At 37.5% G+C, this 144,179-nt stretch overlaps 1 protein-coding gene across 6 annotated transcripts; it reads left to right on the forward strand.

Moving 5' to 3' along the window:
• Nucleotides 1–3,888: 3,888 nt before the first annotated feature.
• Nucleotides 3,889–120,284, forward strand: KCNT2 (potassium sodium-activated channel subfamily T member 2). Of its 6 annotated transcripts, none has more exons than XM_066324625.1 (29): nucleotides 3,889–3,995; nucleotides 33,317–33,396; nucleotides 38,914–39,013; nucleotides 41,774–41,830; nucleotides 42,517–42,565; nucleotides 43,849–43,908; nucleotides 47,156–47,230; nucleotides 47,733–47,816; nucleotides 48,393–48,487; nucleotides 68,032–68,212; nucleotides 70,317–70,481; nucleotides 72,006–72,142; nucleotides 73,975–74,038; nucleotides 78,660–78,768; nucleotides 84,084–84,192; nucleotides 87,489–87,638; nucleotides 88,781–89,010; nucleotides 89,711–89,921; nucleotides 91,193–91,298; nucleotides 91,532–91,704; nucleotides 93,334–93,405; nucleotides 96,578–96,712; nucleotides 100,847–100,958; nucleotides 104,513–104,614; nucleotides 106,931–107,014; nucleotides 108,329–108,457; nucleotides 114,443–114,743; nucleotides 116,648–116,732; nucleotides 117,081–120,284. In XM_066324625.1, exons 1-29 carry the CDS (start codon nucleotides 3,901–3,903, stop codon nucleotides 117,190–117,192), a joined length of 3,462 nt encoding a protein of 1,153 aa, XP_066180722.1. In that variant the 5' UTR covers nucleotides 3,889–3,900; the 3' UTR covers nucleotides 117,193–120,284. The 6 variants fall into 6 exon arrangements, with proteins under 6 accessions (XP_066180722.1, XP_066180725.1, XP_066180723.1 ...); XM_066324628.1 differs by lacking the exons at nucleotides 41,774–41,830; nucleotides 93,334–93,405 and adding exons at nucleotides 86,375–86,431; nucleotides 110,711–110,731; XM_066324622.1 differs by lacking the exons at nucleotides 3,889–3,995; nucleotides 33,317–33,396; nucleotides 38,914–39,013 and adding exons at nucleotides 86,375–86,431; nucleotides 110,711–110,731 and having other exon boundaries at nucleotides 41,569–41,830.
• The last annotated feature ends 23,895 nt before the right edge of the window (nucleotides 120,285–144,179 follow it).

A 144,179-nucleotide genomic window follows, 5' to 3' on the forward strand; every position in this document is an offset into this window, starting at 1 on the left:
AGAAAAAAAGAGACTGGAGGTAAGAAAACCCTCAAAATGTGCTTGATTTATTGTTTTTTAGCCAATCAGTTTTTCAGCCTGCCCAGCCCTTTAGTAACACCAACAGACAAGTAAAAAATAAACACACAAACTCTGCAGAGAGGTTTTTTCTGCTGACCATTTTCCCCTGCAGCCCAGACTACACCTTACAATAAGTGTCTTGTGCATGTCTGCTGAGTTACCCGAATGCCATCCAGACAATACCAGACTAGCTTCCTTGAAAGGACAATAAATACAACTCATGTTATAGAACTCTTTAAAAGGATTACTGTTCATTTGCTTCATAAATATCTCGTCCTCCTTCACCCTTCTTAAAAAAAAAAAAAAAAAAAAAAAAAAAAAAAAAAAAAAGAATTTTGAAAAGCAATGGATGGAACAGGGCAGAACTGTGTCTGGCTGGACTATTTCAGCACCTCAATGTGAGGACCAGCAACACATTCAGAGGTTGAAATGAAGCAGTTTATCATAGCCAAGATGCTTCTCTAACTCCCTTCAATAAAGTTTGGCTTTGCTTTGCCTGAATAATTTTAGGTATCAATACCATCACTAAAGAATATCCCAGTGAGTGTCAAAAATTAAACCGATTAATTATAAAGAGAACTTTGCAAGTGTTTTGAGCAAAATATCAAAACCTAACCCAATAATCTGATTTAATTTATTGCAGTAGATTGCATAAGTCAGATTTAGATAGAAGGGCAGAACATCTTGAATTAAGAACAGCATTAATAACCTGTTTCCCTCCATATACACTGCAATTATTCAAAAGTCCAGAAACCATTTGCATTGCTTCAATCTGTTCTGCCTACATGCCATCAAAAAAAAGGTAACCTAAAAAGAAAAACCAAATATTTTTGTTGTTTCTGTACCTGAGTGTGATCCAGGATTTAAACCCAATCATGAGCAGTTAACTCAGTTACACAGTTCTTAAATACCCTTTCTTTCTCAGACTTCAGAGTCAACTACTGAGAGCTACCCACCTGTACCTACCCACTTTGACAAACAGAAAAAAATAGATTGATTAGAACCTATTTTCAGTCCCTAAGCCAGGGTCACAGATGCTTCTGACATTTCTCAGGGCCAGAACCATCCCAAAAGTATATTTGTTCCTGAGTGTGGCTCACAGCTTTTTTTTTTAAACACAAACACCTAGCAAGGAACACCTGGCTTGAGCACAGTGACCCAGTAAAATGGTTCTTAACCAGCACCTGTCTCCAAGCAGATGACTCAGTGTCTTCTCTGCTTGAAGACAAAAGTTGCCCAAGTGTTCTGAGTTACTAATGAAAATATTGGACCTAGCTAACTAAAATCCCCTTTCTGCCCAATTTTATACACTTACAGGGATCAGGCATCATACTATCAGCCATGTAAAAACACATTTTACATTGCAAAGAGTTTATATTACTTGGGAGTACAGAATTAAGCATCTGTATAAATTGCATGACTATAGTCTCAGTAATGAGTTTGTTTTCTATTAGCTCTGCTCAACTGCTCACCAGGTTGCTCATTTCCCAGTCAGCTATTACCTGTCTGAAGTGCATTTCCACGGTAGAAAAAGAGCAAAAGCTTCTCCTGCTACTTAGCTCCTCAAGTATGAAAACACATGTTAAATTAATCAATTCAGGTGGAAAAATTAATGAGGCTGCTAGGAGATAGAGTAGAAACACCATTAATTTCCCAGCCAGTCTAGGATTCATAGACTTCAGAAAAGGACTGTAGTCAGCCTAAATGCTTTGCTTTTATAAGAAAACATTATTACATACAGGCTTCACCCCACTTCAAGTTTGGTAGGATGACAGATACCCAGGCAGAGAAATGAAACAATGTTTTCTTGCAAGAGAGAGCCTCTTTAACTGGAGCAGCAGCTGAGAAAGAGTGAACAGGGCAGCACATAACAAATATTTTAAAGAAACATGCTGCACTTTTTTTTTTTTTTTAATTATACTTTTAGAGAACTCTGACCTCAGAATACAGCACGGCAAAACTGGCAAGAACGTGGATACAGAATAATTCACTGTTTTATTTATTTTCCATATAAGCCAAAGCAAAGAGCCAGTTACCTTTGAACTCTTGCCACATACGGGCATCTGTTTTGCTTCAGCTAACAAGGCTTTCTGAGAAGCACACTGTAAATGCTGAGTGCAGCAAGCTGTGAAAAAGGGTAAGCATCATACTCCAGTGATCCTAGAATTTTATAGGACTTGGGACTCTACACTGCAGCTCTCTAAAGAAACAGCAATCACTGAAACTGTGCTTAAGAGCTCTGTGCTAAAGAAGCAAGGAAAGATGCAATGACTGTAACAACAGCAGAGATAATCTGGGCTCTGAATTCAGCTACCTGTTGGTTACCTGAGGAAACCTTTGCATCACAGCACGGAGCTCAGAGCTGGGTTCTCAGTAGGGCACATTGCAACATGATACACTCCAGGCTGCCATACTTGTGCTGATCCTGCACGTCCAGCTTTTAACTGGCTTACCTTCCACACAGAAATCCAGCTGAATGGAAAATACAAGGTTCACTCTTCCATACACCTATTGAATCCATGCAAGCCGCTTATTGAATTGACGGCGTTTAAACCACATTTAGGAAATAAATTCTTGTTTATCACTTAGCTCCTGATTCAGCAAAAATATAAATCTGACTCTAAAACCTGACCAGTGTTAAGCATGACTTAATCCTAGGAAACAACTTGCTATAATAGTTTAGGTGAAGAGTTGATCAAGGAAAGCAAATCAGGACAGGCTGCAGAAATTGCAGTAATGTCAGTGTTTACTAAAACTGTTTTTTAGAAGTGTTTAGTAGAACATTAGATGATTGGTATGACAGTCTAGATTAAAGTGACCCTTTAAGGGCAAACCTAAAAATATTATTTGCTTAGTGACACTGCATTCAATCAAATCCCCATATTGGTATTTTGTGCCTCATCAGTCAAGCATGGAATTAAAATACTTTTAGAGCGCCTCACGCTTTCGGGCATTACCTGCAAATTCAACCCATGGGAGTAGTTCAACTCCTCAGTGGGTTTTTTTTTTTTTTTTTTTTCAGGGCCTGCACCAGCTGCTACGTCCAAGAGCAATGACGCCGTCCCCAATCAGAAAGTGACAGAAGCGTGCTCAGCCCGCTCTCAGGCGGCGTTTCAGAGGAGCTGGCAGTGCCCAGGTGTGCCCAGGTGTGCCCAGGTGTGCCCGGTGACCGCGGGCCAGCCGACCAGGCTGTGACAGCCCCAGCCGTGCCCAGGGGATCCCGCCGTCACTACCACAGCGGGCTGTGCGGCCCCTACCCATGGCAAAACACCCCTTCCTCACGTTTCGGGGCCTACAGAAGAGCACCCCTGAGGCAGCCCCGGGAGGAGGGGAGGCGGCAGGGAGCGGCGGCCGAGCCCGCACAGCCCGGTGCACAGCCGCCGAGCCCGCACAGCCCGGTGCACAGCCGCCGAGCCCACACAGCCCGCCACAGCCCGGAGCGCGGCCGCCAAGCCCACACAGTCCACACAGCCCGGAGCGCGGCGGCCGAGCCCGCACAGCCCGCCACAGCCCTTTGTTGTGGGCCGCGGCGGCGCGCTCGCCGCCCGCCGTGAGGGTGGGCGTGGGCGGGGGGCGGTCGCGCCGAGGCCGCCGCCAGCCGGCACCTGCCTCCCCCCGGGGCGGGACTTGGCTCCCGGGGCCGAGAGGCTCCCTCCGAGGCGCCGGGGATCGCGGGGACAGCCCCGGCGCGCCTTTGTGCGGGGCCGGCCACCTCCGCGCCGCCAGCGCCGCGCCGGGCTGTGCCCGCCAGACGCCCGGGCGGGTCCGGCCGCTCCCCGGGCAGCGCGGCGGGGCTTCCCCTCTCTCCTGGCCGGCCCCCTGCCCCCCTCTCCGGGCAGCATGGTGGACCTGGACAGCGAGGTGCCGCCGCTGCCGCCGCGGTACCGCTTTCGGGACTTGCTGCTGGGCGACCAGGGCTGGCAGAGCGACGACAGGTGAGCGCGGGGCGCGGTGTGCCCGGCGGGGTCGGGCGGCGCTCTGCGGGGCCGCCTCCGCCCGCGGGAGCGCAGCCCCGGGGGAAACTTTGCCGGGAATGGGGTGCGAGGGCCGCCGAGGGGCTGCGGGGCCGCGCCCTGTCCCCGGAGCGAGCGCGGGGCATCCCGCAGCCGCCGGAGCGCTCCCGCCAGCGGCAGAGCCCTGGATACCCTGCCTTGCCCCTGCTCTGCCCCTGCCTTGCCCCTGCCCTACCCTGTCCTGCCCTGCCCCTGTCCTGTCCTGCCCCTGTCCTGCCCCTACCCTGCTCTGCCTCACCCTGCCCTGCCTCTGCCTTGCCCCTGTCCCTGCCCCTGCCCTGCCCCTGTCCTGCCCCTACCCTGCTCTGCCTCACCCTGCCCTGTCCTGTCCTGCCCCTGCCCCTACCCTGCTCTGCCTCACCCTGCCCTGCCCCATCCCTGCCCCTGCCCCTGCCCTGCCCCGGCGCACGGCAGGAGCTGCAGCAGGACAGGTGAGAGAGGGATCGTCTCCCTGTGACAGCGTTCGCAGAAGGAACGTCCCAAACAAAACGTGCATTTCCCGTTTGTCCAAAGGCCAATCGCAGTATGTTTTCGCTGTCCTGTGCCCAGGCTTCTTCACGTGCAGTTTCTTTCCTAGACGTGGACGCAACTACCGTGATTTTATTCCTTTATGAATTCTTTCGAGTCTGTCAGCATCTCTAGTCACACCCGATAGAGGAAGGTTTGTTTGTTTCAAGTCAAATGTTGTCCTTAAAAATCATAAACAAAGAACCCTTTACATGAGAAGAAACAAGCAAACCGGGAATGTGTATTCAGTTTCAAAATGTTGAATGAGCAGCGTTCATGGATAGCACCAGCATCATTCCACTCTGCTGGACCATACAACCTCGTGTCTCAATAGACTATTACATGAGCCCATCTTGCAAAATTATGTGTCATATCCACTTTGTACTAACACTCTCTTGCAGTCGAATGTCAGAAAAGCAAAATCAGCAACTTATTGGATAGATTTCAATTAAGTACATTTGCACTATCAGAGTATGTATTTAACTTGGCAGTCAGAAACTTTGATTTTAATGCTGTTCTACATTGTTCAGATTTTCACTACTTTCCTAAGGAAATATGGATTCTTATTGATTGATAATCACACAATCATGCAAATATGGGACTAAATATTACCTGTGTTTAGGAGAATAGGCTCTACATTGAAGCAGTTAAACAAATGGTGTTTATTCAGACAGTTATGAAATGGTTAATGACATCCTAATATAGTCACAAAAAATGAATGCTGTTGGTTGGAAACGACAGCACTGTAACTACACAATGGAGAGTTAAATAGTATGTTTATCAAAGCATGGTTTTACTGTTTGAAAATTTTAAGTATGTTTTAATGCAGTCATTACCTCTGATTCTTTGAGATTTCAGAAAATGTAACCTTAGCATCTTATACCTGCATCTTATTTCCTACTGGAATAGGAAAACCTCCACAACCTTCCTTATTTGAACAACTTTATTTATTTGGTTTGGGTTTTGATGGCTAAAATTTACAAAATATGCTTTGTATACCTTTTTGCATTACTCCGTGGCTTAATACTTTTTCCATCTCTAGTTTAAACTTCTGTCAAGCACTTCCCTGGTACCAGTTGTTTGACTTGCACTTCGTGAAGTTACCTTCTACAGAAGAAGCATGATTTGGTCTCAAATAGCAAATAGTGTAACTGCACAACCCAGAGCATCCTTTTAGCTATTGTCTATTTCAGGTCTATGTGCACTTAATAAAATCAAAGTAAATAATCCTTAAAACAATCTTGATAGCAGATTTATAGCACAAAAGTCTTCCAGAGCATGGTTACCATTTGAAAACTGCAGCAAAGAACTGGTGAAAAATTAATAGTCAATTTTATTATTTCATTAATATTCTAACAAGCATTACAAGAAAGATCTCTGGCACAATTTGAAATATAAAAATGTAAATGGCTTTCTAGATCTTTGTGCACTTTCCTGTGCTGAGGCTGGGCACAGCTGCACAGTGGTAGGAAGGTGTGCAGGGGGTTCCCCACAATGCAAGCAAGATTTTGTTTTGCATGAGGCTGTGATAGCAGCACTCTCTCCTCCAGCTCTGCAAGTTACCATAGCAGTCTTTTTGGATACCAGCTTTCCAGTTACTGAACAAGAGCTATTCTTACAAAGATCTTGAGTGTTATCTGTTGTTTATGTGTCCAGATTCTTACTTTCCTGACCTGGAAATACTCATTCCTTCCTACGTTGCTGGAATATTGCTGCTATCCATTATAGAAAAAGCATGCATGCTCTGCATAGAAATAGTGTCAGGTGGAATATTTTGAATATTAGACATCCAGGAAATATTGAATGAGAAGGACTGCAAACCTGTGGGGAGCCTGAGATCAGCTTCTTATTAGTTTGCAATGATTGGTTTATTAAAATTAGTTTGCTTATTATTTTTATCTGCTTTATTGTCTTGTCTTTGCACTCTTAGGTAAATGGTTCTGGGTTGGTTTTGGTGAAGCACATCCTTAATATTCTATTCTAAGCAGCGTGCAACATAGATACTGCTGAAGGTGTTGTTTGTATCCCCTTCAGCTGAATGAATGTTAACTATGAATGAAATATCTGAATACTGAAACACAGTTAAAGTAGCCTTACAGGATGGCTGCACATGATCAAAATAGTTAATTTTAGTTTTTGGACTTTGGGTGAGGTGCTGCAAATATTTTTCTGCCTATTTCCAGTTCACTGCAACTTTTTAATTCCACTTGCTCTCAACTCTGGCAGTGTGATGTTTTTTTCGTCTGTGTGATCTGTGAATTTCAGGTCTGTTACCAGCCAAACTCTGTGTCTAGTCTTAGTTCCATTCTCTTTTTGATCTTCCCAGTCTGTTTATCCTTGGGGGGGAATCTCTTTTCTCCTTTCCTTTTGCCCTTTCTGGAAAAATGCTGGCTTTATGCTGATAGAGTCCTTGTCTTGGTTTTCAGTTGCTTGCTGGTTTTAGAGTGGAGAGGAGATGGAATTACTCCTCTTATCTGCCACAACCCACCCAGGATTCTGTGCCACAAAATCAGTTTTAATAGCATAGTTTGCCATTATATGTCATATAGTAGTATTTAATAATAAATATGATTGAAATTATATGACCTCTTTTTGTTGAAAGATGTATTTCAGACATAATCATAGTTAAATTTTCAAACTTTATTGGTTGTTTATTTAGGGTGAGAGCTTGATCTCTGAACATCTTTTAAATGTTCCTGCTAGTTTATAAAATGCACATGCTAAAATGTTTAGCTGATGGTAACAGGACTCTCATTCAGGAATTTTGTTATTAAATCTCTACCTGTTTGAGGACAGATTTCTAATTTTTTTTTTCTTAGGGACTTCTGTAGTGGAGCCTCACTCAGCCAAAAAAAAAAAAAAACACAGTCTATCTAGTTTGTGATCCTTTCCTTACCTGTATTTCTTCAGTACAGTAACATCCAGCCCACTGCTTTTACATTTCTGTCCCATCCCCTCAAAAATTCTGCTTTCATAGCTTAGATTCATAGCCAGCCTTGCAGTTGGCTTCAGTAACAGATGGGTTCTGGGCTGTCATCTTCCACAAACCGCCAAGTTGGATTGTATATTATTTTACATGAAAGAAGTTGCTGTGCACAGAAGAATATGCTGAATCTTTGACAAATGATTTTGTTCAGTTAGAAAGCTACTTCAAAAAATTTATTGGCATTCTTGAATTTGCTGAGTGGTTTGTGTTTTTTTTTTTTTTTTTTTTTTTTTAATTTTTTTTTTCCCAAAAAAGGGATATTAAAACCAGTTTTGGTTTTTGCAATGCTAGATTTTTCAAAGGAACCTGGTTCCCTTTGAAAACTGGATATGAAGCTTAATGCTTACACTATACTCATTTTGTGTGGAGAACACTTGTACAAGGCAGCATGTAAAAGATCAGCCCAGATACAGGATGTGTGTGTCAAGTGGGTGAATTCTGTGGCAAATAGGGCAGTGCATCAGGTTTCCTCTGGCCATGGAAATATCCCAAGCACTGGGCTGAGGGTAAAGAGAAGATTGGATCCTTGACTTTTTCATTTGTTCTGAAAATATCACTAATATCCCTTTGTGAATCTTACATTTTGCTTCCATTATTGAAAGTGTCTGAAAATGAAACAGACTGTTTTGATTTGCTGGGTATTCTGAGATGTTTAATGACCATCATAATGCAATTTACCTTTCAGTTTGCCTGCTGGGAAGTGAGCAGAAATAAAGGGGGAACTCGGTGATTAGCACAATCATTTACCTGTTAATTCAGCCAGATTTCACTGAATTGTGATTGTAATGGTAAACTATGTAATGAAATTTTTCATAACCCTACTGATCATCAGTCCTTATTCTTACCAGCTGTGTTGAAAAGCTACACAAAAAAATTAGAAAACACCCTACCTGGTGAAGAGGTGACATGTTCAAAGTTGGTAAATACTTTGCTGCAGAGGAGGAGAGAAAAGGGGATATGTATTTTAGGTTCCCATGTAAGTTTGGGAGCTACAATGAAAAGATTTTTGTGTACATAAATAGTTACCACGTGCATCAAAACAGCCAAACCACAGCACGCCAGAGGTATAAAGAAAGAATTTAAAGTTAAAAATTAAAAGCATTTACATTCTGTCCATATCACTGCTTTTTATTAAGGCCTTTAGTATCTTGCAGAGCAGTTTACCTCACATTTCTTAAATCATTTATGTCCAGGTATTTAATCCTTTCTTTAGAAGCTTTTGAAGATAGAAAAATTGCATTTGGTTTAGTGAATTCCAGCAAGACAGGAATGTTTCCCACCACTGAAGCGTGACTGCTTATTCTGATGAACTGTTCAAATTCTCCTCTGCCTGCTCTGACAAAAGTGTCTTGAACTTTGCAGGAATGGTTCAGCAGTTGGAGTGTCCAAGGAAACAATATGAACAGATAACTTGTGGGTAGTTCAACCCCCACTTCCAAAGCATCCAATTTCATAACTTTTCTATATGCTGCTGCAAGATATTTTTACAATTTCAGTCATGGAACAAAAATTTACATTTTCCAATTCTGTAGGTTTTTTTTTTTTTTTTTTTTTTTTATATTCTGTACTGATATAACAAGAACATTAACTGGTACTGGAAATTCATTTCAAATCCTGCTTCTGTATTGAGATTAAAATTTGAGTCATTTTGCTACAGTATATACTTTAATTTTAAAACTATAGAGCTAAATTTTACCTTTGTGGAAGAACTGTTCTTATACTGAGTACTTATAGGATTAAATTCAAATCAGCCCTCCATTCTGATGTGCTTTCTGCATAAATGAACATTACCACCTATCTGGAAAGGAAGGAGATTCACATAATACAGAACACCTCCACACATCACTTGGACAATTGCATCCTGCAGGCTGTCACGTTGACTGGTGACTTTCAAGGAACAACTCCCCACTGTAAATCTCAGAAGGCACTTTAACAGTCATTTGTCACAGTGTGAATTAGTGAGTAAAGCCCTCCCTTTGCCTTTCCTTTTGGAAATCACCTGAGATTGTTAAGCAGATAAAAAGCCAGCATGTTTCTGATTCAAGTGATTTAACATAACTGAGTCTAGATTCAACTTCTGTAAAAATTCTATTATAATTTCCTCAAAAGAAAATTCTATTACAGTTTCTTCAATATAATCCTCCTCTTTCCTTCAAGAAATACTTTAGTCAATTTGGCCTCATTTTAGAAAACATGTTAACTTACAGGAATTCTTTCATTTAACAGAGGCTACAAATAAAAGGACTTGAGCAGATATTGTCAAATTTATCTTGATTTGCCCTTGTAACTAAATTTTCGAAACCCATTAAGAGATTTAGAAGCCTAAAATCCAGTGCAAAAGCTTGATGTTGATTGAAATTGCTCAAGATCTTAATAGTCTAACTCTCCAAGAGAGCAAGTGTTTTCATATCTTGCAGTGAGACTCTGCATAGTAGTAGTTAAAAAGTCTGAGTTGCCCTAAACCCTGGAAAAGCTTGCTGTGTGTACAAGCCAAGCCCTTTCTCACTGCTTAAAAAAAAATTAACATTTGTAGAACTGCTGCATGTACCACAGCAAGAGGGCCAAGTTTACACTCTTGTGGCAAGTTAGGGAGCACAGTCCCAGGAAAGTAAATGTTAATATGTTTCCATACTCACCCTCCTTCTAAATTTATCTTGACTAGGTCCCTATTACAGATAAAACACCTGTGTGTAAGGGAGAGGAAGTAAGGCTTCGTAGCAGGCAGTACCATTAGCTTCCTTCTAATTTGTGTTTTACCATATTTCTTGCAACAACAGTGGAGGCCAAAATGCACTGTTTCTGTGTTTCTATATTCCACTTAAACTAGCACACGGTGTGGAATTGGGAAAGGACATGGAAAGAAAATAGTCATTTCAGTGCTGCTATGGCTGGATCTGTCCAAAGAAGATGTTAGTAGCACATCCCAGCAGAAGTTTTATACTGCACAATCCATTTAAATGTCTCATCTTGAAAACTCTCACAGACCCTAGGGAAAACCCTAGTTTTCCTCTTCTGGGACAACATGATGCACAGTTTGTAAATGTGCTTGGTACTTCAGTCATTACTTAATTATAGATTTATTGCTAAAGCTCTTATTTTTCCATCTACAACTTGACACATACTACTTTACATCTGGCAGACTCTATAATACTCCATCGGGAGTTAAAGCAGTTCTTTCCATCTTAATTTTATGATTATTATTCTATCACATTCAATGATTACGACCATTTATTTTATGATGGTAAGCTCTGTGCTGCACTCTGCCTTTCTTTCATAGTAACTCTTCTATAACAAATGGCATATTTCCTATTGTCTTCCCTTTATCCTGTAACAAAGAAATAGATCACTTGAAGCATCAGAAGTGTCTGCACTTCCTTTTATAGAAAGAGTAAAGTTTTAAAAATCTGCTGACCATTTCTGCACTATGTGTTCAATTTCTATACTTCACAATCAAAGGTGATCTTTATCTTATCTGAGTTCTGACATAGTATGCCCAGATGCTTATACTAATCTACTAAGCACTTTTAGTGTGGATTCTTCACCTTTTTTTCCTGAGTAAATAAACAAGTTAAGTCCTTTCTGGAGACCTCCACTGCATGGTCCCATAATCTGTGTCACTGGAGAGAATGCCATTCAAGAGCTGTAAGTGTTGTGCAGCATAGAAGATTTGGTGCAGAATGCCTTAAAACAGCTGTTAAAGATTTCAGCCTCCTCCATGCAATCATCTGCTAATTATGTTAGCAGTCAACTTCCTGGTGGGAAGTAGCAATAAAACAGAAACAGTCATTAGGAGACAAAATCCAGTGTTTATCCTCACAGATAAAAACAGTGATATTATTATTTACTCAAAAGTATCTTGAGGGACAAATCCTGCCTCCACTTAGGGAGATACTTGGTGGGAAGTGCCGTATTTTTGTGGTGGAAAGCAGGTTGCCAAGTCTCATCTCTGTGCCTTCCTTGACAAATACCAAGCTATGGAAGATGTGGAAGGAAGGCATTAGGTTAAGATCAGTGTAAGTTACCTACTGAGATAGAAAAAAGAGAAGGCTGCCTGTTGCAGCAGCCCTCTTATTAGAGGGTAAAAATGAGCTGAGGCACAGACTTATTGTTAAACACAGCATAAAAAGGGTCCTGGTTTATTCCTTTTCATGGTGCAGTCATCTTGACTCTAGCTATTCACTGGCTCTGGTTGCAGCAAGCTCCTGCTGGAGGTTTCCCTTGCAGCCTCTGACTGCTGGTCATTTCCTGCTAAACTCTGACTGCAGGGATCAGTCTGCAGACTGTGACTGCAGGCTTTTACCCTGCCAGACTGTGACTGCACACCCACACTCACCTCACTGCAGGGATTCTCTAGCCCCAGGATCCTGCTTCATGATTCTTTCCTTCATGCTCCTCGGAGGTTCCTCCTCTATGATGATCCTCCCCTTGCCAGCTCACTCCCTCTTCTACTCGGTTATCCTTGTTGGATGCAGCTGTGACTCATCAGGGCTGAGGCTGTATTGGTTAATTAAGACAGCTGTTACTTACCAGGGGTGAGGTCACCTGGATTCTCTTCTCCTACCCCTGTGCTTGGGTGTGACAAGTCTCCTGCCAGATTTAGCCATTAATAACTGCATCTCCAACAGCCACCAGCCCAAGGGTCATGTACCTGGCAGGGATAATGACTCAGTTTGAGCAGCACTCCTCACTATGGTTTAGCTCTGCCAGGAAAGTCTGGCCTTCCCTCCTAAATTCTGTACGCTTAGTCACACCCCTTTGGCATTTTGTAAAGAAAAGAGTTTTGCCCTATAGTTTTCTATGATGTTAGAGATAATGGCATTTGCTGTATTTGTAGCTTAAAGTTACAGAGGTCCTTCACAGCATAGTGATTGTTAAAATATGTAATAAGGAATAAGCATTATAAAATAGCCTCCCTCATTTATTGTTCCAAATAACCAAAAATGTTCTAGAGATATGTTTTTCTCACTTAGTTTTCTCTTGTCCTTGTGGCTCAAGAAAACTGCACTACAGACAAAACCAGGGTTACAAAACCTAGTCTGAACCAAATGCCAATGGGGAAAAAACCCAACAAGCTCCACTGCAAAAGGAAAACTGTGGTTATGTTTGTCGCTTCTGAATAACACTTGTTGATACACAACATTCCCTGACCCTGAAATGGGATTTAGTTTCTCATCTTCACACCAAATTCAAAAGAAGCTGAGGGCACTGGTCACTTATCACTGTTGCCCTGTAAGTTCTCACCATGGAGCAGAGACAGCTCTAACAGAAGGACTAAAGGCTAAGCTCTATATTTAGCTGAATGTACCCTTTTGAGAAGTGAGCAAGCTATGTTTTCACTGTGTACAGGGATCTAGAATTCAATCATTGTTCAAAGGGGTTTTAGTTCAACAAATATCTTTTGAAGAGCCATTTTTGTAGATAATGTCCAGTCTTTAATTACTGTTTTGCTCTCTCAGTAGTAATTCAAAGAACATAATACAAACACAAAAAGTGGAGCAAACTGTAATGTGCAGATGTTGATTAGTCAACCTGGTTTTATAAAGACTATCAAAATCTAAGTAGTTTTTTTTCACCTACCTAAAATTACCATAAAAGAGAAGCTAATCTCACAAGAGCTGTTGCAGATATTTTGTCTTATTGACACTGGGAACTGCATCCAAACAGTGACCCACATGATGATTTATTTTTGTACTGGCACTGACCGCAGATTGCATGAAAATTACAATTTAGCTAAAATGATACAAACAACATTCAAAATGCACTGGATTAATTTTAAGGTCTTGATTAGAATTTCCATAATTTTCTTCTATTTTTTTGGCAGTTCACAGATCACAGTTTGAGTTCGGAAAAGAACAACAAAGTGAGTTAAATTCATGCTGACATTATGAATCCATTTAAGACAATTAATTGTGGCAGTCACTGTGACCAGCTCAACTGGTGATTCAGAATGTTGGGATTTCAGTGTGTTGTTGGCAGAGCATTTCATGTAGGAAGAACAAGGCTGGCTCTTGGGAACGTTTCAGATTATGGAGGAAGTACCTCTGAGCGTGTAGGAGAGAGGAGAATTTCAGGAGTCCCTAAAAGGCAGTCTGCTGTGAAATAGCATGGGCTGGTAGGAGACTGTTGTGGAAGACCTCAGGTTTTGCTCCTAATTGCAGGTAAGAGCAAGCTGTTAGAAGATCACTGTTATCAAGAATAAGAGGTGAATGTCCTCTTCTAGGGCAGATGAGTGGGGACGTAGAGTCGTGTAGCACCCTGCTGCTACTCGACTTCAGGCTGAGCTGACCTGAGCATTTAGAAATTCATTTCCTTTCTAAGATGGCAGGGCCACTTTACAGTGACAAAAGTGGCCAGATGGAGAGAGCTGGGAATACTGGGAATATTTCTGTGCTTTCTTGTATCACCCTAGACATTGGAGAATTGGCTATCAGACCTCCTGGCATCCATACAGCTGGCTCTGACCATGAACACAGACCTCTCCTCATTCTATTCGTATATCCCACCTAAATCTGCTCAGGACTAAAGTCTATATCAGATATGAAAATAAGATGACAGAACAACACCTGTCCTGACCCACCTCACCGATACAGTCAGCTAAAGAGATTTTAAATAACTTGACTGTCAAAAAAGCCATCAAAATCTGAAATTTATGCATTCATTTTGGGAGCTATATTTAAGGGGGAAAACCCAGGGTTTACATTGACTAGGCCAGTATTCTGAAGGCACTTGGTAAATGATTTTCTAAACACACACAAGGCACATTTTGAAAGTTTGATGTCATTACTCTGAAAAATTAAATACCGGGCAAACTATTCTGCCAGCCATAAAACTGATGAGCAGCATTTTACTTCAGAGAGTACTAAGTGTTATTTAATATGAATAAAGATGACAGAATTAAACTTCTAAAATATTGTGAAACTTGATATTTTAAATTTTTCTTAAAGTAATGAAGAGGTAATTAAACCATGCCTTATGATTAATCAGGAAGTGTAATAGCTCACTCTGAGTAAGGAGACTGAGATTTATATGAAGTCAGTAATTATATGTACCCTGTTAGCTATGGAGAGAACAGTATCAGACAGGTGACATTTTAGAGATAATAATGACTTTTAAAGCACTTGTTCAATTATGCGTTCAGAGTTCTTGAATCATTGCCACTCCTTAATGAGACATTTATAATTTATATGAAAATTTTGTAATTTTTTTTCTGTGTAAAACAATAATCATATCTGTGCATCAGGCTCCATTTGAAAGGAAGGAATCAATTCCAATCCACTGTTAGATATATTGCACTGTATGCATATGTTAAGCTGCAACTATTACTTCAGAAATTCTACATATTTTATCCTCCACCTGGATGTCACCATTGGAGCCAAAGCAGCTTTAAATACTAGAGAGGGAAGACAGATACGTATCAAGGTGCAATTCTTTGGGGGGGAATCATCAGCAGGAAATGTTATCAGCAGTCTTCTCCTGATGACTTGGTAGAGGAAATGGAGTCTCCACAACACTTCCTCTGTGGGGAGCAGCAGGAGAGATGCCTCCTGCCAAGTACTGGGCTTTTGCTTTATGTCTTTTCCTGAGTCTTTGCCTGAATGCTCCTCTTTGTATTTACTTGTTAAATACTCACCTTTTGTGTGGCTGCTAAACACATGCTTGTGGGAGACTTAGGTGTACACAGCTCCCATCACTGCAGGAAAATTGCTATACTCTGATATTCATCCCTGTATTACTGCTCAGGGTTGTTGACATTCTAATGGCATACTTTGGGGCGTTGTCTAAGTGTTTCCAGATTGCATATGTGGACTGTCTCAATATGTAACTTTAAAAAGACACTCCTTTTTATAAAGTTACCCTGCTCCTGAGCATGTGTAAAAAGCATATGTGGTATAATTTTTTTTTTCTTTTTCACTTTTTAGCACTTCAGCTATAAATGGAGTCTCAGAAAAGTTCTTTCTAGGCTTGTTAAGGTGTCTGTGGGAAGTTCCTGACAAATTTTATTTGACTTCTTATGACTTTTTTCCCTTCCAGATCAGGCATGGTTCCCATAATTTCCTGCCCTGTAATAAACAAATACTGTTAATTTAAGCAAACCTGTGGACAACTGGGGAATTGAGCACAGTACTGAAAAAAGTTTTAAGCTTTTAACCTAACTTTAACTTTTTTTTACCTTCAACTTTTTTTTGCCTTTGATGTCATTGTCTTGCATCCTACCTAATCTTTTCCAACTAGAGGGGAAAATGTAGCTTGAGGAAGAAATAAACACACAAGAAAAAATTAAGTTATCTGATGTAATGTTATTCCATGCTCTTGTGTGTTTTGTGACAATGGTCAGTACAGAATTATGGAATATGACCCAAAAGATAATGGTGAAATATTTTTAGTCACTAAAAACTCCAAAAATAGTTAGAAGTTTAGTATCATAACCTTTAAGAATGCTATTATTAACTAGTGATATTTCTCCTTTGGAAATACTGCTGGCTATGACTGGAATCAAGAAAGAGCTATAAAAATTAAGCTTCATTGTATATTGTTTTGGATGTTTTTCCTTACAGATAAATAAAAACCCCAAATACCAGCTCTGTTCCTTATTTGCCATGCTCTCCTGTTTTCCTATACACTCTACCTCCAGCAGATTCATAGGTGAAACTATACTGTGAGAGCCAAACACCAGTGTTTTATCTGTGAGATTGCCATGCCACCTAAAGTGCAATTGTACGAATTCTCCATCACTCGTATATATTATTGTTTTGGCCAGAGTTGTATTCCCTATGTGTCATTTAAATACTGTACGCCTACTAAATCTATATGAAGAAAGCCAGAAAGTGTCCTGACAGTTAGGGAGGATTGGGGCACATATAAACTTCTTTTTAAGTAATTTGCAAATTTTCGTCTTTTCATGTTGAGTATCACCTTCTTCTAAAGAGGAGTTCATTTTATGGGTCACAGTCTTAGTAGAGGGTTTTTTCCCATTGAAGTACCAGGCAATATAATATCATGACTTCTAATCAACTTTATTTATTGCACCTTGATCCAATATAACTTATTAAGGCAGCAGATATAACTGCAGAGATTTTCCAATGTATGGAAAACTCAAAACTAGCTTCACTTGCCCTTATCACTAGAATAAATATAGGCATAACAGATAAAATAGAAACACAATCTAAACAAAAGTCCAGTAAATTCTGTGCTGAATTTTTCACTGTGCTGAATTTTTCACTGTGCTGAATTTTTCACTATCAAATGTGAAATAATAGTTTATTACTCTGAATTTGATAAATGAGTCGTGATAAATGCATGACTACATTTTCAGTCCCTACAGAGTTGGGTTGTATGTATGACTAGTAATAATTGGAAACCATCCTGTGCTACCCTATATTGAGGTTCATGGAGCATTCTGCGAGTGTACCCCTCTTATTTTATATATTTTAAATGGCAATGCATACTGTCAGCTCCTAAATAGAATATTTCAGGTGACAGCTTAGCAACCAGTGTTTGACAATCTAAAAATATTCTAGGAGATTGAGAGGTTCACAGATAAGACATGTATCAGTCAAAATGTTGAAAAGAATATGCTAATTTGTTATTCAGTATTTTAAGGATGGAGATGCTTTGGGTGCTTCTGTAAATACAACTTCTCTACAAGTCCAATGTTAAACAACAAGCAGACACAAAAATGGTAACTGCCTACTGTAGCACTTGGTTTTCTTGTAAACCTTAGCACCAGGTCCCATTTCAAGTATTATTTCAAGAGAATGTAAACTGGCTAATTTGGAGGATCAGGAGTCTGGGAAACTAATTATATTAAAAATCAAAGCATGACCAATATTCCTTTTAATTTTGTTTATTTTAATTTGGAATGTACCCCAGGCTGAAGTTTAAAGTGCCAAATAATAGGCTGAAATATTCTTTCTTTTGTGTGTAAAGCTTTCCTTTAAAATGTAAAATCATCAGATAAGCTGAAAGTAGGTGGCATTTAGGTAGCCAAGAGGAAGTTCTGCTCTCATTAACCTTACAAGGATTAAAATCTTCATACATATCATACATATCTTATCACTGCATAGCTCTCTAACCATAGACAGAAGATCTAAATCTTACTCTGAAGTCTGGCTGAGATTTTGATAAGATTTTACAAAGATAAGCTTAAAAATAAAATTACATGTCAAGTTGATCTTCAGAATAAAAAAAAAGTGTAGTCATATGTGCTAAAAGTTAATTCAGTAGCTTCATTGAAAATTTGGTGATTCTTAAAGGCAGGTAGAGAGAAGTCAGAGTGGTATAGAAATTTTTGCGGTGGTATTTGATCATCTCACCCATTATATGGCAGCACAGGTGGGCTTGCTGGATAAATGCTGAAATACTGGCATAAATAGGCTCCATAAATATAGTAGGAATGCTGTTTAACAGCATATTTGAATATATCTGAGATACACTTCTCCATTTCCAGAGGAGAAACAGTTCCATACAGTCAACTGGAATAAAATTATTCTATTGATAAATTATACTAATTTCCTTTTCAACTGTGCAGAATTGAAACATAAAAAAAGATTCTGAGGAAAACAAAACCAAAACTCCAGGTAGACTAATTTATTTAATCTCTGAGTCTAGACTGAATTGGTTACAGCTTTCTCATCAGATTCCCCCAAGTCAGCCATTATTGCATGGCTTCATTAGTGATAAGAATCTGAAGCTTTTTGAAGACAAGGCATTTTACACTCTGTCATTTTAACTGAGATTGTTTCATTCCCATTTTAGTGATTATGATGTACATTTCACAGCACTCTGAGGTACGAGACGAGAGCATGATTTTATAACTTTTATCTATTTGTAGTTTTTGTGGAAACCTTTTAGAGCTGAAGAGTAGAGTGCTGAAATAAGCAAATGACCACAGACAATGCGAGAAGCCCTGGCTGCAGCAGGGATTTGAATCAGACATGCAGGAGAAGGGCATATTTGCTCTTAGTACCTATGATAAAATGAGTGGATTAGATGTGTAAAATGTAGGTAGCAACATAACCATTGTCTTCCTGCTCTTCCAGTGAAGCTGGTAAACTACAAGTCGTAAGCTTTGCATTGCCTTTCAGGTAATTGTTCAGACTTCCAGCTGTAACAATGCAATTGCAGACCCTTAGTTCAGTCACAGAGATACCAGGAGGGAAAGATGGGTAGAGCTGTTAGAAAGGGAAGAAAAATTATTAAAGACCTTGGAACTGTTTGATTTTCCAAATTGCACAGTCCTAGAAATTGTTTATTGTTCTTTTCCTTTTCCTTGTTAAAAACATATATCCTCCACTTGCATTACAAGATAAAATCCTGGGGAAAGGGTGCATGCAGTAGAATATCAGGAAACCTGAGCTTGAAAAGTTACTGAAGTAGACTAATTTCTTTATAACAAAGGGATGAAGATTGAAAAGTGAGCACAAGTTCTTACTTTTGCTCCTGCTTTACGAGGTATAAAGATCAATTCTTAGCCTGTGGTAAGATAAACAGCAAAAAATCTCATTTAATGGAGCAGGATATATGTCTGCTTAGGGAAGAAATGTATATGGGTCTTTTTAGCATCTCTGTGACCAGATGCACAGAGGTCAGAGTCTGGTTAATAAATATTAATGAACACATTTTTTACCTAAACAATTAATATATCCACACCATAGAAAGGGAGTAAAGTGTATGGATTTATAATTCCTTCGAATTCAACTAAGTAGATGTATACAATTTGAAAAATATATTAAATGCTGTTGGTATAGAGGTCTTATTGTCTGGTTTCAAGGCAAATAAAGATTAATTTTGCTATGCTTTATTTCTGCTTTATAGGTGAAACCAGCCTCTGCTCTGCTATGTCAGTAAGAAGTTACCTGTTTTATTCTGTTAGAAGGCTCTTGTTCTATCTGTACATTCCTTTATGAAACAGGGGTTTGTACTACATTTTTTTTTCAAGTTGTTACCTTCTTATTCAGTAGCTTCTTTTCCTCTGTGACTTTTAAACTGATTTATTATTTTAAAAATACAAAAAAGGGCGTGTTTCTACAGTTTCTGTGGCATTTTTACTGAGGATAGGCATTCATTTTATATCGTAACATGTTTATTTTACTTTTTTGTGTTGTTTACTTCTTTTCCTTTGTATGAGCACGTGATTTTTTTACCTTCAGTATCAATCTCTAGAGAGCCTTTTGAAATGCCTTATAAAAATTTTAGTACATGATGTTCACTTTAGACTTCCCCCTTATCTATCTCTTCCAATTATCTCATAATGGAGCAGAGTGCTACAGCTCATGGTCTATTTATATCTGTCATTTGCTTCATTCTTAGTTTGTTCCCAGGCTAATCCAACTTGTAGATCTTGGCATGGGTGCCATATATTCCTTTTTCATCTCTTGTTGACATGCTAACTAGTACTTATATTTTTGTCATTCTCGGTGCACATTATGAGAATATTTTGGTTCGCCTTTTGCCGTGGTTTTATTTACCTGCTATTTTTAACTTTACTCTTATCTGCAATACTGTGGTTACAAAATATGTCAACTCAGTGTCTGGCATTGGAGCCTAGTCACTGTAGAGAAACAGAGCAGCACAGGATTCCCCTCTCAAAACGAGTGGGGCACAAGTCAAGGCATGTGCAGTGAGTAGATGGGGCACAGTGTTAAGATAGGGTTAAGAATTTCTGTGGCCGCAAAGCTGGGGAATAGAACCTCAGCTTCACTGCAACCAGGATGTTGCTACCATTGTTCTAACCAAATCAAGTATAACTTTGCCTGGGTAATCACGGGGAGAGGGAGGATTAGGACGATTTGTACTTAGGGCTATGTATTTTAGAAATAAAGCTATCCTCTACTAGGTCGTGTGAAACTGTACCTAATCATCATATGATAGATTATGTAATTGTAACGATTGTTGGTAGCTGAATGTGATTATTACCTTAAACCAGAATCGTGAGAATCATAAGGGAAGATATTTACCAAAATTCATGCTTGGGTGTATACAACAGAACAATGGGGGCTTAATGATTAACATAGAGTTGTATAACGAAGAAGACTATAACACTGCATGTCTTCTGCGCCTTCGTTGGAGTTGGATTTGGGTCTGTACCCCGACTCTCAGAACTCTCAATAAAGCACCTCATAATCATCCATGATTATGTGTTTTCCTCGCTAACAACAGGACCAGGATGTATGTATCAAATATGAATTGAACAATGAAAAATTCAGGGTACTGAACTACCCTTAATTTGGAAGATAAATGACACTTGAGAGACACTGTTAGAGGGTTTTGAGGTTGGCTTGATTTTTAAAAGACATTTGAAGTCAGCAAACATGAAAATGGAAGAATAAATGCAGGAAAAATGGCCAAGATTTCAGCAATAGATAGAACACAGCCTTCCCCTGGGCAGAACAGTGGCTCAATAGCCTTCAAGGTGTAGATTGGTGTTTGTGCAGTAGCATGGGACAGAGGATTTAGCTATTGACTCTGGGTAACTGCAGCTTCTCCAGAATCAGTTTAGCACAAAAATATGACCCGTAAAAGCCTCCTTTTGGGAATACCGTGTTTGTGCATCTTCTTACTTGTAGTTCTGACTTGCAATTCTGACTGTGCCTGTAAAAGGATCAATTTTGATTTTATAAACACTACAAATTGAAATAGGGAATTACAGAACGCTTTATTTTAGTAAGCTAGCAGTGTATAATTCTGTTTCAGTTGATGGTGTAAATTTACACAGCTGAAATTTAAGATTCTAAGTTTTCTAAATGCCATTGTTAAAAGGCTGAAAGCTCTTAAAATATATTTTCTTTTTTTGGCCAGCCATATTTGTCTTTGCTCATTTAGGTTTCTTTTAAAATTGAAGAGTATCTGCATAAAGGTAGACTTAGTCTCTTAACAGAATGAACTGGTCTGTTTGGTCATTTATTTAGCAAACAGTGGTGAGTGATAAGAGGAAATAATGTAAGGGCAAGTAACACACTGTTGCTTATTTTAATATGGCCTCATTCTGGTATATTCCCTCTTTGTACATTTCCCTCCATCAACACTTACTTCCATACATTTCCATTTTATCTTAATTTTGTTCTTACCATTGATATCATTATTATTGAAACAAGTAATAAGTATTTTCCCAGTGACACCCAAGTGGTCCAGATGCTGTGTTCTGAAGTGCTAAAATGTGCTCTGGAGCTTTTCTATTAGTTAACATTTTCGGGCAGTGTCATTAAGGAAAGGTTGCAGAGAAGCAGCTGTAGTAGCATCTTAGACAGGAATAACTTGTGTTTGTGAAAAGGGCTTTGAATGGATGATTATTAGCATGGTCGAGTATCAAGGTGATGTGTTCTGCATAAATTACCTCTATGATCACAGTTAGGAATGCAGTTCCATGGACATCACCATGTATAGCTGTAGAGCAGAGCTTTGGGTTGTCTCACCACCCATCCTTTCTTCCCATTATTTTGTTTACTTGCCAATTTAAGAATTGGTCCATTAACTTGTGGCAGCAAATTACTGCTGTCTTTCACACCAATACAGAGAGATTACAATCACTGTAAATCAAACACTGCAAGTGCAGTAGGGGCCTGCCTTTGCCACTGTCCCAGAGTGCCTCCTGCTGTACCTTTGCATTAGGTGTAAGAATCACAATGATGAAGAGAAGTCTGATCAACAAACCGATCTGAATGAAAATCTCCGAAAGAAAGAATAAAGAAAGTCTCCAATTACAGCAAATTCCCAGTCAGACTAATTTAGAAATCACCCATTTGTAGGGGTCTGAGCAAGTCTTCCTGACTTGTACAGATGGCTGCTTCTTCCACTGGTCATAAAACAACATCCTCAGTTGACAATGTGCCTACTGCTGTCTTCCAGCAGTCAGCACAACCTGAGTGGGTGATTTGGAGTTTATATCTGGTTTCTACAGGAATCTGTACTGGTGGTTTATGTGGTAATGAGCAAATCAAGTGTTGGTTAGTCAGTCCTGATAGATTTAATGATAGCTGGCAAGCAATTGTATTGTTGAGAGCAGTGAACTACAGGATCATAAATAAACAACTGTCTAGTTCTAGACATAAATCAAACAGCTGCTGTCTCTGTAAACTAAAAACTGCCTAGATGACTGTCCTGAAAGCCTGATAAGCATCAAATAGATGATTAAATGAAGGCATGCAGCTGACTATTCCTTAATGATTTTGTTGCTTCTGCAGAGGTCCTAAATCTACACTTATAAAAGAGTCCATGCTGCACACACACACAGACACACACACATTTCCCAAGTTGTGTATACCCTTGCCTGCAAGTTGATCAGTCATACACCTCATGTTCACCCCACGAACCCCTCTGCATTGTAAGACTCTGGCAGCAGCTTTCTAATAGTGAGCTCAAACTAAAGCCCAAGGCTTGGCCCTGTCCTTCTTTCAGGGCTGCTCTTTGCTGCTCTGCAGGCTGCAAGAGAAAGGGAACCTTGTGCCCCTCTGTTCCAGCAGGCTGAGCCCAATGACACTGTGTACTTGCTACTACAGACACTGAAATCCCGGGCAGCTGCTTTTATTTGCCACATTAAAAGGCTTTGCTACTGCTTCCACCAACCTGTGCTTAAGCTTTTTTTGTGGTGGCTGCTCACTATGACTCCTTTGTAACAGTTTTTTCTCACGCTTTTGTGTTTCTATTTGTTTATCTTCTAGTTGTGGGCTTTTTTAAAAGACACAACTGGTGAAATAATAAGTGGTATCATTTTGGCCTTTGTGGATTACTGCTGCAATAGTGATTTGGACCGTCAGACTTTTATTTACACTCTGTTGCACTACAAGGCACCTGTCAAGCACAGTTTTCAGGCAGTTTCTGTGGAAGTACAATAATCTTGTCAGTCCTATATAAATAAAGATGTTTACATTGCAATGTAGATATGTACAAGGATTTACCTTCCACATAGCACATCTCAGCCAGCCTTGTTTGTGCTGTGTGAGCTGCTCTGAGAGACTGCTGCAGAGGGCCCTGGAGAGCAGCTTTGGCACTTATTCCACACTCATCATATCCCTCTCCGGAGGGGATGAGGAGGTGACAAAGCAAACTGTGCTGACAGCTGGGGGGTGGCAAGAGGAAGTTGTGAGGATCAGGGATGGGAGGAAAGGAGTATGTGGCAAATGTGGTAACAGGGAGTGAAATTGAACACTTTTCTTCTTTCTCATCTCCTGAGCTGAAGGAAACAGCCAAGAGGTCAAATAATTGGAATCAAAGGTGTATCACAGGTGTGGGGAATGCACACACAGACTGCAGATAAGAGCACTGCAGACTAAAACTTTATTCTGGTTAAGGCAAATCTAAATATGTGAAGGTTATTGCATCTTGGAAATTTCACTGCTTACTTTCCTGTGACTTGGCAGTAAGTCCACTGGTTTCTGAAAATGTAGTTCATACCTGGATTGCCTTTGCAGAAGGGGCATCGGTGAGTTGTAGACAAAGTACCAGACTTTCACTGGAGATGAATTTTACCTGCAAGATTTTTTCTGCAGCAGAGTGAATAGTTTTTGAGGGAATTAGTGAATCAGATTTTGAGGCATCATGTTATTATCACTTCACAGGACATAGAAAGGACATATTCTGTTTTAATTTGGTCCAAAATCCTAGGTAGTATGAAATTGAAGTGAAAACAAAACAGTACTTTGGTTGATGAACGCATTTTCCTTTTCAGGCTCAGAAAAACTGAGTCTATTTTCTACTCAAAGAACAGTAAAGAAAATATAAAATATAATTACCTCATTGAACAAAACAATTTTCAGAGGGGGAAAAAAAGGACATGTTTTTGACATGACATGTTGACATTTCTATCTTTGAACATTGCATTTCTGAAACTTCTCTCCTTATGAAATGTTAATCAGTGGGTAAAACTCCATATAAGAAGATCGTGTAAATTCACACTGAATACTGTAGTTTAAGACCATTTTTTATAAAGTTCCGTTTTCTTTTGGGAAGGGTGCAGCTAATACTTCCCTATAATTTACTATGTCATTGGTAAAAATGTAGATTAACTTACTAAATCCCAATATTTGAATTTGGAAAAAAAACCCAAAGTCTTTGAAATTTGTTTTTCTGACTTGATATAATTATGCTGTGCATTTGTTTCAGGAAACACTGAATAAATTGTTGTCTATAATTGAAGACTGCCAAGGATAACTAGCATAATACAGTAAAAAAGAACAAAAGAAGAACAGCTAACAAACAGAAGTAATAATAGAACAAGATGATGACAATAAAAAGCTGTGGAATTATATTAGAGTCAATATATAGATATGCTTTACTGAATCTCACATTGACCTCCCAGTTTTTTGTAAAATACATAGTACAGTGGACATGGAAAGAAAATTACCTTTATTTTTTGATAAAAATACTAATTAAATGCTTAAAGCAATAGAGAAATATCTAGTTTGAATATTTTTACTGTTTTATTATTTTACTCAGTTTTAAGTGAATAGAATATTCCATTAATCTCAGTGTGCTTTGGATCAAATCTACTGGGAAGAAGGGTCTGGTTTCAGGTAACATTAACCAATTAAATATATTAAAATATATTTAAAATTATATTTTACACTTGGTCATGTGATACTTAAAAAATGACAGATTGGAATTCACCCACAAAGTTTTTTTGTTGCTTTTTTGGTTTTTTTTTATCCATCTGCTTTTTTACTTCTTCCTTCTGCTGCGATCTCAGGAAATTAAATCTCTTAATTTCAAAGTAAAAATAAAACTGGGATTTGCCATCTAATCTGTGAGGATACCAAAGCTCTCAGCCTTGTTCTACTTGCTGTTTTTGAAAAGATGAAATCCTAGAAAACGAGAAGTAAAAGATAATGTACAGAAGAGAAGTAACAGAATAGTTGGAGACTTGGAGATGAGAAGTAGGGTTTAAGTAAATAGTAATTTGAATTTCTGTGGTAATCAGAGCTGACTCCAGTCACTTGCAAGGGACCAAAGTGAGAAGAGTTTGCTCAGCATTTCCTTAAGGTCAAAACATGAGTTTATCCTTTCTCTCGTTAACAAGAGACCAAAGTTCACACAGTGCCTTTTGCTGAGTTCAGCTCTGGACTACTACACCTACACCAAAAAAACCCCAAACCAACCACACCAGAAATAAGGCGAAAATGGCACGTTTCGTTCATGAGTATTTCTTTGTATGTAAGAAAGGTGTATGGGCCTGTAAACTTCCACATCTAAAGTGAGCAATGAGTCTTTAAGATTTTTATTCATGTAATTCTTTAGACATAACAAAATCTGCCAGAACAGTTTAAGGCTGTTATTTCTCTGAACACCTGTTTCTATCTTTATCTGGATAATCTCCATGACAATGTCCCTTATCCTGTTTACTGCTTGCTTTGTAAGAGAAAAGTGTTAGATGGGGAGCAAATTGAATCAAAACTTATTCAAATAAAATCTGCAGAGAAATAACATGACATGTTAAGTGTTGGGGTAGGAGTAACTCAACTCCATCACTACCATCCATTTTGGATGTAGAGTGGATATTTTCACAAGTGGTCACCATTAAGTTTCTGTTGGGGTTGGAGAAGAAGGATTTTTAAGGGCCGTAGCACCAAAACTTAGATGCCCTTGTGGCTTTTAGGCAGTGCTGAAGAGTTTATTAATTAAAGCCTTGATATTTGTTGGCTGCCCTAATGTGCAATAGTGTTAGTAAACTGAAAGTTGATGGAATAATTCAAGAAGAGAGAAAAGGTAAACATCTCAAAAGACAGATTTCTCAAAGTCATGAAATGATAACTTTAGGAGTAGTAAAGTCCAGAGCCAGAGTTGCAATTCCATATGGTGAGAGTGTAAAGAAAGATGCTGAAAGCAAAGGTCCATGTAGGGAATTAGAGCAGAGAAAAAACCCCATGGGTGGGACAGTGTGCCATTTCCTCAGTGTTTTCTAGTCAAATAATGACGCTGTGTATTCCATAGAGGAAGGAAGGAAGAAAGAAAGGAAAAGAAAGAAAGGGTGAAATCTGCAAAGAACTAGAGAAAAGGAAAATCTCTTTTGAGAAAGAGAAAAGTCTCTTTTGAAGAAGAGACTCGAAGTTTTCTTAAAATTTGGATGGGAGAGCTGGAAGGAGGAGGAGGTGAAGTGAGAGGACTGTGGACAGTAAATTGTGGACACTGAGCATGGATGAAGTAGCAGGAAAAAGGTTTCAGAGCACCAAAGAGAGAGACTTGGGGCAAGAAGGCAAATAGATGGAGGGCTAGCAAACTCCTAAAACTCCCCCTGAGCGTGCAGACTGTCTTCAGGGTAGACACAGGTGTGTCAACTCCGGAAAGTAACTATGGGAGGTTTTTTGAGAGAACAGGAGCCTTACTGAGGTAACAATTAATTGGCAACATTACAACATTCAGACGTTTGGTAAGCAAAAAAAAAAAAAAAAAAAAAGCTTCAAATGAAAGGTGTGCAGTGATCAGCATTAAAATCCTGTAGTAGAAAGTACTGTTAAATTTTAAATCAACAACTTGAGATGTGTTGTTAGTCTAAGAACAGTAATTTCTGTGTGTGAGATGCTCATGCAAACTACCTGACCCAGTGTGTGTCTCACCTATCATGGAGGGGACAGGGAGAATGCTGGAGTTGCAGGGGAAGACCTTTGTTTTAGAAAATCGACAACTGATAAGGGATGAGCAGTTGTGATGCAGAGGAATAGAGTACAGAAAATAGCTTGCAATGGGTTAGTTTGTATTTTGATCCAGATGCTCTAACAGAATTTAACCCAGGCTGACAGAAAAGACATATCGCAGAATGCTTGATTTCTTTCAAGTCTCTTTTTGACAAGTAGTTCCCACTATTATAAAAAGAAAAAAAAAAAAAAAAAAGCAACAAATTAACCTTCCTGCTCTTCAGATCTGGTTAATTGGCACAACTTCATAAAACTGAATAGTGCCTGGAATCAAACTCATGGATCATATCCCATTACTCAGACTTACCCAGTAAGAAAGCCTTTCATAATGAATTTTCATTGCAGCAGCTCTGTGCTGTATATATCCTACATGAGAGGTATTTTTGCCCAGAAGTTAAAAAGAGCTATTTTTACACGCAATAAAAACATTTTAAAATATCCATTTCCTCACCTTGTATGAGGAAAAAAAGAAGTTTTAAAAAAAAAATCTGCTAAATTTATCAAGCATCTTCCTTCAGTGCTTTTCTTTCAAACTTTAGCTTCAGAGTGCACTATTTCTTAATGCATCGTTCAGATTTGTTTTATTAACTTTCTCACCTTAGCTAGTAGACTTGCAACAGACAAGTATATTTGCAGTTAAAAGTCAAGTGTGTGAGGGAAACTACTTAGAGATTTCTTTTTCCCATAGTAAAGCATCATAGTATTTTCTTTTTAAGAAAATTTCTAATGACAATTAATACAGAATGCAAATTTTTATTACTGCACCATTTCTAGAATGGTGAATTCTTGATGGATCTTCATGAGTGCAGGAATGAGATAATAATTTCCTTTTTGAATGTGCAAGTCTGTGAGTAAGGGATTAAAAAACCAAAAGTATTATTAATTGACTGAAAAGCATTCATACTACCTGCTGCTGAGTCTCATCTCTTGCTATTAGTCTTCCCTTAAAAATCTTTCCCTCAAAGTAATAAAAAAAGCAGGGATTTTTTCCACAGAAATGTTTGATAATGTCATTTCCTCTCTCTGTTGCTGTAATATTAAATTGCTGCCATAGACCTGTATCGGTTTCACAAAGACAGTTTTATGTAACTGAGGCCAGTTGATTGCAAAAAGGAGCATGAAGCTGGCTACAATCCGATTTTAAGATACATTTCTATTTATAACCATAAAAATGGATACTATTGAAATTATCTTCCTTACAATTTAAATAGTATTGTAACAATACTATTTAAATTGTAAGGAAGATAATTTTAATTATCGCCTGAATTTTTTAGCATTTTGATGTTGGAACAGTTCAGTAAAAGAAAAGTTTGCCTTGACATAGAAGGTATTTTTTTGTGGTTGCAGATGCAAATTTTTACTTGGTGCAGCCTGAAAATTTTGGTTTGGTCAGTTTTCTGATGCTGTCTGACTTTTGTTTCCATTAAAGCAGCACTTATGGAAATGAGGCACTAAAAAAAAATTTGAGCACAAGATACTGTCCTAACCTCTAAGATTATTTATGCATCCTTAATACTTTATTTTACTGGTTGTTATTAACTCAGCTTATGCTATTTCTGTTTCATTAATGCAGAAAATTATTTATAGTTACACTGGTAACACCTAGTATCTATGAATTTATTAGTTATGTTAACATCCAATTACATAATCAAGTGAATATAGGTATGTCTGGAAAAACATCACCGAAGAGTTTAACTCACATTCACTGATCTGAAAGGGAGCTTCTAAGTAAAAATCCCTGTGGAACTGTCTTCTGTCATGTACTTTACCCGTGTGAGATATGATAAAGAATCTACAAGACAGTATTACACAAACACAGTTCTGCAGTTTTCTTGAAAATATTTATTGGTTTGTTCCTACTAAACTGATTAAAATCCCCATCAGAAAATGACCTCATAGCTTTCAGATTTAAGTACTCTGCACTTGTTAAAATCGTTTTTAAGAAAGTGCAGGACCATATTGCAAAAGTGAGATTTCATCAGCACAGTGCATGGCAAACACCTTCAGTAAGTGTGCTTACTCTGCTTTTAAAACAGGGTTCTGAGTGTTTCAGAACGTGCAAAACTTCATATAGAAGTGTTACCCGTGACAGTCATCCTTAAAATATACTAATCCTTTTCATGAAAGCTATAAGAAAAAAATTGCCTGTTTCCTTTTTTATTGCAGTAAAATAAGATCTGATAATAGCAGTTCACTTTAGCAGTTCAGGTGCTTCATATTTAAGCACCTGTCTGTATAGCCCACATAATAAGCTTTCAGATCTGAAATCTAACAGGATTTCACATATGTTGAACTGGCAAATCCCAATAAACTCCCCCCCGTATTCTTTTTCAATTACAAGGCTTTCTTTGTAGGAAAAATATGAGATGTCCTTTTCTAAAATGATGGATTTAAATAAATATAAGTATTTTTCTTCAGATTGGCTCTGTTTGTACACTTAATACCTTTTCTTGATTCCAACATCAATAAATAGTCAGTATAAACATTTACAGCTCTTGGCACACACACAGTGAGAAATCCAGCTCATACTTTCATACAATTTATTTCTGCCAAATGTGTTTTTTAACATGAAAGAAAGAGAATTTGTAGCTTTGAGAGTGCAAGATAACAGTGTAACTATGGTAAAGTGTGGCTATGGGGTTGGAATGACGTTAATAGTAATGGAGAAATGCAGGAAAAATGAGTTAAGTAGCCAGAGCACAGACAGATTGGTCCCAGGGTTTTACAGCCACCAGCAGTGTTCTTCATTAGTGTCCTTGACAGGAGTTAGGATTTTCCTGCTATACTCTGTATTACATTAAAACGTACTTCTCAAATTGCATCTTAACTGAATTATAACAATGCAGTGTACTTAGACTTGGGGTACTTCAAGATGATTCTTACAGTTCGAAAGATTTGAAATTATTTCAGCAACATCACTGTTGTTTGGGTTTAAACGAGTGAGGACCACTACCAATGGTATTGAGTTTTAACACACCACACTGTGTTTTCAGGACAATAACATAACTTCAGTAGTTATGCTGCTACAGGCACATCAGGTATTTGTGCATTTTCAGCACAGCTGAATTAAGAGTCAGTAAAGCATAAGACCTGTTCTTTTCACTTCCAAAAGCAGCTTTTCATGGAATATTCAATGCCAACTACATGCAGTGAAAAATTCTGAAGCTGTTAACTGACTGCAAAAACAAAATCCTTGCATTCATCAACCGTTTCTCTCCCTGTAACCCACCATCATGGAATAGCATTTTAATCCTTCAGCTTGAATTCCTTCTGGCTAGGGTGGGCTTTTACAGGAAGATAAACATAAAGCACAAATTGTTGAAACTACACTTTCAAGTTACACTATAAATACAAAATAAAGCCAAATCTGTTCTGTAGGCCAGGTAATGTGCATGTACATGTACTATCACCCTGATCTGTACAGTGGGCCATTTTTTCAAAGCCATTTGCTTGGAATCAAATTTCAAACATCCTGCAACAGAGTAATCAAGTTTTATGTAAGTGTGTCACAAGAATTTCACTCCCTCACTTGAAACATCCTTAATAACTTATACTAATTTAGCCCAGAAAAATCTTATTCAAGCCGTTTACCACTACAGCTACAAAATATTCTCAGTATTTCAGTGGGGGATCAAAATTTATTTTTGTATTTTCCCAAAAATCTCCTTTTCTAGTCTACACTTCATAGTGGGAAAAATACAGAAAAGAGCAGATACTGGAGGTAAAATATTAACCATTAAAAGATTGCAAGAAACATTCAAGTGGAATGAGTGTTCTTAGAAATAAAAAGCAGTCTTGGGAAAGAGCAGTATCTAGAAATTTCTGTCCTTGCCAGGGACTCCTTCAGCCGGTCATACTTAACTTTTACTTACTAAATAGCAACCTTCAAGAAACAAAGTGAAATATTCTCTGGTAGCCAGAGTATCAGGAGAGTGCATTGATTATAGATGTGTGATAATGTGTGTGTTTTTTCAAATGTTGAAGGCCACTACACTTTTTGCCCAAGTTTTAAAAAGTAAGAGAAAGGAGAAAGCGCCACGGAAGTGGCATTAGCAGCATTCGTAATCCATTTTGCCATGGAAACTGCTGCACTGTGGAATCCCAGTCTGCTGTGAGCACAGGTTTCTAAGAAAAGCCAAGTAGACAGCTGTTAGGAGGCTATCAGAGCAATTCATAATGCTGGTGATAGGAGGGTGATCAGCTCCCACATCCTCTTCTCTCTTTATCAGTAAATCATGGCCCACTGTTAACATGTTGCTTTTTCACGGTGAGCGATTACTGAAATTTTCTTACCAAAGCTCTGATAGATTAATTCAGATTGTGTTAAAAAAACCCCAACACCATGCATCTTTTCAACAGCATCCCTTACTTCAATAGCTTGTGCCACTTTGTTTCCTCCTGAAATATATCCTTGAAGATTAAGTATGTACACTTAGCATGTGGCAGCTGCCAAATCATGGGAGATGTTTCCCACTAAAACTGTTACTGCATTAATGACAGTAGTACCTATTTTTTATTGGGAAATAGATTCTTAAAAATAAGGTTGTGTTTATGCTTCCTCTGAATAGGAAGTAGTGTAATTACCCATCCTACAAGGAACACTACAATAAAACACACCAAAGACAATGACTAGTTAAAATTACCTGACTTCACTGAGTGAATCACAGAGCCATCTTTTTATGACCCTGTCCTACAAAGTGATATGCCTAAACTTCTAATGATAAGCAGGCATGAAAAGTCACATTGCCTGAGATGCCACCCATTCTAAGCACATAAGTAAATAACCTTCCAATTCTGTAAGTGTACAGAAATATCTAGTATAGATAACTATTTGAGAGACACTACAGATAACAGTGACAAAAACTGTGTCAGCAGAAGGCTTCACATGCAAGAAGGGAAAAAACTAAAGTCAGGATTCTGCTAGAAAATTATGACTACATATAAAACCAAGTAGTTGAAGTATGGTTATTTGATGAAAGACTGCTGAGAAGAAATGCTGAAATAAAGTTCTAGCATGTTTATGAGCAAAGTATATGCAGCTGTGTAAAATGTGATGATCTACAGAGAAAGGGAGACATAGGGAAGTAACTCATTTATGTGGCGTTACTTTATTCTTTAGCAGTAATAGATCTTCTCCAGCTGGGCTCTGACTTCTCAGGAAGGCACAGATGTGCTGGGTAGAGATTCATTTCTGGGGGAGAACTGGCTTGGGGAGGGAGATTCAGTATGTTGGGCAGAGCAGGGACTTCAGTGAGAATGAGACTAATGCTGCTCTCATCATCTAGCAAGCACTGGAGTTCCACAACTCTGAAGAACTCGAGTTTTTCTGCAGAACTAATACACCCTTGCAACAATTCTCTCTTCTAGTCTGTATGAGTATTGCATGAGGGGTACTCAGGCTGAACTGAGGGACAGAAAGATGAAATACATCCAGGCAGATCTGAGGGAATGGAGGAAAGATGCCCCTCTTGCTTTAATATGATCATGAGGAGAGTTATTTTCTGTATAATATTGTGTGATGGAAACATAATTTTGCTTTCAGCCCTCAGTATTTCATGGTGGCAAAAACAAGTTCAGAGAGGGTGGTTTTGTTTGGTACATGAGTGTTTGATTATAGGTGAGTACAAACAAGTGGACTGAGACATGAACATTTAACAGAAATGTGAACAAGATAGAAAAAAGAAGGATCATTAAAATGTCACTTTGACAGGAAGAGAGTTAAACTGAGATAGGAGGCTTAACCTGGACATCAAGGAAATCTTCCTTACTAACAGGCAAATAGGAGAATGGTCATCTAATGATAATCCCAAAAGCATAGAACCTTCTTATTTTGTGGTGTAGACTGTCAAAGTAATATGAAAATGATTCTGCATCATTTTCTGCATCAAAGGGGATAAATGAAAAATCTTCTGCTTGGTGGTGGTGGAGTTCTTTTTGTTTATTTGGTTTGGATTTTTTTAAACTTTCAAGATTAGCCATTCAAAGCCAAGTGAGCTTTTGGCTGAACAGTCATTATAAAGCCCTCCAGTTTTTTATCAGGAAGAGATCATTAGAGAAACAAATTATTTTGAAATATTGATTTATTATCTTTCAGAGCCAATGCTAATACTTTATTTTTATTATTTCAGGGTGCAAGTTGAATTCTATATGAATGAAAATACATTTAAAGAGAGACTAAAGCTCTTCTTCATCAAAAACCAAAGATCAAGTAAGCAGTTGAATTAATTTCTATTAAGCATTTGTGATACTTTAAGTAAAATCAAATTCAGTTGAAGGCAACAGTGAAGTTATTATTAATTTTCTTCTGAGGTAAAATATTTAAACTCGAAAATAGTGTGCTTGTGCAGGATCAAACATTTAGTGACATCATGAATTGTTAAATAAAATCATAATTTTATTTCTCTGTTGTGGTCAAGTTGACTAATTTGCATTCATCTGGCAGCAATACTCATTGACGAGTTGTGACCTTGTGACTAGGAAAGCAAAGGAACTTAAGATAGTAAAGGAAAAAAAAGCTGCAAAAGTACCCAGCTTTTTGAAGTGTTCTATTTTATTAAGTATTTCTAAAATTTCAAACTTTATCTGCACTGAAAAAAAAAAAAATTGGAAAGGAGTCTGTTGGGGATGTGGTACTGCAGAAATGTAGTCCTTGTCATTAGCCTATAGTTTAACTTAACTTACAGTCTTAAAAATATAGTCTAACCTAAATATATCTTCATTGGCATATGTGCTTAAAGTCATCAGCCATCATGGAAGAGAATAATGTGAAGGAACTAAGATATTAATCTTTTTAAATACATCCATGCAGCTGGTCCAGGGGGGTGGAAACATGGAATATTATCCAATCTTATTTGGAACAGTGAAGTTCATAGGTCAGAAGGGCAGTAACTGACCTCAGTTTTCTTCTGTGTAGCAGGCTGAGGTTACCTCTCTTTGCCTTTCATATGTAAAGAACTAAAATTACAATACCTTTATACAGAAAGCTTTAGACTACAGAGACTACTTTTAGACTACAAAGAATACATTTTGTCCTTTGTACAGTTGAAATTGTTTCATGGTTATGTGTTGGGAAAAAGACAGAAAAAAGAAAAGGAAGAAAAATTTTAATGCCCCAGTCTGAAAATACCCAGACAAACAAAATTGGGGAGACTAGATCAAGCTTTTAAAAATAAGACATACCGAAAAATCTTCTATCTGTAAGAGCTAGTTGTAAATAAATACTAGCTTTACATCACAGAACTTAATATTTTTATTGGTTAAGTTTGTTTTACTTTCCAAATGTGAGAAGAAAAATATTCCTCTAAAAGGAAAGTAAAAGGAAAAAAGGTACTGGGCTGTGAATAACTGACATTTTCAGTATAGGCTTTGGAATTAATTGCTGGCTTTTAGCTAGAGAATCAGGTTTAACAGAGCTTCTAGAGGTTCATCCATGGAGAATGCATTGCTTACTACACTTACCTAAATACACATGGGAAATTCATCTTAATTCAGGTGCTATATATAGCATAGAAATTACGTGGATAGCCATCCACGTAATATCCAAAGTAGTGAGTATTAGTAAGTTCAAACACTCCTTCTGCTTATGCAGATCTTGGTTCATGTGCAGATACTCAGAACCATAATCTTCCCAACGAAAGTCTCCAAAAAGCTGCTGCTGACGCAGTAACCTTCCTGTCAGTCAGGTATCCTCATTCAGTCCTCCATTGAAACAGGAGCCTCTTGCCCAGAGGTACCAGGGAGCCGATGAAGAACGATAATAGATTTTAGGCAGTGTTCAGTGAGAGCACTAAAAACCTTCCTTCACATAATAAAGATGGACTTGCTGTCACTGAGAAAGAAAATTGTCAGTAGGAGCGGCAAATTTTTTTGATTGTGTAACTAAATCAAACCTGTTTACCAAAGATTTTTTGATAATAATCACATGGTTTTGCCAACCAGAGCATTCAGGTCTAGAATTTGTAAGTATTTTCTATAGAGTACTATCCTGATCTACATCACATATGAGCCAGGAACTTGAAATATCAACTGTTTTATTAATTCTTATCCTTTTTAAAACTGATGAAACAAGCCTTCATCTATGTCTCATGTTAATCTAGTTTTCACTCAATCTTCTGCAAGCAAATGTCTAATCAAATCCAAACAATGTATAAAAAAATATCTTAAAAAGGTGTCACTCAGCACCCTCCCTCCAAAAAAAGGAAATAAAAGGGAGAAAGATAAAAGGACATAGTCATACAAGCATGACTTGCTTGTACTTGCCAGGACCAGACACTGCATTATCACAGCTAACAGTAAGTCTCAAATGGAAAAAATAAGTGAAGTTTCAAGTGAGTGAAGAGGGAGTAAGGGACAGCTATGACTAGGATATTAATTATTAAGAGTATATTTTGGTCCAGCCCCTAAGCCAGTTGCCACTAAAATGGTTTTGCTGAAAATCAACTATATATTAGTGACTTAGGGGAAAGGAATAATGGGAGGTTATTCTAAAATCCTCACCTGGTATCTGTCTCTCTGTTTATACTAACTCTCTAAATCTGACATTTAATCTACAAAAATGCTTGCAAGGAGAGGACCAAAAATTTATAATAAAAGTGAAAGGCACAGTCAGGAGTGGTAAAATATAATGTATCACTCTATACTTAAAAATGCCTGCAAAAATAGCAAATACTTGTTTAAACTGAGAAGGAAATGTTAAGATTTGCATAGTTATATTTAGTTCACAAAACAAAGGGATTTTTAAATGTTGTTATCAATTCTTCTTTTAAATAAAACAAGAGCACATAACGACTTTGTTACATAGCCACAGTGAAATTGCATTCCGATGAAAAAATACATAACTGCATAACAGTGCATGATGATTTGAGCTGAATACAAGTTTCAGGCACCACTCATACTCAAAACATAGAGATACTCTATGCCAATGACCTTGCTACTTAAGCAATCTGGCTCTGAATGAAGAAAAAGAAATTAAGTCAAGCAGACCATGTTGATCCATTGACAGCATGTGAAATACAGAACAAAAATAGACAGGAAGCAAACAAATATGAAACGCTTCTTTTGCACCAGAATAATAATTGAAAACCTGTTTTAAATGCCTTCTGTAGTGTTTGTGCCCCTCCTTCCCACATTTGAAATCCTCCATCTCCATGATAGTGGAACGCATGCATTGCTTCCGACTCACACGTGAATCCCGAGTTAGGAGGCTGCAGAATCTTTCTACCAGAAAAAAACCCTGCATCTGTTAGGCTGCATTAATTATCCAGACCAGGGTGGCTGCATATGTTACTAATGGCTGAGGCACACAGAGCAAGGAGAGGTGACCCAGGATAAACTTGAAGCTTGTTCTTCCACATTTAATTTTAATAACTGACCCCATCACCTACGCTACAGAACCTGTGTTTTGCCTTGCTTTAGAAACAACGTCAGTGCATGAAATGCACTCTTCTAGAGATGCTGACTGAAACTCTAAGATGAAAGCATGGCTGGCTTGAAAACCCTGCCTCCCATTCTCTGGGAAATAGCCATTCCTATGGAGATATCCAGAGCCTGAGTTCCAGATCTATCAGAAAGAAGGTTTGAGAATTAAGGATTTACGGCAGCAGGCTGGAGCATCAGTCCACTGTATTGATGATGTAGCTTTTAATCAGAAAAGAACCATTTTCTTTTGACATTTAAACCAACATATAATTTCAACGGGTGATTAGAAACCAGGCTATTATCAATGCAGAAAACAAGTGTTTCACACAAGAATGACATTTACAGAGCTAAAAAGCAAGAGAAAAACAGCAGACTTTTGTACTTGCCCAAGAAGGTTAGACAATACAAAATCAGTAAGCCTTTTTTTGTTTGTTTAGGATTAGGTTTCTTTAAAACTTTATCTGCTTTTCTAGTTGTAATAGCCTGGTTGTTAGGGCAATCAGTCATATTCCAGCAGACTTCTACAAAAGGCTTAGGACAAACAAATAATTCATGTTTTCTTCAGCAACAGGTTAAAAGCTGCAAATGAGGATTACAGCACTGACCAAGTGAAATAATAGGATAACACTAACACTCCCACACTCCCTTCCATTCACTCATGTTGGGGAATAAATAGTCTGTGGCTAATTACTCTTGATAGGGGAGTAGGAATCCTTAGGTTAATGTTCTCAAACCAAATTGCCAGTAACAGCTGTGGAAATTCTCATGGACCACAGAATTTTTACCCTTAGTTCACAGAGAAAAGGTGCTGTAAAAGTCCATCCAGTTCTTATGTGATAACTGCAACTTCACAGTTAAAAGTAATAAGGATTTTTATGTAATAAACCTAAAGATTTCACTCAGAAATTGCGTGGTAAAATATTTAAGAATCCATTTTCTATTTTTCTGTGTTTGTAGTAGATGGAATTTTAATGAGAAAGGAACTAGAAGACATAAAAACTGATTTATCAGTTATCTGTAAGGCACTGATTTTGAACTTAGAATAAAGTAAAAAAAAAAAAAAAACCAACAAACCAAACCAGTATTGCCATAAAATGATTCTGATTCTCTCCTCAGAAGGCAATAAATAATGCATACCCAAAGCTCTGTATGCAAAGAGCTTTGGGTATGCATTATTTGAGGAGTTCTTAAACCACAGAAGTAATTACATTGAGTTCAGCAGACCTGCTGAACTATTTGCAACACAGCAATAAACCACAGTGTCCTTGCTGTGACTGGGGTAAGGGAAATCACATCTGGGTAAAACTCAGAGTATTCTGCTTTGGATAGAAGGGCTCAGCCACGCAGAACTGGGCTCTCAGTTTGAAAGACTAAAAAGTTATTGCTAAAGTGACCTCCAGTCACTTAACATTAGTCAACTGACTAAGTTTTAACTTAATTAGTAAATGGATACTTACATCTAAGAGTCAAAAGCAAATATTCACACTAGCAAAAAAGTCTGCTTAATTCAATAGCAGTACTGAAATTTTAAATCTTAATCCTTTAATGACTACAAAATCGTATAAAAATACAAAAAGGTTCCGCTTCAGTAGATAATGACTCCAGTGAAATAAATTGCCCATGTGATAGAAGAAAAGTGTCCATGTGGATCCCTTGGAAGGAATCCTGTCTTTCTGCATTAAACCTATGTTTGTGGGAAATAGTGTAATATTTTGTGATAGTATTTGTAGCATATTTATTCAGCTAGAACATTTCAGTATTTACATGGCCTGTAAAACAAGTTGTTGGTTCGGTTCAGTTGTGCATTCAGTGTGACTTTTAAGTGTCCTGATTCTTGAATGCACAGCTATTGGACTTCAGCATTAAATAACTCCAGTACAGTATTTTATAACTTGGGATAGAGATAATATATTCTGTATGTGAAACTACTGCATGAAGACTTTTTTAGATATTAATATTTAAATGCTAGCCATTGCATTATGGTTGAAAGTATGTCTTTTCATGTTGCTATGTCCCGTATTTCAAAAAGCATTGTGTAATTCTGGTTCCCTTTCCAAGAAAGTGAACTTTTTAAACTACCAAAGACCCAAAGAATGGCATAGTAAGGATTAACAGCATAGAATAGCTTTCAAACAAGTGTCTGCATAGTTCTTTACATTAAAACAGGTTGTCTTAACCCAGACTAGTTTTACAGACATTTGCTTTTTACTACAGAACTATTCTAGTTCCTTTTAGTTATATCTTGAACGTTAGTGAAACTTTAAAACCCCTGAACTTATTTCAATATTTTCTTTTCTTTTCAAACTAGGTCTGAGAATACGATTATTCAATTTCTCTCTCAAGCTACTAAGCTGTTTTCTATATATAATTCGTGTGCTTCTGGATGATCCTGCACAAGGACTTGGATGGTAACCTTTGGAGTTTTTTCCTCATGTCTGCTCTCAAAGCATTATTTAAGTTATAAGAAATAAATTAATGAATATATGAAGGATTTGTTTTATGTCTTCCAAATATTTTGAAAGAATTACAAAGCTGGTCTTACATTGTGAATGGAAATAAGAACTAAAATAACAATGTTTTTTTTCCCTGTACCACTAAAATAATCCTGGCTCTCTCCTTACCTTAGATACTGTGCATCAGATGTAATTATGCAAACATATATTTTAGATGTATTATTACATAACATTTCTATGTACAATTGAAAATCTCTGATTCCCAGTTCATGCAACAATTCTTTTTGGATTCTGCTTAAATAATATTACTTAAAACCCCAGATCCCAGAAATGGACAGACAAATATGTGAAGCTGAGATTTCATGCAGATGATATTGATGATCCTTTTCTAGTCTTCTGCTTTCTTTAAACACTTCAGAAGAGTGACACCAGAAGTGCATTTTATTCTCACAATGGTTTTTCAGTATAATGCATGATTAAGTACACCCCAAATTGCCACTATGGTATTCTATATTACTCTTTTTTTTATTGTGCTGTTTTTTTTAATGTACTACACAATCACCATATAATTTTTTTAATCCTGTACTTCTGTTGTATTTGTATCCTGGGAATATTGAATCTCCTCAATTTTTAATGCTAATAAGCATCACATTTTATTAATGTACTTCCTTTCACTTGATTTGATTCTTTTGTCCTTAAATGCTGAAAGAAACAAAGCACATAAAATACTAAGCTTATGATGATAAGCTTTGTCTTCAGCAGCAGTCTTCACACAATGTTAGGCAAGGGACAGAGTTTGATTTCTAATTTTAATATTTGGATAGCAGTTAATCTAGTAAGGGTAAAACCAAAAAAAGTTAGTGCACAAGAGAAATCCTCTACAAGAATGAAATTCAAAGCAAAGAGAGGTAAAGAGTATTTGCTTTATTCAGCAGTGCTTGAGAGAAGGACACATGAATAGGAAGTATCAAAGATTCATTTGAGATTTTTTTTTTGGTCAAAATTTATCTTGCGAAATTGTAAGATATGAAAAAGAAATTTCCATGAAGAAATTTCCCTGGAAAACAAGACCCATGAAAAACTACTTTTGTCTCTACATATACCTTAGAACGTCTCTTCAGTAAGAGGAGACAAGCAGTAAAGTTTTCTTAAAAAGTTGTGGAGAAGAGGAAATCCATCCTTAGAAATTTAGGCATATTAGCAACTCAGGGACTTAACACTTTCCATCTAATCCTGGTTTCTGTCATGCTCTAGTTCTTTCATTATGAGAGCACTGGTGAGCCCAAATGAGTGTATTGTACTGCATGGTTCTCTCTGGGTGTGCAGGACAGGTTAGAATATCAGACCTTGTGCCAAATATACTGCTGCATTTTTATGCAAAGATGCATATTCATATGCATCTGCAGACTGCTGAATGCCTCACACCTTTCCTGACATGTCCTTCAATCCAAGTGTTTTACAATTCACCAGAGAGTATATTTATATTTTCTATACATGTTATTTCCTTACATGGTGGTGTGGGTACATCTAAGAGAGTAGTTGACGTATTCTGTCTCTGAACAGCATTTGTCTGCTGAAGAAGATTCAGGTAAGTCCTTCTGCCTGCCCTAACCTTAGAAGCTGTGCCAGACAAACAAGTGGCACCCCGTTAATGCCCTAGAGACGCTGAGGACTTGATACCAAAACTCCTGCTTGAATGCATTCTTAAAGATATGGTGATGTGAAAGAAAAAATAATTTCTGGGTGCTGTGTCACACAGCCCGATGGAAGAAACTACTCAGCCTGCTGAGAGCGTGGCCACAGAAAAATGTTTTCACCTGGTTGGTTTTAAAGTGGCAAATCTGGGAGGAATTCTTTTCATCAGATTTATTTCCTGTTTTTTAGAAATGCCTGCACTAGTCGGTGTCTTTCATTTACTCCTTCAGGCACAGCAGGTGTACAGGAAAGAGCTTAAGACATAAAGCATCCTTATTAATGGGTACAATTAACACTGTCCCACTCGCAGTTGGTATAATTACAGTTGTTGCCAATCTGTGAGCTGCAGATCCCTTTATTTTCTGCTGACCTTGCTTGCCAAGGAGGAGCAAGGATATTTATCATCATTTACAGATTAAATATTCCCACATCCTTATATGACCATTTAAAAGGAAAATTTGTGCCAGCAATTAAAGGCAAGATAACATCATGTGTGTAATGGCAAATATTTTTACTTGGGTATCACCAGTTTTGTACTTGAAATATTGCTGCATGCATCTCCAGCCCTCCTCACATCCTCAAAAGAGGTTATCAAGTGTAGTTTGCTGCAGTCTGTCCTGTTGAGAATGTGCTCTTTGTATCACAGCTAACCATGGGATAGGATTTCTAGGGTCTCTTGATCTTCACTATATATCGTGTTCTTAGTTCAGCTTTACAAAGTAATGTTTCAGTTGACTTGTGTTCAAATTTGAAAAGAAATCTTTAAAAAATGTAACCTGGAATGTTTCATAGTCCTTTGTCTACAGATATGGAATGCATACAGCAGTACTTTCTAAAAGTTACTTTAGTTTTAAAAATGTCTGTATTGATTGCCTTGGGTTTCAAACTGTTGCATGCATTTCATGGACCACTTAATGATGTAATTAATATCCCTTTCCTCCCCTATGTTTTTATGACTGTGTTCCCATACACATTTGCTAATGGAAATGGACTTTGCATGGATGGTATGACAACTGTCAGTAAGGAGTTGAACCGAAGTTGTTCCAGCCAAAACTACACACCTGGAACAATTGATTGGTGAGTTCCTAAATTAAAACAGCAAACCAAAAGTCCGCAGTACAGTAGGAAGGAAACACAGGAAGATAAATTTATTTCCATCTGGAATGGTGGCATTTCGATATTTAGTAGGGATATTTCTATAAATCTCTAGCCATTACTTATATTTCTGAATGTTCAAACTGCATTTAATATCTTAATTCTTTCTTGACTGGCAAGTGAGCTCCTGGACTGGATGCTGGTGTGAGATCTGGGTTCCATCAATGCTGATACTTTGCAGAAGTAAAAAAGGATGCCCCTCCTAATTTAAAAAAACAATTCTGAGCAGCAGTAAATGATTAACAGGAAATTGTTGTGCCATTGAGAGTGTCCCATTCCATTGGTGCAGTATCAAGTGCCTATTAGCATAGATAGGATTCTTCCAAGACATGACAGCCCCTAACAGTCAGATACCATTTATATCGTTATACAGATAGCAAAATGTTCACACAAAAGGATTGTCATTTTCCCACAGGAACCTAATGATTTGCTGAAATACAAGACATGTCAATACTCGGTAGATAACTATCAATTTAAAGTTTTTATTACTGAGAATTTTTTTCAGTAAGTCTGCTCTAATTTCCATTCACATGTACAACTTTTTTTTGTTTGTTTGAAACACCAGATTATGATTCATTTCATATTTATTTCCTTACTGTAATGAACAGGTCTCCCATTATTTGGGTGAATCGAAGCTTACCTTTATGGGGATTACAGGTAATATGCAAATGTCCAATTCAGTTATTTCCATGTCACAACTGCAGATGATACTGATTTACAGAATTGTAGCAGTGTTTAAGGATATTTGGAAGTGTTGATGTCAGCAAGAAAATCTTGAACACCAAGTACAGCAAAAGCATAAAGATCAGCTGATCTGTCCTGATTCTCTCTGTGAAATGTGTTTTTACTAAGAAAAAACTTACTAGTTAAGTTTCCATATTGGTTACACCATTATATTCTCTCACCGTGATTATTGCAATGCCAATGCAATGATTGTAATTTCTACATAATCTACAATTTTCTGAGGGAAGAAACCCTTGAAAATACCTTTAGAATATGACAGTTTGAATAATTTTTAACCTAGCATTCAGATGACTTTATTAAATTTAATTTAAAAAATTCCGAGGCATTTATTTGCCTATGGATACAGTCCTTTTCTAATACGTCTATTTGTAAAAGTAGGAATTTATTTGAAGATAAAGCCTGAGTTTATCTAAAAGTAATAGTTATATGGAGAAGCTGATATATTTTCATTTCCTTTTAAAATAATTTTGTATATTTCAATAATTTCCCAATTCATAGTATCTTTTTTACTTCTAGGTAAAGACGCTTCAGAGTTTTCAGCTGTAGGGAGCATTAATTTAAAATTTAAAATTTTAAATCCTGAGGCTTGACTTCAGGCTTAAACCTGATAGAATCCATCTTGATGAAATATTCCTATGATGCACATTAAAATACAAACACTTTCTATGCAAAGAACTTAAGTAAATATCTATATAGATTTAAGTATTTTGTTTTACTCTTTTGATATTTGACTATTTAGATATTTTAAACTACTTAGTACATACACTAACTACATATAATCTAATTGGAGGCTGGTAAATTGAGCTCAACTGCATTTAAATCTTAAAATCAATAATTATTCATCTGTATCATTTTTTGCTGCTTTCAACTTTCTGCATTATACACAGTAAGAAACACATTTGCTTTTCCACACACTCATAGCATCTTCACAAGAAAGTAAAGAGCTGACTGACTTTACTTATTTACAGCTTCCCTCACTCTCTCTCTGTGATGTGGGAAGATTTTGGTACTGTTTAGGAATAAATGAAACTCAGTAAAATAACAGTATCTAAGCTTCAAGCGAAATGCTCTTAGCTGAGAGGGTTTCAGTGGGTTCATGGAAGAGCTGGTTTATATAATGTTTTATTTTCATTGTAATGTTAATATCTATTCTCTAAAGCTGGTATTAATACGCGTATTTTTTCACTTCATTTAAGGTGTCTGTGGCAGTAATAAGTCTCTTTGAAACTCTGCTGCTAAGTTATCTAAGCTACAAGGTAAATACTCTTTGTTACTTTTAGGCAGAATTCATTTAAAAGTAATGGGATAAATGTTTCAATATAAGGTTTGTGTACCCGTGCCCATGCTGGTGCACAACAGGGAGTTGAGAAAAACACACTGTTAGAGGATGGCATATTGCCACACAGGCAGCCCTGTTTCCCAAAATTATGAGCAAACTCTAGTATCTAAAAAGTGGAAGTCAGCACTCAAATGCTCATTATTTTCCTTTGTCCACTGGCACACTTTAATTTGAAAACACATGCTCAAAAGTGACCTTAATTTTTTGACACTGATTTTTCAGTTGTGCGGTTTTATTTTTCTGTCCATAATGTATTGGACACAATTGTCATTGATGTCAAAGCTGTGGCTACTCAATACATATAATTCAAGATTTAGCCCTCTAAAACTGTGCACAGGAGAACTAGGCCAAGACACTACTTAAAAAACAACAACAAAAAAAGATATCTGCATACTTGTGCTATCCATCTGTGTGATGCTATTGGAATAGCTTTTCAAAATGTCTTGAAATCATTTGATGTGAGTACAATATATTTTTGCATTTGCATTCTCCTTTAAAAGTTGTTTTTTTCTAATATAATTACTCCATTTTCTTCATTCCATTTTGTCCTGCTCTATCTCTGCATTTTTAGTATCTTTAAGAGAAAAATACTAAAAGCATTTGAAATCCTTTACCAAAGAAAATACAAAAAAATTTGGTTTCTAAAGCTGAAAATATCTTGCAGGATAATATTTTGGTTTTGTATTATATTTTGTATTACAGACATTCAGTAGTTCTCAGAGCCACTGCTGAATTTTGAGACCTGTATTTCAATGTGCTTATTGAGTGTTTATGGCATAAATGTTTTCCTTAGTGCCCAGTAATGTTAAGAAGCTTGTAGTTGTCTGCTGTCTAAAAATGATTCTTCTTAATCCTTGGAGCATGTATTATTTAAGTGTTGGGGGTAACAAGTGCAAATCAGTTATGGGCAGAAATAGTCCAGAATTTATATCCTGGTGGCAAAACAGCAAAGGGCAATCACAGTTTGTGCTGTTTCTGAGTTTATTGGGCAGCATTTTATCCTCATCCATTCTGCCTGTGATTTGCATCAGTTTCAGTGGGTACAAAAGATGAATTCTTGGTAAATGAGGTTCCATGAGAAGTTACTCATTAGTGTGTGATGGATGGAAAGCTCCACTACCCTGATTTGCTGCATACACCTGTCACAGAGGTTGAGGCGATTTTGTGATTGCACTCCTCATAAGAGAAGGAACTAAAGCACTTACTAAGGAACAACAAAATTTGTCACTCACATCAATCTTCTTGATGCAAGCACCTCCTTCCCTCTGGTCCTGTTTTCCTAGTTTTACACCATTCTCTTGAAGCTAAGAATGGTGTTATTTCAACTGCTGTAAGGCTTTTCTACACAGCCAAGGTGATCAAAGGTGCCTTGGTTCATGTAAATCTGTGGCAGATGGATTATTTTACAGAAACATTTTCAAAACTTTCACAATTTAGGTAACTGACTTTTACAAATCAGAGAATTAGTGAGCAAGAAAACTAGAATAAGATGATTGTGTTTGCATTGGTGTGCACGTTATTAGGGTTTCACAAATAACCTGTGAAATGAATAAAGCAGTCACTTGAGAGAATGCTCCAAGAGATTGATCCTCCTAGTACCTGGTTCATGACATATGAGCAATGATTCAACATGCAGAATAGTGAGGGCAGAGTAGCAAATCATGCTACTATGATACAGTGGATTTGCATTTTTCATAGCTTTTAAATGGAGAGGAATGCAAAGGATGTAGCACTGTGTTGTGATGCTATCACTAGGATCCAGGAATGGAAGGTTTACAATCTGCCTTCTCACAGCCTAAAGTATTACATGAGGGTTTGTCCTTGGCCAGAATTCTGAAAGATGTCTGCATCAAAAATCTCCATTGTCAAAACTTGCCACAGACATCTGGCAATCCTGCATATGCCTGGTGCTCAGACACTCTCAGGGCTTTGAGCAGCACCATACATTCTCACTGCAGAAGGCAGTTTTGCAGAACTCATGATGCATTTCCATGTGGAAGCCAGAATCCTACAGCTGCACACATCCCTGATTACCTGGAGCCCATCCATAGTGGCATTTTGCCTGCACAAGTAAATTATGTGACATTTCTTCTCCATAATGCAGAGGAGGAAACGCCTAACGTTAAAAATGAGGAAATTTGTGAAATCACAAAATGGTTCAGTTTAAAAATCAGATTTGATTTTGATTTTCCTCTTCATATAAACCCCCCTCAGTTTACAGCCTCATAATTTCGTGTGTATGTCTGACTCCCACCAATTGCAATTACACAGAAGACAATAATCCCTGTCCCTGAGGTATGGTGGCTTCCAGATGTGAAGAGTTAAAAAATGGAGAAATAAATTTATATGATAGGGAGTTTGTATTTAATTTTCAGTGGCTGTATCAAGCGGTTATTTTTTCGGGGAAGATGAACATGTCATTGCAACTGAAAATATAATGCTCTACTGCAAATTCTTGTAATACTGCCATGGTATGTGCTACACTATTATTGCATTAGCTAAGATGGAGTTCTGATACACAGCATTAGTAAAGCTGTAAGTCACTGAAGTTCAACCACCTTCCTTTTTTAATATGTGGATTTTCATCTCAACATTTAATCATTCACAGCCACTGCGCAGATTTGGAGAAAAAGTAGAATTATCCCCATCCTATTGCTAGCAGTAAGCAAATTAAAAGATCAATACCACTTCACTGAAATATGTGGGAAGACCTCTCATTTCATGGAAGGAAGATCAAGTTCCAGAAAGCCCTGAAGTGCTCTGAAGTGTTGGTGGCAGAAATAGAGAACTTGATATTGTAGTCCTAATTCAAATATTAAACACTTTCTTTCTTGCTTCCCTCTCCAAAACAGTTGGGAAAGAAAAAATACAAAGTAAAGATAAAAGATAAATGCAAAGGATGAAAGGAAGGAGATTTAAAAGTATGTATCTTTTACTTGGGAATTACATTATGATAAACTGTAAGAAAAAGGATCTAGAGTGATCTCTGTTCTGTAGTCATATTTGTCATGTGTTTAAATCTGAGATGAATGATATTCCTGAATTTCAGGTATGGGAGAGACTCCCTGTGTTTCATTGAAATATCACATGTATTTCTTGTCAGAACTATTTGTAAGCTGACTGTGACATTGTGGGTTTTTTTTTTTTTTTCCTTTTCTTTGAAGGGAAATATCTGGGAACAAATTCTGAGAATACCCTTTCTCCTGGAAATAATTAATGCTGTCCCTTTCATCATTACGGTAAACATATTTGAATTAATACATTTGCACATTGCACTTTTATAGCTGCACAAATACTCTGACTTTTTTAAAGTAAATTTTATTCTTATGTGGATGATGAGTTTGTGCCTATGGGAACAGAAATTTGCCAACAGTAAGACGACAGTTTGCTACTGGAGTGTAATCATACAGGTAACTTCCCATTTCCTCTTCTGTGGGCACTAACAAAACCAAAACCCTCCAACTCCAGCTACAGCACAATCAATAAAATAAACCAGCTGGTTATAAAAATGCAAAAATCACTCATGTCTGTAGTGAAAACTGACTGTGTTCCTATTTTATCTAATTATCTTGCATGTGGTTAATCACAAAGGAAGACAAAAATGTTATTTAAAGCCAAATCTCACGCTAGAAACACATTAATAGTAAGTATTTTTTCGCAAGTGTTTCATTGCTGTTTGAATAGGCAAGCTCTATTCCTCATCAGAAAAGCTTCTAATGAATTTGTTAATTTTTCTTTCAGATTTTCTGGCCAGTCCTAAGAAACCTGTTTATTCCTGTATTTTTAAATTGCTGGCTGGCAAAGCATGCTTTAGAAAATATGATTGTAAGTATGCAAAGGAAATAAATATTCTAGAGTTGTATTTTTTTAGTATATTGTCTTTAGTGGGACTTTGGCAGTACAGTCCAACCCTAATAGGAAGCTAACCAGATCTGTATTTAGATTATACAAATGGTCAAGCATTACTAAACTGCTTTCTCCATGGAAATTAGAAAAAAGTAAGACATGAAATGAAATCTCAATTAGTATAAATTGTTACTGTGCCAGGAAAGGAAATGGCAGTGGATGGTTCTTTTGCTACTCTGCCATTCATACACAATTGCAGGGAACTCAACTGTTAGGCCATAATTGGGCCTTGCAGCCTATAATTTGTAAGCTAGACATGAGCAGACCTCAAGACAGCTTGCAATAGGATCAGAATTGTGCTGGGATGAACAAAGAACTACTTAAATAATCACAGATTCACAGCTGGCACTTCTGTACCTTCTGTATTATCAGCAAACTCCTAAGTGCATTTGAGTGACTGCATTGCTATCAGGATACTGCATAATTCCTCTACAGAATCAGATCCTGAATTATTGATTCAAACCCCAAAATAACACATATTTTCCATTGATACAGAATGATCTTCACCGAGCCATCCAACGCACACAGTCTGCAATGTTTAACCAAGTCCTCATTTTAATATCTACCTTATTATGTCTCATCTTCACTTGGTAAGTGGCCACATCCCCTCTGTTTTTATTATACATGTTGGCTTCTCTTTCTCATCTACATAGTGATAGAACAGGGCTGGTGGAAACCATGCAGTGAAGTAAGAAGGGTGGAACACTTCAGTGGAAGTGTTAACTAGCACTTGTACTGCTGGGGTCTGGATGCACTGGGTTTGGAAACTGAATGCGCATGCATGAGAAAAGGACTCCTTCTCACTCTAAGGAAGGAAATACAGATGATGCAAAAACACATGATAAAGCAGGGGGAACTTTTAATGTACCAAGAGTGCAACCTCAGCAGAGAAGTCACTCACATGTGAAGAGTACCAACAGGAGTATATTGACCCACACCAAGCTTACCTTCATTGACTGCTGGGACAGAGAAGAATGTACAATATCTTAGCCTTAAGACTTCGACCAAGTCAGGCTCCCCTAAGGATTACAAGGGAGAGCTGTTAATAATGCAGATTACAGCAGTGTAGAATGTAATTATCCAGAGTAATGATGGTACTGGATGGTAGGTTCAAACAACCAAAATGTATTACTCTGAAGAATGTTTTGCTGCAGGACCTGAAAAACTTAGATTTACATCCAGAGGAAACACCACTGGATTGCCTTGTGTTTATATTGTGCCAGAGCAGTACGGTTTTAGCCAGGGCTGGAGGCAGATAAAGGATTAGTCTGGCTATACAGTGGCTCTGTAGCTCTGTAGCTTAACAGACAGAATTTTCTCATCAGTAGTGTCTGAGAATTGGGAATCATACTCGGGGGAATACAGAACTGTGTACAGTGTGATACAGGCTGGTGTACAAGAGGACAGTGAAGAGAGAAGATGGTTCTGTGTGAAAAGGCTAAATCACCTGTATTTGTTTTGCCAGACAAGATGCCTTTAGGTCAGCACATTGATAAAGTTTGGTGTGGCATTTTGGAGACAGTAATTAGATTTTCTCTTACTTTATTTCTCTAGCTTGCTTTTCTGATAGACAACAGTATGGGTGGCTATAGATAGTCACTGTTATGTGCTGCCTAACTTTTTTGGTAATAAGTGTAAAATAGGACATGGCTTTTTAGAAGAGGAGGTTGCTCTAGCCAGTGGCTAAATGAATGGTCCAATTTTACCCTTTCTCTTAAGGCCACACACCTGCTTAATGACAAACGCTGCCTGTTCCAGACAGTAATGAATTTTTCTGATATTTAATCTCCCACTGAACGTTATGTAATTTTGTATGGATAAGGACTTGGACATTTTTAATTTTGCTTTTTAGTTTTTTCACAATACAAGGTGCTATTGAGTGAATATCCCTTCACCATTTTTATCTTACCTGTTTCAATATTATACTGAAATGCTGCACAAATTATGTATCCTGCTCACCAACAGGCATTTTGATAACTGACAGTAAAACATGCAGGAAGTGGCAAGCTCACCTGTAATTATGGCTGGGCTCAACAGCTGCAGATACTACTTTAGTTCATTATTTTCTGACCTAGGACTGACCCTGCTAGCAAATAAGCTGAATGAGATGAAGACACCCAGTAATGCAGTAACTAAGTAAACAGAGCACTTTTTGACTGAGAATAATAGTTTAAACATCTGCAGCTTCTCTAAGACTGGAGTTGTGTTCAAGCAATTGTTACTCTTGCCTGTGTTAACGCACATTATGGCATTTTTACACATTCTTTGTTCATACTACTGATTATATATTTAAAATACCCCAAAACCCTCTATAAACAGTTGAAATCAATTAACTTAGTGTTTTTGATTATGTTACATCTCTGGCCATTTCAAGAGAGCATTTAATTTTATGGACATCATTTAGAGCTTGTACGAGTTCCTTCCTGCTGAAGGAGGACCCAAGTCCATTGCAAGGTAGAATCTGTCCACATAAGGGTGCCTTGCACCAGACTAATCATTCATGTTTTCTGCAAAGGCAAGCAGTCAACACCCCCAAATAGTTTTGGGAGCCAGCACTTGCACAACACACAAAACTTTTCAGGCGTCACCAGTCTGTCTTCATCAGCATGTTTTGCTTCCATGTAGAAACACTGCCCTGCTCAGTGTAGTACCATGGCTTCAGTAAAACAGAACTAACTATGCCTGGATTAGTATCTTGAGTGCAGTGCCTTCAGTTGCAGGGAACTTTCCCCTGGAGGGTGGAGGGCATGCTCATGGTGTGCTTTTGGCACCACTGACCTGCCCTCATGGAGCCTCCCTGCTGACACTCAGGCCCTCTGTGGATTCAGCTGAAACCCCACCACGCCCTTGGCTCCAGGCTTGTGCCATCTGCTGCAAGAGCAACATCAGCACTTGTGAAGCTAATATAGCTTTAAAACACCGGGTTTTTTGTTCAAAGCCACCTTTTTTTTTTTGGCAGACACATAAGCAGAGATGGAAGGGAGCTTTTTATGGGAATTGCATGATGTTGTAGGAAGTCCAAGATGGTATGAAGCCCAGAAAGATTCCTCATTGGCTTTGTTCCTGTCTGCATATAATAAGTATTTTCAAAATAACTACCATAACTAGCAGGAAACCCACAGAAAATGAATTTTACCTCGTGTATCATCTGTAAAGCCATCATTTACATTTCCACATCAGAATCTTTAAGTGATGGTTACACAGATAGGCACATTCCAGCTTATGTCTTACAACTCAGGTGGAAGCTTTCCAATGAAAAGTGAAAAAAAAAGTTATCTCAGGTTATAACTGATTGACTAATCTCACAGTTTTTAGATATCATTATTCAGGCTGTCCTTTGCACTCAGAGTATAGTAGAAAAAGGCTCCTTCTGTGTTTTTGTATACAGCTGACAATTTTCAATGTTATTGTAGAGCAAACAGTAATCACAACAAAATTTATGCTCTACTCCACTCTTTGATCTTTGGTGATAATTGTTTATGGATCTGGGGGTGGAACTCATTTGCAGGTCAGTAAATCTGTAAGACCATTTTCACATATCTGTAATATATAGATTACATACTAGGATTTTTTTTTTCTCCTTTTTTTTCTGACTTCAAAGACAGATTAGGCTGTCCAATGATTTTTCTTTCTTTAAGCATCTCAGTGGCCTTGTAACCAGAGCAATTTTACATCTACTAAAACATGTGTGCTGCAATATGACAGACTGTTCAGCAGTTACTGTTGAGAGAGTTCTAGCGAGAGTTACAGACCTAGTCATAATATGTGTTGTGTCATTAAGCTAATGGATGTTTGCACTTGTTTGTCAAATGGAATACTAATTATTTCTGTAAACTGTACAGGAAGACAAATAGCAGTGAATGAGTATTTCAGGCATCTTTCTGTGACACAGTGAATCAGCTATTAGAAGTTATTTTGAATTTTAAAGCAGTGTTAGTCATATTTCAGCAATTTAGAGTGACTAGCTTGTGAAGGAGGTGGCTACAAAATCTTTGAGATGGACAGTTATTTTTTTTCATACTTAAACTTGCACATACTTTGCTTATGCATTCGTGGAAAGTTCACTGAGGTCAACCTTAACCTTTTTTACGCTCCAGTGCTTTCAGCATCAGAAAATAAGGATGTTTCCATATAGTAACTTACAGAATACCTGTAGAATGCCAGTACTCTAGCCTCAATGGCAATTACCCACTCACAATCCTCATCCAGAGGAAGCAGTAGGAATAAGCTGCTTGAAAGGATGAAGACAAATCCCAACAATGATCTAGTCCAAACAAGACAAGACCTTATGATTTGGAACAATGTGTCAGAGAAAAAAAAAACCTCACCCAATGAAGAAAGGATTAATCACAGAAAACTCTAGAGAGAAAAAGGTGTCTCAGTGCTCCAGGTCCCTTTATTATCAATAAGTAGATGTAAACAGCTCAGAAGGTGGTCTGAAGGGAACTAAATCACCCCATGGAGGTCTCGACTTTACCTTCCTGTGTTGGTTTTGACAGGAGCCTACAATGTCAATTATCCAAGAAAGATGCCTAGCCCTAAGTAGGATAAAAAGTGTTGGTGGCTTATGTAATGTAAAACAAAATGTGGCTTTTTGGGTCCGCAGTTCTTCCTGTGATGTTATGTTTTGTTGTACAGCAGTCTCAGTGTTCAGAACCAGTCTCTGATTTAGAGAGATTTTCTGCATACCAGGACAGCACAAGATAAGACTATGCTTCTGTCTTTTAGAATCCAATTATTCTAGAGTAGTGAAGCATGTGAAGTTTCAGGAGCTAACAGAATAAACAAGAGTTGCAGAATTTAAATGCCAGAATATTATACAACAATAATTGAAAGTTCTAAGTAACTGTAAATAATACAAAATAAATTATTCAGCTATTACAAGAATCCCACAAAGCACTGAAGCAATAGCAGTGGTACTTTTGTTTCTCTAATACAAAGCAGATCTGTCAGGAACCTGCTTGTTTCAAACACGGGCTCTCTGTTTCCTGTTTTGAACTATCCCTGCTCTCCAAACGTCAGCAGGTAGATCTAGAAGTAGGCCAGTAGCACATGCAGTACCTTCCACATCCATTGTACCAAGTCACACCCTCCCCTTGTCCTGCTCCTCAATTCCTGGAACCAGGGCAGCGTGGATGGGTGCTCCCTCTGTGCTGTGTGCAATGAAAATTGAGGTCGAGTTCAGACACTGCTTTAACACTTCCTTAAGTGAGGGGATGATGAAAAGGCTGTGCAGCTCCTGGGAGGTCAACAGCAAAGCATTTCCTAAAATATCCCCATGTTATTTGTGAGCAAATAATCTATAAATTCAACTACAGTTTATATGAAATACTACCTTCTGGGAAAAACTGTGTGCATGAACTCAAGGCCAACATTCTCGTGAGCTTTAGTAGGAGAAACACGTATTGAATACAGAGCTTATAATTTTTAGGTACAGAAATTTCTAAGGCAGCTTTGCTGAAATCTGCTGTATAAGACACATTTGTAAACAGTGCTGCCAACAATAGTTACCAGTTTAGATTATTTAAATGGAACCACTTCAGATAAAACTCTTAGAGTTTCTTTTGGAATACAGATTTATGGGATAGCCACTCTTCTTTCGCCTTTGCTAGCACTGGGATCCATTTGCCTGCATGCCTATGATTAGTACTTAAATGGCCAAGGCTTTTCAGAAGGTGAACAAATGTAATGGAAAATTACCATGAAAAAAATGAATAAACCCCACAATTGTTTCTTTGATTAATGCCTTTTCATATTTTTATGCAACTACTGATTTGTGACATCAAAGAAATATTACCATATACAAATAGCTTTGTTGATAGCTTGGTATTTCTAATAATATGCTTTAAAAATATTTTTGCACATTTAAGTTCAAGAGTTCAGATCTGAAAGAACCATGTGGATGATTATTGCTGTTGAGGAAAGGACTGTAGGACAAGGATGTGTGCTGGTTGATTGTGAAAGGCAGATCAGAAATCTGTATTGTAGGGAGAGCAGAAGTATTGAAGCTCAATCAGAAGTCTTTTTGGCTACCCATCAAAGACAGTTTCTATGGAAACTTAGATAATTATACAGTGATTTTCATGCTATTTTAGTTATTAATTTGGTAGTGACATAATATTTCCTTTGTTAATCTTTTTAGATGTTTCTACATAGTTATTTCTAAAATAATTAGGTCAGCATCTTTCCCATGGCTCATGCAGGGAATTCTCTGTGCCACTGATGTAATGGAATATTTAAAACTAGACACAGACACCAGCAAAATTAATAACAATTTGAATAGTCTATTTACTGTGGTCTGTGGAAAAAAGTAATAAAGGTTAGAAGGTTCAATCTCAATTATCTTCTTAGTGTGAGAGAGACATTTGTAGTCATCTTGTTTGCTTAAAATAAAAAACAGCCAGACTAAATGATAGCTGCCTTCACAAAGCCTCTCTAAAATGAAGTGTCAACAACATTATGTATAAGTCAATTCTCCTATTTGGAATATATATATAAATATTAAATTAAACAATAAACAGTGTGATTGAGAGATTTTCTGTTCTTTTCTTTCACCCTGGAAGATGATTCAGCTTCATGTACTTTTGACTTTTTCAAACTTTGCTAATTTTCTAGCACAGGTTACAGGTCATTTATTAATCTCAAAATCTGTTGTTCCAAACTGAACGTAGATAAAGGTGGGCAAAGTTAAGTTCGTGTAAATTTGAAAGACAAAATTAACTTATCCACATTTTTTGTTCTCTCATGTAGCACACAATATCTCAGTATTTCAGTCCAATACAGTGTGTGCCTCTACAGTATAGGTCAGGTAAATTATCCTTTGATGATTAATGTAATTGCAATTTCACAGTCTAGTACTATATTCTATAAATCAATATTTTAAATTGACACAGGAAAGAATTTTCAGCCTGTCTTGCGAGGCCTTTACTCTTGGTGGGAGTTAGACATCGAAGTACTTACCATTCTGAAAGTTCCAGCCTCTGTCCTCTGAAGCATTTTTATCTTTCTCTTCTAACAATTTTTTGATGCCATGTGAAGGTACTGAGACTTCAGTAATCAGAATATGCATATTTAAGGAGAGTGCAAATCATATTCAGATCCAAACCCCTGCCCTAGAAGGTGATAGAATGTCACTCAGATTCTTTCTCAATATTATCCCAAATAACTTCCATGGAATGTAAAAATGTCTCTCAAATACCAAGTGCTGCTAATATTTACATCAATAATCTCAACATCTTTTCATTAGAGATGCATTGAGAATATTAGAGAGTCACAATATTTTGGAAAAACATTATGCACTCTGAATATGCCATTGGGAGAAATTCAGCTTTTATTATCATGACATCTTGCAATAGAGTAATAATATTACCAGATACCATGACAAGCAGAGCTTGTTCTGGCAGCAGAGACCAATTACCATTACAAATGGAGGAAAAAAGCAAATTATTTTGAGTCATATAACATTTGGACTGTTAGAAATACAATTCTAAGGCTGCATCTCCATGGTGTCCTTTCTCCAGCAATTTTGAATTTTGCTAGAGATAATAAAATCAAGCTCATTGCTAATAATAACTAATTATGGCTTGCCAACAAATGTAAAGCAACATATGAAATTCCTCAAAGTTGGTCTAAATGCATTTCTGTCCTTGTTCCTTTGCAGGAACAAAGCACAAAATAGAGTGACTGTGAGGAATGTGTAATGCCTTAGTGAAACTAAAAAATTATATTAGCAAAGTGTTCTTTCTGTGTGATAAAATGGGGTTTGGAGAAAATCTAGAAGTGATTGTCCAAAGAGCGAGGATAAATAAGGAATAACAACGAAAAACAGAATGCCATATTCCATTAAAAAAAAACCCAAATAATTACAGTATTTTAATATGTGCAATATGCATTTGAGATGTGCATGTTTTCAAGATTATCAACACTTGACAAAGATCCACAAGAAAAATTCAGTCAGATAAAAGGATTTGACATAGGGAGCGAGGGCAGTGAACTGAGCAGGCGTGCAGATTATTAGGATGTAGGTTTTCTTTCCATTGGTTTATAAACACACAGGCTTGTAAGTACATCCCTTGTGTGAAAATGTTACATATGCAAAAGATGTTTGTTACCTTCAGAACAAGGGTGACAAGAATCACTTCAGGAAAATAAAATGCTGGAATGATAGTACATCTGGAGTGTAACCAAAGCCTGCAGGATCTGAAATACTGTATGATCATAATGACAAAATAAACTTTAAGTTTTGGCATGGTTTTGGGAAGACTTGAACAAAACTAAGGGAGTAAAGTTCTCCTTTAAGGGTCAGTTTGATATACAAAATAAGTGTTAGAACCCTCAGTCTTCCATGTCTTACCTTACAGGAAGGTAATAGATTAAACAAGCTTCCTTTTGTATTTGTAGTAAAAAGAAAAACCTGATACTCACATGCTGTCTTTGAAAATATTCTATCATTTTAGAGAGTAGCAAATAGTTACTCACCATTGCTACACTTGACATTTTATGTTGAGAATGTTGCTTCGCCATACAGTAGCTGGCATTAAACCATCATCACTCAATTTCTGGCTCAAAAATGTTGTCATTAGCATGCAGACCTAAAAAAAAAATTAAATATATCTTTCATTGACTGATTTATTAGGCTGATAAACTATTTATTTTACTTTACAAAGATTTGGTGTTTGTGCTGGTTTATGCTGACACATTTAACTGTATTATCCGATGCCACCAGTTATTCAGGTTCTCCAGTGAGCAGTAACTCATTATGGTGAATTGGGATCAGCATAACCCTTCAGTGCTTTGTTCACTTCTGTTGTCTGTTTCACATTTCAACTGTATTTTAAGGGTGTGAAGTTTAGCAAAGTTCACATTTCTCAAATCAGTAAGTGAAGAGTTAAAAAAGTTGTTTGATGTAATGTTGGCCATACAAACAGAACTTGACACCAGCCTCCAGAAGTATTCACTCACTCTGTGTCTGTGTTAAGCATAAATTTTTGGCATGTTGAGAGCACATCCTAGAGGCTTTGGCAGAGATCAGGTTGTGATAGAAGATCGTCTAAAAAGAAATATTTTAATACACCTGCAATGGTTTTTAAAAGAAAAAATCACAGCTAAAATGCATTTAAAAAAACCTATTCTGTATAGTTGGTATTCCATTAGAAATTACTATAATGTTTTGACAGATGTTTTTCAAAGCAATGAAGAGTAGAAGCACAGTCAGCCATAGTTTCACACTTGGGTGATACACACATAAACCTGTCTGTAGATATAGACGCTTTAGGGTATAATCCAAATAAACAGCACTCTGATTAATGAGTTCTGCACTTCCATTGACAATTAAAACCTTCTAAAATAAAGCTAAAAGTAGTAAATTGGTTGAGTTGTGTTATCACAACCTCAGAAAAATAGCTGTATACCTTAAAGGGAACTCAAATATATGCCTGAAACTGAACATGTGCACCCACTCTTTGCACAAACACAGCTGTATTTTTTCACATTTCTGGAAGCTGTGCATTTCTGCCATTCCTAAGTGTATATTATAGATACAGAGTGGAAGTGCTTGAGTCAGAACAAAACTCTTTGTGGCATTCCATTTCAGTTACTTTTCTTTAATATTTTAGGTGTTTATTACCATTGGGTTTCATATGTGAAAAGCCTTATTCAACTGCTGAGAATGAACATTTAATCTGCTTTTTGGTTTAAATACAGTCCGATATTTTGCAAGTTTCTTTTTTCATTAGAGATGAGCAGAGGAAAAACAAGTAAATGCAAATATCTTATGCAAAAAAAGTTAAAAATAAAGTTTTTATGATGAGAGGGCACAGCTACATATGGGCATGTACTTGCATTACTAAAATTGGATAAATCACTGAATATTTCAAATTGGAAGGAACCCATCATCAACTCCCTGCTCCTAACAGATTTATCTAAAACTACATCATATGACTAAAAGCTTTGTCCAGATGGTCCTTGAACTCTGACAGGCTTGGTGCCAGGACCACTTCCTAGGGGAGCATGTTGCACTGCCCAAGCACCCTCTCAGTAAAGAAATTTACTTCTGTTTTAACTTTCCCTATGGCAAAAAGAATTATTGTGGGTCATCTTTTAACTGTACTCCCTCACTTGATCTCTTTTTGTTCACTTCTCTAATATTCTAAAACTATAAAAGAAAGAAATGCACAAAATACTCTGCCAACTTTAAGGCAAATATGAAATGCTTCCTCTTGAATATTCAGAGTGAAAGTCTAATTTTGCGAGTTGTAGTGCGTGTGTAGTAAGAATAAAATCTTACTGAATATTCTCCATGGGCTAAGCAATCAAGGGGAAAACATGCCAGACAAAACATAGCAGAGATTACAGATATGCTGTCAGTCCTGGTAGGCACAGTGATCTTCCTCTTTCTTCCTCCCTGCCTTCACCTCTCTGGTGTTGTGATCATTAATCCCATTTTCCTGGCTGCTTGAGGAACTTTTTCACTCACGTGTCTCCTGGTTTTTGGTCATTGTGGCACCACCTGTGCCCTTGCTTTAGATGATGTGTATTAATCATGTGCACTATTTTTTTCCCCAAACATGCTTGTGTTTGTTAAACAGTCAAACCCCACATTTCAAGAAGCCTGTGAGGTTCTGAATTTCAATGATTTTTTAAAAAGAGTAATATATATATAGATCCATTTGAATTCCAGCCAAAGAAATTATTAGACGTGGAAGTTTTTATTCAAGCAAGCACATTGTCAAAGCAGGTGTCGCAAAGAAAATTCCTCTGACTTTCAGAAAACTGTTTAAGTATTATAAGTTCAGGATTTTTCACTCAACTAAAACATTTCATTGAAATCACCAGATTTCAGTGGAAACCAATGTTAACAGTATGGAGGAGCAGAAGGAAAATTATGATGATGATGAAATCCCAGAGCTTGCTGATCAACCCAAACAATGCACAGAGAGTTCAAGGTATCCAAGCCCTCTGGCTCCTGGCTAAAAGAATTGCTGAGTTTCCAAGCAGGAACTCAAACCATAAAGGAGTCTGCCCTGTAATGCATGATAGAATAGATTACTTTTATCTCCTCACAGATTACCTCCTGTAATTTTCACTCCATTACAAAAACTTCATTTAACACTTTCCTCCTTTCTGGTGTTTTAGCAAACCTAAGCAAACAGGCCAGTTGTTTCCTTGGTCACTGTCCGAAAGGTTGTCTCTAGCTAAATCTGTGGGTCAATAAGGAGGTGACTCTGAAGTAAAAATACCTTTCCAGAAGGAACATAAACAAGGAAAATTTATGGTTTTTTAATAACAATTTGCTGTGAAATAAAAGAGCCAAAGCATACTATACAAGTATTTTAAGAAGCCTCAGGCTGTGTTTTAGGTTACATTGCAGTATCCGTACACCCCTTTGTACCTTGCACTCTGCAGTGAACTTTCTGCTCATCACAAATCTACAGACAGTGTTCTGAATAGACAGACTGGATGTATCAGTGCACTTTTCTTGAGTTTGCCATACAGACACCTCTTTAAGCAGCTGTGTGGATGCTCCCCTGAAGCAGCAGCATGGTGAATTTTTCCCTTTAGCTCACTGATGTTGGAGCTGTCTTTGCCTTAAGACTGTCGTGGAATGGAGCAGTCACATTGAGGGCAAACTAAACACACATGCAGAAGGTTTACTTTTGTAGCCCAGATCCAGCAAACGTTGCTGGCAAGCTGCAGAGCTCTCTCTGTAATTATTGGCCAGATTTTCTATTTCTGATGTTGACAGGGAGGTTACAGATCTGGCAGTAAGTGGTGGCCTTTGTTTTTTCCTGTACAGGTGACCTCACTGCCAGAGGTACCAACACTTATAACACCAATGCATATGAAAGAAGCTTAAATGATGCCAAATTGTGCAAATGTTCACATAACAGCCAAAATATTAAAGGGAAACACTTGCCATGAGAACAAAGACCATTGATGAGTCAGTGTTTTCACAGCTTGCAATGCAAGAGATGCACACCACTGTCTTCATGTGATCTGACTACAGCCTTTTATCTTAAACATTTTTCAGAAGGGAGGTCAAAAGGAAGTTTCCCATTACCCAAGATCTGTAGAAATTTAAGCTGGAAAGGATAATACCACATGAGTTTTCCAAAGGGCTGCATGCCTCATGGCTGCAGTTAAATGGGATAAGACAAGAGGCATTTGATTTGAGTCACTTGCAAGTTTTAGACCACTCCAGCCTGTATTTGTTACTGGCTGGAGTTTCACAGCAGTATAAGCACTACAAGGAAGTCCTTTCTTCCTGAATATTACTTATCTGTTATTTTCTAAGAAATTCTTTTTTTGTTTATGGTGTTAGCAACCATAAAATGCTGCACCTGGAGTAAGGTAACTCAGCTTGTCCTGAAGTAGTTGTTTCAACAGCAGCAATGAGAGCAGCAAAAGGAAGGTGCACTCAAAGTGCAGACAGATGAAAGGCTGTCAAGGAGAAGTAAAAATAGATGGAAGTGTAAGGAAGATCCATGAATATCCTTAAAAATCAAATAAAAATGCAAAATCTGATAAGGAAAGAATTTTGACTTAACAATAAAATTAAATCCATTTGTCATTAAAATATGCCATGACTTGAGTTAGGTTAAAAATTAACAAAAGATTTCTGGCAGTAGCTAATAGAATATTCTGCACGCTGGGTTAGCTTTTTTATGCACATTTAACAAATATTCAGATAATGAATCTTTCAATTGTTAGTTCAGTTTGATTGAGGGCGTGTGGGTGGTTTGCATAACAACTGTTACACCCTAAGAGTGTTTCAAAACTATTGCAAGAAACATTAAACATGATGTTCTAAAGCATAACATATCGGTGTATTAAATTAGAGGTTTGCATTTGAATTTCCCAGCACAACCCATTTAATTTTTAAATATTATAAATAGATTACTTAATTATTCTTATCGAGAAATGTCAGGTTTAGAGTGTCACCTAATTCTGTAGCACCTTGCAGGTGAGGAGTATCTGGTGGTTAAGTAGAGACTGCATGGTTCTGTTTCCTGAGTAGTTCCTGACTCCTTGTGTGAACAGTCCAAAAGCTCAGGCTCCAACAGGCTCTTGGGTGCCACAGTGTTGACACACTGAAGCTGGGCTGCCAGAATTTACTTTGTTCACCATCAAAGCTCTGGGGCAGACTGGAACCACACACAAATACAGGTGGTCCTTTGGGCTTAGAGGCTGAAGTGTGGACAGACCTGCTTGTGGAAACACTGAGCTGAAGGCTTCCCACAGAGGGGCCCTGCTTGTGCAGTCTCAGTGACCACAGCTCTTTGATTGCAGCTCCACTTCTAATCCCACTAAAGGCAGCAGCAGGATTAGAAAGGTTCTCACTCAGATTCAACAAATATTTATATACTTGGTCATTTCATAATACCCTATTCTGCTTAACACGATGTTCTGCAGTTGCTGGAAGTCACATGAGTTCCTATGGGAAGAGTTTATTTTTATAAGTTGAGCTTTTGCAACCATATAAACGTCTTTTTTATTTATATATAAAAATGTACTTTTGCTGCATATAAATGTTCTGATCTTTGGGGAAGGAAAAGGCTTTTAAAGGACACCATGAGTAAGTAATAATGAAATCATCAAACACTATCACTTGGGATAAAGATGAAATTGGAATACAAACAAAAATATGCCATATGAAGAGAAAGTCCAGATTAATTTCTGACATGGTGGCATTGTTGTGTAGTGAAAGTAAATTCATTGCCCTTACCTCAACTTGTGTTCAAAGTCCCACAGAGCTGAAAAGTTTGATTCAAAGTCTGTTGAATGAATCCAAGTCTTTCCGTTCCCTGTTGTGATTCTGAAAAAAACCAAAACCAACACAGTGTTGTATGAAAATGAATGTGGGTCTGAAAAAAACCTATTTGGAAAAATAGAAAGATTTGTGTTGAACTGTCTGATGAAGTGGCATTAGAGTTGCAAGAATGTCTGAGATTGTTATACCTTTTGTCCTTTAATATGAAGAAACCACAATGTCCAGTTTTGTCCAGTCAGTGAATACCTTGCAGCTGATTTATTGCATTTTAGATCAGTTGTTGCCAACTAAGAACAGCAAGGGTATTTCTCTCCTGATTTACTTTAGAGGCAGCATGACAACCTTCATTTTTCTAGTCAGCAGTTCTCCCTCATTTCTTTCACTGTCTTATATGCAATGAATATTTTTTATGTCCTGAAATTCAGTAATTCCTACAGCTTTAAAGCCTTTTATGTGGAATAAAAGGTGAATATAGCGTCTTCTTATTATAACACTTAAATTTGATATATTTTACATGATATATTGTACCACATTCTTTTTCATATTAACTATGAAAATTGTACATCTACTTAAACTAGTGGGGTATTTTTTCTATTTTAATGTTGTTTATTTAAAGTTGCTTTTAGAAAATAAATTAGAAACTGATTTTAGAAAAGACCTGAGAAAAGGCACAGGGCTTAGAAAAACCTGAAGGATTTGATTTTTAGCAAGTTAACACCTCATCTTCAGGGCTTTTGGATGGGAGTTACATTTTATTATTGGTCAGAGTATTCTGTGATTGTTGCTTTGCTCTTTTACTTGCTGCCGTTTCTGCTCAACCCTTGTTCTTTCCATTTGCCTTTTCATTATTTACACAAGAGTCAGGGTTTCTGTCAGAATGCATCAGGTTTTTAGGTCACAGGTAGGGTGATTACCAAAACCTTCACATTCTGCATCTATTGTCGCTCAGAAGTCAACAGACAATATTTCCATTTGCATCTGATACAGGGAATGAAAAAGAAATGCACTTTAATGTCACTCTAGCTATATTAGTATTCAGCCCAGAGCTTTTGAAAATTGCATGTTTAATGATTGTATGAATACTAATTCTCCACACTGAGAATTGCTGTTCCATAATGTCTAATTTTAAAATATGGGACAAAACTGCCTCTGGTTCTACATGATGTTCTAGAGGAGACTGAACACCCCACAGAGACAATTTCTAGTATGAAAAGCTGTTTTTCTCTGTAGAAAGCAGGGCATTCTCCAAATAGAGCATTAGTCCCAACACCACTTAAATTTCAAGGCCTTAAGATTTCAAGGCCTTAAGACTGGCACCAGCTTATTATTAACATCTTTGCCAAGTAGTGAGCACCTTTTGACAGTTTTAAACAAGACCTTTATACATTTATCTGAGTTTTATGAGATATTACATCTTCTAGAATGAGACTGAAGAATGAACTGTTCTGTAGGTACATTTTATTTTGGTGTAGAGATTGAGGAAGTTTCCTTAAGCAGTTACAGTTACTATAGCGATAATATATGCCTCAAATGCTTGTCTGTACTTCCTGGAAAGTCAACATGGTCCTTTTCTTTAGTATTTCACTACATTTGTACTTTACCCGTGAGTATTTGCTACAGTTAGTGCTCTATCAACAATTTTGTTGACTGATAGTTCATTCTGATTTTTATCATTAAAAAAAAAAAGAAAAAAAAATCTGTGATAGGGTCAAAAATTGTTAAAATAACATAAACCGCAATTGGCAGTATAGGACAATCAAATAATGAGAGTTTAATTTCTAATTTTTTCAAGCATCCCTATTCTCTGTTAGGATAGGATGGATATGAAGAAATTGTAAAGAGTTATAGATGTAAAGAGTTATAGAGGAACTACTGGGGACATTTGCTTCAGCAGGATTGCTCCACTTGTCAGTTAGTTCATGTCTAACTTCTGTAATACAGAAGCCCTGAGCCTTTGCCACAGAATCACACTGAATCTGATAAAATTAATGCATGTTGATTTCAACACATTCATTAGCTAGTCCCTTCAGACAGCTGCTGTAAATATGGCAAAGTGATTGCACAAGGTGGAGCTCAAAGTTACAGGTCCCAGGAAAAAGGCTGGTAATTGCTGCCTGTGTCTCAGCACACTGAAGCAGCTCTGACTTTTGGCTCAGCTTCTGGTGCATTATATTAGACCTCAAGAGGTTGTATGTGTAAACAATAATTTTCTTTAGAAGTGAAAATGTAGAAATCAGATGAATTTGCCAATGCTGACAAACAAAAATATAAACTAATACCAAATAGACTGTAAACAATTGGTTATAAATAAGGATAGTTAATGCACAGTATTTGCAAAATACTATCCAAATCGTTCTTGTTACATCCATTTCTGTGACATGCTTCTGCAGCATGATAAAAAACCTGACAGTCTCAGGGATTATTTTATTCTGCACTATTTATTTCTGTAGTGTGTGTAGAGACAGCTTATTTACAAACAGGAGTTAGTTTTGGCACGTAAGATACTCAAGCAAACAAAGATTCCTGGAACTAGAAAGACAGCTTCCAGTAAAACAGAGACTGAACTCTCAAAAGTTCAAATAATACCCAAACTAAACATTACCAATCTTCTGAGATTACATGTTACTCTCTTTACTTTTTGTTTTTCAAGTGCAGCGATAGCAGAGTGTTTGGAGTCATACTTCTGTCCTCTAGATGTTCATAATACATTTTTTGATACTACTTCTGCTTTAGCAGACACTTTGGCTTTCTGTGGGGTTTTTTAGAAATACTAAAACCCCTTTGTACTGAGGCAATTTTGTTTTGTTGTAACTGCCTCCCTCAGAGCCACTGTGAAAAGACAACCTTCCTGAATCCACAGGAGTCCTAAAATTGGCATAGGGGGTGCTGAATTGGCCTTATGTTTAACTAGGGACTCTCCGTGTACTGATTATTCCAGTGGTTTATTTTCTCCACTAAATCCAGTAGGTGTTAGCGTTGCCTTTACTATACATTCCTTTCCTGCTTGAAAGAATTTTTTTTATCCGATGATGACTAAATAAATGACTTATGTTCAGGAGATGAAAGAGGAAGAGGAAGCAAACAAGGAGATAAAAATATCACCAAAAATATCAAAACAGGCAAAATATGAAGCCTGAATTACTGCACATTTCAGTATGTCAGGAAACATAAGAAAGCAGACAAGAACATGTATTTTTACATGCAGAATTTATGCTAAAGGTAATGATTAACACTTCATTTCTGAAAAATAAGCTGATACTACTATTTGTCTAAGGAATTGGGGTGTATTCAAAGATGTCAGTGATGTGGAGAATGGAATAACTAATCCATCTGGACTTGGGCATCCACTGATGTTCCACTGCACTCTCTCTGCAGTGTAATCAGGTAATTCCCAGACAGATGGGAACATGCTATCAATGCTGAGTAACATTTCTCTAAAGGCATTGTTGGTGAGCTGAAAGTGTAATGTTCTTAGGGGAGTAGTCACAGAGGTAATATTTTATTTTTTAATTAGGCTCTCATAAAGCTGTCTCTTTGAAAATCAGAGGGTTTTTTCTGCAGCTTGGTGCTCTCTGGCTCAAATAAAGACAAACAGCAGAGCACCAAAACACCCAGACTTGGTAACCTGATTTTGGATTTGTCATTTCCTTGTGTGCAGGGTAAGGGCTTCAAGTACAGTTTGGCAGAACTGCAAATGAGGTGCAAATAATTTTGAGGAAAGAAATTAATTTGATGAACAAGGGCCGAATTTCTTCTTCAGCAAAGAAGCAGCTTCCTTGTCTTACTGACTTTAATATTGTTAACTAAATGTGGGAAGCTCTGGCTCATGCCCACTAAATTCAATGAGAAACATCTCGAATCCACAACATTTTGGATCAGGCACATTATTTTGATGGCTTCAAGGAATAGGAATACATAGAACTGTAAGGGAGTAGAGCTGATAAAATGAAATCTTGATCACACTAAATTCAGTGGGAATTCTACTGTTCACGTGGAAGAGGCTGAAATGGTTCATGGTATATTACCTTTCTGCAATTCAGCTCAAGGATGATTGGGTGGGCTGGCTATGGAAGGCTCAATAACAACAATAACAATGATAGTCATTATTCAAGACCTGAGTTTTCCTATCATCAAGATATTAAAAAAATGTTAAGGTTTTACAAAAAGAGCAAGAAATAAACAATTCTGATTCCTTGAAAATGAGAAAGAAAACAGCCTGACAGTACCAAATTTTTATATTTTATTCCATCCTGTCAAATACAAGGAATCAAACTGACCCTTTTCCATTTACGAACACCAAAGCAATTTCACAGGCATGAGCACCAGAAAAAATACATTTCTACCAATGATAGGCTCATATATTATGGGTCAACACAACCTCATCTGCAGAAATTTAACCCACTGAGGGCAGTGGTGTAACAGTCCTGTCACAGAGGAACCATATCCCTGGCTCAGTGTAACTGTTGCTTTCCTGGCCCTTATGAGCTTAATTCCATAAGTCAAGGTTATGTGTTTCTGAGATATATCCACAAAAGACAACTAGAGAGAAGAAAATGCACAGAGGTGATTAGGAATCATAAAAATAAAGAATGAAAAATCCATCTCCATTCTGCTTTTAAAACTACATGTAACTTATGTGAATACTGATATTAAAATATCTTCTTTTTCCATGCTTTAGTGCCTTTACAATATCCTTCATTATTTCATATTAAAACTAGAAAAGGCTTTAGTTGAGAAACTTCCTTGTCTGAGACCAAAAGAAAGCTTCATTAGCATAATTACTTACAGTCCTTCTGTTAGTATTTTCAGGGACAAAAATATAATTATACTAAAAAAAAAAAAAAAAGGGGAAAAAAACCCCAGTGAAACTGTGAACATAGTGAAATAATGGAAGATCTGGATTACAACTCCAGTGAAAAATGTGGGATGAACTGGATAGGAATATAAATATCAGTTCTGACTGAAGCATGAAACTTAGGCAAACAACAGGGAAAAAACCCCACCCTTTTTAGAACATTTTGAGATGTGTGAAAACTACAAATGCTAGAACTGTGAAAAGGAAACTGGGAATTTGATCCATATGTTCTGGAAATGCCACTGCCCACAGCTAAATTATATTTGGAGAACAGAACAGAGAACAGAAGAACAACTGCTAACACTGTTATAAACACAGGGTCTCCCTGGTGATGCAAAGGTCTTCCCATGGCAGATATTAATGAGGGACTCTTACCATCTGGATACCATACATGAAGAAATAATATTTAGTATGTTCTAGAATAATTACTGAGGAATAAAATATGATTTATTAATTCTCTGAGGAGAAATCATCCTGCTAGCTCCAAGGGGGGAAGGCACTGTTCAGGGTGGTTCACACATTGGGAGTTTCTTTATATAGGTGAATGTAATTTAAAAGCCTGAACTGATCTAAGTAATTCCACTGTTAGCAGAGAAGATCACATTTTAAGCTTGGGAAGCTCTGTGCCGTGATATATATTTACAAAGTGAAGTATTTTTGAAATCTGCAATGTTTGAAATAGCAGAATGACCTGTAGAGAGATTCTGTTACAGCTTCTCGAAACCAAAAGCGCATCGTGCTGATTCCAAGAAAAATAATTGCCAGTTAACTTGGGCTGCTGTTTACTTCTTCTCAGGAATGTGTGACTGGAAGGGGTGAACTCCACTAGCTCTGCTATTACAGACCCAGCCAAACCCTGTATTTCTACTTTTAGTGAGCAGAACCTCACCAATTTCCACCTTACGCTTCCTACCTGAAGGCTGACCTGGGTGCTCTTTCCTCTGATAATTGAGTAGTCTGCAGTTCTCACATTCAGCTTGCTGCAGACAGTCAGTACCAACAGAAACCTCCCAATGTTCTCATAACTGGTTTGCATCTGTAACTCTCGCCACAGAAAGGGCCAGGGACCAACATAAAGAGACACAGATTTAAGGAAGCTGTATGTGCAGTTTTCTTGGCCACGGCAGCAAACCCTCCCTGAAAAAGTTGAAACGTATCTATAAAAAATGTTGAATGGTGGCAGCTCTATACCATCTGTTTTGTTCTGGTTTAGAAAGGAATTGCATCAATCCATGATGTTCTATATACCACCTCTCCTTCACAACAGCCACTAAGCAAAACCTAGCAACAGTTGTGCCTATCATATTAATCAAAAATGTGTTTCTTTTATTACAAATGACATTTGAAAATTGTAACAATGTAGCACTTCTGGTTTGATAATTTTTACTTTTCTTTAAAAAAATGTTTTTGCTAAGCAATTTTTGAATTCTGAAAATAGTTCTCTGCACGTATAATCATCAAGCTTGAACAGTTTTTATTTTTCATGTCTTTATTCATTCTTTTCTACGTAGTATTTGTGGAATTCAGCATCTGGAACGAGCAGGAAACAGGTTGACTCTCTTTGACTCCCTTTATTTCTGCATAGTGACATTTTCCACTGTGGGCTTTGGGGATGTTACACCCAAGATATGGCCTTCAAAGCTGCTTGTTGTCATTATGATCTGTGTTGCTCTTGTGGTGTTGCCCATACAGGTAAATGTGGATTTTTCTTTTCTCTTTAGAATTGTTTTTGAAACAAAGGAACAATAACTGAAATGATTTATTGTTACTATTATTATTGCACAGAAAATGTCAGAAAAAAGAACCATCTAGCTCTCTCCTATTGTGGGCTTTTTTTCCCTTTTTCCTGTATGTTCTCCTGTACTCTAGATTTATACTAAAAAAACAGGGCACTGATAACAGTTTTCAAGTGCTGATGAAAGTTTTCTGCGCCAGTCATGTACTGCAGAAGACTTCCTTTATCCCAGGATACGGGTTTGTTATTAATGGAGCAGTTACAAAAAACCCCCACAACAGTAGCCAGCACTTTCTTTATGAATACAGCTTTTCCTCTGCAGACTCTCCCTGTTTCTAATCTTGGTTCTCTCCACTTCCTCTCTTACTCTTACAGCTCAGTGTTAACTTGAAAAAAATCTCATTAAATCTGCAACTCAAGCAAATTGGGTTCACAGCTGTGTATGGAACACATGCACACAGAGAGAGCAGCACAGTTAGGAATTTTTCATGCCTGCCTAAGTTTAGGACTTCTAACAGTTTCCACAGAAAAAGAGCAATTTATGAAAATCCAAGTATTTCAGGGAGTCAGTCAGCTTTATTAAATTTGTACCGAGCGTTTTCCAGCTCATTAGGTGAGGCTGGATGACAGAAACCCTGAGGTTATGTGGGGAACCCTGCCAAGATGTTCAGTGTTCCACACGAGGTGATCACCCGGCCCTTGTTCCAGAAAAACAGGATGTGGGGAGACACTCTGCATTTTTATCGAAGCTTATAGGACACCTGCTAGACCATGAAGCTCCAAAGTTTCTCACAAAGCCGTAGTTTCCAGACTCTGCTTCTTTGGCAGAGAACTAAGGCTCAGTGTGGGCAGACAACACACAAGCCCTGGGAGGGTGGAAGCTCAAGCTTTTAGCATTAATTTTCTTGAAGTAATTTAACACTCTAATTAAATATTGAATGTATGTATTCATAGCCGTATGCACTAACACAATTATATTCTCACTCAGTGATAAATTAATAAAATACATATTCTATTGAAAACTATAATGTGCTCTGTTTAAGAAATTTGAAATTTCCTAGGAAATAGAAATTTCGTCCTTAAGGTAGTTCTGATACTTCAGGCCCGAGAGCTCCACAGGAGCAGTAAATCACCCAGAATCTACTGGAATTTCACATACATTTACTTATTATTAGCTACCTAATTTTATACCTTTGTAGTAATAATGGGGCTTCATATAGTTTTCCATACACATAATGGAGTGGGAGGCATTCTCTCCTGAGCTTTTGCCCTGAAATGAAATTATTATCAGTTATTATTCACGATCCAGCCTCTCCATCAGTGGAATGTGGATGAGAGAAAGATACTAGCACACAACCTTGCATATTGATTAATACCTCAGTATTAAACGTGTTACAAGAAGCTTTGAATTGGTATTTTTATGTTTCTTTACAGACTGTTGCAGTATTCTTGTAGGTCTGGAGGATTCAGAGTAGCAATGTTTGCTGTTAACCTGCATATATTGTTCAGCTGACAGAGGCAAACTTGCTGGATTGGCAGCTGCTGTGTATTTAAGTTGTGTCTAAAATTATAAGGCAGATAAGAGAGTTTACAGAACATCACCTTCAGAACATTATAAAATCTCTGGGAAGAGTTACTGCCAAACTAAGAAAAAAATGGTGCCTCTCTACAAGTATATTCACAGTTTGTATGTGAAAACTTAACCTTTCATACGAGGGAAGCAATTATGTCACAATACTAGAAAAAGAGAGCTCAGAGGCATAAAATACTTAAAGGAATAAGGTACTAGCCTTCATTCTTTTCTAAACTCCTGTGATTTAGTGTATTCTCACGGTATTTTAATGAATTCTCACAGCTGTTTCTGTGTGTTAGATTCTGGCATTATTGCTGTGGTTTGTGATCACCTAATTAGAGAACATTTTACAAAGAAAAAGATATTATGGGCTAAGGGCAGCTTTTCATAGAGGCATGAGATGAATGATGCAACATTGCCAAGTCATTATAGAGTTGTAGTGCTCACCTCCTGGTCTCTGTTTCACTGACAATGGGCATCTCTTGCAGTTTGAACAGCTGGCATATTTGTGGATGGAGAGGCAAAAGTCTGGAGGAAACTACAGTCGATACAGAGCTCAGACGGAAAAACACGTTGTGCTGTGTGTGAGCTCTCTGAAGATTGACCTACTCATGGATTTCTTAAATGAATTCTATGCCCACCCCAGACTGCAGGTACTGAGAATGGAAAAAAACAACCAACCAAACAAAAAACCCACTCAGAACACTATTTGTTTGTTGTTTGTTCTGTTTGTTTTTTTTTAAGATAAGTTTCTGACATGGTTTTTAATTTGTAAAATTGATTTTGGGAATAGATTGGTGAATTGCGAATCTATACTGGCAATAAGAAGCTGAGAATACAGAGTTTGGAGGCTTTTTAAACTGAGGTATTGAGGTGAACAGACTTAAATAGGTAGAATTAGTGTCCTGTTGAATTAAGCTAGTCTTTTTAGAAACAGGTATTTCCACGCAAATTCCTTAGATTCTACCCTAAAACAGAAAATAAACTCAGTTTATTTTTTCCTATTGTTTTGGGACTGGATCCAAAAATCCTCACAAGTAAAAACATCCCTTGGTTTTCACATTTTGCTTTGTTTTTTGCCAGTGTAAGGAATCACAGAATGGGGCAGGTTGGAAGGGACCACTGAGGGTCATCTGGTCCAACCTCCCTGCTAAGGCAGGGTCATCCTAGAGCACAGTACGCAGGATCTCTAAGATTAGATCCTCCTGGAATTGTGGAAATAAAGAAATGAATACATGTACTTTAAAGGACAAAGACCTTGACAGGATAAACAGATTTTGTTAGTGCACACATATTCCCTAGGTAATGCAAACTTATGGTTTATTTGGAGCATCTAGAAGTTTATTTCCATGAGATGTCAATTTGAATTTATTATCATTGTCTTTGCGACAGACTCTCCCTTTTAGTAAACCTTCTCTATGTCTTTTACTAAGTTACCTGTGGTATCATGCTTCATTACCTACTGCAAGAATTATGCAAATACAACCCTCAAATGGCTGAGCAGCAATTTGCCAAATCCCAAATCCAAAATATTCCTCAAAACAATTAGCTGGTAAGAGGCATAAGCAATTGCACAAAGAAATCCAGTTCTTTATAGATATAAACACAAATTGAAACACAAAATTTAGTTAACTAAGCTGAAGAATGAGTCAGGCTTTGTGATACACTGGAGACAGAGAAGAAAAGCCCTAATACTATACAGGTAACTTAAAAGGGCTTATATACATTTCCTTCACAGCTGAAATTGAGTTGGACTCAACGCTCTTGAAGATCTTTTCCAAACTTAATGATTCTGTGTGCTGAGAAGCTGAAGGATACAGATGATGCACTGTATCCAATGCCATTTTGTTTTCTGCAGAAATGTGTGTTGTAGAAAGGAAGATCTCTATGACCAGCCTGATCTAAGCTCTCACTCTCCTCTGCCGTGTTCCATTTATCACTCCTTTTCATTTGTGCACTTATGGATCCTTCAAACCATCCTTACTTTTCCTTTTCCAAGTAGCACAGGAAGCAGTTTGGATTAGCTCATTAATGTGAAGGAAAAAAACAAATGAGGAAATGAACTCTCTCTGTCAGCATCTTATCTGAGACATTTTTGACATCCCAAGTCGCTGTTGACTCATTCTCCAGCAACAATAAGCATGACTATTTCCCCTTTTTTTTTTCTATTTTGACAGGACTATTATGTGGTTATTTTGTGTCCTACGGAGATGGATGCTCAGGTCCGAAGGGTGTTACAAATCCCAATGTGGTCTCAAAGAGTTATCTATCTGCAAGGCTCAGCCCTAAAAGATCAAGACCTGTTAAGAGCTAAGTAGGCAAATATTGACCGTTCTTTTTTATTTTTTTTTTTTACTCATACTTACTTTGATACATAAGTTTAACAGGTGACAAAAGCTGTGCTAGAAGGAAAGTCATGTTTATTTAGAAGGTGAAGCAAAGCTCTTTGATATTATTTGTTTTCCTTAATATCTGAAATTTGGAACCCACTGTACTGTTTAGTTTTCTTGAGTTCAGCCTGGTAACATTAAGCAACTATTCTGCTGTACATATGTGAACTCTTCAGGGCCCTCCTCTTACCACATACTTCCACCACTTCTAGGAGATGCTCTCTGCCAGTTAATAGTGAATGACATTTATCAAAACACATCAGTCAAGCACAGTTCCTCACACACACCTCCCCCCAGTGCTCAATCAGTTGAGCTCCAAAGGAATTCACAGTGGAATTAACGTAGAATGATTATCTCTTTAAACTCTCCAAAGAGAGGGAAAGGTGATTCTTAGCAAATAACTCATTTAACTCATCTGCATTGCTCTGTGTTGTAGATAACTAAAATTAAGCCAATACCTGTCTGGCTATTTGTGTCATTCTTTACCTGAGGGGAGTTATTTCCAAGAATCTCATCTGTGAGAAGCTTCATGAGCAGTGTTATCTTCTCAGACTTCTGCCTCTGAATAAACCACCAGTTCTATAGCTTTTTAAAATTTGACAAGACAAGAAAGATTTTTTCAGGATTAGAAATTTTCTTTTGGAGAGATCCTTTTTTCTTTTTGTGTTCTTACTGATTTCAAGAAGGAATTCATGTGTGGATTCAGCTTGACATTTGTTCTACATATTACAAGAATTAAAACTAGGCTGTTCCCTAAATATAATCTTGAATTTCACTTATAATAACTGGGAGGTAGTCAGCTGTGGAACTGTGGTTTTTCCTGCAGAACATGTAATTGAATGTACCTGTCACAGAATAATTTTCAAACTCTGCTGAGGGAAGAAGCATAGCGGGAATTTAGTAGAACATTTGATATGGAATACAACCCAGTACCCAAGATGTTTGGTGTATTTCTTTTTAATGAGAATGAGGAGACCACAAGGCACATAATAAAGTTCTTCTAATAAATAAAATAATGGTTACCAACAAAACAAAATAATCAAGAAGGGTCTCATTATCAAATTTATCCATATATTATATGTGAACCCAATGTCAAAATAACATGATAAATGTCACACCAAAAAGTAAAGGAATATCAAATTTGGGTGACTGCATCAGTAGTGAATAGCCAGTTCACAAATGACTGCATTTTTGCAAAAAAAATCTCATCTGATTAAAAGGACTTTTCTTTCCTATAACTTTGGTAAAGACCCTGTTTTCCCTGTACTGCTCCCATGCTTAGCTGAAATTACTCATAGAGCTCCCACGATTTCTTCCTAATCAAAGACACCATGAACTGGAAATAGTTCATTTAATGCATATATACACAGAAATGTATGTTGTTCCCAAATTGTTCCCAAACAGATTGTTCTTGCACATCTACCCAACCTTCTGCTCTCACTAGGCAAGACAAGTCTATTATCTGCCCTCTCCCATTCATTCTTACCAGTAATAACTTGTGCATATTGCACTCTTACACCCCAGGCAGACTGGTGCTATTTATTCACCTTCCATACTCATGGCAGATAAATACTTTGCAAATTAAGTTGGAGGCCACTCTGCTTTTACTACTCTGGCACAGCTTTTACCAGGGTAAGAAATGAGAACAGACTCAATTTTGTCTGTGCTCTGTTTCTCTGTGCAGGACTCTGACTGTGAGACACGAGTCCAGTGAGTACCTGCTTGGGGTGTGACAGGTTTGTCTCCTCTCTTCCAGGATGGACAATGCTGAAGCCTGTTTCATCCTGAGCAGCCGCTGTGAGGTGGACAGGACAGCAGCTGTAAGTTGGGGAGGGAGAAACAAGAGGATGGACAGGTTTTACTGCCCTAACTCCCACTCAATTCTTTTTTATGCAACAAGGGCAGAATAGCATAAAAGTACTATCATAGATACATTGATAATTGGTCATTATTCACTTCCAAGGATGGTATTCTGTCAATATTCAAAGTACCGGAACTGCTCTGGATATTCAGTTTAATCAGTTGTATTTATTAAATCAGAAAAGAGACAGGTATCAACTGACTGGTATATTCAGAACTAATGAAGTAAAGCCTGAATTCAGCTTTATAAAGAAGTTTGTGACTCATACAAGTAACCAATATATATGAGACTATTTGACCATTTTTCATATTGCCCAAATTTAAAAATTAAAAATGACAAGATTCTTTAAATAAGTTTCTGTGGTTTTGCCCATGCTGGTTGTTATTTACAGTCAAGTAAATTACTGACCACAAAGGAACACTGCTAATACAAACCTCTGTGCAGTGCATCTGTGATAAAAGAATAAAACTGTATGAACTGGAACTCTTCCAGCTAGTGAAATTATCTACTGATCACAAAAATACAGTAAAAAATGGGAAATGAGGGCTTTGTGTTCTGTCTGTAGCATTACTTAATATATTCTCTATCACTTATTACTTCATCTACCTTCAGAACTTAGTTAAAAGATCTTAGCTAAAGATCCTGTTCTGGACCCATCCCTTTCAGAAAGTCACTGAACTCCCTGAGATGTAAACCTCTGCTCCTACTGTGACATTTAAACTTACTGAGCTAAGGAGTTTGAATTTGATTCACCAGCAATAGACTCCTGAAAATACAGCAGTGAAAGCCACTGAACTGGCAGTAAGTAACCCCAGAGTAGTCAAGCAAGGCAGACCTACTGCTTGGAAGTCACAGAGGGTCTGGGGTATTTGAAGGTAAGAACAAGCAAGAGTTCTTGCAAATACCTGAAAAAATACCTGTAACTTCTAGGAGACTGAAAAATTCCAAAATAGCCCAAGTGTCTTATCTAAACGAGCCATGAGTTCAGAATAGATCAGCTACATCTCATTTCACATAATGTACTTGAGAGTTGCACAGTGGTAACAAATGAGAAATCTCATAAAATCTGTGTGTGATTTACAGTGCACTGGGAAGGTTTATGCAGCATTAAGGACAGCAACACTGCCAGTCAGCTGTTCATCTCTGCTCATAACTGCTTCAGAATTTATGCCAAGAAAAGACAATTTTCAGCTCTGCTGGGCTGTGCTGTAGGGCAGTGGACTCTGCATGGAATTCCCATCCCTTGTAGCCAGCATGGTGCAAGTTTGGCTCTGGAGCCGTGGCCCATTGCAGCTCTTCCTTTCTGCACTCAGGAAACATCAAAATGGTACCTGGCACACTTCAGCTGTCACTACAGACTTTTATCAAATCTCATTTCTCTTTGTACCTGGAGCACAAAAACAGGCACATCTCACCAAAGACACTCTCCTGGTACTTTCTCCTGGACCACAATGATATCTCAGAGTCAGTGGGATCTGAAGGTTTTAAACAAAAAAGGCCTCTCTGCCTTGTTTTCTCTTTTGCTGTCAGATTGCCTTTGCACAGGGAATGCAATTATTTATACTGCAAGTTAAAAATCCTTGCATTTTGAAAAAACTATTTTGTCTTACTGCCCCCTAGAGCTCTGAAATGAAATGTATTGAATTTCCTACATTGCTCCAGCCTCATGGCAGTATACAGAAGCTTTGTTTGTCACTGGGCTGAAGGAAGTTCAGCTGTCATCCCAGTATCAATCTTTACAAGTACCACTGATTCTCCACTCTGCTGTTGTTGAGAAGCTGACAAACTGCTAAAAGAGCCTTGGATCCTCTCCTGTGCATGACAGCTGTCAAAATAAAAGGAGGAGATTCCTGACCAGAACAGCTGTTGTTACTCAAGTGATTTTTTGAAGCCCATGAGTGTTTTTATCCCCCCAGCTACAATCCTCAAGCAGAGGATTTACTCATTTGCCATGGATGCCCCTGGCTGTTCATTGCTTGCTGTTTTGTTAGTTAATAACTTTTAGTGACAACGCTTCTGCTGTTGCTGACAGCTTTGTTCTGAGGCTTTCTGAAAATTCAGAGATGGTCCAATTCAAGCTTGCACATTTTTTTGCCCGCTTTCATTAATCAAATTGTGTGACTCTGCTATACTGGTAATCTGAATTACCCTGCCTTAATGGCATCACAATATGGATGCATACATAGCAGAATATAACTAATTTATCAAGTTATGTGTGGCAAGAAAGAGATTCAATTAACAGAGCTGCTTTGAAATACATATTAAATGCATTTCCTTGAGTTCTTAGGATTTAAATACACCCACTTTTAAACTTAGAGCTTCTCATACATGAACTTAAATATCACCTTTATATTAATCATCATTTGTATCTGTGGTAATTTTTTGATTACTGACTGCATTTCATTGTGTGGAGATCACATGGAAGAGAATGTGTTTTTTCACGCAACTTCCACAAAAACATATATTTAATAATGGGAATAGAAGCTTAATTTTGTTACCTCTGTTTGTTGTGTGTAAATACATACCATATATTGAGAGAAAGATGAACATTTTTTAAAGTGACTGCAATATAGCATAGAAATTGCTACATTTTTAAAACAGAGAGCCACAATACTGTATGAAGAGACTGAATCTAAGAAATCACTTAAAGTGCCTACTACCTGTGTTTTCCTTTCTCTCCCCTGGAGTGCTTCTTCAGAGTGGAATTTGGGAGAATAAGTGAGCAAAAATTTGGGAACCAAATAACTAGCTTTTGTACACAAACACATGGATATACCAAGTGGAGAGAGAAAAAAAGAAACAATAATGCAAGTGTTATTAGATAACAGTGCATACCACTAATTTGACCTTATGGAGCTATTTAGGACATACAAGTACCCATTTTATATATATGTTTTTATATATATGTATATATATATTTGAGGACTGCTAGTTCAAAGGAGAACCAGAAAATGGAAAGTGAGGTCTATTTTGCAGTGTTAAAACTGCCAATGTGCCAAATAATCATCAAGAGATTTTGATTTCAAAGAGTTGCTTTTCTATAAAATAATATTAAAAAAATATTTCATGTTGAGATTCATACTTTCAGTTCAACAACTCTCACTTTCTATGAGTCTAGGTTTGTTCGAGTTTTTAACAAATGAGTGTGATTTGAATAATTTTATAATGAAATTGTCATTCTTATATTTAGTAATCATTGCACATTCTGATAAAAGCAGGCTTTTTAGACAAAATAATGATTTAAAATATCTAACAGAGAGAGAACTGTATTTCTAGGCATGTGGCATATCTGTGTGACAGCCATCTTAGCACATTACACAGTCATTTGCTGCTTCTAAGCTGTGTTGGCATGTCATTACCTTAAGACAAAAGAGCAAAAACCTCAACACCACATGCACAAAAATCCTGAGGAGGGTAATTTGCCATATGTCATAAGAAAGTTAAAAAAAAAGTGGCTACATACAAGGAAAACCAACAGCAGTTAACACCCAAGCTCTTAAGTCTCAAGACTGGGCACAGCAATCCTTCATCTATAAAATTACTGGTAAGAAAAATGTGAAATAAGATACTGTACCATCCTCTTATGACTCCATTCTAGTTTTTCTAGTAGAAAAAGTACTTGCTAACATCTCAATTGATAATAAAATATTATGGTTTGGAAATGTCAATTACACTCTGTTCCAGGCAGAGATTTTCCCTTGTGTTCACAAGTCTGAAACCTTTTCTTACTGCTGATGCTGCAAACATAATGAATCATTCTTTATATTTGATCTTTAAATACCACCAATTTCATGACTAGGCAAGGCATTTCAGTGCAGGCAAGGCTTCCTAGATAGAGCTCTGAAATGTTTCTTTTTGTTTAGAAATAAATAAAAACCAGTCGACGATACACTGGAATTAGTCTTGCTTCACAAAATTCAAAATATGAATGCATTATCACATAGATGACTTTTATGGATAGCAGTATTCACCCTGCAGTTAACTCATTCTTGCCATATGGTAACAAGAACAAAAACTAACAGCCCGAAAAATCTCTTGAAATATTTGGTTAATAGCTGGCTGAATCCTGGCATCAGTCATGCAAATGTTTTAGTTTCACAAACTTTTAATTAATTAAAACTTTAATGCTTTTAATTGAACTGGTATTTTTAGATTTGCCCACAATTTTAAACTCTTAGTTCCTGAAGTCATCATTTAGTGCTGTTTTAATTATGAGTCTCTTTGGAAGGACATCTATGCTACGTAGTTCTTGATTAATTGGACATGACTAATCACTGCCATTTTAAGTTTTCACACAGTCATTCCACATCTAAATACTACCCCTTTCCAAAGGACACAATCATTAGCATTTGCAGAAAAAGATAGGAGAAGTTCAAAATACCTTATTAGTGGAAGATTTCTGGAAATTAATAAGTAATAGTAATTATATAACTTGCACAGAAACATCCATACCAGCTGATGCCACATGATCTTAAAAATAGTTTTCTTCAATGGAGCAGGTCTGATAATAGATTCCTTTTCTAATCTGACATGGTATTTATTTGCATTTCATTGGCATCCTCTCTTATTCTTTCTTCTAGGATCACCAAACCATTTTAAGAGCGTGGGCAGTTAAAGACTTTGCTCCTAATTGTCCTTTGTATGTTCAGATACTGAAGCCTGAGAATAAATTCCACATCAAGTTTGCAGGTAAGTGGAAGATTGCAGAAATTTGGAGCATTCGTTAGTGTTTGAAAGTTCATTTGTGAACACAAGCAAAGTGAGAATCCCTGGGCATATTTACTACTTAAAACTGACTAAATGTGCAATTTTGTAAAGTAAAACACAACCTAGCAATAGTAAAAACTTACTTACAAGCACTTTTAAGAATCAATAGTCATATGCTACGTAATACACAGAGTAGAATTATTTGATGCATAACTGCTCCTTAATTACAGATCCAGGTAAGTCTCCAGCTTACTGTACCTATGTCTGTAAGTCATTTCTGTCTACTAAAACATAGTTACTAAGGGGTGTATTAGAACATCTCTTCAGCTTTAATCCAACAAATGATTGAGGGAAAAATATTCTCATTGGACTGTTTTTTACCAAGTGGTACGGAAAACATTATTTTAATTACTTGCAAATATTTTGGAAAGAGACATACAATTTTATCTATATCCAGTAAAATGTGTGCCTTAGAAACCATGGTATAAAATGCAAAATGATGTTAGGAAATCTGAAAAAGCACACTCCTATAAGAAGAGATTACCATGTTTTATTTGACACTCTATTTCTGTGCATTATATGTTTCTCTGCATCATATGTTTCTCTTTCTTTCTGTCCAAACCCAAACAGTCAGATATGTAAGTACATAACATACATAATGCTCATGTGCAAAACCACACAGATACTTTTGATGAAACAGCTCTGAAGTAGAAGAGGAGCTTACCTTTTCAGCTGCAATTTTAAAAATTCGATTTTCTTGAATTATATTCCAAGGAAGAAAAGATTGCTGATTCATGCAAAAAATAAAAACAGCTCTATGAAAAAATATTAGTCTCCTCCATCATCCCGGAATGTGATGAAAAAGTAAATTTCAGTAGAACGGCTCCAGAGCAACATTTAAAGCTGTAATTTTAAAAGCTATGGTATTTACCACTGGGTTAGAAAGAAGAAAAAACCCATCAGTAGCAGTTCTGAAGTTATAAAAGTGTAATCTCAAGCTATGAGATGGCACAGAGGGGAGTAAGACTCATGCTGTGATGAGAACGATGGTACTTTTTCATTTCCCCCTTAAAACCACCCAGCACAAACATAATCCCTGCTCCCTTAGCCATGGCTGCTTTTCTTTGTCAGTAACTGTGTTAATTTGTTGTTCCAAATGGTGCTTTTAAGAGAGTTTCATTATTCCTAATGGCTTGTCTCTGTAGGATCATATATATAAGTAGACTTGTAAAACAGAGACAATTTTTCATGCCGGTTTGAAGTGTTTGAGAATTTAGACCATATATTTTAAACCCCCCCCCCCCAAAAAAAAAACGACAACCAAAAAATCCTGTGGAAAAATTCCCTTCAGCTGAACTTCAGCATCACCCTTGGATGCTCACCTGCTGTAAATGGTTAGGCACTGCTGGAGCTATGAGAACCATATTTGTTGGTATATATTTTCCTGAGATAATCCCCCTTTGGTATTAGTATCATCCAACACTTCATCATCCTGAAACATGTACCCAGTAGAGGCTGCAGACTACAGACCTGTCCAGAGTGTTCACAAGTGAAATTTGTCACAACCATCTGGAACATTTTTCCAAGTGCTTTCCCTATTATGATTCAGGGCTGCTTTATTAGTTCCTTTTAAATCTGATCTTCCTTGAAAAAATGACTCTTTTGTTCTAGAGGTTTCCCAAAACAATACCGGGCATTTTTATGAACCTGAAATATTCAGTAATAGGATTTCTTCTCCCTTTTTTGCCTTACGCACAAGTTTAGAGACTACAGCTGTCAAAAATGAAGTTTCTGAATTCAAAAGAAATACAACCAAATAGTCCTCCTAACTAAAGTTTAACTTTTAACTACATTGAAAATATATAAAGCACTAGAAGCCCAGTTTTTCAGCAGCTTGTATTAGGTTGATCAGTCCTCCTAGATTGCATGAGGCAGTCCTGAAATTCAGACACTGAGTGCGTGTTCCTTTAGGATGGAAAAGCCTGGTTTTCTGCCTGGAGGCTTTCTGCCTCCTGGAGGCTTTCTGCCTCAGGCAGAAACAGTATACAGGAAAAGTAATTGTAGTCATGTATTCCCATCCAGTAAACAAGACTTAAACAACCTTCCTGTCTTTAATGAGAGAATGGGAACTTATTTTTGTCCTCAAAGCAAGAAAATGGAGGCACCTTGGCCAGACTCGTGTGACCTGTCAGAAAGTCAGATTCCCTGACTTTCCACCTGATGCCACACACACATCCTCGCACTCTGTGCTTTCTGATGTTTTTTACAGTGGGTTTTAACTACTTTGTTTATAATATTAACCTACTTGCTATGGTGGCATTAATGTTTGTCCCAGAAAAGCCCTTTTTGCAAGTTTAAAGTGTGAACACTTAAAATACACAGCCACTTTTAACATGACAGTGATCAGATGGGCAGCTGTCTAATCTCTTATGCTGAAATGCTTTGATATCTCCCTAGCAATTTCCAATATAAAAATGTCTTGACATACTCAGCTTTTCTTTCAACAATGCTGGCAGTTACTTTCTTAATCTTCCCACTTTTCTTTCAAACACACAAGGCTACAAAAGGTACTCTCTTGGTGCAAGCACCTGGCCTTGCATTTCAGCACAAATGGGAAATAAAGTGAAGATTTTCCACAGCAGAGCAATATATTTATGCAGTTCAAAGACTACTATATTCAATATTTTCTGAGCTGAACTTAAAACTTTTATAATTTTTATGTATGTGTTTATATGTGTATATATATATAAACTTTACTTTGAATATTTGGAAATTATATGTAATTGCAATTGAAGGAAATGGGGATACATTTTGACATTCTCTATTTATTCCAAATGCACCCATGAATTAGCACAGATTGTTGAAGCCTGACATCAAAGCTTCAGTAGTTTGTTTTAAAAAAAACATAGTCCAGATTCACCAACATGGACATTGAATGCAGCAAATGATTAATCTATCCAATTACGGATAAAAATAGTCCAAAGGTAATGGATGGGCATTTTTCTCTGTCAGATCTGGTAGTGGTCATGTTAACTTATCAAATTGACAAAAGTGAGGTTTCTCAGAATCACTGGGCCAGGTCTAAGTCGTGCTTACTGCATGGCTGCTGCTGCAGGCATAAATTAGTATTTTGAGTCTGTTTTATGCTCAGTAACATCACAGAAGCCATAACTCACCCCACTGCATTACTACATCCATTTGAGACAGACTTAGCCGCAAAACTTCCGTCAAAATCTATTTTCAACAGAAACAGCAACTTGCGGAAATTCTAAATGTAGTATTTCTTTAGTATAAACTCAATCAAAACACTTCTTTTTCTGGGAGGCTGATTTGACATATTTAATATTCACTTCAGGACAAACTGCAGTTTCCTGGGTTGCTTTGCTGTCACACTGGATGAGTAATTTGCTGATTCTGGTACCTTGCTGTCAGGGGACATGACTGATGTCCCAGACCTGAGGAGTGGGAGAGCTGTCATCCAGCTTCCTCCCTGCTCACTTCAGAAAGGAAACAGCAGATGAAGTTCTGTGTAATCCTCCACAGTACAAGTCCTGAGCATACAGAGAAAACACAGTAACTTTATAGGAAAGCTATAAACTGTCAAATAGTTGGAGAAATGAGCATGGCATTTTTGACCTGGTCAGTGGCTAATACAGGAACTTCAACTGCAGAAGTTCAAAGTCTCCAACAGGTACATAAATAGTCCACAAGTCCAGCTCCAAGGCTCCTGATGTAAAAACACTTGACTCCACCCTGTGAATCTCTTACAGACATGATTAAGAGGCTGTTGTAGCACAGCAGTCTCTGATTTCTGTGCTCTGTATTCTTTGAGAACATAATAGTTTACATAAACATCTGCCAAGAAAGTTCACCATATATGTCAGAGAGTATAGTGCATCTGGAGGATTTAAGTTACAGTTTTCATCTGCATTGTGCCATCCGTGATTTATTAACTTCCATTTGTATATATTTAGGTATAATTGGGTTCAAGTACAAGATCAGAAATAATAGATGATGAAATAATTACCCTGTGTATTTTTTCTTTATCGTATTTTCAAAAGTTCAGCATGACAACATTTCTGACAAAAAAATTAGGGGAAGTTATTTGGCAAAATCCTGTACAAATTGAACAATAGGTACAACTCTATTTCAGTGTCAGTTGGTATTCACTTCTATAAATCTTTGCCATCTGACCAATGGTAATGGACTGCAGATATTCCATTTAAGCCACTATGTCTTACCCTCTCAGAATCCCTGGTTTGACATTCAAGTAGGTTTATTAATGGCATATGGTCAACTAAAAGAACATATTTCTATCTGAAATATTTTCTGCAGGAAATATTTAATTGCTACAGCTGAAATATATTTACAGTAAGAAAAATCTCATTTTGTCCTACATTTGACAGTGTCTTTATATAACTAAATTCATCTGTTCCCTATGACATTTAAATAGGGTCTGATCTTCAGAAAATGGGAGAAATAATTACTCAATTCAGTAGTAAATGATTCTGTTACTGAAAAGCCTCCAGATATTTGAAAATAAAAGGAACAGAGAAGGCACACAAAATATGCCTTCACTTCTATTTTCAGGAAGTGTCACGATTATAGCTGTGCTGTAAATTCTGTCAGGAAAGCAACTTAGAGAGGCAAGGTAGTTCTAAGGATTTCAGCCACACATTGGTGAAACCAGAAGCAGGTGCTTGGACATAGTTCAGGTCTGGGTGGGGAGGTTATTTTCCTACCTTTACTCAGCAATTTCCATGTTTTGATCATCAGGTGTACTACTTGTAATATTCTTTCTGATTAGAAGCAAATTCTGCTTCCATTGAAAGAGCCAAACACTAAAATCAGATGGGAAGAAACTGACTTAGTATTAAATGCCTTCATGATTTAAAAAACTTCTCTGACTTTTGTGTTTCTACACTGACAAACAGTTGCAAGTTTGGTGCTTGTCCCTTTTCATAGCCATTTCAGTGCTGTATTCAATGCAATTTCAATTCCACAGGGGAATGGGAATGACATTAAAGAATAATTTCTATTTCCTTTTCATGCCATCAGCAAGCACTGGAGAACATTTAACTGTGATCTGGATTTTAAATAGTAGCAATCCATGTTAGGTAGCATAGATAGGGAAAATCATACACAGCTGATTTCCAAGATTCAAGCAGAAGATGAAGATCTTGGGCCAGCTTTTGATTGATCCATCTTCACCATTTTCCCGGACAAAGAAGTGATAATTTTGTTCAATTGAAAGGATTTTTCTAAAACAATTTGTATGCTTCTTTCTTTCTCTACAGATCATGTTGTATGTGAAGAGGAATTCAAATATGCTATGCTAGCTCTAAACTGTATATGTCCTGCTACTTCTACATTAATCACTCTGTTGGTTCATACATCTAGGGGACAGTAAGTATATTCTACCACAAAAAAAAACCCCAAAACAACTTGGAAAAGTCATAGCTGATATTCTTTGGAAAACAGCTTAACCTGAATTCCCACACAATTAAAGTTTTAAAAAAGAAAATGGAACTTTCTGCACGATAAAAGCATCAAAATGCCTTACTCAAGGCAGTATAGTTTTGAAGAGAACACCCCCTCCCCGCAGAGATTTTGCATGCTGTTGAGCCACTTCCACAACATAAAATACAAAAAAATTTGTATTTCTGGTTTAGTAGATTGAGGTGTCTCTATATTGATCACAAAGTTCTACTTATGAGCACTCAAAAGTCCTGAGAACATGTCTTCTAATACGTTAATTTGAAGGTCTGTTTCGATGAACTAAAAAGATGGTTTTTTTATGACATATGTTATTTGCTCTTCTGTGCCTGTATGTTGAGAGGCAAACAAACCTACATGATTTCTAACATGACCACACTGCTGGAGGGAGTGCAGAATTTTGGTGTCTCTGCAGACTGCATAGTCACAGTAGAACTTCTCTGGATTCACTAAAATAATTTTACTACATCTGGTGTATCTCTTTTTAGCTGTATTCTTGGAATAATAAAGTATTCTTGGTAGAAGTGTTGTGAGTACACAGATGCAATAAAGAGTGAATCTCTAAATATATTTGTAGAAACAGAATAGCTGCATATACAGTACTACTACTACCCTAGTTCTTGTAACATGCTAACTTCTTTTTCAAGTAACCATGAAGCCAGTTTCTATATATTTATAAGTAGAGTTATTTAACCTTCTATATGACAGATCTAGTATTCCCCTTTGCTCAGAATGGGGAAAACAGAAATTCTTCCTGGAGCTGTTACTACTGAGAACAACAAATATCAAGATTTTAATGGCACTGTCTGCACTAGAATCTCCTAGTAGGAAGAAAACAAAACACTGTTTTGATACCTGCTGAGCACTGTGGTGAAATACATTCTTTATACATTTTTTACCTGCCTACCTTTCATTCTTTGACATGCACAGAATCCAGAGCCTTTCCCAGTTATTTTATATTACATGCATGTAAAAAAAGAGCAGTGTTCCTAACAGCCGTCAGGAATTTTCCATCAGCACAAAACCAGAGACACAGACGGGAAATGTTTTCTGCTGTACTGAAGAACTTCAGCATTTCATTGTTAAACACAGTCACATTGATCATTTATGGATTCCCAACTGTGATGCAAAGTAACTGCCACAGAATTGAAAATTGCTTAAGATTTCTTCTGCAATTAGAATTAGTAGATGTAACCAGAATAATAAAAGTAACTGTTTTCTAAAAAAAAAACAAAAAAGGTTTTTTTCACAAATAGTTGCAGCATTACTTTGAATCCGGAAGGATTGAAGTAATGTGTGTTTCTGTAAGAATGTACAACGTATGTTACTGCAAGAATGCTCCTCTGTATTTACACAGAAAGACTGAAAAAAGTGAAAATGGCTAGTTATTATTTATCTACCATAATCAGCACTCTTCAGAGCATTTATTTGGAGAGACTCCAAAATAAGGGTATTTTTCATTGTACTGCAGACATAAAACCAGATGTTTTCTGTTGTTGCACAAGAGGTAGATTAACTGCTACTTGTTAAAATAGCTGAAATTACCTTTATGCATATGAAAGATGAAGTCAGATGAGCAGTTGAGTTTGGCTAGGTAAAAAGATTAGGTGAAAGCAGATTATTTAAACTACAAGTAAAAAATTATATGCATGTATTTATAAACCAAACCAAATGCTGACTTAGATGTGCATAATAAAAATCATTTGTTAAGTAGACTTCCAATGTTAATAGTTAACTGCTTTCCTATATATTAGTTCCTGTTTAATTATCCTTTTGTTATCATGGTTGCTATTAACACTTGCATTAAACCTTATGTAGGAGTCAAGTTTTAAATACCTGTTAAGGAGGTGTAAATAATCCTGTTGTCTTCTCAGCTGTTCATGGAATTCAAAACTTCAGTCTGTGAGACAAAAATTCTATCTTGAGTCTTATTTATAATCTTATTATCAATCTCAGTTAATCTTAACATTTCTCTTTAACTGTTATCTAGTTGTCTAAATTAGCAATAAAACTCTTATTAACGTTTGTTTGATGATACAAAATACTGGAAGAAAATAACCTTTCTGACTTGAAGTTAATGTGATCTTTACAGTACAGCCCCATGGGAAGCTTTCAGACAACTCACTGGAACCAAGCAGACATTAAACAGGTGACCATTTTATTTTAGGGGAAAAAATGAAATAAGGGAAAATGTTCTGAAATGACATTGCTAGTTCTGCTGTTCTCTACCTAGTACACTATTTATAGTGTTGCAACAAAAGTGGTTTACTTCCTTTCATCTTGCAACAAAATGTTTTCATGATGAGAGCGAAGAAACATGGTAAATTGAAGAAAAGTAGGAATTGTGTTGAGGTACTGAAAATGTGTAAATGAGCATAAAAGGAGCATGTCCCGTTATCTTGAGATCTTCACTCCAAGTGGCATACACAGTTTCATGACCTAACTGTATATATGTATATATGCATCAGTTACTCCAGTAAGGATCATGCAGGCAGAACCTTGTTTCAGTGTGGAATTTAATGAAGAAGTTCCCCAGGAGCTCCAGGGCTACAAGTGTTGGGGTTCCTGAAGTTTGGAACATTTCCCCTGAATTGTTTGCATTAAGGGCAGCAGCTGCATAGAGTAAAGGATGATCTGCTTTGTGTTTATTTTCTTGCACTAGAGAAGAGAAGCTGTGGACTTGTAATAATCCACAAGACACAGGAAGCAAAAATACCCAGAGGGTGAAGATCACTGATAAGCAAATGCAGAAAAATCTCTCTTACAGATCAAATGACCAAAGACAAATGACTCTTTCTGACATAAGTTGTTATTAATGATATTCAGACAGGAACCAGAGTGTCTGCCACAAAACATGTGCAGAAACTATCTTTATGAATATAGAGAGAATGCTGCTGGTTTTACCTGTCATCTTCAAATTGCCATGGGTCTGCTTATTATGGTGTGATTTTAAATTAATTGAGCCACTTCTCTCCTGATATTAAAGTGCATACTCTTACGTGCCTGTTAGTTAGCAGAAAATGCTCTTTAATACATTAAAATAATCTCTGTACTTACAATATTACCAAGATTTAATCTCAAATACTTCTTTCGATTAGCCTGTTGGACCTTTTCAGTACACATTTGTACTTTCTATTGACATGAAATACCATTGTGATTAATAAGAATTTTGTACTAGGTGTTAAATTATTCTCTTTATATTTCAGGGAGAGTCAGCAATCGCCAGAACAATGGCAGAAAATGTATGGCAGGTGCTCTGGTAACGAAGTGTATCACATTAACCTGGAAGAAAGTACGTTTTTTGCAGAGTATGAGGGGAAGAGCTTCACATATGCTTCTTTCCATGCACATAAAAAGTATGTTTATTTTTCTTATCAACCTTCCAAAGTTCAGAGAACTAATTATTTGTTTTGCATGCAACGTAGCTCTGTACTACAGGCACAGGACTGCACATTAATCTGTTCCTGGGTTTAAGTATCTGGACACTAATAGGGATATTTTTCTGTCAGTTGGAGCTGGTCAGATAAAAGCTTGTGTTTATTCTGTACAGCCCAATCTCAGTCTAAGAGAACAGAATATGAAAGATATAAAGGATAAGCTGGACAACCAGAAAAGAAAGGCACTTTTTGCTTCTGGAGGTTTTTCAGGAACACCAATCCTTTTCCAAGTTGAAAACAATCTAGAAAGGAATGGGTGGGACAGTGTGGGTTTTTTTTTTTTTAATCTTTATTTAGGAGACAGCTTGAAGTCTGGCTTCCTTTGTGGCATGTGAACATTATGGAAAAGGTTCCATTTAAAGTTGTCACATGGTACATTCTGGTGATTATTCAAGCATAAAACTCTTCCTTCTGTTAGATGATAACATACCTAACTTTAAGGTCCAGATGATGCATCACCTATCTAGTGTTGCTCTGTCAGATGAACATGCAAAATAAAGACAAATCATGTATGTTTGTATATATTTGATAAAATAAGCATTTATCAAACCCTTAATGCTGGGTTTATTCTGATATTTAATCAAGGAGAGAAAGAGGGATTTTTGCTGTAATCCCTTATTTTCTATTACTAATCAAATAAATTTTTTAGAGTGAATTGCAAAAATGAATTATGAAAATGGTTTCCATTCCTTACAAATAATGGAACAATTTAACATGATTAATAGTTTTTCATATCATGTATCCATTTTTCTGCCAGTATTTTCCCAAAAAGGACTATTCATCTGACAGAAAAAACCGACTAGAACAACATTAGGAGAACATTATGGGCATTCTGAAAAATGCTGAACTGCCTAGGAATTCATGAGCTCATAAGATCTGCTTGATTTGATGTGGCCTGTTTAGCAGAACACATTTTTCAAACATCTTTGTCATGCAGAAAGCTGAAAATGTTCATAGTGTCCAAAGAACAAAAATATACCTGAGGTTCATTTTTGACAATGGAAATTCTGGTGTTTGCAGGACTATGCAAAATGAACCATGCCTTTCCTTTTCTAATTAAGGTTTGGAGTCTGTCTGATTGGTGTTAGAAAGGAAGATAACAAAAACATTTTGCTGAATCCAGGTCCTCGATATATCATGAGTTCTACTGATATATGCTTTTATATCAATATCACCAAAGAAGAGAATTCTGCTTTTAAGAAGCAAGAAAAGCATAGAAAAAACCAAGAATCAAAATTATCTTATCATGGAGCTTCTAGGTTACCAGTACACAGTATAATAGCCAGCATGGGTAAGTACGAAAACAAAAAAGATTACATCACAACATATTCTTATTTAATGACTAGTACATTTTAAAGCATCTTCCTAAACTTTTAAGAAACTATAATTATGAATAGAAAGAGTTAATATAAAACTTCAAACATTTGCTCTCATATTTAAAAGAAACTCCACAGACAAACAAAAAAACCAAACCAAACCAAAGAAAAACCCAGATAAAAACAACCAAGTGGACCAAAACCAAAACCCCCAAACAAACAAATGGGATTTGATTCTCTTTTACTTGACAATGAGGAATTAAACTACTTAAGACTATGGTATAAAAAAGTGACAGTGAAGTGTACACTAAGCGAAACAAGTGGGTAAATTATGTGAGTACTTCTTTGTCAGTCATACCTGATTGTTTCTAAGAAGTTTTCATGAGCTTCTTAATCTAAAAAAACATCGTAAGTAAAATCTGCAGGTTGTTGATGCATATGAATACGGACTGATTATATAAGATACGATTTTAAAGAGGCAGTCAACAAGAAGGCATGGACTAATTGTCAGGAATGTTACTTTCCTTAAGTACAGTTTACATATTTGTTTAATTTCAATGGAAAAAACACAACGAGCGCAGTGTTGCCGTCAGCCCTTTGCCGTGCAATCCCCACTAAACCCAGGAATCTCAGACGTTCTGAGCAGCACTGAGGAGATGTTTTGCCTGCCCCCAGGGACGGTGGCCATCGATTTACAGGACACCGGGTGCCGCAGCGGGGCCACCCTGGCGCTTCCCTCCGAGGGCAGCAAGGAGGGCAGGAGGCCCAGCATCGCCCCGGTGCTGGAGGTAGGAGACTCCTCCTCCCTCCACACCTGTGACCTGCTCAGCGACCAGTCAGAGGATGAAACCACCCCCTCGGACGATGAAGTCTCTGCAGGCTTAGAGTACGTATATTAAATGTAAAATGAAGTGAAAAGTTAGTGCTGTATAAAAAGCGTCAATAATCTTCTTCGAAACGCAGATCAGCCTGAGGACTTCTAGGCAGCAAGTCCCATGAAGCCCAATAATGGAATGACTGCCGTTGAGGAAATGTTAGCAGAATGCCATAAGCCTACTTTGAAATAAAAAACCATCCAACAGATTAACTCTTCTATTTGCTGGAGGTTTTCTCTTTGCAGTTATAAAGCTGTAGTCATGTATTGCAGTGCATTCATTGCATATTTCAGGGCTCTTTTATTTTTTTTTTTTTCTCCCTCTATATAATTACCAAGTAAACACTCACCAAATTTGTCAACAGATAAATATTCCTGTCTTGAGAATGCAGTGATAATCAGATCATCCAACAGGCTTTTGAATGCTGGGGCTGGGTGTGTGACTTCAAAATGCAGGAATGACAGAAAAAAAACCAGTATGGGACAAATTACCATATTTAATTCAAAACGCTTGGAAGTATGTTACTAAAAGTAATGATGGATTACTCAGAAAAGCCCAGAAGGTTCAATCCTTCTGTGCAGATGAGCAATTAGGTTTCTTGGGATTGCTGATAGGGGTGTTAAAATTGAAATACACAACTGAGCCAGTGCCTCAACCAGCAGAGTTTCCCATCTCCACCAGTGGTAAGTGTGAGAAGCCCCAGGAAGGTTATTAAGCTCCAGAGAAAAAATTAGTAGTACAAGTCATCTTAATGTGCAGACTGAAACACCAGGATTTAAAAGGCCTCTTGTAAAAAGCCACTAAGGCCAATTAGATATTTCACCTCATCGGGAAGAGGATTTTTGCCATTTAGAATTTATTTCAGCAATTTTGAAAGTACATTATTAAAGCTAAAAGGTAGTGACTTCACTCATTCTTGGAAAATGTTTGAAAAAAACTGGAGAAGGAAGAACAGAAGTACATTTATTTCTGTTTTCTTTCCTTCCTTTTTTTAACTTACAAGTTTCCAGATCAAAACCCTATGATTGCACAGTATGATAGAACAGACTGTTTTCAAAAACCCAAACAAAATTCCCTCAGTCCCAAAAGCACCGTAGCTTTTACTAAGTTCTGTTGAACTGGCTGCAAAATACGTTCTTTTGACCTGTGTTACCCACTTCATTTTGTGTACTTGACTCCAAAACTTGGACATATGGGATGTATAAACATCCCATAAAATGCTTGTATAGGCAGCTGTATTTTGGTAATTTGCTATACTGAAAAGTGGTGTTTTCTATTTTAGGTATGCCAAAGGCTATCCTCCATACTCTCCTTATATTGGAAGTTCTCCCACCTTTTGTCATCTTCTGCATGAAAAAGTACCCTTCTGTTGTCTCAGACTAGATAAGGTAAAGGGGGTTTCTGCTGCTGGATAACCCTGCATTCTCATTTGTCTCTTGCATCTGAGCAGAGCTAAATTCTGATTTATCCTTAAAGATGAAGTTTGTGCAGTGTTTTCTATAATACTATATATATTTTCTCCTCCTTTACATCACCAAATATTTATGTGTAACCAGCTGTCTATTGGGTCATCTGATACAATATTCACATCCACTGAACTTGTTTCTTACTTTGATTTTAGGGATGCCAGCATAACTACTATGAAGATGCCAAAGCCTATGGATTCAAAAATAAATTGATTATAGTTGCAGCAGAAACTGCTGGAAATGGCTTATATAACTTTATTGTCCCACTCAGAGCTTATTACCGACCAAAGAAAGAACTAAACCCCATTGTATTACTGCTGGATAACCCGTAAGGAGACTTTTTTTCCCCCCTTCTCATAAGTTTTAAACTCATTTTACCATTACTTAAACAGATGACCCCTTTTCATGTGGCCAGCTGAAAATCAAGAATATTATGGCACACTTATCTTTGAGAAAAGTTAATGACAAAAATCATACTCCATGTTCACTGTCGTATAGAAAATTGACCTTTTATTGACTGTTTTCAGCCATAGTAAACTTAAATGTTCTTATTCTTCATGGCCAATGTTTCAGCTAAGTTTTTCTTAAAATTACCCCCGAAAATGTGAATGTTACTGCTAAAATTAAATAGCTTAATAAACACTGTAAAAAGCAAGCTGTGTAACAGTTTCACAGCTACATGACAGCACTAACCTACTTAACACAATGCACTTCCTGGCCCGGACCAGTTAGGTATATTTTTAATAACTCTACACTCAAACAGTTCTTTAAGCCAAAAGGACACCCACAGACACACTTTATCTAAAATTATTTAAGGCCATGGATGAAAATTAAAACCTGCAGTGTTGTTGTTACTTTTATATCTCTCTGGTGACTGCTGGAATTTTTTGCATTTCTTGCTTTTAATGTTGCAGACAAATTTGCCTATGTCAAAACTGGTTCATTTATACTCTGATAATGAATTAGTTTTTTGGGGGTTTTTGTTGCCACACTTTGGTACAGCTCAGCTACTTAAAATCACAGTTTGAAAGACACAGAAATGGAGGTTAGCTGTACACAGAAAAGCAGAACAAGCTAAGAAAGCAAAAATGTCTCATAGGTTGTGATTCCAGGGCTGACACTTCTTTGTGTAGATCTGTTGCAGTTCAAGTGTTTTGTTTTTTTTTCTACAAAGGCCTGCTGTGAAGTGTCCTACTTTCCCTCAGGCAGCTCCTTAGTCACCTGTGTTTGCAAAACAGCAGGTTTTTGTGTCGGTACTATGGCATACAGTGAATTACACAAATTGAGAAGCCTAAATGAGGCTAAATCACTTCCACTGGCAGGATGAGAGTGCAGCCGTGGGCACAGGGGGCCCTCTAGTGCCAGCTCCTTTTGCCAGCACAGTGCCCAGCTTCACACACTATAATGCTGCTATGACATTTCATAGCTAAACCTGCTGTTGATTGATTAATGTGAAGTAAAACTTGCTAATTAAACCAACACCCTTAGTGTTGTCTCTCTCTATGCAGCGTTTGCAGTGACGGGGAGTAGGCTTGAAAGCAGTAGGCGTGACAAAACCCAAATGATGATTTAATTTCCACTTTACATTTTAATTAAGAATTGTTGATGCTTATTTTAAGTCTTCCTAAGACATACGTTGGAGTAAACCCTGGTAGTGTGTCTTTGACATCACTCATTTGTTCTTATATTTGGAATTGTCCTGTGCCATAACAGTTCTGATTTTAGAGGTGCATTTATTAATAGAAGCATGTTAGTTCTGATCATTTTTTTATGAGCACAGCAAACTGTTGATTCACAGCTTTCTATTTCCTGCTTAAACTGACATAATAGTGCCAAAGTTTAAGAAAGGTTTTTTTTTTTTTAAACCACCCCAAACTATCAGTTGATTGAAATGTTTTGGAAGAGATGCTGCTGTTGTGATACTGTGTTTCATTTTGTAATTCCATCTGCTGCTTAGGCCAGATATGCATTTTCTGGATGCAATCTGTTGGTTTCCAATGGTTTACTACATGGTGGGCTCTATCGACAAGTAGGTGAAATAACTGTTAGAAAACTTACCTTTGTAGTCTCAGTGGTTTGTTGTGTGTATCGTCATTGCATGTTTTAGTGTGTGTGTGTTGTAGTTGGAGATGAGCTTTTTGCATGCATAGTCTGTGTCTGTGTGCTGTAATTTGGGATTTCACATTTCTGATTTATAAAGGAGCTCATTTAGGGAAAAGCATGAGAGGGAGCACAAGTTAAAATCTTCAAAAACATAAGATTACACTTATTTAGGTGAGTTCATATGTTTCTACAAATGAACAGATTATAGCCCTGATTCTAGTGTCAGTTGGTTCTGAGTTATAATTTGTTGGAATTCATTGACTCAGGTTTTGTAAAGATAGCTACAGAATGTAAACAGTCTTGAATGTGTCCAAAAGTCTTCATCTTCCACTACTTAAATTATCACTTACTCCTACATTTCTGTCTTCACCTCTGCTAATATATGTTTATGGATATAGGTTTAGAAACAGAACTTCGGTGTGAAAATCAGGCAGAAACAAGAGAAGAGCAAGGACTCATGAATATTTTAGTAAACTCCTCTGTGTAGATTGTAAATTTAAAGAAAACTGTTTGCTTCACTACATAGTGAATACTGAATTGAGGCTACAAGCCCATAGTATTAATTCCCCCTGGAGAAATCAAAAAACTTATTTGCTGCTTATAATAATGATACAGTTACAGATTTACCTTGGTGAAACCAAATCCTTGTGAGATTATGAAGAGCCCACAGAAATGTTGTGTACTTTCAATTTTTTCCTGTAAATCAAGAAAGGGTGACAGGTTATTAATATCTACTACTTTCTTAACTCTTGATTACATAATAGTTATAAAAAGAACTCATAATGGCAGAATAATTAAATTGTTGCCTTTTTCCCAACCTGGAAACGGAACTTGAGATAATTTCAGTAAGGAGGTAATATAAAAGGGGATTTTTATTTGAAGGCCTTCTGAGGGAGTTATGGAAAGATGTCCACAAAAGCCTGCTCCTCCAGGGGTGAACAAAATGGTATAGGTTTTAGGAAATTAGCATAATTGATAAAAAGCATTAGGAGGAAAAGTAGTGATGCAATTTCCCCCCAGGTCAAGCCCCTTCTCTGGAGTCCCCCCCTTAGCACTGGCTGTATTTTGTCCATGAGAATCTAACTCAAAGAGTTGTTCTCTCAGCCTTGTTCCCAGGAAGAACCAAGATAGCTCCTGGGGCTTGGAGCTCTGGAATTTGTTTTGTCTTTCTGCCTTGGGAAAGGCCATGGAAAATTACTAGGAAAACTATTTACTAATACAATAGGCTGCAGAGCTACAAATACATGTGTGAAGAATACAGATGAAAGGAAAAAGGCAAAACCCAAACAGCGTAAAAATGTGTACTCAAGAAGGAATACTCAAAGTATTCAAAATAACTAATAACTCAGATGTTAACCTGTCTTACTAATGTAGAAGATTAATCTTTATTTAAATTTACTGAGTTTATTCCAAAACGGAAATTGCCAAATCCCTCCCTCATGGTGTCTTGCTGTTCTTTCGGAATTAAACGCATTTTAAAATAAATGAAGCATGTAGTCTTTGGAATAAGTGATTATTCAGAATTCAGAAGGTCACAGTAATACCAGCATGAACTTTTGCATCTTTTCTGACACTAAAATCACTTTAATTCCTGGTGCAATAAGCAACTAAGTTTGTAGAGGGTTTTTTTGACATCTGTTATCAATAAGAATACTTAAAAAAGTATAGTTCATACATATTCCTCCTGTGTTTTCCTCACCATGTTTTTAAATCATGTACAACTAATAGATCTGATCATCTGTAGATAAGAAATACATTGTAAAATATGCAAATTTTCCTTTTTTATTTAAGGGGTATAAAATAAGTTCTCAAAGTACCACCTACTGTCTATAAGTATCTAAAATATTTATCATTTGTTCACCATCAGTGAATTATCATCATCACAGAGAGAAAACCACCAAAAGAATTACTTTAATTTTGCTTTTTTTTTTTTTTTTTTTTTTTTTTTTTTTTTTTTTTTTTTTGTTAGAAGTAGATGGCTCACAGAAAAATAGCTTTACCAAAATTCATAGTAGAGATGCACTTCATCAAAATATGTCAAGTAGTAGGTACCTGACTCCCAGTCCTTCGGTAGGATTTGAGATCTGTAACTGAACAGATTTCACACTTGTGTAAAAATATAGTCAATCTTGAGAAACCTTTAGCTAGAGGTACCTGAGAACTAGAATTATAATACTTCCACATTAGCATTTTTCAACTTCTCCACAAGCCAGCTGAATGTAACTGCTAAAGTAAGAATAGCTGTTAAGCTTACAAATTGCAGAAAATCTGGGTATTTCAGAACATGCTGCTATTTTCAGGGATCAACTAAAAGTCGGAAAAAGCAGAAATACAAGTTACTCAGAAAAAACATATAGACTTCTACTTGTGCTCTGCAAGTTGTTCATTGATCAAATAAAATCAGTTTGTTGTAGTCAACCATCAGTGATATTGCACCGTTTCAAAAATAATGGTATATATTCTTCCAAACTAAGTTGTTAAAAAAACCCAACACACTTGTCAAAAAGTGCTTAGGATCTGTGGAAAACGTTGTTAAAACAGCTGAAACATGCTTCATTTTGGAGACAAAGCTGCAAGGCATGGTGAGAACTGTAACTCAGCTGTCTATGAGTGTTTTCTGTGGCTGGGCTTCACATATTGTCCAGCTGTGCACAAAGTTCTGCTGCTCTGCAGCTGCGCCTAAAAGCAGCCTGAGAGCACTCTAGCTCGTTTATTAACATTTTGAAACCAAAATGAAACCGTGGGAAAGAGCAATCTGGACCATTTATTTGGGTTTTTCTGTTGTCAGAAGTAACTGCAATGGAGCAAGTTGTTCCAGTGGATAAGGCCAAAGTCTTCCCAAGTAACTGCTAAAGGCATATTACAAAAAAAAAAAAAAAAAAAAAATTGTAACAGATTTATCATTAACAGAAGAGAGGGACTGTAACAACCTACCGAAGTAGATTCTATATTCTGTTCTACCAATGAATTGAGATGTTTTCCTAGATTATATTAGAAGTTGGTATGTAGCTGATCTGCAGATGCCAAGCATGGCTAATCTTTCAGGTGTTCCATATTTAAGTTGCTTGTTTCTTTCTCCCTCTTTCTCTTCACAAAAGCCTAGATGACTTATTAAGGTGTGGGGTCACCTTTGCAGCTAATATGGTGGTGGTGGACAAAGAGAGCACGATGAGTGCTGAGGAAGACTACATGGCAGATGCCAAGACTATTGTGAATGTTCAAACCCTCTTCAGGTAAGGCATTTTTGCAATCTATCTATACATCCTCATTATTTGTGAAATACTCGATGCCTCTTTTGCCAAGAACTTATTTTATTTAAATTTTCCCTTGCATGAATTTGTATCTTACATGGGCAACTTTTTCCCACCCTGCTTAGCAGTTCACTTAGAATCCTGAGGTATTCTCCTGAAAGCTCAGATGAAATGCTTTGCATCCCCAAACCAGATAATAATTTTAAAAGTTAGCAGTCAGGTTTACAGGAAGGAAAATAAAGTTACTCTTGAAGACTTAGGATGAAAGATAGTTGAGAAAAGAAAATTCACACTAATGCTAAAGCCCACATGAAATGCAGATCCTTCTGATGTTGAAAGGTAAGCAGTGCCTTGCTTATGAAGTTAGTAATAAATGTTCACATTTTGAGTATCTAGTTTTGCACAAAAGTTAGGTTTTTAGGCACATATATACGACTTTACGTGTGACAGCAGCATGCTAAGAGTCATAAAAATATCATATGATCAGTCTGGTAAAGAGGATGAGGAGGCTGTGCTGAAAAGCAAAACACTGAGATTGCTGTTCTTTTGAGAACTCTCCTCATTAAATCCTTTGTGTTCAATATCTTGGTTCAATAAGTATGGAAAAATGTGTCACTTGGAGCTGAGAAAAATATTATTTGCTTAATAAAAACACCCCAAAAAATCTCACACAAAACACACTGCACAGTCAGCTATGAAATGCCTCCCTGATTTGGGGCTTAAGCCTAGCACTGCCTGGTGTTCATTCTAACAAGACATGGAAGAAAATTGAGTATGATTCAATGTAGCTTTTAATGCAATTACCTGTTTTCTGTGTCAAACCTTCCACAAAAGACTGGAGAGAGATGCATAACAAAAGCTTTTTGAATCCTTCAGTGGTTTAGAAAACTGAGCTAATTAAAATACAGAGGAGCTTTTCTTTTGTAAATGCAGCTCTGTGAGAATGCAGCTAATGCTCTTTGCATTTCTGCGTGTGCTCAAAGGAAGCAAAATCTGCATTGCACAAGAAATGTTAATTCTAACATTTCAGTTTCGGAATTGGTGCCTGATACTTGCACAGGCGTGTGTTTCATACTCACAACTATGAAATTTGGGTTGAAACTTTGAGTTTTATCTGTGCATCACTCAGCTCTACTCCTAACCATACAGTGCCAGGGCATCTCACTGAGGTCTCTTACATATATCAGTTTTTCAGAAATACAGTTTACCTCCAGGTGGAAAAAGGAGTTGTATCAAAAAAACCCTTGCAAAGTCCCTTTTTTTTTGTTTTGGTTTTTTTCCCCTAGTTATACTTTATAAAAGAAAAGCTACATATGATAGTATGCCTTTAGATGTTATTGTACACTCCTTCAGTTGTCGTGCACGTTGTTTGCAGCTAGATGGCAGCTTTAACTCATGTACAAATTCTGTGTCTCGTTCAGTATTGTTCTAACACTGCATATTTGCAATCAAAGTAAATTAAAATAAATACCTTGGTTTGGGAATTAATAACACTTTTTCATTAAACTTTGTAAACTTTCACAAGTAGTGTACTGTATAATCTTTTTCTTTTTTTTTCCCTTACAACACATAAAATAATTTCACTGCATTTTTATATTGTATAAAAGTTGTAGAAATCAGTAAGCTTTGGGAAGAGGCATAAGGTAGTGGCATTTATCTGTTCTACAGAATAAACTACATTCATTACATTAAGGTAAACAGTTTTGTAAATGACCTTTAAAAAGCTTTTTCATCACTTACGAATAGCTAATAATATCAGAAAGTAATGAAGAAAAGACTGAACCTGGTAGAGAGCAACAAGACTTGACACCAACTGTAGTATTAAAAAGTGATTTTAAACCACTGGATTTAATATGCTGTTTTCAATGCTGTCACATCATTGAGGAAGATTACACTTAAGTCTCACCAGGTGAAAGGGTTCAGAGGATACAGGCTGATGTGCACACCCCTGATGTGGGTTACTCAGGCCTGAAAAAGCCATGTGAGAGTGCTGCAGTAGCTTCAGCTGAGGCTGGCAGTTCTCATACACCAGTTGTGGTGTTGTTCCCCGATTTACATCAATTAGCAATCCTGCTTTGCCAGGAGAGTGTGCTCCCCACTCTGAAGACAGATTGTTTATAAGGGCAGGGTTATGAGCCCCTTTAGGGTGAGAGCTGTGCCATGCCAATTAAAACTCTGACACAGCACTGACTTACCTGACGTAGAAATGTGACTCAAATGGGCACACCAAGAGAGAACAAGTTATCAAAGCTTAAAAATAAAAGGAGAAATTTACAGTTTTGGACTATACCTTAAGATGCTTTTCACTTTTTACAATTAAATAGGAAGCCAGCCACTGAGTGCCTGTAGATAGGTGTGAGCCCACCTCAGGAAAACAACACATTTTCTTGTGTGGTAGGGCTGTACTACTATAAAGTTTTATTAGTTAACATCTCAAAGGCTGTGTTTCAAATCCTGCAGGAAGCCTGTGTAACAGGTCAGTGTTTTGGCTGATACCTAGCTGTCAGCACCAATTTAGGGATAAACCAAATGAGGTGCTATGATGGCATTGCATTATTTTCTGGGTTTATCATTGTGGTTTGGGAAGGAACTCTCTTGCTTGTCTGATTTCCAGAATACAAGTTCAACAGCAAGCCATGCCTTCCATCAGGCTGGTGGGGGCTTTCTCTTCCCTGTCCAGTCCTTTCTTACTAGAATGGGGTAGAAAGAGGGATCTTTGCCCAGGAGGAGCCTGCTCTAGTGCTGAAAGCTGGCAGGCAGTGTGCCTTACACCCGGAGCAAGATGCAATTTGTCCCTGACTACCTGCAGAGTAATTTCCCCTAATTTGGCTAAAAGGCACTTGTAAGAAAGATATTTTACCAATACCAATTTTGAAACTAATTTCCTAATACAAGTCAGTTTTCATATCTTGGTGATAAACTAATTCATCCTTCAAGAGAAACATAGCAGCCTGAATTTTCTCCTGCTGCGTGTATTTCATCATAAGATCAGCTTTAATTTTCTGTTAATTCCTAATTCTGAATTCTGTAGTGTTAATTTTCAAATACAATGTGAGATTAACACATATTGGCAGATAGTGTGGATATACATTTCCCCACAGTTAGGCTCGGCATGAATTGCCATTTATTTCAGTGATGTTTCTCCCTGCAAAAGTGAGGGAAAAGGACAAGACTTGCAAAAAAGTGCCCTGAATTCCTTTTGACTTTGGTAAGATAACTTACCAAATCCTGCTTCCATGAAAAGTGAGACAGAAGCCACATCAATGATGCAATTAGTACAACAATTACCTATTGTTAAGTGTAGATAAGTAGCCTCAGGATCAGCAAAAGAGGCTACAAATGTGCATCTTATTTTCTGACTCGAATCTGTAGAGGAAAGATTTAAATAAAAATATGTGTTCTATTTCAACTTGTTTAGTATTTAAATAGTGTAAACTATAATTTTTTTTTCTGTTTCTTGGAGCCCTGAGTGCTCTTTAGTCTGCTGCTTGAAAATCTGCATAATTCCGCCAGTTCACAGTTGAGCTTTCTTCACTGCATTTAGTTACTGGAAGCCTGAATTGGTGTTAAGTCATAAATATTTTGTATATGTAAATATTTCAAAGTGAGAACATAAGTATACATAAACATACATTTTCTCAGCAACTCCCACAAGTGTCACTTTTCATCTATATTGCTCAGACTGTAGTCACAGCATGCAAACAGACCTCAAGAAAGAAAAACCCAACTGGAAGGTGTACATAAATCAGTAGTGCTTTACATGCAACCAGGTTCTAAGTACAAGCTTTAAACCTTTGCATTTTTGGTTGTTTCCTAAAGATTTGTGATATGGTACCAATCATGAAATAAAACCCCTGATAATTAAATTAAATAGTTTCTTTCTAGCATTTAAGTGTTTTGTGAGCTCAGTGTGTACTTCTTTTTAAATTCTGAGAGAGAATGTGTTGTAGTTCCCTCTGCTGCTGGACCAGCATTTCATTGGGCCCAGGCTCACCACAGGTTTCAGGACTTCATTAAAAACATGGACACGAGCACAGGCTGTAGCTTTATGTAGAGTCTTACATTTGTGAATTGTTATAAGTAGAAGTATAACCACCACATTCTTTTAAAATGCAGGTTGTTCTCCAGCCTAAGCATTATCACAGAACTAACTCACCCAGCCAACATGAGATTCATGCAGTTCAGAGCCAAAGACTGCTATTCTCTTGCTCTGTCCAAACTGGAAAAGGTAAGGAGATTTGCATCCCCTCACCTTCAGTCTGAATGTTTTATTTTTATTACTTTTTCCAATTTTGTAACAATGATTTCAGAACAAGTGAAAACAGTGAAATGATTTATGGTTGTGAGCTACTGTATAAGACTTTTTTTCCAAAATTCTACCCTCATTTAAGAATAAAGTCTGATTTGATTTAATCAATTTACAATATAATATTAATCAACCAACTGTCTGGTGGAATTTGCTCAAGGAAAATGAAATATTTCTGGATAATTAAATATTTAGAGCTAATGCAGTTGTCTAAGAGGCTGACACTGGCAATTAACATGGAACATCTTTTAACTGACATAAACGTTTAAAACATACAGCTTTCATTATAATGTATTTTTAAATTCCACTTCATTTTAAAGGCACTATAATTATGTCTTCTGTACACATTTCTGTGTATCTGTTTGAGATAATGCCATTACTGGGATAGTTTGAGAACAGCAATTGTTCTCTGTCAGAATGATGAGAGGGACAGCAACACTACTTAAATGTTAGATAAAACCTTCATACTCTGTATGCATATTTGGCATTTTCAAACTGTGGAACTGTGGCTGTATGGAAATAAATTTAATCTGCTTGTTCAAAATCCTGTTACTTAAAAAAAATGGGGAATAGGAAGTAATGTGCATCTGTTTAACTCTCTAAACTCAAGGACAATCCTCTTTTTCATGAATCTTTACTGGTGATCTGACCTACCCACCTCTGCACTCCCCAAATTTTACAGTATTAGTATTACCTTCATGATCTTTCAGGCCATATTCGGAGTTTGTGAGAGACAAATAATATCACTGGGATAGTCTTCAAGGGCAGAAATTCTTTACTACATTCTCTTTTTCTCCCTATCAGTCTGCTGGGGTTTCTTGTGTACCCTCCCAGTTGGTGCAACTCAGATATCTTACATATCTTGGTGAATTTGAATTCATGCCAAAATCATCACCATTATACCGAGTTAACGCATAACTTCCATTTCCTACTTGTGCCATAAATTTCTTAGATTTGGGGGATTTCAAAGTTCACTATTTACTGTCTAATATTCAGGTAGGTAATTTTAATATATACTGAATGGAAAAAAGCCTTTCCATAGAAGCTTACCTTCCGAGTTGCAGGAAGAGAGGAGCTGTTTGCAGCAGGAGGCTCAGCTTTGTCGGGATAATGCCACCATCCCCACTACCCTTTAAGGTTTGCACCTGTGGTTCCTCCATTGTAGCACTTCCTCCCTCCCTGGTAAATCCATGAAGGATAAGCTAAAACTGGCTGTAACCTGCATTGCCAGTTCTTTCAGGACAATGAGAGCCAACAGCTGGCTGGGACCTACAACACTCTGTTTCAACCTAACAATGTCTTGGTGCACTGTGGCTGATAGGGTTTCTGAAATTATTGGTTAACATATTCCCTTAATCCGATTCCAGTTGGATTCTGGAATTCTCTGTGGGCTGTCTACTTCCATGCAGTGAAACCAGGGTTTTTATCTCAGTCCTTTCTGTATTTACATATGCTCATTAATGTTTCAACCAAATACTCTAGAAATACAGTAAAATATTTTAACTTCTTGACTTTATTACTCTATTGTGTGAAAGTTGTGAAGATAGGTTGGAAGCTGAACATTTAATGAACTCCTATCCAAACTATGCTCTGCTGGAACAGAGATAAGAAAAAGAAATCTTATCTTAAAGAAAGAAAATTTTCTTCATTTCTCTCTTGCAGTTGCCTGCTGTTGATATTTCCCAATCACTTCATCTTAGCATTTGCAGGGGGAACTTCACAGGTGGTGCCGTAGTTCATTTGATGTTTCAGAACTCCCTCATGCAAAATGAAAGGCAATTAAAAACTCCAGTAAAAATTACCTAAAGCAGTCAAACATACAGTTGCTTGTTATTTCTGCATTAAGCACCTCATTTTCAGAAAGACTGAGAATGTCAGGCAAGTTGCCTTGAGGTAGCAGTGAAATACACTTAGAAAATTGGCTTTTCAGCCTAATGGGCTGCAGAAGACAGATACACAAATCAGATGTCCATCTGCTGTTACAGCTGCAACTTTTCTCATTTTGGAGATAAATAAACCTGACAGTAAACTCGGCACTGACATAGGAGAAAGAAGTGGCCTTTTTACAACAGAGAACAGGAAAAAGAAAACACCCACACTCTAAACTTAAAATCTGTGTTCTCCATTTGTCTTGCATAAGAAAACAAATGAGGTAACCACTCCCTCTTTCTTGAAAGAACAGATTTGTAGTGTTTTGGATAGGATTCAGACTTTAGTTTGCTGTGTTATTTTCCAAGTAAATATTGCAGGTGTTACTGGTAAAAATTCTAAAGCTGTAAGTGATCATTTTGAAATAAGTACAAGTTCCTATATCTTTTAATCAAACCCAATCTTGTGGTTTTGTATCTTTCACAAGGATAAGCACGCAGATGTTAGGTGGGCAGAAATCTGTCTGGGATGGCCCAGTATATTTGCAGTGATTTTCACAGAGCCAGGCTGCTTTTTTAACCTTCACAATGGAGCCTCCTATTTCCTGTCTCCATATTTTTCCTTTAATATAATTCAAGTATTAAGCAGATTTGAATTACAGTAAGTAATAAAAACCAATAATGACATATGAGTTATAAAAAGAGATTGGTACCTATTATTACTGGTGTCTTATTTTACATAGCTCTCTAACAATTTACATAAATTCTAAAATTGTACAAGCAATTATCACACAACTTTGGCTGTCGAACTGACAGGTTTTTAGGAACTTTGTTCCAGAGCAACACCAGAAAATTAATTTGTTCTTGCCAAGAAAGTGGGATTATATTTCTCACAAATCTCTTTGAAGCAAGAATAAAGGAAAAACAAGGCTGTAGAAGAGATGGAAGGAAACTAAACTGGCCTGGTCCAATTGTATGAGGGTCAGCAAGGCCAAGGGCCGGGTCCTGCACTTGGGTCACAGTCACCTCCTGCAGCACCACAGGATGGGGCAGAGAGGCTGGAAAGCTGCTCAAGGATGGAGGTGCTGGTTGGCAGCCTAAGGTGGTGTGTGTGTGTCCAGGTGGCCACAAGGCAAATGACATCCTGGTCGGTACCAGAAGGTGTGGCCATCAGCACCAGGGCACTGATTGACCCTTGTGCTATTTCTTCCCTTTTGTACCAGATTCTGTTTTATATTTCCTGTTCTTAGGATGACAGTCCACTGCTAACATCTAGAACATCTGGGACTGGAGCAGGTTAACAGAAGCTAGGAGCCCAAGGAGCACAGTTGATATCCCTCCATCTTTTTAAAATTGATCTAGTGGAATATGCCCATGCAGTTTGGCATGTGATGACTGAAACAACATATTCATTGATCAATGTCATCCAACCTGAAAAACTGTACCTACGGAACAAAGATGCTCCATACTTGTAGGAAGAAACTATGTTGAGAGTAAAGGGGTTTTACACTTTCGACTTCTTTCAAGATAATATCTATTTCATGTTTTTGTTACAGTCCATCCAAAACCAGCATTAAAAATGTTCTCTATTTTGAAATTCTTTAACAGAAAGAGCGGGAGAAGGGATCTAATCTGGCATTTATGTTTCGACTGCCCTTTGCTGCTGGCAGGGTTTTCAGCATCAGCATGTTGGACACACTGCTTTATCAGGTACTGTGAACCAATATAATACAAATATTGGTACCCATTTTATTGTGCTTAATTGCTGGATGACCCTATTTTGTGACATAGGATCCATTAAAGTGCTGGGACCAATCAATGGCAAAAGATAATGGAGCATGCTGCATGTGTTAATTCAGTTATCAGTCCCAAAATCTGATGTTACATAATGTAATACTGTGTATGTACCTCTCCACAGTCAAACAGCTTCAGTAAGGCCTACATAAATTACAGATCATACAGCATAATAATGCTTGTACTCTGTGACAAAAAAGGCAGTGCCCATTCCCACGGCATTGTGTCCCTAACAGAAAGGAACAGAATTACTTTAATATGTCATTTATTAGTCTCCTGCATTTGCTGATAAAGACCTCAATTACTTCATAGTGTCCTCTCCTCTTACTCATTTTGACTAGATCTGAAGAGGCCCAATCATTCCACTGTAAATTAAGCCATGCTTGCCCTTGCAAGGAATGCATTCAGTGGTTACAAAGAGACAGCAGGGGAAGAAAAGGCAGCAATTCAACCTTGTGGCTCAGAATCCAGGAAGTAGTGATGACAGTGAGAATCAAGGAAGAGCACAGCTTCAGAGAGTTGAAGGAAAAAAAAAAAAGAGAAAATATAGTCAGGGCAAATGGAGGCAGTAGTTGCTAGTTTCAGAGTAGAAAATAGGCCAATATTGCTTACTCTTCAGCAGTGCTCATGTTTCTGCCCAAGGAGCAGCCCCCAGTGCCACCCTTCAAGGATCAAGCAGCCTCCTGCTTTGCCTCTACCTAGGGATAGCCTGTGGATGCTTTAGTACTCAGGTGGAAACCACCCTTGCAGGGAAATTAATTTACTTGGTAATTTGGTGCATGAAGGGTGTTCTTTCATCGTAATTCTACTTCCAAATAAATCTCCTGAAGGCGAATCCAACATCAATAAAAATATTCCTGGAGCTAAACTTTTCTTAGGAAATCCTTAATATATAAACCATTCATGTATATGAACATATATATTTTAAGGTTCTAGAAATAAATGTGTTTGTATATAAAACATCTTCATAGTCATGCCCCAGAATATCATCATCACATACCACAAATATTAAAAATAGTATTTTTTACTTACTTTCTTACTCCAAGGTAGAAATTCTGTAACACCAGTTCTTTGTTCTTCATGGTCCCATTTTCTGTCTTTTTCTTCTGCAAGAAACAGAGCAAATGACATGGGGGACATCAGGGTTCAGCTGGTGCTTCCCATTAAAGGCTGAAAGAAAAGCATTTAAATTATCTATAGGACAGTGACTGAAAAATGAAAACTTGGTCTTGCAAATCCTACTGAATAAACCTGTTAATCTAATGAAAATTCCATGGCAGAAATGATGCAGCCAAGATAACAAACAGGTTTAATTTGCAAACAAATTTTATTCAATGGCGTTGAGCCCATCACAACTGGAAGGCTACCAGTACCAAAATTAAAATACTTGAATCACCAATGTATCGAATGAAATCCACCTAGTTTCTGAGTCTGAACAAATCCAGATTCTGCAGCTCTACAGGATTTCTGTAATACTTTTGTGAGGTATTTCTTTGTTAGCTGTGCATTTGCATGAAGCCAGCAGAGCTGCAGTGTGTGCTGTGTTCCAAGGACTGCAATGCTACACCTGAGTACAGATAGCAAAGAACAGCTCAGCCACAGCTAGGAGAGCATCCATATGGCCCTCTCATTTCAGCAGCCCAACCCTGGAGGAGAAATATTTGTGATTTTAGCTGATGCAGTTTTAGTCTGTTCCTGGCCTTAGTCTACACTAAACTTAATTTCTACCTTTTAACCAATAGCAACACACTGTTTAGCAGAGCAACAAGGCATATTAACCATTAAAAACCTTTCAGATTACTCATTTGAATAAAATAATAGCAGTTTCACCTCAGAGGGACCCACTGAGGACTGCAGACCCATCTAACATATGCCAGCGTTTCTTTTCACAGCAGAGTTCATTATAATTTCACACCTCGTAGGGCTGACACCTCCCTTCCACTGACACATCCATCTTTGCTTTTTCTTATTATGCCTTAGTCTCTGAATCTTGTATGTACATTGCATGCACATGCAGAGCCAGTCTAGAAAAACATACTTTTATAAAAGTAAATTCAGCAAAATAAAAGGTATAGGTATTCCTACAGTGATTAAGATACTTAAAGAGATGGACTGTAAACACAGATGTATAATTTCTTTGAAATTCACATATGGTGCTAATGGTTGCCTACTCATCTGTTCATTAAAGCTTTTTTCTTTCTTTTCTGTCTCTCCTGTTAAAAAATCTTGCAGTCATTTGTGAAAGATTATATGATTTCTATCACAAGACTTCTGCTGGGACTTGACACCACACCAGGATCTGGGTTTCTTTGTTCTGTAAGTTATTAAAAAAAATAAAAAAAAATTATCAGAGTACCAGAGAAGTGCAAAATACTTTAACTTTCTTTGTATGGCATTTCCTTTTGTGAAAGTTCAAGGAAGGCCATCTGTTTCCTTTTTAATCAGGGAGAAGACGAGGAAATTAAACAGAAAACATACCCACTTTTAGTTCCATGGCAAAAAACATCTCTCCGAGAAAACAAAATGCATTCTATACAGCAGAAAATTGGAAAGTCATGAAAACACAGGAATAGTGCATTTTATATGAAATACCAGTGGCAGTTCAGTAACCAATTTAAAAATTAAGTATGCAAAAACCAGGAAGCATTACCTGCATTGTGCAGCCTGGCCAGTACTATCTCCCAGTCCCTATTCCTATGGGCAATAAAGGGCATAAGTAGTTTTTACATAAAGATCAGATGTATTCAATGACTAGGAGTTAGAGTTAAAAAAATCATCTCGTTATTATATATGTCAATGTTCCCCAGTGCAATGTAATTGTGTATATACACACATAAAACCTTAAACAACTGAAGTAGTTTTTACTAAAATAAACCCTACCTTTTTGTTTTCTCACACACCCATCATACCCTGGGTAGCAAACAGATCAATACAAGTTGAGTTATTAAAAGCTGCTTTGTGGGCATCTACAAAGAACAGCTGTGAGGTATTGATGGTTTAAAAAAGTTCTTTCAATAAAAATTACATATTTCTTGGTCAATCATTAAGCTTCATTACTGTGAATGGAAGAACACTTGAGAGTACAATTGAATCTCTAAAAAGGAACTCATACATCTTGAAATAAAGGTAGTAATGAAATAAGTGAGCTTCGTGTAAGACTTCTTATGCCACTTATGCTTAGTGTATTACTTCCTCCCCACTCCCTTGTCCCCAAATATTCAGCCTGCAGTCTGGTGGACAAAATTCAAATACTCATGCACTCCAGTCTGTCCACACCAGCTTCTTACTGCTGACAATATTTAGTTTATTCATTTATATTTTAGTCAATACAGACACTGGGTGAAGGTTGCTATGGAAATTTTAAGTAATCTTAAGCCAAGACCATAAGTTCTTGCTGCTAAACTGCTTCCACTACAATGTCTTCTAAACAGGAAGAAAGTAAAAGAAGCAGTCTGACAAATTCAATAGAAGTTGCAGATTTGTTGTGGAGCAAAGGTGAGACAGTACAAAGGGATAATTACTAGCTAGGGTTTAGTTTTGTTTTTGGTTTTTTTTCCCATGAGTAGCATAGTGAACAAGTGATAAACCTTCAGGAGTTAAAAGTCCTCCCTCCCGTTATTATTTGTTCAGATGAAAATCACAGAAGAGGATCTGTGGATTAGGACATATGCCAGACTGTATCAGAAGCTTTGTTCCTCTACAGGAGACATTCCCATTGGAGTCTACAGGACAGAATCCCAGAAGCTCACAACATCTGAGGTGGGTCAGTTCACCCTGTTTTCCTGTGGCTTTGGCTGCACGAGCCCTCTGCTGACACATGGATGGTGACACTAGCCCAGGCTGAGTCCCAGGCTCCAGCAGAGCCCCTGGACACCTGTGGATTCCTGTGCTGGCCTGCAGAGCACGGATGGATGGGAAACAAGGGGCAGCTGAGCCAGCGCTGGCTCAGGAGAGAGCTCTGCTCCCACCTGGCTGTGCTCACTGAGGGCAGTGTTTGTAACAGACCCTGTACCCAGGCCCTCTGGCACTTGTCTCTAAACAGGCAGCATTTTTGATCGTCTAATTCACTCTCTTGTTGCTCATTTCGTGTTAGTTTTATTCAAAGTATTGTGGAATCTCTCCAAATTTAGCTGCCAAACAGTGGTAATATTTTGTGTATGTATTTCTGTGTTTGCCATAGAAACATGTACGTTTCTCCATGTCTCTGTTTATAAAAAAAGGTGAAAATCCTGACCATTTACCATTTTACTTTTTTTGTCTGGGCAGCTTTGATTTCTGTCATGTATTATCCATTTGTTTACATGACCATTAATACTACCATCTCATCATACCATGGCTTTAAAATGCAAAAGTGAGCAACAACTCTCTCATTTCTTCTGAAATACTCAGCCATCATTTGCGCTACTGTCCAAGATAGGTAGTTTATATTTTCTTTTCCATATTTCACAAAAACAGTAGAAAACCTTTGGGCATATAATGCTTAAAGGCAAGACTTGCTCTCGAGGAAGTACATTCAGCTGAAGTTAATTTTTAAAAAAAGGCTGAGAAAAAGCTGTGCAAGATTCCACCCAAGTCATGGGTGTATCTCTTTGTGGACCACTGCTATCTCTGAAAGTAGCTTTTACAGCTTAGCCAGTGGAGTCTGTCACTGCAGTAATGTCTTTTGAACTGTAGCAGCGTTAACATAATCCATCAAAATCATTCCTTGGAGAAGAATGTTAGTCAGCCTCACTGCTAATATGAAAAAAAGGTCTGTCACAGCTTTCCACAAAAGTGAGGACATACCAGATTTTAAGAATTCATTAAATAAAGATAAGGTAAAATTCATGGCAGTGCTTTATTCTCACATTCAGGTCTGGCTATTTAACTTCAGGTCCAAAAAAAGGGAATGTGGAGTTCGCTATTACTACTTAGAAACTTTCAAAGGTTATCTCACAAAGAATTTGAGTTAAATCAGGAGGAGGATTAAGGAAGGGAGGTTGGAGAAACCACCTGGTTAAATTTTCAAATTGTCAGGTGTTAGACAAATGTGGAAGAATGGCACTCCTCCTTTATTAAATAGAGAAAAAGCAGTTATTGATCTATTTAAGCTGAAGGATCTGAATGCAGTCCCCCAGTGGTATTTTCACACAAATACTTGTGCAATTTCTTATTTGGTGAGTCAGAATTTGTACAACCTTTCCCCTCTAGAGAGGGGCAGGGAAATCTCCCCTCACCTACCTCTTCCCCAGAATACAAAAGAGCAACATCTAGCTCTGTGTCTATGGCCTTTATGGATAGAGACCTACAAATAAAGGTGTTGAAAGCTCTGATCTTTCTGCAAATGTTTATTTTGAAGTTAAATTGATTTTTTAGTTATTTCAGTAATGAAATATTAGCATGGGTTATCATTTTAGATTTTCAATACATTAAACCAGAAGAATATATATCCGTGGGTAAGATCTTTAAAATGAAAATAAGAGAAAAAAGTTCACTCTTTTTACTCGAACTATGAACTTCTAACCAAAATTTGAAGGTTTATAACTCAGAGAACGTTCAACATGATTATCAATTTGAGTTTAAACAGACATAAACTAAATTTGTATGGCATCTGCCTGGGTGCTGTCAGGTAATAATGTGGGTAACTTGAGTCATGAGGATATTGGCATAAAAATATGCCAATATTAATATTTAATATGTGAAGTTTATCCTTTGGCACTCTCTTTTTCACTATATGAATGAGAAGTCCTCACTTCACTGACAGATACTCATAATTTCTTTAAAAATAAAACAAGTTTTTAGTGACCCAGTAACTAAATAACAAGTGATCTAGCCTGCTTCTCAATGACTATCACACCTGTGACCCAAACTATTTCCATTACATTCAAAAAACATTAAAAAGAGACATGAAATCTTTTTTCATTACCTGTGTGGCTGCTTTTCTGTGGCTCCTGTTTAATAGTCCATATTTGTTTCTTTAGATTCACTTCTGTTTAAATTGTCTTTTGTTTTCTTTTTCCCTTTCTTTGTCAGTCACGAGAAACGGCTTCACAAGTAAGTATTTGCTCACTGTCTGCCTGTTCCTGGGTGTCCTGGTTGAAGCAAGCCCCACACAGCTGCTGGCTTGCTTGCTCCCCACAAGGTGGGATGGGGAGAAAACTGAGAGGCTGAAAGGGAGAAATCTCTTGGGCTCAGGTAAAGGCAGTTTGATAACTTAGGCAAAAACGGTGTGTGAAAGCAAAACAAAGCAGAGTTCGCTCATTCTTCTGATGGGCAGGGGGTGTTTGGCCATCTCCAGGAAAGCAGCACTCCATCAAGCACAGCTAGGAAGACAAGTGCCTTAAGTCTTCTAATTCCTTCAACTTCCTGCAGCTGTTCCTGTGGAGCACAGCACCATGGATAAGGGATATCACTTTGGGCAGTTGGGATCAGGTGTCCTGGCTGTGTGCTCTCCCAGTTTCTTGTGCTCTCCCCCAGCCCACTTGCTGCTGGGGTGGATGTGAAGCAGAAAATGCCTTGGCTCAGTGTCAGCACCTCTCAGCAGTAATGAAAACATCCCTGTTATTAACACATTATCATCACAAATCCAAAACATAGTCCCATAGGCTGCTAGGAAGAAATGTAACTCGATCTCAGAAACTCTATGTTAGGTTCAACTGTGGGAGTAAAATCCTCACGGAAAATCAAACTATGCAATGGATCATCCTTGAGTAAATGGATCTTAAAGCAACATTGTTCTGGACACAAACAGCTTGCTAAAAATCCAAAAGCTGACAGACTGGGAATTTCAGAGAAGCCCAGTGGAATTCTGGGTCTTTTTGGGCCTGCTCCTGTTGAATTCTGAAGGTAGCAGAGCATCCTTATAGTGAAAAGATCATCTGGTTAAAGCCTTAAGATTAAACCCATTAAATTCTAGTGGGAGCAAAATCCCCAAGTTCATCACAAAAAGAAAGCGTGGCTGTACTTAGCAATGGTTTAGACAACTTTTGGAGCAGAAAAGCATTTCTAGAACCCTGGATGCAAGTAGCATTCCTGGTAGGCAGAACAGGAAATTTAGTTAGTATCGAACTTGCAGTAAGGTAAAAAAATAAGGCATTGCTTCAGAATGGAACAGGTGAAACTACTTCTTCAAACCATTTCACACACAGCTGTGAAATAAACTGTTTTACACACAGCTCCCAGGGAGCAGCAAGGCAAGGGAGCAAAACTCTGAAGATCATTGATGTTTGGTGTTATCACCACAGATATCTCAATCACCATCATCTCAAATACGCACACTGGTGTGTCCATGACTACATTCCCATTCCTGCCATGTGCTGACCAGCCTAATGTTTAGATTTTAAGGCATGAAACATCCTACTAGAACATCATGCCTGAGAGGGTCACAACTGTCTGGCAGCACAAGTGAGCAATGGCACCCTTCAAGGCACACAGTGGGATCCGTGAGACAGGAACCTGCCTTTCAAAAAGCAAACAAAACCAAGAGTTTAAAGGCAGTTTTTCTTCACTGTGTGGCACAGGAGTGACACCAGGTTATCAGTCATGCTTATGCAACAGATTTACCTGCTACAGAACTAGGAAATGAAATTCAATGAAAACAATCAAACCTGAAGCTAATGATAGTTATAAAAAAATATTTTTAAATGAAGTTCAAGACTGGTTAGAACAGAGGGGGACACACAGAAGTACTTGGCACTGGAGCTTTATCTTCTGTGTGTTTAACAACTGCCACTGGCAGACACTTTTTTGCTGATTTTGAAAGAGAGTTTGGACTTTGATTTTGCTTTGCCTTTAAAGTTGATTTTTTTCCTCTTGTGTACAGCAATGGGCCATTCTGCACAGTTTCCTCAACAGGCATGATAAAAACTTCATCATTGCTGAAGTAAATATTTAGCTTTATCGCCTTCCTTTATGCTTTCAGCTCACCTATGAAGTTTTTCAAAACTTCAAGATAAGGATTTACAGATTCACAGAAAAAAACCCCTGTTCTTTCACTTGGCCTCTCCCATTTAGTCTCTGGCTCAAAGAGTGACAAACTTTCCCATAGTGATGATGATTGGCCTCTGCCTTTACACTACTTCTGTCAGCAAGTCTGGTTGTTTTGTCAAGAGCTCGACAAGGAAAGCTGCCAGTGTAGGCAGGAAGAAAGCAAAGCAAGACTACCCTCTACATTCAGTTTGCATCAGATTTGTTCATACCAAACAGCTCCTTCCTACCCGTCTATAGCACCTTTTCCTATGGAATGTACTCTGCCTACTTTAGTCTTTGCTGCAAAATGCACACAAACCCAAAATGACAGTCTAACAAACAACAAAATCAAATTGCATTCCTGTTCAAAGGGATCCAGGTTCTCTCTTCTGCCTTAACATCCATGGAGTCAGTAATAAAATTTTAAAAAGATCAGGTTGTTTTAAAAAAACCCCCACAAAATCCCTTTTCTATTGCAGAGTAGCTGAAGAGCCTCAATAAATTAGCTGGTCTTTACTTGAGACTTATTGGAAGATCCTAGTCTAGAATATTAAAAATGTGATTTTACTTGGAAGTGCTACAACATAAACATCTGTAGTGTTCTTTTTAATTATGGACTTTGTTTTGCTGTTTGATTGGGTTGGTTTGTTGCTTTTTTCCTTTTACACAGATAAAATCTAATTTGTGCAAAAGTGAAAAATGCAGCTATCTTTCACAGCTTACTCATATCAAATATTATTTTATGGACTCCAGAAACCTCACAGATTCTGTGGTGAGCCCCTTACAGGAAGGTACTGATGAGGTCAACAGAATCTTGATTTCTGATTTCATGTTAGTGGGAAAAGGACATTCAGTAGCTCCTCCCTTAAATCTGCTTTATTCACTGATCATTACCAGCACAGTTTGAGGGGATTCACATAAACTCAGCCTGTTCATTCACATCATCTTTGTTTTATACTTCATGAATTTATTTTAAACACTCATCACATTGAAATCTGTGACCAGTCACTTGGGGACGTGCTTGTACTGACACTAGCAAGGACTTTGCTATTTCAATGTCAATAAAAGACCAGTGCACATACCATTGGTCTTTTTTGGGTGGCATAAGAAAAACAGCAACAGAAAAACAGATTTTGGCTCTTAATTATGGGGGGGTTGTCACTATATGAGTAACATCACTGTTCTTTAATGTAGGAATCAATTACTGCTTTTACGGGAGGTGCCCTGAAACACACTGAAGGTTACTGCTTTCTAATTTCATGCCTGCTGGATGGTCAAGAAGACCTGGGAATTTGAGATACAGTTAACAGGCATGTTCTACCTGTGGTCTTAAGAGAGTGCTGAAAACAGTACAGCCAAAGTTGAACAATTACCTAATGAATCCACAACACACATGTAAATAGCAGTTACACAGGTTAGATTTCTAAAAATATGCAAACTGGGAAGAAAGTGGAGAAGTCATTCAGAACTGATTCCTAGATTCAGGAAGGGCAATATCAGAAGGCTCAATTTGCTCTTCTCAGAATCCCACTGCGATTTGGCACAAAATAACACTTACCTGCTTTCGCCCTTGATAAAAGTATTTGTATTATAAGTGAGCTTTTTACATGAAAAGTCCAAGTCTGGTAAAGGGTGCCCAGTTCAGGAACACTCACTAAGTACAAAGCTTAGCAGTCCCCTCAGCTCCATGGCAGCCAAACCCCATGTCCAACTGCACTGTCAGCAAGAGGAGAGAACATCTTCATCTGCTTGCTTTTAATACAGCCCTTCATCTCTCTTGTCCTTTTTCCTTTCAAGTCTCAAATCTCCATCAGCGTGGAGGAGTGGGAGGACACCAAAGACACCAAAGAGCAGTTTGGCTGCCGGGGTAATCACCGGAACTCCACTTCCAGTGACCAGTCTGACCACCCGCTGCTGCGCAGGAAGAGCATGCAGTGGGCACGGCGCCTGAGCAGGAGGGCCCCCAGGCACTCTGCTAAAACTGCTGAGAAGATCAACCAGCAGAGAATGAACCTCTACAGAAGGTCAGAAAGGCAGGAGCTCGCTGAACTCGTGAAGAACAGAATGAAGCACCTGGGCCTTTCTCCAGCAGGATACGGTACCCCTAATACAGTACTGCAGTAGCAACATTAGCATGGTGTGAGGTGAATTATTTGTAAGAAATGATGGAGCCAGAAACAAAAGACCAACTTTCTGATAATGATTTTTGTTTTGTTAGCTTAGGTTTGGGTTGTTTGGGGGTTTTTTTCACTTACCAAGAGTAACTTGGAATGTTCTTAATGCATTCCATTATCACCCATTCCTATGCTGAGATGGAAGGGCTCATGAAGCAGCATGCCATAATTTATATTTAGTAGATGAAACGTGCATGCTGAATTTATAAACATCCCCCAGTCATTGAACAGCTGCACCATATTTCTACAAACCCCTTGAAATAAAGATGAAGACAGGGCTGTTGTGAAGTTCACTTATGTGTCAAGGCCAGGGGTTGTTTATATGTGAAGGATATTGCCTTTTCCCCACAATTTTCAAAAATAATGCCAAAGTATCATATGAAAGTAATTTTTAGAAAGCATGTTTCACTAGGTCTTTAAATGTCATCTTTATCCATAAAATCATTCTCCAGCAAGGCTGATGTCAGGTTGCTTTTTAGTTTGTAAGACTGTTCAAGAGTTTTTAAGCTATGGACAAGAGTTCTGTAACACTTTCTAACACATGCACCACAGCTGGCCAGGTTGCCTTTCACTGGCCAGGTTGCCTTTCACTGGCCTTGGCCCCTGGAGTGTGTTGGGTGGAAAGCCTAGGACTGTGGGTTCTAATTTCCTAGTAACACCAGGAATTTCTAGATATGTAAATACTGGCTCTTTATTCCACACCCCATATGGATAATTTCCATGCCTTCTTTCTTTGTATATAACCCTGCAGAAAGATTCAGGGCTAAATATTTTCCAGGGGTTTCACAGGCCACAATAACATTGGATCAAAAATAATCAATAATCAATAATAATCACAATCAGTAATCAAAAATAATCAATAATGTTTTGTAAATTCATATTTTATAATAGTAACAAGAAAACTTGGTTGTGTTCCTGTTTTCCTTTTCAAATCCTAGTTAAAAGCAAAAAGGAAATACTCATTTCATTACTCAAATTTAGAACTATAAGATACCATCTACAAAGCAGCAAAATCTTGGTAGTTAAATGCTTTACCTGATTGCATTTATTTAAATCTGAGTTATATCTTTTCCTAAAAAACTAAAGAGGCTTTGACATAGAAGTACTGCCTCTCCTCTTTAGTCCAATAAGCTTAAAACCAGTCTCACTGCAGCAGTCCAAGGAGTGTGCCAAGAGAAAATGATACAAAAGGTAATGCAATGGCAGCTACAAAAGTGTAGCTTAAACCTTAAAAATAAAAACTACCAGCCTTCATTTCAACCCATTGTTAGGAGAACAGTTAAAAATGCAAGAGACGTACCAACTTCCAGTTATACAGCCTTCTCATTTCAAGCCCTTGGCACAGGTGATAAAAGGGAAGTGCTTCTTAGATAAATAGAAAAAGGAGGAAAAAAGGTTTATGTTGACCAAATCTGGAAATGGATGAGAATGCCATGCACCTGCATTTAACCTTGGTCATCATTTGAACTTGTTGCCAGCCAAGCGCAGGAGTCCCTGCTCACCTCAAACTTACCAGAGCTGCAGGATGGATTGGGAAATCCACTGAGACTGGGTTACATTTAAATTTCTATGACTAAAAAAACCCAAAATATTTTTAAACCATTAGAAAACAGGATGTTTTTAGAACTGATAGCTCAAAAGATAATAATGTTAGGTAGTTTTAATATGAGTTGAAAAGAAATTGCTAAACTTAACTTGAAATCACTCTGACACCAGACACTTTTTTAGAGCTCAATGGATTTCATCAAATTAATACATCAGAAGTAATGCTTCTCGCAATTAATTTGTAAATGTAATTTATTTGATGCTTTTTTCCCCTGTCCTCTAGATGAAATGAATGATCATCAGAACACCCTTTCTTACATCCTGATCAACCCATCTCCAGATACAAGATTAGAGCTGAATGATATAGTGTAAGTTAAAGCACACACAAAAAAATATAGCCACAAGACTTGTAAAAAAATAAAATATGGAGACTTCGATTTAAAGAGACATGTAATTATACTGTATATGTATAGACTTAAAATACACATATAAATATATAATACATATATTTGTAATGTTATAAACCTGTCATCCTCCTCTTACTCTGTATTTTAAATCGAAAAAAAACCTAACCAATGCTACCACAGGAACTAAACCAAGCACCTTCAAAGTAAGTCTCTTAAGTCTTGCTTAGGTCTTTTCAACATTACAACTCTATCCACTTATCCTGGCTTGCAGCACATTGTTTTAGTAACAGCTGTGATTTCTTTTTGTAGATACTTGATCCGACCTGATCCACTGACTTACGTTCCAAACGCTGGACCCAGCCGAAAGAACAGCTTCTGCAATACAGTGGGACAAGACACCAGGGAGGAGACACAACTTTGATGTGTAACTCACCACAAAATTCAGAGACAATTTTATACACTTGTTGTTTCCACTAACCATTTTGCAAACTGAGGGGTAATTTTTTTTTCAGATTTTGGAAACAGATTGACAGTGGGCAAGTGACCAAATGCAGAAATGTGGTGCCTAGAAACTCTGATTTCAGGGATTGTCAGGTTTATGGCCTGTTCAGTATGGCAGTTGAACTTTGTCAGACTAACAGAATGACAACACCTGTTGCTATTTAACCCATATGAACAAATGTCAAATTCCACCACGTTTTGCTTAGATGCTCCTAAGCGTATTTATGCAGCTGGCAGCATGTCAGTGACTGCTGACACCAGATTATCTGATGCCCATAGAGAGACAATGCCTGATTTGTAGCAGCAAATATGTTAATACCTAAAGCTGACAACAAGGTTTTGTGTGTCAAGAATTCAGTCTTTGAAATAATTTTCAGTCTCAGCCTGTCACCCATTTTTATTAGTACAGATTAGTTTCAGTCCCATTTTAGCTTCCAGGACCTGGGTTTTTATTTCTTGGGTTTACACAGATCAGGTTGAATGACACAGCCTTGTCACATTGCAGAGGTTGAGACTGAGACTGGGCTATCAATGAAAGGAAAGCCCAGCTGCAGGAAAGTCCCTCTCATCACACACAGGCAGCCCCCCCACACTGGCAGAAAACTGGGAGGTTACTGTGTGAAGCTGCAGACAGTGGTAGCTCAGGTGAAACACAACCCTTTGAACATTGGTGAGTTAGTCTATAGAAGCCTGAGTAGATCATAACACAAAAATGAGAGCATCCCTCTAGGGAATGATTCCTACAAGAAGCCCTTAATATTTTCATGAATATACCAGAACTACAGTTGTCCAAAGAATTTCGTGCCTAGTCATCCAGATTACCCAAAAGTGATACATTTTCACGTGAAATTATGGATCTCGTTGGAAATTAAAGAAATTTATAAAGCCATTCCACAAAATGAATGTAATTCCACATAGTGTGAAAAAGCATTATGGATCTAAAACCTCTGCTTCGGCACGATGTACACAAGAAAGCATCTGCTTGTGTAAGAAGCAACTGCAGTTTGTTAAGCTTTCTACAGAATTAAACATATCTTCCCATGATCTTCCAAGATTACTGTCACAAATGGGGAAGAACATACTCAAGGTTTTAAACCCTCTTCTATTACAAGTATCCACAGAGAGCTAGTAGAAGTAATTTTGCAGGTAGTCTAATATGGAAAAATTGATTATTCTCTGAACTCCCTTGATGTCCTACTAGTACAAAAAAACCAGTCAAAAGTGTTTATATTCTCTTCTGTATTAATTGGTAGAAGAACATTCTGTTTCTGAAACACAAACCACAAATAAGTTGCCCAGTAGGCAACTCAGGATGTGAGTGTGTTTTTCAGCATTGTAAGGGTATTGAAATCAAGTCACGTTCATTCATATTAGGAATGGCAGCAAATCTGCTTTTACTTCCTGCCTTCCTCTTAATGATTCCAAGGTTTAACAACTCAGTGCTTCTGCTTAGAGTCCATTATTGCTCAGTGCTTTTCCACACTTTAGTCATTCATGAGTTTATTCACAGGTGAAGTATTTCAAATGGGCACTGTGGGAAACAAAGGAACAATTGAAACAGCTGCACAGACTGCAGTCTACATTTTTTCAAGAAACAGTATATGGTACAGGTTATTGTCCAAGAACTGTCATAGACGTTACCCAGAAGAGTTTGCATGTGCAGTGTGAATAACTTTTCTATTTTTAATACCTTCAGGGAGAAGACTCTATTCCAGTTGAATATTTTTTTTAAAAATACAAGTTTCTTAAAAATGTTCATTCCAATATACTAGGAGGATCTGTTGTTTCATACTGAGGGCTTCTCTAACAGAGTCTCAAGGAGGCAGAGAAGCTTCCAGAACCATGGCTATCCTTCAGCAGGCAAGCTGGATACTCTGATTTTAGTGTGAGTCACACTTCACAGGAATTCCCTGTGTGTGTGTGTGGCACACACCACTGATTTAAGGACTCTCTGGCAAAAGGATCCATAGCAAGGGTTTGAGTCCTCACATTTAACAGCCCATAAAGCAGCAGAAACAAGCAGTCAGGTGTGTCCATTTGCCCACTTAACTCAGCAGAATTGCTGCTTAGCTAGATTGGAATAATAGCATCTAACGTGACCCGGTATTTCTCCTGGCTTAATGAATTTCTAATTGCTCATTAGCCCCAGAAGATTTGCTAAAACAAACACAAAGACAGCTGGAGACACTTGGAGTCCCTAAAATTAATGCAAGGCAATCTTTGTGAACAAAACACTTAGTTCTCTTCAAAATCTGCTGGAAGACAAGCAGTGAAAACTTAACAACGGCTTCTGATGAAGCAGAAGTTCTAATAACCCATGAATAATGTACCACAAAGTTCAGCTATTCAGAATAATACTGTCTTTCATGTTGAAAGCAGAACAGTTTTGCTTCCTCTGGAGTACCTTCACATACAGACTGCCTTCTAATAAAATTCTGATCTTACAAGACCAGGCTAAGCACCACTACATTAACCCTGAATGAGACAGTATGCACAGTCCCTCAGTGGCCAGGGAGGTGATCCTTTAATGGTCATCTTACAGGCAATCTTATGTTCACATGCTTTTTTCTCATCATGATTATCAGAAATGTAGCACAAGCCTAACTGGGCTGGAGACCAGACTGAGGAACAGGAATCTCAAGGGTCACTGCTGGAGAAGGGATGATGAAGTTCTAGAGTGAGCAGGGTCAAATGACTGTTGATCAGAGGAGTTTGAGCAGACAACAGTTCACCCAGTAGAGAGAGAAAAATGTGGAGCTGTGAAAAAAAGATTATTTCTATCTGTGCTTAACTGTATGTATTTTTCCTCCTGGCTCACTTCTATCAACAACCCAAAGACCCCTCTCTTCCCCAACACTGCCTTAGCACACCCAAGCAGTTTGGTTCCCAGAGTCACAGACCCAGAGAGGGAAGTGCTAGCTGATAATAATAGCTTCATTCTCAAGGAAATGTCCAGCCAAGCCAGACCTAGCTATGAAAATGTGTTACCTAATCTGCAATAAAAAACGTCACAAGAACTCTTTCAATGGCATGCAGTGTGTTTCCTTAACTGTTTCACTCCAATTCCACAACACACATAAATTCGTATACAAAGTAAAAAGCATATAGTTTTTGAGTTTTTAAAACCTGCAGTGGAATGAATCAGTGAAGTTTTTGTCTCAGAAATTAAAAGCATGGTTATTTCCCAGCATAGATATTTTCTCTCTCACTAGCAACTTTATACCACAACTACACTTTAACAACTTCAAGTGTACAAGTACATATTACTGAATATTACATTTTTATTTACTGATGCACCAAAAAAAACTAAAGAACAAATAAATTTTAGCTTCAGCAGGAGAGGGAAACAAATTACATCAAATGCAGCAGAGGAAACACGCAGTTCTCTGGTTTCTAGAGAATTAGGGCTGAGAACAACCATTCTGTAATTTTGGAACACTGACATGAGATTCTGCAGCATTGAATTTTGCTTGATATCCAATGGAAACCAACCACTAAAATCTGGAAATGAATTAATAACATGAAGCCGCTGTGTGCAAGTACATCAATTTGTACATTAAGGTTATAAAAATACTTCTTCAAGGCATTTATAAATGTAGAATTTATAAAACAAAACAATATGCATAAAATATGGTTGCATATTCTTGATGTTCTATTAGAAGCAACTACCTTGAAACAGATGTACAATGAATAAATGTCTGAAGAGCAGCACTTCAAAATTTCAGCCACTGTTCCTTGTGCTTGGTACAGAATATGCACTGCAGGGATACAAGAAAAGAGTTAATAATTAAGTTATGAGAGATGACCCAAGACTTTGCTTCTTGAAGCTAATTGAAAGTATTAATGATAATGTTGTTATATACTTAATTATTGCCTCCACTGGCAATGCAAGGATGTCAGTAATGATAATTCAACAGAAGTATAGACTCCCAAGAAGCTTAGAAAGGCAAATATTTCTACTTCATTAAGTTAAAAACAAGCATTTGATATCCACGTGAACTAAATTTTTTACAAAATCTAGACTTCAAACTGTTATGATTTGGAACTGGCCCTTGCCAACCAGGAGAGAGACTGGGAGGCAAAACAGGGAAATGAAAGAGTAAATATTACTTCACGTGCATGAGGTATCTCAGACACATTAATGCAGACAGCCTTTGAGATGAAGTGCCCCCTGCCAGCAACTACCTCTGTAAAGAATGCTTGAAACAACTGCCTTGATCTAGATCCATACATTCCAAATGGCTTCAGCTGAAGGATCCCATCCTCCCCGACTGCAGACAAGTGAAGTATAAATACTGGAACTGTGCACATACTGTAGCTTTGGGTAGTTCTTTGTGGTTTCCATAATAGACACTTTCAAATTTTGGCTTCCTTCAATGAAACAATACAGAAATTTATCTAAGCCTTGGAGATGCTCCACAGTTTGCAGGGAGAAGATAATCACATGTATCCCTCTCATCATGAACTGGTAACACCCGAGAATGCCAACCAAAGAAATGGGCATTAAAGTGCTTTTCTGGTCTCTGAAGGGTTCTCACATGTATTTGAAAGGGAGATGCAAAAGTATAGTAAATCTGATTTTTTTCAGATTTTTTGCTCCAAAACTCGATTTTAACAGATGCAATATGTAGCTCATAATCAAATAGCAAAATCAAACACTTCTTACTGTCATCTTTGAAACTCTGGATTCATCCCAGTCATATAAGCATAGTGTTTTTTGGTAGATTCTTTAGTAGTTTCTTGCTGCTCCATAAAGAAATGACAGATTCAGGAGGACTGAAATAATCAGGAATCCTACCTCTGTTCCTGTGGAGAATCTGAGGACAAGCTCACAGGTCCTTGACTTTCTGTTTTAAGTCTTTTCCAGAGGAATTGCATACTAACACAAAGGACAGTGCAGCAGGACCTTCACCTATTTGATAAGGTAGAAATACTCTGTAACTTGTAGCAATGAAGAGACAGTCTATAAAAAGTGACTGGATTTAGTACTTTTAGAATATGCAATAGAAACGCAAAGTAAGAAATTAATTTGTGCTCAACTATAATTTAATCTGGATAAAATAGATATTGTATAATGTAAATACCAATGTGTGGTGGATAACCCTTGGCCAGCATCCAAACACTCACACACATGCTCACCCCACTCCCCCTCTCCTCAGGAGGACGAGGGGAGAAAACAGGATGAAAAAAATCATGTGTTAAGGTAGAAAGGAAGATCACTTACTGGATAGAAGTGATCTTCCTGTCCTTTGCCTTGACACATGAACTCTTTCATCCTATTTTCTGATCCATTAAGACAGAACAAACCTGGCCAAGATGAATTTAAATGTATTGCCATTTAAAATGCATTTGGATGGTGAGAAACAGAAATATAAAACTCAATAGCTCCTCCCAATCTTTTCCTGGGTTCAACTCAACTTCTTTTCCTGCCTCTTCAGCATCAGAAAGGGGTTGGGGATTAAAGTCCCTCCCTATTCCTCCTGCTGTTCAAACAAATCTGCTGCAGTGAGAGCTGCAAAGGCCACACTACCTGCAGGGAATGTGCAGCTGCTGGAGGTTGAGAGAAAAAGGGCATAAGTATATTCTGTGATAAACTGGTCAGTAGTTTAATGCAGCTCACATGTACCACACACCCCTAGAAGATTAAAAACATAACAAGCATAACTAGCATATCTCTAGCAATCTCTTTTCTTTTGTTTTTAGCTCTTTAGGAACCATATATTTTGGCATCATAAGATATTAAACATCTAGGATCCAAAAAACAAGGTAATGCAAGAAAGAACATGGTCACTGCAACATCAGAAGTCAAGAGGCATTTCTCTACCCATTAACTGCTTTACTGTTATTTGAAATATAAGGATTTCAGCACATGAAAATAAAAGAGTAGAAGGTAATTTTCAATGTTCTGAGTGTGCTTCTGTACTGCAGTTTTCTTGATGAAGCTAAAAACATTTTGTCAAAGTTTTTGACTTCGGTTAGTTTTGACAGTGCAATTCCATTAGATGAAATCCTGGTTCCACTGTGAAAAGAACAGAAACTTCTAAGAAAGGCAGCTGGAATATTTATTGTTTCAATTTGACTGAGTTATTACAAGATTAGTAGAAAATTCTTGCTGCTAAAGAGCAAAGAGTACCTATGTCTTCAAAAGTAATTATAGTTTATCTTGCTTATGACTTTTTAAAATGCCAAGAAGCTCTCAAAATACAATACTCCTTTTCTATTACATTTTTTTCACAGAAAGAGGAAAGAGGCTTTAGAAATAAATGCTCTACCCACAATAATTACCCATACCATTAAACCAAAACAATTGTAATTATGAAAATTATTTTTCTAAAACCGACTGTGTAGCAAAATGCAGTGTGTATTAGGTTGCCTTGGGATACACTGATTATTCTGATGCACATGCATTTAACTACATTCAGATTTTAAAATTACTTCATATGTGCTAAACTTCCCCCCCCCCCCCCCATAATTAGGCCTTATTAAAATAATAAAAAGGAAGAAAATTACTGCAAAGGAGTAAAGAAAAGCAGGAAAGGAATTAGCAAAAATGTAAAATTAATACTGTACTGTTTCTCTACAGTCCTGTTTATGTTATCTTTTCCTTATTTATTAGAAAAAGTCAGATTTGAGAGCTCATGAGTGAAAGTCCACCTCACTGTGTTGTAATTCTACCCTATTCTGTCATGAATTTTGGAAGGATCTAAAACTTAGAAAACCAACCCCTCACATTGCAGCAATGCTTTGATATTTTCCTGAACTCTGGAAGTAATGATCTTTGAAGTGCAGGCCACTGAGGTTGCTCCCACAAATGGCCAGTTTCTAAGTCATCTTTTGAGGAAATGCTAGGTGTGTTTGAAGGCTGCCAGACAGCACAAGGTGGGGCAGATTTCATCCCAAACTGCCAGCTGGCCAACAGATCACAGCATCTCTGCTACTTCGCCTTGGCTAAGTTAAGGCACCTTTGAGGCTGAATGTCCATAGAGGGATGAGCTGGGAAGCGAGGGAAGAGCAGGAGAGGCACCCACCTGGACTAAAGGCAGTGTCTCCTGGAGAGAAGCTCCACCAGTCCCTTGGGAAGAACTGTGCCATGTCCCAGCCCCACCCCTCCGGCTGGCTCTGTAGGAGCTCCCAGGCGTGGCCCTGGAATCAGGGACATGAACCAGTAACTGTTCCCACCCCTCTTTTTGAAACCTCTATTGAATTTCAGTCCCACAGTATTTGGAGGACGAGCTTGGGCATCTCAGTGATATTTGTTCTCGTGGATGTAAAGAGAACCAGAGGGATTGCAGTTTCTGTCTGTACTTGTTTGTTTTTGGGTTATAGGTGAGCTAAAACTATTTTAAAACCCAAGGAGTAGAGAGCTGCTTGTACTCCTTCTTACCACTTGTCTTCCCAGAGAATTCTGGCACCCCTTCTGTGGAAACTCCCCTAAACATGAACTGCTGAGGTGTGACATGGAGAGAAGAGAGTGAGGAAATAAAACTACCTTGAGAAGTATTGTTGGAAAGATCTACGTTCAGTTTTTCAATACTGGAAATAAGATTTTTTTTAAGAGTAAAAGATGTGGTCTGTGATCCTTAAAACCACTGTCTGTTACAATGATTACAGCAATTTGAACAGCAAAGGGCTTAATTAACTGTGAAGAGAATCAAGCACTTTGCATAAAGCTCTGAAGAAGAAGTATACTTATAAAGGTTGCACGCATTTAAGGAGCATATGGAATTAATCTAAGAAATATATAAAGTATTTATCTGCTAGTGTAGTGTAAAATCTTTATATATGTCCTTTTCTGATTTAAATTATGCCTAGACTGAGTTAATCTCATCAAAATGCAAATTCTACACAGGAATAGTATTTTTTGATTGTCTTTTCCACTGGAGTATTTATAATTTTTTTAAAAAAAATCCCAGAAATATGTGAAAAATTGAAGAAGAATTTTAGGTTACTTTTTTTTCCTTTACATAAGTGCACTTTGGATTTAGTCTCCAAAGAGAAGTGAACAGCAACAGCTCTCCTAGAATTTGCTTGTCTCTAGTTAGCTACTATATAATTTTTTTCTTACAGTACATACAGAAATATGGCTGCCAAGTAATTAATCACATATAAACAGCACAATTCCCTGTGTTTTTATGTAAGTGAAGTGCAATAAAATTTATCATCACTTGGATCTTGAATGGATAATCCAAACAGAAGGTGCCAAACACTTCTCAAAACAAAACAAGTTTAAACAAAACTTGTTTAAACAAAACAAGTTTATGAGTATTGAAACCCCCACAAACTCAGGGGTGGGGGCATATATGGAAGTGGATCTAGAATTTTATTTGAAAATTATACCTCATATGGAGCCTTCCAGATTTATTTAGGAATTTAATTGTACCATTTTAACAGAAAAAGTGCATCTTTGCAAGGATACTACTTCATAGCACATAGCTGCCTTAAGTGTCTGCATTTTACTATAATTAATATGTAGGCAGGACAGTGTGAAAAATTCAGTTTAAGATCTGGAATCAGTAAGGAGAGAATTTATATTTTAACACAAACATAAAAAGACGTAGCTTGGACAGAGGTTGGAAACATGAGATTCAATATTTGTTTGCTGCAGCTGTGTCTGAATTCTTAACTAAATTTATCGTGGGCACAAGAACCAGGACTGCATCACTTTTCTTTATTAACTTTAGTATTTGGCTAGGTTTTTATTGGAATTGGAATAAATTAGAACAGCTATTTGTATTAGAGATATTTGGCGAATTTATATTTTATAATTAAAAGTTCTGACAATAAGGAGTTACTTAGATCAGTTACAACAAAAATTAACATAAATTTAATTATGGGTGTTTATGTCTGGGTAGTTCATAACAACTAGTCTGCAGGGTTAGTGTCTCCTCATGCCTTATGTGGAGTCCTATAAAAGCTGCAGGATGCTGAAGTTTTTCTTGCCTCATCTCTTGGTTAATCATGAACTTGTGTAATTTAATCTAGTTAAAAGTGACATTTATAAAGCCTCATTATTTGCTAGAACACGAGCTCCTAGTTTTGTCTCCACGGGGGATATGCACATGGAAAGTCCTGAGCGTTTCTGTTCATCTGCCACTGGCAATAATTCCATGGGCTCGTTCCCTGCAGGGAGTAGGAATGTTCCTTCACCAGTGGACCCGTGTGGGTCTCATGCACTTGCATGGACTCACCACAGGAAGGCAAAACACAGAGAGAAAAACCAGAACCCTCCCTGGTGAGGGAAGGCACCAAACCAGCTCTCTCCCTTCCTGGATAGAGTGCTACCTCCATCTCCCTGTGGCTGCTGCCACGGATTTTGATGTCCCTGTTATACACCAGGCATGAGCAGTGAACACCCCTCAGATCTCCAGGAGGTGAAATCCAAATGTCACCTCGTTTGACTGTTCTGGCCACTGGGAAAGTGGCCTTTCCCACACAGTTTCTTCTGTGAGCACGTGCAGAGGCACTACAGAGATCCTGAGAAATCCCCCCAGGGAAATCACAGGCACCAGTGGATTTTTGGGCTGCTGTGGGGATAGATCTGAGTTTAGTTGAGGCTTTCAGTTTTAACTGCATACATCTGAATTCCAGTCCATGTGCTGGTGTATTTGGTAAATAATTTCACTATCTAAAACTACACTCTGTTTCAAGGGGACCCAAGGTGAGGCTGACCACTGGAGCTCCTGGGGCTACCTGATCCAGGCACAGGTTTTACCATCTGTGTTTTTAGGTTTGGGGTTCTTTTCTGAACCTTTAAAGATACGGTGGGCAAATCATCTTCCTCCAGGGCTTGTAAAGAAAAATATATAAACAATTATGTCTTACTGAGGGAAGTATGCCATGAATTCCACACAGATTAAATCCTCATTTTTAGACAATTCCAAAGAAGCGTCAGCATGGTGATCTACTTACCTCTCATCATCTAACTTGGCCAAAATCCAGATGTGAAGGTGTCTGGTCTTCTGGCATAACTGTTACAAAACCGTGTTTCGTTTCTAAAATAATGTGAAGATGCAAAGAGCAGGGTTAAATAAGATTTAAAGCACCTTTACTTTCTTGAATGAAAATATCTAAACGATACCTTTCCTGACAAACTCTTCACCTGTCTGCTAGGCCAACAGGGATTTGCTCTCAGTCCTGACAGTCAAGGAGGATTCATTAAGGAGATATTTAGTAAATTGTTTATATATATTTGCTACTGTCAGGCAGTTGCACTGTTGAAAGTTTGGACAACTTTCAGCAAAATGGGCTGTAAAAAAGGGCCGAATTTTGGTATGCAAAAGCGTCTTCAAAACAGGAACTTCTTACAAGTATTCTTAAACCCTAAATACCTTTTGAGCTAATTTGTTTAAGTAATTCTGGGAAGGAAGATTTCCCTCATATTTTGACTTTACATTACAAGGGGAAATGAGGTGGTGTACTATGTCTTAAATCCTCCGTTAGGCTACAAATAAGCATGCACTGAAATGATCATGTTAATCACACTGGACTGAAGGATGAGTATTAACAGGACTCACTTTTCTGGCGTTTGAACTCATGCAAATGTTCAGGTTACACAGTATGAGAAGGGTTTTCACTGGGATAAAATGCTCTGCAAGCTGTGTTTTGGTTATATATAACTAAAGTATTTGTATGTATTAGTTCAAAGAGGAACTAATAATTATTCTGTGGGTGTGTGTAACTGGTATTCCTTTATCGTGGCTCAGTCTAGGTTGGGCCCGCAGATGGTGCTGTAACATCACTGATAATTGAAGACTGTGAGGATATTCACTTTTGTCACTGGCCAATACCCAGCTCACGTTACAGAGCAGTCATAAAATCCATGTCATCAGTCTCCATAAAACCAGCTGGTAGTACCAGTTTGGGTTTTATTGAAAAACTGTCTGGTTTACAGCATCTGAGTTTGCCTTCTCATTGTCCACAATCACCAAATTATTATTTCCTAGAACAGATTGCTCTGAAAATACTCCACTGTAATAAAAACAGAGATTTTTTTTATATGTTTCTCTAGGAAAAAATAGTTGTCACTTTAGTCTGGTATCTAAACAAACATTACTTTTATGTCAGAGATCTTTTTAAAAGTAGCCTTGTGGCTACAAATTCTTAGAATGTATCATGCAGTCTTTACAAGTACATACTTTTGCAGAACTTTAAACATCAAAAGCAGAACTAGAAAGTAAATTTGGAGTATTTATCAATGAACTTCATCAGTTCAGAACGAATTTATGCTTAAACTGTGCCAAGAAAAAATGCACATATCTCCTATATTAAACAATGGGTTGTGATGACTGGGCTGATTGCATTGAAATGATTTAATGAGTAGCTCTGGTTCAAAAGAAGTTTCACTTCCTGTGGACAGAGTTCCTGAGTAAAGAAAACTCAGTTTTCAAAATCACTTCTACAAAGCTTGAAGAAAGTGTACTTTCCTGGTCATTTAGGAGAGCACAAGAACAGACGGAACCTTTATCAAGACACTGCACTCAGTCCATTGTAGTTAACATAAGATATTTTTCAGTTCTTTGATCACCTCTCAGACTGGATTCTGAAATGAAGGATAAGATACCTTTTTCTTAATGTCATGGTCTTTATAATGGAGTAGGTTCCTAGCACAGTTTTTTTGGGATCCTCTTGACTGGATTGGAATTCACATCACAGGAATTGTGTGAACTTCTTTATACAAGCATAGTTAATTCACATCATTTGTCAACAATGGAGAAGGTTTAATCTACACTTTTCTCAAACACCATAAAATAAATCAGATGAGCCACTAAAAACATTTTGCTTTCAAACATGAAGCTGAACTGTTACTTCCTTGTTAAAGACTCAGAACCTTTTCATCACAATTCTGGATTATACTGCTATGTTTTAAAGACAAGATTATGATGGCTACCAGGAAATTATGTGAGCAACAGAATTGGAAGTTATGAAAAATTTATTACACCATACTTGATGCATATGGCAGACCTAGGAAAGCAGTGTTGTCTGCAGTGTTCTAAAATTAGTATACTAAGTGGTAAAAACCTATGGCTTTTTTGATGACTTGCAGTCTTCTTCAGTTATGCTCTCCCTATTTCTCTTAGTGGTTTCTGCTACATCAAATAATGTAGTAGCTGAAAAAAAATGTAGTTAAAAATTGCCTCAAGGCAAGTACAAAAAGAAGTATTTCATGCATATGAATGAAATATGAAACATGCTTTTTTTTTTCACTTTCTTTTTTTCCATTTTCTACCACACCGTAGCTCCTGTATTTTGTTTACGTGGTCTGTAAATCAGTTTTGTACTGCAAATCACTGTCATATATAATGAGAACCATAGCTTTGAAATGCAGGAGTTATTTATCATAGCATGGAAGTAGCAGAAAAAGGGAAGCTGCACTCAGCAGCAAAAGCAGTGGAAAGCAAAATTAGTGATGCTGCACAGAGACTTTCCCAGTTCCCAGAGTAACACTTCATTGGGTATTTCTCTCAGAATCAAAAGTTCCCAAAGGAAGAAAGAGCAACTGCTCTCTGCTATCCTCAGAGGATCAAGTCATCTAAAAAGCAAAAGCTCCAACTCTAGAACTCTGTGACCACTTACAAATTTTGTCCTTACTGTGAAAGCAATGAGATATTTTCAGCCTTTGCATGACTATCTGAAATCTGAAATACAACATCGTGTATTTCAACTAGGAAGGGGAACAGAGAATTGAGAACTGTAACAACACTAATGTGGGCTAAATTTAGAGATAAGCAGGTCATTATAAACAAAGGAACAAGACCTTTGCAAAATCTGACAGTATTTTAATATAAACTTGCTTATTCTTTATGATTAGGATTGAGGTAAAGAAAATCCTGTGGAAGTAATGAAGTATTCTATTGTTTTATCAATGGCAAAAATGACAATCAGTTGGAAGGTTCTAACTAAATTTTGCTGAATAAAACATTTCCTTTTTACAAGCTGGCCGTTCACTTCATTTTGCCTGTCTTGGTGCTATCTCCATGTTCTTAGAAAAGATAGAACATGGAGATAGATCTTAGAAGAGATAGAACATGGAGATAGATCTTTGTTCAAACCAAACTGAGTAGTGGAATGAACCTGGGTTTCCCATATTCCAGGATATTGCTTCACTTTCTGAACCAACGCACACACCCCTACTTTTTTTTCTCCTTTATATTTTCTATTTAAGGGCTGCAGATAGGGAAAACTATCTATTTTCAAATAAATTTAAAAGGTTTTGATTGTTTATTAGTGCAGTTGAGACATTCTGAATATAGGAAAAGTTTCCAGGAAACTGTCAGCATTAGAAAAAATACTTGAGGTGTGTTCAGTAAATCCTGTTAAGCTAAATTTCCTTCCTCTAAGAGCATGGTGTGCAGGAATTCAGCTTTTGTCCCTCCATCCTATTTGTTCATGAAGTGTGAGAAATAATCAAATTCCCTTCATTTCTTCTGCACAACTATGCAAATACCACAAATTAAAATAGTGCTCATGATTTCCTTTGTTACAGAAGCTGCCAGTCACTTTATTTCCTTATCAAAACAGTTACAGCATAAGTTATTTATTCCCTTTTTTATAAGTAATATGTAAACTATTTTGCAAAATAAAAAAAAAATGTAAATGGTTCTGCTAGACAATTCAGATTATTGCTCACAAGGGCCATCAAGTTATAGATGTATTAAAGTGCAGCAGGAATAAAATATCTACCATCATAGAGCTTATCATGTGTCCAAAAATCTTGCAAATTTTAGTAGGCTGTGATATATTTCACCACTGCTAGTGACTTTCACAACTCACTGCGCAACAAATGATTTAACCATTGCCAGTCTGCTCTTGAGAATCAAAGGCATTCATTAAAATGCACCTCCTTGATATTTACGACGCCATCCTCCCATAAGTAGAAATGCACAGAGAAGAAATCCCTCTTCAGTGTGAACTTCAGCAAGCAGGGTGAGAACCAGTCTGAGAAGCTTTTGAAATGGCCCCAAAAAAACACCACAGAAGCATTACTTCAGCTTTGAGGTGGTGCCTGTATGTGCCTGAAGATATAAGGTAGGCTGAGGAAGTATGAAGCTGTTATTTTAGTCAACTGCTACCATTTTATTTTCCTCATGCTTCTCTTTCCAGCTTTCCTTTTCTTCATCCAGTTTTAATTTAACCTTTATGACTTGGGTAAGAATATTTATGTGAAATTGAAACCCTAGCCTCTGTTAAGAGGACACATCCTGACCCAAACCCAATGTTCTTAGCAGTTTTAAATTTGGTAAGGAACAAAAACAACCCCAAAGGATCTCTTCTGTGCACATACAATAAAATGTGCAAACCACTCTATAAAATAATACATAAACTTTATTTCCTACCTGTCTAACTGCACTGAGACATGATATACTTTACATTAGCTATTATTTCTGCAAATTCTCATTTTCTCTGTCAAATGATGCATGAAAGTGAGAATCACTACAGCTTAATGGAATAAGCCTCTTATCAGTGCTATATATCAAAGGCATCCCTCTCTGAACACCTAAGGACAGAGGGATCAAACGATCTAAAACAATTTCACTTGAATTCACAATGGGTCGCTGGGTTTGAGGTTTTGCTGCTGCTGCTGTTTATTTTTCCCTTACTGTGGGGACAGTGGTCAGTGTTATGCTGTCATTTGCACTTTAAGTGTGCTGGAGGTCAGCAGGGGGTTAGATAAGGAATGATGTCAAGAGGGACTCTGCCTTAAAGAAGCATTAGATTCGTCTCTATTGCTCAAGTTTGGAAAAGGAAAAAAGCATGTTTGAAATAATTTACATAATAATATCAATGGCTGGTGTAACAGCATCTACATAATATGAATAATTTAATAAGTAATAATTGATGAAGTAGCCAAAAGAAGGCTGAAAGTAGTATTTTATATCCAAGGCTGTTGTTGCATAGGCTATGCCCAAAGAACAGCAACACAGGTCTGGGGTAAGCTACAAGGAGTAATGAGGCAGGAGGGGAGAGAGAAAGAGAATTCAAGTCCATGACTGCCTTGACCTGGGCTGATCTCCTCTGCATCTCTTCTGAGCCTGTGGTAACAGTATTTTGTATTTACAAGGCAGACAGCACGATTCAAGTACCATCCTGGAAAAGAGGCAAACAGGTATATGAGGGTCTGTGCCTTTCATTAATGAAAATCATAAAAAGCTATTCCCAATTTACCTCTTGTAGAAGGCAGAGGGAAGTCCAGGACTGTGTAAAAGGTTTCAAACAGCACAGTAATAATTAATTCAGAAAAGTTCATACATGTCCTCTTTTTGCACATTGTTGAAAGCCAAACTTCAGCTGTCATTTTCTTTAATCATACCAAGCTTATGATGTTGTGGGAGAAAGTGAGTCTGACTCAAAGTGTTCAGCTGGCTGCCTACTATTGCTTCCCTTTTCAAAGTCTCACCTTCATTATAAAGCTGCCTCTTAGCTGGATCTTCTAGCTCTGTGGAGACTTAGCTTATACACTCTGTTTCATCTTCTCAGTTGCACCCTCTTTTAGATTCAGTCAAGTGGCATTTGATACTTATTTCATGGGAAGATGTTCCTGTTATTATATTGACTTCCATATCATTCATATTTTATGGGATATAAATTGAGCTTGTCTTGGGAAAAGGGCTTTGCCCACAACATAGTCTATGCTACAGGACTTTTGACTTCAATAATTTATTTTTTTTTTCATAACTTCCTGGTCATTCTGTGACAGTGCATTTATCTGGGATGATTTTCTCTATCTTAGCAAATTCCAGCAGCATCCAGATGAATCAAAGAGAGTGAATTATTTCTGTGACACTTGACAAAGTTTGAAAAAAGCTGATAAATATTTTTCATATTTTTAAGAAGCTGGACAAACAGATTTCAGAAAGTTTCTGCTTTTGCAGCAGAATAGTCCTTTAACACTGTGCTCATGAGTATTCAGCTCACAGGTGAAGCAGTGTGAGCAAGAATGGGACACAGACGGAAAAGTGCTGACAGAAGCAGCTGTACAACTTCCTAGGTATGAAGGGACAGTACAGCTGGAGGCACAGAACTGATATTAATTCATTTTTTTCTTTGTGAGGCCATGAAGGTTTTATTTTTCTAACCCTTTATTCTCAGTTCAGAGAACATTTGACAAGGGCTGACTGGGTGAACCAATCTTTTTAGTGTGATTTATAGAATCAAGTGATGAATCTCTAAACCTGGTGATATAAATCGTCTCTTCAAAGTGTCGTGAATTGCTGAATATTATATTATTTTCCAGTTTTAAAAGTTCTGAAGCAGAGAGCAAAACCAGCACTATATGATGAATGCTGCCAATTACACAACAAAATCATTCCTTGTTCTTATGGGTTACGTGTGGCTTTGGACCCTAAGAGGATCTGTAAACTGCAAATTCAAGAATAGTGTCACCACATTAATAAAAAAAGCTGAGTGTGATCATAGATATTAGTTATAAATTCTGAAATATTTCCATCGTGTTTAATGACCATACTTTGTCTATTTCAAGCACTTCTGAAGTTTGCCATTGTATTGAAAATGATGAGTTATTTCCTCTCCTATACACATCTACTTATATAAAGAAATGGCTGACAATCAACTCTCCTTTCAAAAGCCACATCATCTTTACAGGACCTGCTTCCTCTGCAGGTAAAGTTTCCTTACCAATTCAGGGATAAAATGTGAGAATGCTGGAGTTAGTAAAAGAACCAGTGCACTTAGCAGAAACCATGGGAGACTGGTCAAAAATACCAGTCAGTCCACTGCATTAAACAAGAAAAAAATAGATATATTTGGGAAAAGGTGCAAACCTACTCCGTCCTCATCAGTACCTTAGCAAAATCCATGCTTGTCTCAATACCTCATTACAATGTCATCATAGCAGAGAGCGCATAACTCTATAACTAACCCAATTGTTCAAAGACAATACTGCTCACACCCCATTTCCTTACTTGTGCAACTCTGACTCCAAGGATTTTACATTGCTAATGAGATCAGTCTCACTTCCTGAAAAAAAAACCAAAAACAAAAAAACCCAAACCCACCAAAAATTAAAAGCAACAAAGTGATGAAAACCATAAAATGCATTTTAAGGGGCACCAAACTGCAGCCACAAGTCTGTCAAATTAGCAAAGGGTGCAGAAAATGAAGCCCATGTTTCATGGAGGATACCTTAGCTGCCTTTCACTGTCAACAGATAACTGAGTCTGTTTTATTCTGGTCTTTTCAGGAACCACACACCTGGATCAGCTTCTCAATGCAAGTTATCAATAAAAGCTGGCAAATAGAATAATGAGCACATTTTAAAAAGACAAAGAGCATCCTAGTTTAGATCCCAATCAGAAAAAAGAGCAAATCTCTACCATGTTTTTTGCCCCTGGCAATAAGAGGACTCAACAAGTCTGAATGTGAACAAATGTATCTATGATATTTTCTGAAATAGATCCCATCCCTTCCCAGCCCTGTCTTCACTGATGGTTTACTCATGCTCCTTCCTCTCATTATGGTCAGCATTCTTTTCCATTGTGATCCCATAATTAACACTTATTACTTAGACTGTAACAAAAAGTCTGCAGTATAGGTGTAAACATAAATGCTCTAAAATGTTGAAATCTATTTCCCACCATTTATTTAATGTCAAATAATAGTTTAATTCCATATAACATAGTGATACCCAGAAATAAACAAGAATGTCCACAGAGATGTTGATTTGCATTAATATAACTGAACTATCAGTTACATTGCTGTGTGTAAGGCACAGGTCTGATTTTAACTGAAAATAGATAAGTTATAGAGGAGCTTTGTTTTGCTTTGTTTATCAATATGATAATTTTTGGGGGAAGGGGGAGACCAGAAGGAGCCTGCACATATATTTTGCATAATAAACATGTGATCAGAAAAAAAATCTTTGGAATTCAAGTAACAAACCACTCATCAAAAACCTTACAGGAGGATGAGCCTAAGGTCTGATACTTTTCTAGTTATTATCAGTTACTACTTGAATAGTAGGTGACAAAGGAATCCTATGTATTAAACAAAAACTTTATTTGAAAACACGTCACAAGTCTTGGGATTTTCAGCTAGACAGTCAGCTAGCTAGAGATCCCCCAGTCCACCAAAAGCCCCTGTGCCAATGGGACTCCAGGTCCCAGCAAGCCTAATCCTGGTGGTTTGTTTGAATTCCATCTCTGCCAGCTGAATCATTATCAGACAGCGGCCACATGTGCCCTGTAGGATACCTGTAACCCCCTACTTTCACTTCTCTACTTTTCAATTTACTTCCCCATCCCTGCTGTCAGCTACCTTTTTGCCCTTTTTCCACCTTTTATCCAGTCAATCTCCTAATTTCTGATCAGCTTCTGCCTCTGGTAAAAGCCACTGGGAATTCCCGATTCTCAATCAGATTACAAATCCCTTTCCAAAATTTCAATCAATACCCCAGGGCTGTGTCTCCTCCTGCCTGGCATGAAACACACCTGAGGGAAGGTGTGTACCTGCTCTCACAGGGGGGCTGCCATATTTCACTTGTAACTCCAACTCAAAAACATGAAAATCAATAGTTTCAAGGAGATGTAAATCTTTCTGTCAGGAGCTTCCCCTCAGCTGTGCCCAGGTCTCTGCCTGGTTCTAAAAAAGCCTTTTATCCTCCTGCCCTGCTCCAGGCAGGAGCAGATAGATGCAGACAGTGCATCTATCCAAAATCCAGAAATAAAGAGTACGGATATAAAACTGCTGTTCCTTTTCCTGACTTGCTGCAGTGACTAAATACTGATTATACAAATCTTAAAAATAGAGAGGTTTTCTTTTTCTCTATCCCTCTGATTTCAGCAGGTATTTATCAGGTGTCAGAGGATGTGCAACAAAACATTACTGTAACTTAACCAGGTTGAAGTAGGAAAACCAGTTACAGGCTTGTCACCTGAGCTGATCCAAATCTTGCTGTAAATCAAAACAAACAAATAATAAATACAACTGAAGACAGAGGATTTCCACTGCTTTACACTGGTGGATTTGGTCTCAAGCACTCAGTCCTCACTGGTATCACAGTGTGTGATCACTTCATACCTGCAGAGATAGTTACAGAGACCAGCAAACACGAGGGTTTTGTTTCACTTCACAGAAACAGAAATTGGAGTTTGGGATGGAGGGTCAATGTCCCAGCGAGGGAAATCTGCTACAAACCTTTAGAAGAAATAAAGGTGAGAAAATAATTAGGAGCAGGACCAATGGTTGGCACCAGAATAAGAACATTTTAATAAGGGATAAAAGAAAACAGAGTGTCCCAAAATCATTCACAGTGTTCAGGAGAACTCTGTGGGGATAACTAACCAAAGCCCAGAACAACGGAGGGTACAGCAATATACATAACCTTAGGGAAGAACATTCTAGCAATATAACCATCAAAGAAACACAACTGGCCAATAGGAGAAGAGAACTTAGGCTAATTAACATAACAACCTCAGGGTCTTCTGGGTAGAGGTTTCTACTCCACCTGACCTAAAGGAAGGACATCCATGGCCTTGAATTTATTCCTGACTCGCTGTAGGCAAGAGCTGGGTGGCCTTTGGCCCCCACTGGCTCAACTGCACAGGCAATGGGCAGTCAAGCTGCAGGGGCAGCTGGTGACAGCACCAGAGGAACTGCTGACAGCAGCAAGAAGAGAAAGCAGCTGGCTACAGTCAGGGGTGGTGCTCTCTTGTGCCCCTCTGCTGATCTTTTTTAATCATCTCACAGACTGCCTCCTGTTATCTTCATTATTCGCATCTGTCACTATGACTATCACTCTTTTACCCCAAAATCATCTCTGCATTACCTGAACACGAGGAAGATCTACTTTTCTCCTAATGGGCAACCTTAGTGTGGATCACCCCTGGCTGGGTTAGAAAGTGGAATGTACTGTTAGTTCTGACAGGAGAGATCTTTCTGTGGTTACTGAAAACAGCTTAAGCCCTCAATTAAATAAAGTATGATATGACTTAATATTTATTCCCAAGTGTACCAACATAAATGTCTGGAAAGCCAGGGCAGTAATTAATAATATCTGTAAACAATATGATTTGTTTTGATTACATTCATAACTCTGAACCACTCCTGGTGGAATAGCCAAAGTAAACAAGTTTTGGGGTTTTTTTTTAACTCTTCCTCCATGTTCATATAGCCCTGATTTCTTCAGCTGCTGACATTTTATAAATGTCATAGTTTATGAGGAAATAATAAAACCCCAGGTAACACCACACAACACTGTGACCTTTAGCTGAGGGATTGCTCTAAGTTCTTTAGTAAGCTCAGTAAAGAAATTTGGAGGTGAAAATTCAGGTTCCAGGAAGTAATTGAAGACTTCAAAGGTCACAAATTTTCCGTCAGTGAGTCAGACTCAGAAATATCATTCCCTTTCCAACCTGATGCTTGGGATTTGATTCCGCTAATGATCTACTTCAGCAAAAATAACAAACAGATTAAACTGAAAATGTGGAAATTTTCATTATTATTTGGAACTGAAATTGTTTATAGTGACCAGTCTAGTCACACCTAAAGGCATTCCCACTATTAGGGTTTTTGACTACTAGGAAGTTGATTTTGTGAATACTGCCACAACAGTATTTCCAGTAGATCCTCTTAACAGGTACACATTGGCATTTAATGAACCATTCCCAAAACACACTTAGAGAAAAATGAATTTTGCTGATATTTAAAAAAGATTATCAGAATTACTTTGAAGACATTTGAATTCCATCATAACTTCAATAGGTGTTGTGACATTTGAAGGTGTTATCATAACTTACCTGTCATGAAATTTGAGGAAGAATTTTCTTCATCTTCCCATGAGCCTATGCACATGTATCCCAGCAGAATTACACACATTTTTAATCCTCAGACTTCAAGAACTGAGGAGAGTGCACCAGTTTAGTTTATGCTGCCTAGAAAATGAAATTGAACACAGAATGTCAAGCTCTTCAGATTTTCTAACAGGACAGACATTAAACCATTTCTCACCACCAAAACAGTTCCATTTAAAGCTGCATGAAACATGAAACTACAAAAACCAGAAGCAGTAGAACCAAAAGTCAGCTAAAAAATTTATACTCAGCCAACAAATCACTATGGTTAGAAAAAAAAAAGACAAATAAAAATTAGCATATTGCAGATATGTAGATACTTGATAAAGCCAGTAAATGCAGTGCAGACTTAAAATAACTGCAGTGTTAGTGCCACAAAGGTAAGAATAATCACATGAAATAGACTGAAATAAAAGCAGGAAGAACCAGCCATCCTCTGGGAAGTTGTGAGAATGGACACTTTTTTACAGGCAGTACAAGAGACATTGGACAACTTCTTCCAGAATGAAGCATTACTAATCCCAGTAAAGGCAGAGAAGATGTCCGATGTAAATGAGACATGCTTGTTGCAATGACATAAAATTTCATAGAGATTGGTGACACTGGAAAGAGTGAACGACAGGTCACTGCCATAGGACAGTTCAATTTTGTTCAAATGGTCTTAAACCCACAGCTTGTTTTTAATACTCCTAGGATGAGAAAACATAAATTATATCTTTGAGATAGAATGGGAAGGCTGAAATACACTCAGAACTTGTCCTGGACAACCACTTCAGTGTGAGCTCATGTGAGAGTTGTGATTTAAGTCACTGAGTTCGTGCAAAAACATATAAAAGATATTTTCTTGCCAGGATGCATAGCTCCTTCCTACTCCAATCATGACTTACAATAGATTAATTCCTCACTTTCAGAAAAAAGTGCAATACAGAACATAGAACAAGAAAACAATTCACACTTGACTCAGCCTAAGGTTTAAACGACTTCACTCAGCTCCTAAAGCATCTTGATCATGATTTAAAAAATCCCAACAATTGACAAGTGGTGAAATGAGTTGTTTGATCAAAGCCTGAAGTCAGCACGTGTTGCAGAGCCTGCCATCTGTTCATTACTGTCACGCAAGGAACACACCAGCTTGCTGCTGGAATGGTGTGGATTGTGACACTACTGGCACACACACTTAGGAGCACTAGTACAATACTGATATTTTTGTAAGAGAAAAGGAAGCCTGTGAGCAGTTTGCTATTAATAGCTCCAATGAGCTATAAATGTTAATGGTGGTGTGAGCACTGGGGGTCCCTGAACTCTCAAAGCTGTGCTGCATCTAGGTAAGGACTGTGAAGTCAGTTCTAAAATAAATATTAAAAAACCTTCAAAAGTATTTTCAGCATGTGGAGAAATATCTCAGGAGTAGGCCACCTGGTAAATCCATAGAGTAATTTTAGTGTTTTGGTGAATTAATTAATCCTGTAAATATTGCTAAAAAGGGTAACCATTGCCTCACTATGGCACTGAATTGCAGTGGTACCATGTTGTAACAATTATTACAAAATATCCCAAAGCCATCAAACTTACCAGCTTCTCATGTCATACACTATAATCTCCTAATGCCTGAATTGTAGGAAGAAATTTCTGTAAAATCTCTCACCATGCTAAAAATTCCTCTTCTAAGTCCTCCATTCACATTTTATGAGTGTCACTTTTTTGCAGCTCACACTTTCAAATTTATTAAGCCTAGTGTAGTTTTTTTGTCCAAAACCACAGCTTGTGCTTAGAAGGCTTTTTTGCATGTCATTGCTGCTTGATCTCAGGAAAATGATCTATCACTACATCTCAGTCCTCCACTACCTACATATATAATGGATTTTAGAATAAAAGATTCATCAGAAAAAGAGTAGATGAAATCATAGATTTGCCTGTTAATAAGGGAACTCTTGCACTCACAGAGAATAATTTAAGGGAAAAGCCTATTTTATACCCAGATATAGTTATATCTTCCTTAAATCTCGAATAAGAAATTTGCTATTAAAATTGCCTACTTTTAGAAGTAAAATCCACACAAAATTAGAATTATGATTATAATTTTAATTTAATAAACAGCATTACTACTGATAAATAACACAGGCTTGGTAATGTAAAAATGCATTTTTTAAACTCAACCTGCATGATTATGAAAGACAGCATGAGATTTATCTCTACAGATTTTGCAGTGTGACTCATTCATTATAACCTTAAATACACTCCAACAAAAATCTACTAAAAATTTATTCCGTCATAGAAAAGAACATTTTAAAAACGCTTTGCACGCCGAACGCCAGTTTACAGATCCATGTTTTCTAGAGTCGTGTTTTGCACTTGTATTGCACATCTTAAAAAAAACCAAACAAATCTGGGGTGACCTCACAGACCCCACCAGTGTGAAAACCATGTCACGGCTGTGACTGAATACAAGAATTGCTGGGCACTGGAAAGGAGTAAGACAGCAGATTTCCTATGTAGAGCAGCATCTGGAAAGTATTAATTAGAAGTTATTAGGAACCTAATCGGAGGGTCATTTAGGAAAGGTCAGGTGAAACAATTTCAAAGAGGAAGCAGAATATGAATGCCTCTCTGCCTCCTTCTTCCATCATTAAGCACTCATTAGGAGACGTGATTAAGCCAAGTGTTTGAAACCCTGCAATGAGTTCCCTCAGTCTGTGCAGCAGCTGCTTAAAGCTTGTTCTGCAGTAGATTGAGCCATCTAATGGGATGATCTAATAAAGATTTCAAGCAGAAGGAATCGTGTTCTTCAAAAAATCCTCAGACGCTGAATTTCTTTTTTGTGTTTGGATTTGTATTTTTTTTTTTTTTTTTTTTTTTTTGCGAGGACAGAAAATGATGAATTCCTCTACAAACCCTGAAGGAAATTAGCTTTGCAGGGTGCAAGGGTCAGGAAACTGAAATTCTCTATTCGAGATTCACTAGTAAGAGAATCTTCAAGGTGTTTCATCATAGCTGTGGCAAGAACAAGGGGGAAAATACACCTTGAGGAATTCTTGCAAAGATTTGCTGCAATAACAAAGAAGTGCTCTGAAGCAGCATGAGGGAGACTTGAATTTTTCCTGTGAGCTACTGAGAGATCTTAAGGTGGGGAGGTGGAGGTCTGATAGCACAGCTCCTATTAGGGCTCCTGTTTTAGGAGGCTGGGGATGAAAGTTGAAATCTCTGTTTATCTCCTCACTGATCGACTAAATCCTTCACTTGTTCACTGATCAGGTTTGAGGGTAATTTCAAAAAGTTACTGTGGTTTGTAGGAGGTAATGGTTTGATCCCTCAGTGCATTAGAGGTTTGAGGTTTTTTATTGCAAAACAAGCTGCTGTGGGATCCAGCAGGGGGAATATCCCCTGGAAGTCACTTCAGGAACACTTCTGACTGCAGCAACTTCTAGCTGGGGCTGTGAGAAACACAACCAAAGAAGAAGGGATACACTTTGGACTCCTTCCTCAAGAAATCCTTTAAAAAAAAGGATGTTGTCTGTAGCCTGCTAGAGGATTATAAAATAATCCTACTTGGCTGATAGTGACCCCTGGTTCCCTTTTACTGACCCCAGGGAAAAGGGATCACTCCACAAACGCCACGTTCTTGATGGCTCCAGTCACAAGTCTGACACGTTAAAGCCTCCTCGGGGCTGGTGCTGCCTTTCCTCTCCAAATCCACTCTGTCCTTACACCAAATCACAAATTTAAATCAGCTCCTCCAATATCATGGTGTAGATGTAATTGGGTGACTTCTCTTGAAAGCTACTAATTACTAATTAATAACTTCTCTTGGAAGTTACTAATTACTGCACAAGATATGTGAATATTTGGAAGAGTAGTCCTAAGAAAGGAAATGTGTGCTGCTCTCTGTCCTGTCCAGGTGCAAGGGAATGTTTGTAATCAAGTTATTTTTATTTTCTATTTTTTGCTACATTAAACAATCCAAAGCAGTTCAGATTGGCTCCCACTTGCTACCAGGTACTTCTTCAGACATAAAATTATAGGAAACTGAAAAACAACCACTTAAACTAGCTGCTCAAAATAAAGTTTCTCTTTGTCATTTTGCAAGGTATTCAAACCACTTTATTATAAAAATATCGTAAGTAACTGACATTTAAAACTTTACATTTAATTTTTTTAAATGAAACTTTTAAAGATGAAAAAATCTATTTTGCATTTCTTCCCATTCTCTTCCAACTAGAACAAAAATACCTGTGTATACACTCCATAAACTCATCAATACAAACCTATGGAAAAAAGGTTTTGCAAGGAGCAGACATTCTCCTGGCACATAACTTCATTCTCAGCTTACTCATAATTTATGAAGAGCTTTCACTGTCTCCCAAATGCAACAGCCACTTCAGTACACATCATTTTGTCTGAAACCATGAAATTACTCAGTCTGGAATGCACCACAGAAACAACCATTACTGATAAACGTTTGCAACAATTATTTTTGGAATGATATTCAGAGAAAAAACAAAAAAAAAAATAAAAGTCCCAAATCAATATAAAGATTTTATAAAGAAGCCTCAGCCTTTGGTTAAGAGTTTTCAATTGCTGGCAGCAGCAAACTTTTTTCCTCTGGAGAAGCACCTTTGTCATCTATCTCACAATTACCTTAAGAGCTGTATCCCATCGTCCTCTCCAAATGATAATTCATATTTCCAGATTTTTCTCAGAGTTGTTGCATAACAAGAATTCCACTTAAATTCTTAAGAGTCTAAGAATTTAAAATACATTCTTGCCCTGATTCTAAAAGAAAACACTACAAACTCCATAAAGGAAATACATTTAGCCAAAGACAATTTGTTTTGCTCTAAGCAGATGATTTTTAAACTTTGTATCTGGTATTATAACACCAAAAATATCCTATATAATATTATACTATACATATAATATTTAGGAAAATACATAATATTGGTATTAAAAGCTAAAAAAAAAAAATCAAAACTTGTTCTAAAACAGTAATGTTTTAAAATAGAATAATGAAGGTTTCCAGGCCCTTTTCCTATTTTCAGATGTTTATTTTTTCATAAAACACATTTCTAAGAATAAACCTCTGCTTTTAATTGAGTATTTTGATTTCATTTGAGCCTCACAGAACTAGCAGTGATGCATTTCCCACATGCCTCTGTGAGGAACTCTTGCCACTGTGGGCTTGGTGCAGTGAAGTGTCCAGTTTAGAGTGTCCTGTACAGACACAGCCACACCAGAGCTGTCCCCTGCCAGGGCTGATTTTCAGATTTCCTGTGGGAAACCTGGGTGTACCCTTAAAAACTGGCTAAACTCTGGCTGAATTCAGATGTCCTGCAAGAATTCCCAAGTATGGGATCCCTGGAGAGGATTTCACTTAGAGCTAGTCACAGAACCAGCCTGACAAGCTTCATGTGGACAAAGTTCCCATCAGTTCTTTCCAGTGATTCTTAAATATTCTGGAGGTATCGCTCTGGGAATGTCAAAGCAAAGTGCAACAAGAAAAATGTTTGTCTATTCCACACAATGCTGTTATTACATTGATTGTTCCCCCCCAATTTCCTCTGTGTTGGAAATCACCTGAAGCCCTTCATCTTTCAAACATCAAACCCCACACTCTTCTGAGGGACAAGTCCTCATAAAGTTCTTTGTCTGACTTAATACAAAAGCAGAGCCAGCACCAAGATATTGACAGTGGGAATGGCTTTTCAGTAAGATATCTTAAATGCATTTAAAGCATTTTTAATAGTTTGTTATCAATATTCATGTATAAACTAGGTATTCTAAAAATACCTATACTTACCCTTTCAAAAAGCATTTAGATTCTTCGACTATTATTCAGGGAGCATCAGGCACTGATGTATGTACACTTATATTTACAGTGCTCCATCACCACTGCATTCAGGTGTGCTACACTTTTTATTTATTTGCAAACCTTGTGCAAACTCAGTAGTCCAGAATAAAGGACTGTATGAAACAGAGCTTGGTTCTGTGCAAAAGCACCAGCCCAGGCCCTTAGCCAACAACACAGGGAAATAAAATGCATGTTCTGTGCAATAACACACTCATCTGCTCGCCTTAGAATTATATATGAGATGGGAATTATGAAAAG

The sequence above is a fragment of the Sylvia atricapilla genome, chromosome 9 (genome assembly GCF_009819655.1).
Source record: "Sylvia atricapilla isolate bSylAtr1 chromosome 9, bSylAtr1.pri, whole genome shotgun sequence".
NCBI lineage: Eukaryota > Metazoa > Chordata > Aves > Passeriformes > Sylviidae > Sylvia > Sylvia atricapilla.

What these genes read in the sequence shown, in the direction of transcription:
- KCNT2 (XM_066324625.1), top strand. Translation starts at nt 3,901, where the DNA reads ATGGTGGACCTGGACAGCGAGGTGCCGCCGCTGCCGCCGCGGTACCGC. An exon ending in GTTCATACATCTAGGGGACA is followed by an intron (nt 84,193 to 87,488) that starts GTAAGTATATTC and finishes TTTATATTTCAG; the next exon opens with GGAGAGTCAGCAATCGCCAG. An exon ending in CTCTGTCCAAACTGGAAAAG is followed by an intron (nt 100,959 to 104,512) that starts GTAAGGAGATTT and finishes ATTCTTTAACAG; the next exon opens with AAAGAGCGGGAGAAGGGATC.